The 107,755-nt window shown below is 44.8% G+C and overlaps 2 protein-coding genes across 2 annotated transcripts; both read right to left on the bottom strand.

The window, feature by feature from the left end:
* Positions 1 to 43,370: 43,370 nt before the first annotated feature.
* On the bottom strand, positions 43,371 to 68,729 carry LOC141047220 (gastrula zinc finger protein XlCGF66.1-like). Its single transcript, XM_073542170.1, has 4 exons — positions 68,700 to 68,729; positions 43,903 to 44,094; positions 43,594 to 43,773; positions 43,371 to 43,511 (listed from the first exon to the last, which is right to left on the bottom strand). The coding sequence occupies exons 1-4, from the start codon at positions 68,727 to 68,729 to the stop codon at positions 43,371 to 43,373; spliced, it is 543 nt and encodes a 180-aa protein (XP_073398271.1).
* Positions 68,730 to 90,979: 22,250 nt separating this feature from the next.
* LOC141047219 (uncharacterized) lies at positions 90,980 to 105,406 on the bottom strand. The gene is made up of 5 exons (XM_073542169.1): positions 105,185 to 105,406; positions 104,978 to 105,101; positions 104,797 to 104,894; positions 104,508 to 104,598; positions 90,980 to 93,146 (listed from the first exon to the last, which is right to left on the bottom strand). Exons 1-5 carry the CDS (start codon positions 105,404 to 105,406, stop codon positions 91,117 to 91,119), a joined length of 2,565 nt encoding a protein of 854 aa, XP_073398270.1. The 3' UTR covers positions 90,980 to 91,116.
* Positions 105,407 to 107,755: the final 2,349 nt, after the last annotated feature.

The following is a 107,755-nucleotide window of genomic DNA, read 5'->3' as shown; positions in this document are numbered from 1 at the left end:
ATGACTTTGGGCATTGAAAGCCCTTTTCTATAGAACTTACAACCTGGAGATTCCACCTACCCCCTGGAAGTCAAATGACAGCGTACGTAGAATGTGCTGAAAGGTTAGAAAATCAATTGAAGAAAAATATTATGATGGGCCTGAAAGAGAAAGCGGAGGGTAATGATGCTGTTGGCTTCCTAGATCCCTGAGATCTTATTGGATGAATTTTCTCTCCCTTCTGTGCTGCTGAATGTCTCATGACCAGGTCCAGTCTTTCTGGTCAAACTTTGCTTTTATGATGTGCAGTGAGGCCAAGTGTGAATTTCTGTACAATAACTAATTTCCCTTTATCCCCACTTTTCAATTTGTGTTAAAACTACTGTAGTTTTAGGACTATAAGACGCTTGAGGAAAATGGGGGGTGCGTCTTATAGTCTGGATGTACCAGCTCTGGATGTGGTGGGAAGGTGGGGGAACGGCAGATGGTCACAGGAGGCTGGAGCCGGTGGCTGCGGCTAACTCGTGTTCCTGCTGCTAAAGAGAAATTAATATTCACTGCATTCCTCGCCCATGGGCTTGGATGACAATTAATATTCATTTCTCTTTAATAATAGTGTCTTGATCTGATTACCCCCCCCAAACCCGGTCCTGGTATGCATGGCCCCATCCTTATAATTGGCCCACACCCCCATCCCCGTCCTGGTATGCATGGCTGTTGTGAACACTTGTGACCTGGCTTCTGAGTTTGGGGAAGAGTCTTGAGGAGATCATTTGCATATTCCCAGTGCCTTCTGGGATAAGTGAAGAGTCTCCGCGAGCTCCTTGATCACTGGGTTTTGGCCGTTGCAGCTGAAAAGAGGACATCGGAAAACCGCGCGCCGAATTTTGGCTCATCTTTCATCATTTTTAAGAAATCTCAATATGGAAGAGGCCAGGAGCCATTTGGTGAGCTGCATTTCTTGCTACATGTTCACAGACTTACCAGTGGAAAAGCCAAACTTCACATGCCACAAATGCAAGCTTGTGTCCCTGATGGAGGAAAAGTTGCAAAATCTCGAAGAGAGGTTAGCTACGTTGAAGACCATTAAGGAAGGTGAAGAGTTCTTAGACAGAGCAGAATTATCTCTTCATGTTACAGGAAGAGAAGAAATTCGAAGTACACCTGAAGAAACAGAGGAATGGAGACATGTGACCCAGAGAAGCAGGAGGATCAGGAGGCAGTCAGCACCCATACTTCTCAGTAACCAGTACCAGGCTCTTACACAGGAGAGCGATGAAGAAATACATCAGGATAAGACTTTGCCCACAAACAGCAACCTTGTATGCCTTCAGAGTTCTCCTGGATGGAGAAAGAAAAATGTTGTGAAGAAGAAACGGAGAGTGGTGGTCATGGGGGATTCCCTGTTGAGAGGAACAGAGGCTGCTATCTGCAGACCGGATATAACTTCAAGAGAAATGTGCTGTCTTCCAGGTGCAAAAATTAAAGATGTGACTGACAGGATATCAGGACTCCTCAGACCTACAGATGACTACCCATTCCTGCTACTACATGTGGGGACAAATGACACCGCAAGAAACGACCTGGAAATCATCTGCAGAGACTTTGAAGACTTAGGCAAGAAAGTGAAAGAACTGGGAGCGCAGGTGGTCTTTTCTTCTATCCTCCCAGTGAATGGCCATGGAACAAGGAGGCGGAATAAGATTCTGCAGGTGAACAACTGGCTACGTCGATGGTGCCGTCAGCAACGATTTGGATTTATGGATCACGGAGTGAATTACTTTTACGATGGACTACTTGCTAGAGATGGGGTGCACCTTACGAAGACTGGAAAACATGTATTTGGAAGTCGCCTTGCTACACTTGTAAGGAGAGCTTTAAACTAGAACAACATGGGAAGGGAAGCAAAAGACCAGAAAAAGCCATACACCTGACAAATGCTATTGAGAACTCTGCTATTAGAAGTGGAAAGGAAGAACAAAGACGAAAGAATCTAATTAATAAAAATATTGGAGAAAGAGAAACCAATCACAAACTAAAATGTTTCTATACTAATGCACAAAGCATGGGCAACAAACAAGGAGAATTGGAACTACTAACACAGGAAAAGAAATATGATGTCATTGGAATCACTGAAACTTGGTGGGACAATACACATGATTGGAATACAAGACTAGAAGGATACAACTTATTTTCAAGAAACAGACTTGATAAACGAGGAGGAGGTGTCGCATTGTATGTTAGAAACGCGTATATCTGCACAGAGATTGAAGCTTCAGAGACTGGGAGTACTGTGGAAACTGTTTGGGTAAGAATACAAGGACAGAACAATGGAAAGGACACCATTGTAGGCATTTACTACAGGCCGCCTGTGCAAGCTGAAGATATGGATGAACTCTTTATGCATCAAATGGCCAAGTTCTCCAAAAAATATGACATAGTTGTCATGGGAGATTTCAACTATCCAGACATTTGTTGGGAATCTCTCTCAGGCAAAACTAACAGGTCAAGGAAATTCTTATCCTCTCTTGCTGACAACTTTATCTTCCAAAAGGTAGGGGAGAAAACAAGGGGAACTGCTACCTTGGATCTAATCCTTACAAACAGGGAGGAAATGGTTGAGGAGGTAAAAGTGGCTGGGACCCTAGGAAGTAGCGACCATGCTATTTTAGAATTTTGGATAACTAGAGGAGGAAGACATGTGAAGACTCAGACGTCAAGGTTAGATTTCAGAAAGGCAGATTTTAAGGGATTCAGAAAGAGAATTGGAGGGATCCAATGGCTGGATATCCTTAAAGACAAAAATGTCCAGGAAGCATGGGAAATCTTGAAAAATGAAATTCTCAAAGCACAATTGTTAACAATTCCAAAAAGAGGGAAGAATAGGAAGCATTTAAGGAGGCCAGGATGGATGAACACAGAACTTAAGCACATGCTAAAAAGGAAGAAAAAAATGTTTATAAAATGGAAAGAGGGAGGCATATCTAAAGAAGAATATAATGCTGTCTGCAGAACCTGCAGGGAACAAATCAGATTAGCTAAAGCTGACAATGAATTGAGGCTTGCAAGAGATGTCAAAAGCAATAATAAAGGATTTTGGGGATATGTCAAAAGTAAAAGAAAAGTCAAAGATGCTATAGGATTTTTACAGGATGAAAATGATGAAATGGTAAGACAGGATGTTGAGAAGGCCGAACTTTTAAATTCCTATTTTGCATCTGTTTTCTCTCAGAAAGGAAGTGTAACATCAACTGTTCTTCACTGTCCTATTAAGGGAAGAGAAGAACCCAGGATATCTATAAACAGAAAGATAGTGAGGAAACACTTAGCTAACCTAAATGAATTCAAGTCACCAGGTCCAGATGAATTACACCCCAGAGTACTGAAGGAGATAGCAGAAGAAATTTCTGAACCCCTCTCCATAATCTTTGAAAATTCTTGGAGAACAGGAGAAGTCCCAGAAGACTGGAGAAGAGCAAATGTTGTTCCTATCTTCAAAAAGGGGAAGAAGGTGGACCCAGGCAACTATAGGCCGGTGAGTCTGACTTCTATACCAGGAAAGATCTTTGAACAAATTATTAAACAACATGTATGTCAGTACCTGGATAAGAATGAAGTGATTAAACAGAGTCAGCATGGGTTTGTAACTAATAAGTCATGTCAGACTAACTTAATTTCATGCTATGACGGAATCACTGATTGGGTGGATCAAGAAAATGCTGTAGATATAGTATATCTTGACTTCAGCAAAGCATTTGACAAAGTCTCTCATACAATCCTTATTGAAAAAATGACTAAGTATGGAATGGACAAGGCAACTGTTAAGTGGATTCATAACTGGCTTAGTGATCGGACCCAAAGAGTGGTCGTAAATGGCTGCACATCCAGTTGGAAGAATGTCTCAAGTGGGGTACCACAGGGCTCTGTCCTGGGCCCTGTATTGTTCAACATCTTTATCAACGATTTAGATGAAGGAATTGAGGGTAAACTGATTAAATTTGCTGATGACGCAAAGCTAGGAGGGATAGCTAATACTAGAGAAGAGAGAGAGAGGATTCAAAAAGATATAAATAAACTGGAGAAGTGGGCAGCAACAAACAGAATGGTTTTTAACAGGGAAAAATGCAAAGTACTACATCTGGGCAATAAAAATGAAAAAAGCATATTCAGAATGGGAGGAATAGGGCTAAGCAACAGCACATGTCAAAAAGACTTGGGCATACTAATAGATCACAGACTGAATATGAGTCAACAGTGTGATGCAGCAGCAAAAAAGGCAAATGCAATTCTAGGATGTATTAACAGAAGCATACAGTCTAGATCACGTGAAGTCATTATTTCCCTCTACTCCTCTTTGGTCAGACCTCATCTGGAATATTGTGTCCAGTTTTGGGCACCACATTTTAAAAAAGACATCAACAAACTGGAGCAAGTTCAGAAAAGAGCGACCAGAATGGTGACCGGTCTGCAAACCCTGTCTTATGAGGAAAGGTTGCAGGATTTGGGAATGTTTAGTTTGCAAAAGAGAAGACTGAGAGGAGACTTAATAGCTGTCTACAAATATCTAAAGGGCTGTCACATTGTAGAAGGATCAACTTTATTCTCATTCGCACAAGGAAAGACTAGAAGCAATGGGATGAAACTGAATGGGAGGAGACACAGATTAGATATTAGAAAAAACTTTTTGACAGTTAGAGTGATCAATGAGTGAAACAAGCTGCCACGAGAAGTGGTGAGTTCTCCTTCAATGGAAGTCTTCAAACAGAGGCTGGACAGACATCTGACTGGGATGATTTAGCGAATCCTGCTTTGAGCAGGGGGTTGGACCAGATGGCCCAGGAGGTCCCTTCCAACTCTACGATTCTATGATTCTATGATTCCCTCTGGTGGTTGCTGCAGGTAATGGAGCTGGTCGGGTTGACAAAAGTCAATCACCTGAAGATGATGATTGGAGGTCAGGTGTTACAGACTGGGAAGATTTAAGTGAGCAACCTTCCCTCAATTGTTGCTGGTGATTTGGTTTCTTCCTGTGCATTTGGAAGTCTGCCTGCCCCCTGCTTGGTCCTGCATCGTTCAGATAAGTCATTTGTTTACTGGAATCTTTTTGCATTTGATCCAGTTTTCGCCTTTCTCTGATTTCTGCTTTGCGGGTGTTAGTTCAGCCTTGTTCCCTGCGGGGACCTGTGCTGGACCCTGTTGTGAACTCATTTTCTGGTCTACCAGTTGTGAGTTCTCCTTCCGGGCTTCCTCTGGTGGTAACAGGAGGTAGTGAGGTTGACTTAATTAGTAGAGATCTGCCACCTGATGATGAGGATAACGATTGGATCTCTGGAATCTCAGACTGGATTTAAGACAGCCGACACCCTATTCTGGTGGTGGTGATTCCTTCTGGCTTTTCAGGTCTTGGTTTTCAGCTCTGTTCCAGTCATCTCAAGCTAAGTGTTTCTGCTAATGTTCACACTTGATTTATTTGGTCTATTCAGTTTTTTGTGTGGTCAGCCAGTCCCAGCTGGGGCTGTGCTGAATTTCCACTCTTATTTATCTGTATTTGCCAATTTGCTTTTTGTCCCTTATTAGATTGGCCTCTTTTTTGCTCTGTCTCAGAATATTTCAGAGTGCTGATATAGTGGGAGAAGTCTAGTGACTTCAGGGTTAATTTTGTTATCAGAAGTGTTGGACATTATTTTTGTAAGGTTTTTTGGGCAGATTGCAGACAGTGTCTTTCCTTTCCTGTCCTTTCTAGTTAGTTTGGGCCCCATCGTTTGCTCAGCCTATTTTCCTGCCTGTGTTTGTGTTTTCATCTTGTTTCACCGTCAATACATGTGTGGGGGCTGTCTATTCCTTTGGGGTCTGCTCTGGGTCAGTTAGTTTTCCCCTTTTCTTGATTTCGGCTTATTTAGTCCTCCGGCTGTGACGAGGCATCTAGATTCATCGTAGGAACGCTCCACGGCTGCTGCTAGTTGTGTGGTTAGAATCAGGGGTCTGAAATCTGCATTGTTACCAACCTCTCTGGCTTTCTGTGACTTAGCTTGTTTAGTTTTCCTCCTCGGTGACCCATTCATAACAGGAGCCTGTTCCATATGCCACAGCTCATATCAGTGTGTTCAGTATTGCTAATCCCCTGCTATGTCAGTATCTTTTGTTTTGCTTCCAGTTCACACCAGAATTCTGATCTAGTGGGGGACAAGTCGTGTGGCCTCAGTATTTTTGCATATCATACGTGTTGGATTTTTCTTAGGGTTTTTGTGTGATTGCAGACAGTATCTTTCCTGTCCTGTTCTATCTAGACAGTTTGGGCCCCATCATTTGCTTACTCTATTTTCTACCTGTGTTTTGTGCCTCATCTTGTCTCATCTGCAATATATGTTCGGGGGCTATCTATTCCTTTGAGGTTCTACTCCGGGGCAGTTTATCTTTCCCCTTTCTTGCTTTAGGCTTAGTTAATTCTTTGGCTGTGCCGAGGCATCTAGGGCATCGTAGGTACGTCCCATGACTAATTCTAGTTGTGTTGTCAGTTTAGGGGTCTGCAATCTGCTTAGTTACCAACCTTTCTGGTTATCTGGTTGCCTAGCCTATTCCCCAGCTATCCTGCTCAGTTACCAGGGGAAGAGTGTTGAGGAGATCATTTGCATATTCCCAGTGCCTTCTGGGATAAATGAAGAGTCTCCGCGAGCTCAACGATCACTGGGTTTTGGCCATTGCAGCTGAAAAGAGGAAATCGGAAAACCAGGGGAAGAGTCTTGAGGAGATCATTTGCATATTCCCAGTGCCATCTGGGATAAGTGAAGAGTCTCCGCGAGCTCAACGATCACTGGGCTTTGGCCGTTGCAGCTGAAAAGAGGAAATCGGAAAACCAGGGGAAGAGTCTTGAGGAGATCATTTGCATATTCCCAGTGCTTTCTGGGATAAGTGAAGAGTCTCCGCGAGCTCAACGAATTTTGGCTCATCTTTCATCGTTTTTAAGAAATCTCAATATGGAAGAGGCCAGGAGCCATTTGGTGAGCTGCATTTCTTGCTACATGTTCATAGACTTACCAGTGGAAAAGCCAAACTTCACATGCCACAAATGCAAGCTTGTGTCCCTGTTGGAGGAAAAGTTGCAAAATCTCGAAGAGAGGTTAGCTACGTTGAAGATCATTAAGGAAGGTGAAGAGTTCTTAGACAGAGCAGAATTATCTCTTCATGTTACAGAAAGAGAAGAAATTCGAAGTGCACCTGAAGAAACAGAGGAATGGAGACATGTGACCCAGAGAAGCAGGAGGATCAGGAGGCAGTCAGCACCCATACTGCTCAGGAACCAGTACCAGGCTCTCACGCAGGAAAACGATGAAGAAATACATCAGGATAAGACTTTGTCAACAAACAGCAACCTTGTACGCCTTCAGAGTCCTCCTGGATGGAGAAAGAAAAATGTTGTGAAGAAGAAACGGAGATTGGTGGTCATGGGGGATTCCCTGTTGAGAGGAACAGAAGCCGCTATCTGCAGACCGGATATAACTTCAAGAGAAATGTGCTGTCTTCCAGGTGCAAAAATTAAAGATGTGTCTGACAGGATATCAGGACTCTTCAGACCTACAGATGACTACCCATTCCTGCTACTACATGTGGGGACAAATGACACCGCAAGAAACGACCTGGAAACCATCTGCAGTGACTTTGAAGACTTAGGCAATAAAGTGAAAGAACTGGGAGCGCAGGTGGTCTTCTCTTCCATCCTCCCAGTGGATGGCCATGGAACAAGGAGGTGGAATAAGATTCTGCAGGTGAACAACTGGCTACGTCGATGGTGCCGTCAGCAAAGATTTGGATTTCTGGATCACGGAGTGAATTACTTATACGATGGACTACTTGCTAGAGATGGGGTGCACCTTACGAAGACTGGTAAGCATGTATTTGGAAGTCGCCTTGCTACACTTGTAAGGAGAGCTTTAAACTAGAACAACATGGGAAGGGAAGCAAAAGACCAGAAAAAGCCATACACCTGACAAATGCTATTGAGAACTCTGCTATTAGAGGTGGAAAAGAAGAGCAAAGACAAAAGAATCTAATTAATAAAAATATTGGAGAAAGAGAAACCAATCACAAACTAAAATGTTTCTATACTAATGCACAAAGCATGGGCAACAAACAAGGAGAATTGGAACTACTAACACAGGAAAAGAAATATGATGTCATTGGAATCACTGAAACTTGGTGGGACAATACACATGATTGGAATACAAGACTAGAAGGATACAACTTATTTTCAAGAAACAGACTTGATAAACGAGGAGGAGGTGTCGCATTCTATGTTAGAAACGCGTATATCTGCACAGATATTGAAGCTTTAGAGACTGGGAGTTCTGTGGAAACTGTTTGGGTAAGAATACAAGGATAGAACAATGGAAAGGACACCATTGTAGGCATTTACTACAGGCCGCCTGTGCAAGCTGAAGATATGGATGAACTCTTTATGCATCAAATGGCCAAGTTCTCCAAAAAATATGACATAGTTGTCATGGGAGATTTCAACTATCCAGACATTTGTTGGGAATCTCTCTCAGGCAAAACTAAATTCTTATCCTCTCTTGCTGACAACTTTATCTTCCAAAAGGTAGGGGAGAAAACAAGGGGAACTGCTACCTTGGATCTAATCCTTATAAAAAGGGAGGAAATGGTTGAGGAGGTAAAAGTGGCTGGGACCCTAGGAGGTAGTGACCATGCTATTTTAGAATTTTGGATAACTAGAGGCGGAAGACCTGTGAAGACTCAGACGTCAAGGTTAGATTTCAGAAAGGTAGATTTTAAGGGATTCAGAAAGAGAATTGGAGGGATCCAATGGCTGGATATCCTTAAAGACAAAAATGTCCAGGAAGGATGGGAAATCTTGAAAAATGAAATTCTCAAAGCACAATTGTTAACAATTCCGAAAAGAGGGAAGAATAGGAAGCATGTGGATGAACACAGAACTTAAGCACATGCTAAAAAGGAAGAAAAAAATGTTTATAAAATGGAAAGAGGGAGGCATATCTAAAGAAAAATATAATGCTGTCTGCAGAACCTGCAGGGCACAAATCAGATTAGCTAAAGCTGAAAATGAATTGAGGCTTGCAAGAGATGTCAAAAGCAATAATAAAGGATTTTGGGGATATGTCAAAAGTAAAAGAAAAGTCAAAGATGCTATAGGATTTTTACTGGATGACAATGATGAAATGGTAAGACAGGATGTTGAGAAGGCTGAACTTTTAAATTCCTATTTTGCATCTGTTTTCTCTCAGAAAGGAAATGTAACATCAACTGTTCTTCACTGTCCTATTAAGGGAATAGAAGAATCCAGGATATCTATAAACAGAAAGAGAGTGAGGAAACACTTAGCTAACCTAAATGAATTCAAGTCTCCAGGTCCAGATGAATTACACCCCAGAGTACTGAAGGAGATAGCAGAAGAAATTTTTGAACCCCTCTCCATAATCTTTGAAAATTCTTGGAGAACAGGAGAAGTGCCAGAAGACTGGAGAAGAGCAAATGTTGTTCCTATCTTCAAAAAGGGGAAGAAGGTGGACCCAGGCAACTATAGGCCGGTATTTCTGACTTCTATACCAGGAAAGATCTTTGAACAAATTATTAAACAACATGTATGTCAGTACCTGGATAAGAATGAAGTGATTAAACAGAGTCAGCATGGGTTTGTAACTAATAAGTCATGTCAGACTAACTTAATTTCATGCTATGACGGAATCACTGATTGGGTGGATCAAGAAAATGCTGTAGATATAGTATATCTTGACTTCAGCAAAGCATTTGACAAAGTCTCTCATACAATCCTTATTGAAAAAATGACTAAGTATGGAATGGACAAGGCAACTGTTAAGTGGATTCATAACTGGCTTAGTGATCGGACCCAAAGAGTGGTCGTAAATGGCTGCACATCCAGTTGGAAGAATGTCTCAAGTGGGGTACCACAGGGCTCTGTCCTGGGCCCTGTATTGTTCAACATCTTTATCAGCGATTTACATGAAGGAATTGAGGGTAAACTGATTAAATTTGCTGATGACACAAAGCTAGGAGAGATAGCTAATACTAGAGAAGAGAGAGAGAGGATTCAAAAATATATAAATAAACTGGAGAAGTGGGCAGCAACTAACAGAATGGTTTTTAACAGGGAGAAATGCAAAGTACTACATCTGGGCAATAAAAATGAAAAAAGCATATACAGAATGGGAGGAATAGGGCTAAGTGACAGCACATGTGAAAAAGACTTGGGTATACTAATAGATCACAGACTGAATATAAGTCAACAGTGTGATGCAGCAGCAAAAAAGGCAAATGCAATTCTAGGATGTATTAACAGAAGCATACAGTCTAGATCACGTGAAGTCATTTCCCTCTACTCCTCTTTGGTCAGACCTCATCTGGAATATTGTGTCCAGTTTTGGGCACCACATTTTAAAAAAGACTTCAACAAACTGGAGCAAGTTCAGAAAAGAGCGACCAGAATGGTGACCGGTCTGAAAACCCTGTCTTATGAGGAAAGGTTGCAGGATTTGGGAATGTTTAGTTTGCAAAAGAGAAGACTGAGAGGAGACTTAATAGCTGTCTACAAATATCTAAAGGGCTGTCACATTGTAGAAGGATCAACTTTATTCTCATTTGCACAAGGAAAGACTAGAAGCAATGGGATGAAACTGAATGGGAGGAGACACAGATTAGATATTAGAAAAAACTTTTTGACAGTTAGAGTGATAAATGAGTGGAACAAGCTGCCACGAGAAGTGGTGAGTTCTCCTTTAATGGAAGTCTTCAAACAGAGGCTGGACAGACATCTGACTGGGATGATTTAGCGAATCCTGCTTTGAGCAGGGGGTTGGACCAGATGGCCCAGGAGGTCCCTTCCAACTCTACGATTCTATGATTCTATGATTCATCTATGATTCATCACCTAATCATAACACATGGCCCCATTAGAAAACATTAAAAATGCAAACCGTTACACTTACCTACCCCGCACTTCCTCACAGTGTACTGCTTCGGTGATAGCAACTGCTGTATGCTTGTAAGCAGCGCTTGGCAGAGACATCATGCGCTGCTCACAAGCAGAGCACAGATGCCAGGACTGTGCACGCAAAGGGCAGTGAGTATTCATTGCTCTTCAGTAGCGTGCAGTGTCAGCAACTAGCTTCCTGCTGCTACCGGTGGTCATATGTGCCGCTACTTAAGAGAAATGAATATTCATGAATACGCACTGTTCACATCGCTGCTTACAAGCATAAAGCAGTTGCTGGCACCGGAGCAAGAGGCTGCAAGGGAGCACCGGGTAGGTAAGTGTAATGGTTTGTTTTTTTAATGTTTTCTGATAGGGCCATGCATACCAGGATAGGAATGGGGGTGGAGGCCACCTATAAGTGTGGGACCCTGCATACCAGGACGAGATGGGGCTGTAGGTTACCAGCAGGTGCGTTGGATCCTGTGACGAGCAGGGGGCAGAGCAAGTGTTAACGGGTGTCTTTTTATAACCAGAGAAAAAGATAACAACGCTTTCTCCACGCAGGGAGTTAATATATACAAGATGCACAGAAGCATTGCGCGGACAAATATGTGGAAGTTCAGTATTATGCAGTGACAGCTTGACTTCACCTGTCAACAATGGTAACAACGAAAAAAGAATTGGTAACGATGGGAGAGGAAAAAACGGTAGGGTTCAACTTATCAGACTCTGTCGTCCGAAGGGAGGTGGTTGAAAGATTCCATGATGGCGCCGCAGACGGCGCGTCACATTGAGGAAGCGGTCCTGGATGAACCGGAGGCACTCTCTCTTTGCGGTGAAGAAGAGTCCAGGACCTTTTGGTGGGCTGCTGTATGTCCAGGTACCGGTGGCTGTTGTTTCGGTGGATGAGGCGGAGGGTTCTGGTATCAAGGCCGCAGCCGCGGATGTAAAGTCAAAGTCTCCGACGGGAGCCGTGAACTCTACACTGTCTGCTGTCAAGTGTTGCACAGTACGGTCAGCGCTTCCTGCCTGCGGTTACGTAGGGTCGGCGTCCGGCAGCGGTAAGCGGTCACTGGTGCTGTTGCTGGATGTTGGGGGGTGCGCAGTCTGTCGTCAGTAGTGTTACCCACTGGGAAGGAGCAAACTTTCCTCTGCTGCACCTCCTGTCTTCCCGCCAGAAACCCCAGGTTCCGGCGCACCACCCTTTTTATATCAGACCCGCCCTTTGCAGCAGAGGTCACAGGTCTGTCCCGGTCAGGTTCTCTATCCCCCTGCCACCCTAGTGGCAGTCCCAATGGTTACGGCCCACAGACACTGTTGCCTTTATTGTTCTGGTCCTTCCTCCTACAGGGCCATGCATACCAGGATAAGGATGGGGCCATGCATACTAGGATAAGGATGGGGCCATGCTTACCAGTATAGGGCTGATGGGACCATGCATACCAGGACGAGATAGGGGACCCTGCATACCAGGATAGGAATGGGACCATGTATACTAGGACAAGATGGGGGCCCTGCATACCAGGATGAGATGGGGCCCTGCATAGCAGGATAGGGATGATGGGGCCATGCATACCAGGATAGAGATGAGGTGACATGCATACTAGGATTAGATGGGGGGCCCTGCATACCAGGATGGGGATGTGACCATGCATACCAGGATAGGGATGAGGGATAAATGCATACCAGGATGGGGATGGGGCCAATCATACCAGGATAGGGATGAGGGATCCATGCATGCCAGGATAGGGATGAGGTGGCCTTGCATACCAGGGTAGGGATGAGGGGGCCATGTGTATCAGAATGGGGAGGAGGGGACCATATATACCAGGATAGGGGATATTAAGTACAGAATTGACCACATTTTTTTCCTAATTTTCTCCTCTAAAACCTAGGTGCGTCTTATGGTGCAAAAAATACGGTAAGTGTGAATTTTCTGTACAATAACAGAGTTTCCCTTTAGCCTGAAATTTCAATTTCTTTTAAAACCAACTAACTTCCAGGAGGATTGTGATAATCTCCAGGACAAACATTCCACCTGTGCCCTGTTAGATCTCTAAGCTGTGCGTGGCTGAGGGCTGTAATATACATTTATTCCCGCCTGCAGGAGATGTGTTGGCTCCAGCCCTGGTTTCATAGATTTACTAAATGTCATGAATTCCATTATGTTTTCCATCCTAAGGAATTCAGATTACTGCACAATCTCTCCTGAAATGGGGGCGCTAATACTTTCTCTACTCTTCTGGTCAGGACTCATAGTGGCTCCAATGGTCCACCATAAATGAGGGCAGCTCCGGTTTAGTGCTCTCCTCTCGTACATACGTTGCTGTTGGGGATATAACATAATTTTTTATTCTACGTCTTTTTTTAACCTGTTCAATCTGTATGATAGTTTGATTGTGGTGGGATCGGCCTTCCTGCCTAATGTGAGTCTGTAACTCCCTGATAGTCTTGAAAAAAATCTCTCCATTGCCTCTTCCAAATGCCTAAGATCTAAATTTAAAGGGAACCTGTCAGCAGGATTGTGCTCAGTAACCTACAGACACTGTCAGGTCAGCGCCGTTATACTGATTACAATGATACATGGTGATGAAATCCGTCTTGTGGTTCTTGTTTAATCTGTATTAGTAGTTTTCAGTTAATGATATTCTCGGGGGCGGGGCTGTGGGTGGGGTTTTATGTGGTGCTCTGATTAAATATGCATCTGTATTGGCTTATGACAGGTTGCTGACCCCTCACTGACCTGCCCCCATTTTTACATAATGCATATAATAATGTTGATATTATTCTTGACAATGCCTATAATATTGTGGCTATTGTGAGGCTTAAAAAAATAAAAATTTACAAATGACACTGGCGGCACCTGTCCAGTAGCATCTATCTCTTACTTATAGATGTACTGGGCAGGTGCTGCCATTTTTCTGGATGTAATTTTTTATGTAAAATAGGGGGCAGGTCACTGAAGGAATTAGTGTCATAAGCCAATACAGATGAATATGTACACAGAGCACCACATAAAGCCCCGCCCACAGCCCCGCCCCAGAGCCACTCCCACAACCCCACCCTGAAGCACGAGAATCTCATTTACTGAAAACTACAAATATAGATTCAACAGTAGCCAGCCCGCAGCTGCCCAAAAAAGACACGTCTATTCGATGCGCCAATTCCGACGCTTTTCCTGGGTCTTCCCACTTGTCCTGTAGCGGTGGCAAGTGGGGTTCATATTTGTATATTTGTGGAGTTGATGTCACCCTTTTGTTGTCAGGTGACATCAAGCCCACGGCTTGGTTATGGAAAGGTGTCTATCCATTACGAACCCCATAGTTACATGTTAAATAAAGACACAGCCAGAATAAAGTCTTGTATTAGAAATAAAACAAAACTGTTTTCCTTTTTCAAAAATAACAAACACAGTTATACTCACCAACACCTAAGTGGGAAGAGTCGGGCAAAGCACCAGAATTGGCGCATCTAATAGATGTGCCTTTTCTGGGCAGCTGCGGGCTGCTATTTTTAGGCTGGGGGGTCAATATCCATGGCCCCTTACAAGCCTGAGAATACCAGCCCCCCAGTTGTCAGCTTTAGCAAGGCTGGTTGTCAAAAATAGAGGGGAACTCCACGCCGTTTTTTAAATTATTTATTTAAATAATTAAAAAAACAGTGTGGGGACCCATCTATTCTTGATAACCAGCCTTGCTGAACCTGACAGCTGAGGATTGCAGCCCCCAGTTGTGAGTGTTGCCAGACTGGTTATAGAAAATACAGGGGAACCCACACCGTTTTTTTCATTCATTTATTTAGTTATAGCGCAGGCGGCAGGTGAGGAATACTCCCATCATCCACTCCTGATGTCACTGTACTTAGCAGCAGCAGGTGCAGGTTGATGGGCGTAATAGTCCCAAAAGCCCGCACCTACTATCATCATTCTCACTTTAATATAACTCTCATCATTCTCCCCGCCGGCAGAGCAGGGGAGAATGTTGAGAGCGTCTTCAGCACCCGCCACCGGGGCCCAGCGCTTACTGTAGCGCTTCTTCCCTGCCGACCATCCATGTGGTACTGATGCTGTACACGGGTGGCACACGGTTGTCACACATGTGCCACAAGTATTACACACATGGACATCTCTGGTACCATTTTTTCCGGTACCGGAAATATCAGGACGTTTGAAATCGGCCTTATACACAGTTCTCTTTAAATGCCTAATATTTCTTCTTGTAACTCATCTGACAGAAAATATTATTGGAGCTTAGGATAGTATAGATTGTGAAGTCTCCGAGACCCATACTCTAATTACACCAGAGAGGTTTCACCACTAGCTGCTCATTTATTACTGATGGAGACTGTGGAGTTTGATCATTTCAGTAGTTCCTAATCAGGCCCCATTATTAATATCTGACATGTGTCACTTTATGTGGTGGTAAGTTTGGAATTCTTCACAAAGGATAATAGGAAACAAATGGATCTTACAAATTATTTTCCAGCTTCGCACTATACCCTACATACGGTTGTACACTACTCCCTGGGCACATGGCAGTGTTCAGAAGGGAAGGAGCGCCATTTAGCTATTTGAATGCAGATCTTGCTGGAATAGTTTGCAGACACAATGTATTGGGAGCACTGTTCATGGTCACCTGGCAGCTCAAAAGATGTCCACCATGAACATGCTTGGCTCTATCTTCTCTGCTTTCCATATCCCAAGGATTGCCTTGCTCTTCGCTCTATAACACCCTTACATGGAATCTGGACATACACTGGGACCCCTAGGCTTGGCCCATGGTGTTACCTGCTATTCTGTGGTGTTAGATGGCAAAAAGAATAGTCAGGTAGCTGGGTCAGAACCAGAAGGACAGAATACAGAATCAGAAGACACAAGAGTAGTCAGGAAACGGGCCACGGTCACAGCAGGAAACAAATACACAAGCCGCAAGCTGAGCCCAGAGGACTGAACCAGAGGAGAACAGCGCTGTATCTGGCAGATTCCAGCCATGTGCTTTGAGCTTTAGTAGGGTGTGGTACTTTCCAATTGGCTGAAGTAGGGAGCAGATTACTCCAGCTGGACCGCAGGAACAGATCCCAGATGAGATTGGACACACCATATGCAGAAGCCCTAATATAACTAAATGACAGAAAACCAGAATAGTAGAAATCCCCATAAAGTGATTCCATTTTATAAACAGGAAAGATGTATATCTTTGTACCGTGTTAGCCAGTAGAGACGAGACGAGTTTGGGAGTACAAATTTATGACGAACTTTGACACTCTCAGTGCTGGAATGAATGTGTCGCATGGATTTATGTCTTTTTACATCAATTAAGGAATTTCCTTTTAAAACCTTGTGGGGGCATTACAACACAGAACTAGACGCCAATCAGAGGACCATAAAACATCCGGACGCCTTATCTATGAACTGGTCCAATGTTTATATTTATGTTTCTTCCTCTCCCATATTGATAGTTCTGCTTCACGTCACTTGTCTTATCTATTGCATTTTTTCTAGGCTGTATTGTGCATAAATATGTGACTTCAGATTTTGTATTAGTCTAGCCTGATGAAGAGACATGAGTAGTCTCGAAAGCTTGCAATGTGTTACCATCTTTTCAGTTAGCCATTAAAAGGTATCAACTACTGAGGACTCTCAATCCTGAATATTTTTCCATTTTATAAATTAATTCACTGAGGGTTATAATCCTTAGGAGGAGTGAATATTTTGACTCCACAGCCACTTTCTGGAAATTAACACGCAGTGGATGTTGGAGAGTGAAAATTACACATTTGCCATTTTATTACCCAGCACATAGTGCCCAGATTGTGCTCCAGGAGACACACAACAAAAATTAAGTGGGTTCTTCTCACTATAATATTGCTAAATACAGGGATCCTAAATGTTGTTTGCGCAAACTGCAAGACTCCGAAGTGAGAGCGGATTTTGCTGGATTGGTTTATGGAAACCTTGTTGCTTTTCAACAGCCTTTGAGCCACTAATAGTGTGGGAACCTCTGTTTTTCCATTGACAGATGATGGACCTGAGTGGGGTCTTGTTTTTTTGAGATGAGAATTGGTATTATTTTCACCTACATAACATTGATTGTTTTTTTTTTATTTGATATTTGGGAGGCAGAATGAACAAACAGTTGAACACCACACACTACTGGTTCATCCAACAAGGTTTTCTATTAGACTGTGAACTGTCATTGTCTTGGTAAATAATTAAAGCTTTAACATAAACTGTCCATAAAAATGGCAAGCTAAGTAGAAATGTTCAAAATTATAAAACTGAAGGATATTTTATTAATAAATAATAATTGTTTTTTATCTTAGCAGATGACTGTACCAGGAGATTAGAGGGACAGCTGACATCTTCAACTTTTAAATCTGATGATCTTGAGATCCTACAAGATACAACTGAATTGATTGCTGTTACTCCAGATATAGCATCATCCATTCACAGCAAAGATCTGTTATCTGATCCTATGAAACAGGTCACATCTTCTGATTCAATACCGACTACTAAAGAAAATCAAAGTCACAAAAGAGACATTAAAAAACAAACTGCTCCTAAAGCAAAGAAGTCATTTTCATGTTCAGAATGTGGGAAATATTTTACATGGAAATCACGTTTTGTTACTCACCTGAGAATTCACACAGGGGAGAAGCCTTTTTCATGTTCAGAATGTGGCAAAAATTTTGCACAGAAATCATATTTTGTTAGACACCAGAGAACTCACACAGGGGAGAAGCCTTTTTCCTGTTCAGAATGTGGGAAATGTTTTGAACGTAAATCAAATTTTGTTAGACACCAGAGAGCACACACAGGGGAGAAGCCTTTTTCCTGTTCAGAATGTGGGAAATGTTTTAGGAATAAATCAGATTGTGTTATGCACCAGAGAACTCACACTGGGGAGAAACCTTTTTCATGTTCAGAATGTGGGAAATGTTTTGCACATAAATCATATTTTGTTACCCACCAAAGAACTCACACAGGGGAGAAACTCTTTTCCTGTTTAGAATGTGGGAAATATTTTGCACAGAAATCACAGTTTGTTACCCACCAGAGAACTCACACAGGGGAGAAGCCTTTTTCCTGTTCAGAATGTGGGAAATGTTTTGCACAGAAATTACAGCTTGTTACTCACCAGAGAACTCACACAGGGGAGAAGCCTTTTTCCTGTTCAGAATGTGGGAAATGTTTTAATAATAAATCATATTGTGTTCAGCACCAGAGAACTCACACAGGAGAGAAGGCTTTTTCATGTTTAGAATGTGGGAAATTTTTTGCGCAGAAATCAAGTTTTGTTATCCACCAGCGAACTCACACAGGGGAGAAGCCTTTTTCCTGTTCAGAATGTGGGAAATGTTTTAACAAGAAATCAGATTTTGTTAAGCACCAGAGGATCCACACAGGAGAGAAACCTTTTTCATGTTTAGAATGTGGGAAATGTTTTGCACAGAAATCAAATTTTGTTACCCACCAGAGAACTCACACAGGGGAGAAGCCTTTTTCCTGTTCAGAATGTGGGAAATGTTTTAACAATAAATCATATTGTGTTCAGCACCAGAGAATCCACACAGGAGAGAAGCCTTTTTCATGTTTAGAATGTGGGAAATGTTTTGCGCAGAAATCAAATTTTGTTTCCCACCAGAGAACTCACACAAGGGAGAAACCTTTTTCATGTTCAGAATGTGGAAAATGTTTAAGCAATAAATCAGATTGTGATAAGCACCAGAGAAGTCACACAGGGGAGAAGCCTTCTTCCTCTTCAGAATGTGGGAAATATTTTAACCAGAAAGTGCTTCTTGATCGCCATCAGAGCAGTTACGCAGAGGAGAGGCCATTTTCATTTTCTTAATGTGGGAAATATTTTACTTGGAAATCAACTGTTAAAAAACATCAGAGACGTCACATAGGTGAGAAGACTTTTTCATGTTCATAATGCTGGAATAGTTTTAACCAAAATTGAATCTTCTTAAATGGGTTGTCTCTTGTCATTCCTCATGTTTGCTGACAAAAGAATAAAACTCAACCTTATTAATTCCAAATGTAAAACTATACCCATAATTCACTCCCTGAAGATTCGTCGGAAAGTGACTGATATAAAAAACATATATCCCACATCTCAGTATATAGGGTGAGGTGACGTATACACACTCACTCTCCAAGCCTCTCATTTCTACGGGTTTCATCATCCTCACCAAAGATGACTCATCAAGAGAATATTTAATATTGGCCTATATTCAAGCGAGACTAAACGAAAAAAAAACAAATCATGTATCATGTTATCCGAAACAGTCAGAAAACCAGACACATATTGGCAGACCCCAGACTTCAAACTATATACTTCGGAAGTTTATAATCCACTCCAGTGTCAGGAATAGATAGTATGAATTTGAATTTACCAAATGGCTGCAATGAAACAATTTAAACATTTAAAGGGGTGTGAATACTTTCCATACCCGCTATATCAGTAAAAATAACTCCTCTTTATTAGGTAAAGTATAAAAGAATTGCACCATTTTCCGATACCCGTCGCGTCTCCATTTTTCATGATCTTGGGTTGGGTGAGAGCTTATTTTTTGTGTGCCGAGCTGACGTTATTAATGGATACCATTTTGGTGCAGATACGATCTTTTGGTCGTCATTTTTTGCATTTTAATGCAATGTTGCGGCAACCAAAAAAAGTAATCCTGGCATTTTGACATTTTTCTCGTTACACCATTTAGCGATCGGGTTAATTCTTTTTTATAGTGATAGATCGGGCGATTCTGAACGCGGCTACAACAAATGTGTGTATGTGTGATTTTTTTTTTATTGCTTTATTTTGAAAGTGGCAAAGGGGGGGTAGTTTGAAATTTCATATTTTTTCAAATATTTTTAAAAACATTTCTTTTTCTACTTTTGGCATTGTGAAGACATACAGCATTGTATCTTAATTAACCAGATGACTATCTTTTTAGCAAACAAAGAATAACAGAATGTTATCTGTATGTTGGCTTTAAATTTAAATGTTGATTTCTGGTTGGTCAAGAAAACACTTTTGCTTGTGTAAGTCTGGAATATTGACTTTTATTGTGCGCTTATCCTTGATCACTGGTGATGATTGCTGATATGCTAATTATGCATTGTGTTATGGAGCCAGTTTGTTGACTTCTAAAGCAGAGAGGGAAAAACTATGCAAATAGTTTAAATAATCAAGTAATGCAATAATCTCATCTCCATTCTTATCATTTATGTAAATACTGAATGAGGGAGGACACTTGTTAAGTCTAAAAATAGGTTACATGCATCTGTATAAAGAGACTGAGAGAGAGAAACAGCCAGAGAGATTCTGCCAAGACATCCATACATCTCAAAAGGACAAGAGACAGGACAGCAGCCACACCATCATCACAAGGGACACAGATCTATCATTCTATAGGAAACAACCTAGGGGTTTTCAGCCTTGGTTGGAAGAATACAGATCTGCTCCGTTGACCATTGCTGAACCATGGATACATTTGGAGAAGCCAGGTTGTGATCCTCGGATCAACCGGCCTTGTACCTTTTATGGACTCAATGGACTGTCATGTTCCTACACTTATTGTTACCTCGTCTCTGTGTGCGTGCCACAGGTAGAGTAGTTGACCCTGGAATATGAAGCCAGGTTGTGATCCTCGGATCAACTGGTCTTGTATGGACTGTCATCTTCCTATGCTTATCATTACCTCTGTGTGCGCGTGCCACAGCTGGGTAGTGACCCTGGAAGATCTGAAGTCACAGCAGCTATTTTCCCGGCGGGTCAGTGGAGGGTGAGACTCTGTAATGTGCCCCATCTTGGGTATTTTCCTGGGACTGTTCTATGTGTTATCTGCCTGTTTTGTGGTACAATAAAGCATTGCCCACACTGTCTTACCCTCACCCTGTGTTGTCTGAGTAGTGTTTTGCCCATGTTAAAAAGAGAGCGGGAATTTGGCGGGACGATCCCTGATCCATGTGGTTTTGGCTAGTGGGTGGCGCTCATAGCATTCTGGCAGAGGCAAGCATAGAGGTCTGCTGGAGACCTCTGGTTGTCATGCCAACCCATCGGTGACCCATGATCATGTGACGGGTCACCGATGGGCGGGATTTCCGGCGCTTGCTGGAAGTGCACATTAAATGCCGCTGTCAGAGGCTGTTAGGGGAAAATGACGTGTTCAGTACAGCTGACGTGTGCCGGAAAAGATGTGGGCTCACTGCCGGCACACACATCAAAGGGAGGAAGTACATTTATGCCCGATGTCGGAAAGGGGTTAAAGGGGATTGTTTTTACAGAGACAGAAGTAATCAATCATGTATACGCACAAATAATACAAGAATACACATCTTATAATGCTAAATTGTATATAGTTACCACAAGAAAATATAATTTGTGTAAACCATGTGTGGATATAAAAATTCAGGCAAATGTCAAATGTAGCGCCACCTAGTGGCTGTGTGCAGAAGTGCCATCATAGAGTAACGTATCCTAAGAGAGTGTCACTATCAAGGTGGAGATGAGATAAATGCACCGTATTTATTGAGTGTAAGATAAATCCATACATAGATATATGTAAACGGATTGTAGATCTATCACTTGATATCAGTGTATAAGGGGAATAGATACTGTGCACTTATAAATGAATAGCTTATATAATGAGAGGACACGGGGTTGTGTCTGGATGAGGAGCTGAGTGGGCGCAGGGAATGCTAGCTCCGTGCCCCAGCAGCAACTAACGGCGTGGGAAACCCGCAATTCCACTCATCACGACCTCAGACGAAGTCCAGGCACTGATGGGGCACATCCCGAGGAGCAGGGGAGCAGCGCCGGGCAGGATACCAGTCTTTGTGCCGGCACCTGGGAAAATCCAAGATGGCCGCCGCAGCACTCACCATGCAACCAGCGGTGGAGTGGATTGCTCTGGGGGGTCTGGTCTCCTGACATCGGGTCAGACCTCACACCAGAGGGGCATGAGTGCAGCGGAGCAGGCACAGGAGAGATCGGGCAGCTCTTCACCCAAGAGCCTGGAGAAGCAGAGCAACAAAACGCAAGTATATGCACCTGACAAAGGGCACCCCTCCACCCCATCACTGAGGACACACTGAAGTCCCTGCTAGGAGATCTAAAGCAGGCTATACACAGTGACATTACCTCAGCCCTCACTACACTACAGAAAGACATTGGGCACATAGGGGACAGAACAGCCATACTGAGGAGAAGCTGGAGGAATTCTCCACAGCCCACAACGACTTCTTGGACTCTCATTATGAGGCAGATGAGGAGACCACCACCCTAAAATTTTAAGGCTTTATTTTTATCATTTTAAAGAAGCCATTATAAAAGCTGCAGAGGGCGGACCGGAGCTCCCAGAGAGGTTCAAGAGCATCATGGTGTTCACTGATCTATCCACCGTCACCCTGAACAGAAGGCGGGAGATCTCCACAGCCACCAATATCCTACAGGACAACGGGATCATGTACAAGCGGGGCTACCCTGTTAAGCTGATCGTCTCCAAGAATGCAGCCACACAGGTCCTGACTTCCCCCGAGAGGCCATGTATCTTCTGCAGAAGTGGTTGGTGGGGACTATGTATTCTGTCCCCACATGAGGTGAATGGAGGTGTAGTTGATTGGGGCTGGGAGAGATTCCTACCTTCCGTTTCCTCAATGCAGAGCAGACAGGACCATTGTTGCTGTTTTGCTGTTCATGCGTCCGGAGAGATGATACAAACCAGATATTGTGAAGTCCAGACTTGTTTATTTGGGAATCTGGACATACAGCATATGATTGATAATGCAGTAGGTTCTCCAGAAGTGCAGATGTAGCGACCAAAGTAATATAGCGATGTGTGTGCAGCAAGTTGGTAGCAAGATGATTGAGCAAATTGTGGTAAAAAAACTGATGCCTTTCACAGCCTGGTAAGCATGTCTCTCCCAGGAGAAAATGAAACTAATAATGGCCACCTGCAGGAAGAGAAGGAGTGACCTGACCTGGAAGTGGAAGGCATGTACTAGAATTAATTACCTGCAGTCTGCTATACAGAAAAAGGACAGAAGGTGGCAGCAGACCAAATGCAAAACTGAACACAAAGAATGGTAACATAACACAATCTATATAAGCATATAATCATAACTTTAGATGGAACAGCACACTATGGATGAGGATACCAGCTCCCCGCAGAAGAAGATGCCACCCAACCTGATGAAGGAGTGGACATAGACAAGAGAAGAGAATACAAGACTATTTTTCACCATGGTCTGCGGAGGCACAAGAGGAGTTACAGTTAGTTTTTTTCACAAAATTAAAATTTGTTTTTGTTATTCCCCCATTTTTCCTAATTGTCTAGTGGTGACACATAGATTTTATCTAATCTGTGCATGGTTCTTCACATTTCCAGCATTATTGTAAAAGGTCCATTCAAAAGATCCTTCTATGGAAAGAGGCCCAATCCCTAAAAGCAGATGTATGGTGCGTTCAGGACACCCACCTATATAGCACTGATGCCCATAGACTTCAGAATGGGAACTTCCCAAATGTCTTTCATTGCCAAGCAATTGACAAAAAAGAGGAGTAGTAATCGCGATAAAGAACACCGTCGCCTTTCAGGTAATCACCAGCGTAGTGGACGACGAGGGCAGATACGTCATCCTAGTCTGCACTATAAATAACAAGACCTATACAATTGTCTCTATTTACACCCCTAACTCCAGGCAGATTTCATTTCTTAAAGACACCCTGGCGGTAGTAGCAAAGGTTAAAAAAGGCGCCTTGTTAGTCTGCGGGGACTTTACCATCACCCCCTGTCCTAACATTGATAAATTCGTGCCCCCTCAAAAGAAAGAAAATACCCGATCACTCTCTCAGACCCTCCTAGTGGAAGAACTCTATGATGTCTGGCGGGTTCTACATGCCTCCAGCGGGATTACACCTTCTACTCACACTCCCATAGAGGCGACTCCAGAATTGACCTAATGGTGACAGATAAATGGTTATTACAGGACATCCAAAAGGCCACGATAGGGAACATAACCTGGTTGGACCACGCCCCGGTCTCCGGTCAAATTACAGAGGGACACAACTATCCAACATATTCCCCATGGAGAGTAAATAACTACCTTATCGCATCCCATAAAATTAGGCCCCAATTGCAGGAAGCATTATCAGAATATTTCACAATTAATAACACACCTGATGTGTCCGTATCTACAGTATGGTGCGCCCACAAGGCCGACATCCGGGGTAAAATAGCGTCCCAGAATAAAAAAGCAACACTACACCAAATAGAGGAAATTAATCAAAACATAGCGCACTAGAAGAGGCACACAAACGTAGCCCCACAAACACAATCCTCCAAACATTACAGAAACTAAGGTATGAACTATACCAACTGCTCCAACACAAATACGAGCACAATCTACGGAAAAGTAAAGCCAAATATTACTGGCAGGGAAACAAAGCGGGCAAAATTTTAGCCAATAAAATCACAGCCAAAATAACCAAAGATTGTCCCACGTACAGGGCGACCAAAAAATATAATATATAACCCCAAGGAAATCGCTAACACCTTCTCACAATACTATTCCTCCCTCTATAATCTGCAGGAAAATACCGCAATACCACAACCCCCACCCCCAACTAATAAATCAGTTCTTAAAGAGCGTAAAACGTCCTAAAATACCGGAAGACTAATTACACATGTTGAATCAACCAATATCCCAAAAAGAAATACAGCAAACAATTAAAGGAATGAAAAATAATAAGTCCCCCGGCCCAACGGTCTAACGAGTGAATACTTCAAAATATTCCAAGATATGACATCAATTTTCCAAAATTTTATTCCTGTTTAACTCCCCGAAAAAGATCAATTGATGGCGCATCGTATCCATTGACTGACACCTGAGTATAAGGTTTGCATGGAGGTAGTGATCGTATTGTAAGAACTTCGGGCTGAGATTTCCCCTATCCAGGACTTCATATAGAAGAGGCCATGCCACTTTGTCAAAGGCCTTTTTGGCATCGAGACTCATCAGCATTGCAGGTGGCCTCAATCCATCTTGAGCCAGGACCGTGGCTGTGACCGCTATGCGAATATTTGCCACACTGCTCAGTCCCTGGCTAAATCCTGTTTGAGCCTCACATAGGAGGCCAGGTAGCAGCATCTGCAGTCAGTTCACCAGGATCCTCGCCAAGAGTTTATAGTCGTGGTTGAGGAGTGAGAGTTGGTGATAAGATTGTGGCAATAGTGCGTCTCCTGAAGAAAAATCATATCTGGTCGGAATCACTTTAGGCGTATTAGAACTGTTTTGCATTTAAGGGTGGTGTTAAGGCCCGCCACGTTCCATGGCAAGAACAATAAGTTTGGTGAGGTGTAAATGGTAAAAACACATTTGAAAGGTTAACTCACCAAAACCCTGACTAATGCACTAGCAGGATGCAGCAGACCTCCACTGATAAAGGCTGGGGCAGCACAGGTGCAAACCACTGATGAGAACAGCCAGTAACCCAAGATGGTCTGGCTGCCTAGTGGAAAAAAATGCACAGAAATAGGGATTGCATAGGACATCAGTCACACAGATAAGTGTGGTGCAAAGTGTCTGAACAGCCTATTAATGACGCCCATAGTATTAGCAGGCAGGCTGCTCAGCACTATATATATGCATCACACAGAAAAAACCAAGCCAACATGAAGAGGTCTAGCTGCATCCTGCAAAAATGATAAAAAGTGCAAAAAGATATGGGGTATTAGTTACTATTATGGCCAAAGTAGATTAGCTCACAACCCAACGTCAAGGGTCCCCAGATATTGTGAGTCCCTAACACTAAATCTGAACAAATTCCCCCAAATTTTTCCACTAGGCAGCCAGACCATATTGGGTTATTGGCTGTTCTCATCAGTGGTTTGCACCTGTGCTGCCCCAGCCTTTATCAATGGAGGTCTGCTGCATCCTGCTAGTGCATTAGTCAGGGTTTTTGTGAGCTAACCTTTCAAATGTGTTTTTTTGGAATTTTTGGGTGTCAGAATATGATGTGTGGGGTATACTTATCCTGGGTCCCAGGGCAAGGTCATTGCGGTGTGTAGTAGTACGGTGTGTCCATCCCATTCGGTCCCAGGAAGCCGCAGGCATGAACAGGTATTAAAGGTGGGTCCCGTATCCATTGGTGTCTGATCTAAGAAGGGGGAAACACAAGAGGATAGAGGTAACAGAGAACAATAAAAAAATAAACATAGTTAACTTTACAAATCGGTGGTGGGAGCTCGCTGGGAATATACCAGGAGAGCCGTGCCACCACCAATGAGAACACTCTATAGCAGAAACAACAGTCCTCCTAGAGTGAGAAATAACATATAGAGCAGGTTTCATACATCATCCCACTGTGACGTCTCCATGGTGTTGTAATCTTCTGTATGCCATTGTAGGGAGATGGACCGGGCCAATAACATTCCTAATAATACATCCGGTACTACCCCCCCATGGCCAGCTAGGGTTGGTAAATGTTACAATGACATTTCCCAGTGAATGCATTTGTATTGGTTGAAAGCAATGTAAAAGTTGAAAAACGCATCAAAAACGCTGCATCTGAACATAGCCCAAGTGGCGGAGGAAGATTTTGGTCTGGGGTTAATTATTTTACCTTATATACAAGTCATTAACCTGGAAAGGATGTACCGTAACATATTTCCCAGCAAAATCCATTTTGGTTTCGTTTTTGTACGTTTATTGGTGAACCTGTAAAAATGGCAAGAAACTCTGACAACATTGTTTACAACTGTGACTTAGGAGTCAGGAATGCTTCCAGGGGCGATCCCCATGATGTTCCCGTGTCATTTGAGCAGTGTTTCTATCATTTTCAGATGTTTTTAGACCTTAAAAGGACCCCCGGGGGGATCGTGGTAAAAATGCTCGGGTCTCCCATAGACTTACATTGGGCTCGTTGTTCTGTCCAAGTACCCGAGTATTCCAATTTGCTCGACCCGAGCAATGAGCACCCGAGCATTTTAGTGCTCGCCCATCACTAGCCATAACCAATGTGGACATGTCCAGTTCAATAATGTTGCAATGCCTACCCATAGTAAGGGAGGATAAGATGAACCTACCACGCTCCCCCGACGCACGTTTAGTGTATCAGCTTTCTCAAGAGGAATTGCCATTGGAGTCCTGTCCCATTAGCTATTTATATGATAATCTCATCTGCCAATTACAGTGGAGCATGGTTACTCTTGTCCACGTCATTATGATTTGCTTCTACCCACCACCATCAAAGCGGCATGAATGTCGGGTAAATCAAACCCAGTGACACCATAGACACGCATGAGTCAAATAACAGATGACCTGACAGTCTAGAAAGGCACAGGAGCGCAGGGTGCAGGCGCACATTGGCGGCCATTTTTAAGAATTCAGCTGGAAACAGCCATGTATAAGGACAATGTTCTGGCATAAAAGGCATGGAATCACATCGTAAGGAAAACACAGACTTGAAGGAATGGGGAGGGAACAGAAAGAAAGCTGTTACCAGGCGCCAATCAATAGGATTATATGCAAATAAAATTGTACAAAGTGCTGAGTGCCAGAGTCTGTGAATAAAAGTTATTAATGTGCACAAACATTATGGTAACGACTTGTGGAAATATTTGCAAATAATATGTAAATGAACAAATACAGACACTGTGTGAAAGGGTCAGGACAAAGGGAGAAATAATGAGAAGAAAAAATTAAAGTATGTGAAAAAGCGAAAATGAATGAAAAATAAGAATAAAATATAAAAAGTGAAAATACAAGTACAAGTGAGTGTAAGAAGATGAGATACAGTAGGTCTGTCAGTTACTGAGCTCAATTCCCTCGATATCCATGGGTGAATGCCATCTGGGCCGGGGGATTTGCCACTGTTCAGTTTGCTCAGACGCTGGCGACCTTCTCTTGTGTTACACTAGCTACAGTAGTGTCCAATATAACAGCAGTCCAGTATGACTAACCCGATTAATCCCTGTTTTTGGTATAAATTAAATTACGTGTCACACAATTTACCAGTTGGTGCAGTAGATTCTAAGAAAACCACCAGACTCCGCATTCGTGATCTGCGGGTTTTTGAGTCTGTGTATTAGAATAATTGAAAGGCGGTGATCACAATAATAGCGGTGTGGAGATCAATCAGTGAGGGCAATCATTCCGTGAAGAGACAGGTGGGAATCCGATGACCCTTATCTAAGGGTGAGGCCAGGACATGTTGTACATGCATTTCTCCTTGAAACCCTGAGAAATATGGGTCGCTCGAGACATTGTTCAGAAGAACAGAGTACTTTGATTAAAAAGTTGATTGCAGAAGATAAAACTTATAAAGAAGAGGAGACAATGATTGGCTGTTCAGCTAAAATGATCTCCAATGCTTTACCATGGAAAGCCAAACCAGAGAGACATGGAAGAAAGCAGAAGACGACCATTCAAATGGATGGAAGAATAGCCAGAATGGCAAAGGCTCCGCCAATGATCGGCTCCAGGATGATCACAGACAGTCTCACGCTACCTGTGAGGACTGTGACAGAAGACGCCTGTGTGTAATCTCTTACCAAGAAGTCCCCGCAAAATTCCACTGTTAATAAAACACATGTACGGAAGCGGATACAATTTGCCAAAGAAAATATCAACTGGCCTAAAGAGAAATGGAGAAACATTTCATGGGCTGATGAAAGTGGAATTGTTCTTTTTGGATCCAAGGGCCACACACGGTTCACCAGACATCTCCAAACTCTGTGTTCTAGCCTCGGCACACTCTGAAGACAGTGACGCATGGTGGTGCAGGCATCATGATATGGGCATGTGTCTCTTACTATGGTGTCGGACCTATTTACCGCACACCAGGGATCATGCACCAGTTTGTATATATTACAATACTTGAAGAGGTCACGCTGCCTTACGCTGAAGAGGATATGTCCTTAAAATGAGTGTTTCACCAAGACAACGACCCTAAACACCCCAGTAAATAAGCAAAATCTTGGATCCCATCCAACAAAATTGAGGTTATGGAGAGGCCAGCCCTAATCCCGGACCTCAATCCGATAGAACACTTGTGGGGCGACATCAAAAATGCCGTTTCTGAGGCAAAGCCAACAAATGCCAAAAAATTGTGTGGGATGTAGTCCGAGCATCCTGGGCTGGAATAACAGCTGACAAGGGCCAGAAGTTGGTTTACTCTATGCAACATAGATGTGAAGCCGGTCTAAAAATCTGTGGGTAACAGCTAGTGATGAGCAAATTTGTTTGAAAAATGATTGTCAAACAGAAATTCGACACAAATATGGTGCATTCGGATCTGTGATTAGAAACCCGAGCAAAATTTTAAAAAAATCAAGAAAAATCGGTAACATTCGGTGCAAAGTGCAGGAAAATATTTGTGTTGCCACAAAAATAGTGTGCAGAGCTCAGAGGCGCGGCGTGCTTGTAAGCACAACAGTCAGCCAATCAGGGTGCAGGAAACACAATGTCCTGACACTACGGCTTGTTTCATTGGCTGCTGAAATCACATGTCGCTCTCCATATAAATAGCGGACATCTTGTTTTAGCGCCATTTGTACATTGTAACAGCGCAGAGAGGCTGCTCCTGACGCTGCCACTGTTTACAGCAAGATTTCAGCTATTTAGTTAGGCCGTTGTATATCAGACAGATCGTGTAGCTAGATAGTGTCCAGTGCGGCTGTTACATTTACCTTCCCGCATTTCTTTTTTGGACATTACTGAGGTCCACAGACAAATCCAGCCGTTCACGGCTTCTATTGTCATCCATGCACGAGTATTGCATTCTAATTCACATGTAGCTAGTGATAAAATATTAAACAGCCTGCTGTGTCCCACCTTGTCATTCAGTGCTGTGGTGATAAAAAAAACCTAAGGCACATATAAAAAAAGATTTTTAATTGCAAAAAGTTTGACAGCCCCGCACACATACACACAGCCCCACAGACCACTGCACACAGATACAGCCCCACAGACCACTGCACACAGATACAGCCCCACAGACCACTGCACACAGATACAGCCCCACAGATCACTGCACACAGATACAGCCCCACAGACCACTGCACACAGATACAGCCCCACAGACCACTGCACACAGATACAGCCCCACAGATCACTGCACACAGATACAGTCCCACAGACCACTGCACACAGATACAGCCCAACAGACCACTGCACACAGATACAGCCCCACAGACCACTGCACACAGATACAGCCCCACAGACCACTGCACACAGATACAGCCCCACAGATCACTGCACACAGATACAGCCCCACAGACCACTGCACACAGATACAGCCCCACAGACCACTGCACACAGATACAGCCCCACAGACCACTGCACACAGATACAGCCCCACAGAACACTGCACACAGATACAGCCCCACAGACCACTGCACACAGATACAGCCCCACAGACCACTGCACACAGATACATCCCCACAGACCACTGCACACAGATACAGCCCCACAGACCACTGCACACATACACACAGCCCCACAGACCACTGTACACAGATACAGCCCCACAGACCACTGCACACAGATACAGCCCCACAGACCACTGCACACAGATACAGCCCCACAGACCACTGCACACAGATACAGTCCCACAGACCACTGCACACAGATACAGCCCCACAGACCACTGCACACAGATACAGCCCAACAGACCACTGCACACAGATACAGCCCCACAGACCACTGCACACAGATACAGCCCCACAGACCACTGCACACATACACACAGCCCCACAGACCACTGCACACAGATACAGCCCCACAGACCACTGCACACAGATACAGTCCCACAGACCACTGCACACAGATACAGCCCCACAGACCACTGCACACAGATACAGCCCCACAGACCACTGCACACAGATACAGCCCCACAGACCGCCGCACACAGATACAGCCCCACAGACCACTGCACAGATACAGCCCCACAGACCACTGCACACAGATACAGCCCCTCAGACCACTGCACACAGATACAGCCCCACAGACCACTGCACACAGATACAGCCCCACAGACCACCTCCGTCACACACATTCTCTGCCCATTAGACTTACATTGGACTCGCTACGAGTACCCGAGTATCAGGAGCTACTCACTAATCCCTATCCCTGACCTGTGTGAATACCTCTCTAAGGTTGATGTCTGCATTCCTGGGTGAATGTGGACACCTCTGTCAGCAATGCCTGCATTTATGGGTAAGTAGTGACCTGCTGTAATTAAAATCACCACCTGGTGGAGGGCGGAGTGCTCGGTCAGTAAGCTAATATACGAGACAAAAAAAACTGACTGGCACATCCAGACTAGTGTGAATAGGTGTATACCAAGAGGAGCTACCCCACTTATACAATATACAAAGAAAGGTTGCACTCTATCATGCTTAAGCATGTCAATGTGGAATATGTGAAATTTGACATATTCCACATTGACATGCTTTAGCATGATAGAGTGCAACCTTTCTTTGTATACTTTGCCTGCTCCAGTCACGCAAGTTGTGTGCTCATTTCTGCCATTCGCACCCCTCTCATCGACTTGCATTGATACACGGTGGAATTCCACCCTGCACATGTTGCGGCGACTGTGGCAGCAGCAACAAGCCCTGACGCAGTATGTCATGTCGTATAGCCTGGGCCAACACAGTATGCAGATGGCGCATGTCACATTTACAGAGTGCACACAGATTAAGGACCTCTGCACCCTTCTGCACAGTTTTGAAATGGCTACTAAGATGGTTATCACTGATGCCACCATCATCAGCATCACTATTCTGGTCATCTATATGCTGGAGTAGACTGAATAGCCAGCGGGAAGAGATGGTGGTCCCAGAAGAAGAGGAGGAAGCAGAGGAGGATGCAGAAGGGATAATATTGTCTTTAAGTTCAAGACTGTCACCACACAGGTGGGTGCCAAGGGAGGGTGGATTACTGTGATCGATGAAGGCTGGTGATAACAGACAAGCTGTTATTGAAGGGGCAAGATCCAAGGAACAAATGGAGGAGAAAGAGGTGATGGGCGAGTAACTGTCTGTTGTTCGTGGTTGGAGGGATGGGATGGAGGAAATGAGCCTCATTGTTACCCAGCCACCAACACAGCATGGGCTTGGACCTCATGGTAGAGACTGACATATGAGCGCCTTCTTGCTGCACTATATGCAACATGATCCCCGTATAGTTATGATTAGGAATAATGCTGACTGCTGGGTTGCCACTTTATTAGATACACGTTATAAAACCAAATTTTGCCAGATGGTTCGCACCCTAGAAAGGGAACAGCGAATGCTGGAGTATTGAAACACGCTTTTACACAACCTTAAGAGAGCTTTTCCCCAAGACAGCAGTGAATCACACCGTTCGCATCGCAGCTGTAGACTTCCAACCTCCGGACTGTCAATTCTTCAACGCCAAAACATTAGCAGCAGCGGTGGAAGTAGAAGAAGCAATTTCTGTGAGTCCTTTGACACTTTTTTAGGCCAACGCATGACGTGGGTTACTTGCTTACGTATTTTACCCAAAATATTAACTAAGACCTCTCATATTTTTTATGTGTTTCTTGCACTTTATTTTTCAGGGTGCAGTTGGGCCCATTCGGTCTTGTAAACTGTGGTGTCTGTTCACATTGAATGCATTTGGATAGCGCTAGGCAGCCCGCCTGATCTAATAGTATGGGTGTAACTAATAGGCTGTTAGCCTGGATGATGTGCATTCCCATTGTGTGAGCAGCACCGCATACAAGTCTTCATTGTGCATTAATATACCAAGCATCCGCCCCTCCATACATTGGTAGGTTGTGAGCGGTTGTCTCATCGGTATTCTTGCACCTGTGTTGCCCCCATCCTAACTATATGGGCCCACTCACCCTGACAGTGCATTTGTTTGGAGGTCTGGGCAGGTCGGCATCTCTGCTTTTTGCTGTGGTTTTGAACATTTGACTGAATTTTTATATCTACACATGATTTACACAAATTATATTTTCTTGTCTTAACTCTATACTATTTAACACTAGAAGCTGTGTATTTTTGTATTTATTTGTATGTATACATGATTGATTACCACTTCTGTCTCTGTAAAAACAATCCCCTTTAACCCCTTTTTGACATCGGGTGTAAATGTACGCTGATGTCAGACTCCCTCCTTTTGATGTGGGCTCCGGCGCTGAGCCCACATCTTTTCTCGCACATGATGGGCCAGAAACCCCGCACTTCAGTGACCCTGTCACGTGATCGCGGGTCACCGATGGGTTGGTATGACAACCAGAAGTCTCCAGCAGACCTCTATGGTTGTCACTGCCGGATCCTATGAGCGCTGCCCAGTGGTTGGCGCTCATAGCAAGTGAGCAACTCTGCTACATACAGGTGATCTGATCATTGCTTGTATGTAGCAGAGCTGATCGGGTTATAGCAGCTTCTAACCTCCCATTGAGACTATTGAAGCATGCCTGTGGAGACATGGGGTGGTCAGCGCGCACCCCGGTCTGCTGGCCGAAACGACATGGATCAGAGATCCTCCCACCGAACGCAGGCTCTCCCTTTAACATGGGCATAATGCTACTCAGACAACACACAGTGAGGGTAATGCAGTGTGGCAATGCTTTATTGAACCACAAAACAGGCAGAAAACACATAGAACAGTCCCAGCAAAATACCCAGCAGAGTGCACATTACTTAGTCTCACACTTCCGCTGATTCGCTCTCAGGGTCGCTACCCCACCTGTGGCACGCACAGAGATGAGGTAACGACAAGCGTAGGAAGATGACAATCCATTCAGTCATAGAATCATAGAGTTGGAAGGGACCTCCTGGGCCATCTGGTCCAACCCCCTGCTCAAAGCAGGATTCGCTATATCGTCCCAGTCAGATGTCTGTTCAGCCTCTGTTTGAAGACTTCCATTGAAGGAGAACTCACCACTTCTCGTGGCAGCCTGTTCCACTCATTGATCACTCTGTCATAAAGTTTTTTCTAATATCTAATCTGTGTCTCCTCCCATTCAGTTTCATCCCATTGCTTCTAGTCTTTCCTTGTGCAAATGAGAATAAAGTTGATCCTTCTACAATGTGACAGCCCTTTAGATATTTGTAGACAGCTATTAAGTCTCCTCTCAGTCTTCTCTTTTGCAAACTAAACATTCCCAAATCCTGCAACCTTTCCTCATAAGACAGGGTTTGCAGACCGGTCACCATTCTGGTTGCTCTTTTCTGAACTTGCTCCAGTTTGTTGATGTCTGTTTTAAAATGTAGTGCCCAAAACTGGACACAATATTCCAGATGAGGTCTGACCAAAGAGGAGTAGAGGGCAATAATGACTTCACGTGATCTAGACTGTATGCTTCAGTTAATACATCCTAGAATTGCATTTGCCTTTTTTGCTGCTGCATCACACTGTTGACTCATATTCAGTCTGTGATCTATTAGTATACCCAAGTCTTTTTCACATGTGCTGTTGCTTAGCCCTATTCCTCCCATTCTGTATATGCTTTTTTCATTTTTATTGCCCAGATGTAGTACTTTGCATTTCTCCCTGTTAAAAACCATTCTGTTAGTTGCTGCCCACTTCTCCAGTTTATTTATATCTTTTTGAATCCTCTCTCTCTCTTCTCTAGTATTAGCTATCCCTCCTAGCTTTGTGTCATCAGCAAATTTAATCAGTTTACCCTCAATTCCTTCATCTACATCGTTGATAAAGATGTTAAACAATACAGGGCCCAGGACAGAGCCCTGTGGTACCCCACTTGAGACATTCTTCCAACTGGATGTGCAGCCACTTACGACCACCAAGGTAAAAGGCCAGTTGATCCGAGGATCACAACCTGGCTTCTCCAAACGTATCCATGGTTCAACGATAGTCAATGGAGCAGATCTGTATTCTTCCAACCGAGGCTGAAAACCCCTAGGTTGTTTCCTACCGAATGATAGATCTGAGTCCCTCGTGATGTAAAAACTATACGAAGTATATAGTTTTAAGTCTGGGGTCTGCCGATATGTGGCTAGTTTTCTGTTTCAGATAACATGATTTTAATTTTTTTTTGTCCGGTCTCACTTGAATATACACTCACTGGCCACTTTATTAGGTACACCATGCTAGTAACGGGTTGGACCCCCTTTTGCCTTCAGAACTGCCTCAATTCTTCGTGGCAGAGATTCAACAAGGTGCTGGAAGCATTCCTCAGAGATTTTGGACCATATTGACATGATGGCATCACACAGTTGGCGCAGATTTGTCGGCTGCACATCCCTGATGCGAATCTCCCGTTCCACCACATCCCAAAGATGCTCTATTGGATTGAGATCTGGTGACTGAGGAGGCCATTTGAGTACAGTGAACTCATTGTCATGTTCAAGAAACCAATCTGAGATGATTCGAGCTTTATGACATGGCGCATTATCCTGCTGAAAGTAGCCATCAGATGTTGGGTACATTGTGGTCATAAAGGGATGGACATGGTCAGCAACAATACTCAGGTAGGCTGTGGCGTTGCAACGATGCTCAATTGGTACCAAGGGGCCCAAAGAGTGCCAAGAAAAAATTCCCCACACCATGACACCACCACCACCAGCCTGAACCGTTGATACAAGGCAGGATGGATCCATGCTTTCATGTTGTTTACGCCAAATTCTGACCCTACCATCCGAATGTCGCAGCAGAAATCGAGACTCATCAGACCAGGCAACGTTTTTCCAATCTTCTACTGTCCAATTTCGATGAGCTTGTGCAAATTGTAGCCTCAGTTTCCTGTTCTTAGCTGAGAGGAGTGGTACCCAGTGTGGTCTTCTGCTGCTGTAGCCCATCTGCCTCAAAGTTCGACGCACTGTGCGTTCAGAGATGCTCTTCTGCCTAACTTGGTTGTAACGGGTGGCAATTTGAGTCACTGTTGCCTTTCTATCAGCTCGAACCAGTCTGCCCATTCTCCTCTGACCTCTGGCATCAACAAGGCATTTCCGGCCACAGAACTGCCGCTCACTGGATTTTTTTTCTTTTTTGGACCATTCTCTGTAAACCCTAGAGATGGTTGTGCGTGAAAATCCCAGTAGATCAGCAGTTTCTGAAATACTCAGACCAGCCCTTCTGGCACCAACAATCATGCCACGTTCAAAGGCACTCAAATCACCTTTCTTCCCCATACTGATGCTCGGTTTGAACTGCAGGAGATTGTCTTGACCATGTCTACATGCCTAAATGCACTGAGTTGCCGCCATGTGATTGGCTGATTAGAAATTAAGTCTTAACACACAGTTGGACAGGTGTACCTAATAAAGTGGCCAGTGAGTGTATGTCAATATTAAATAGTCACCTGATGACGCCTTTGGTGAGGACAATGAAAGCAGTAGAAATAAGAGGCTTGGAGAGTGAGTGTGTTTACATCACCTCATCCTATATACTGAATTGTGGGGTATATGTTTTTTTTCTATTAGTCACCTTCTGACTAACATTCAGGGGGTGAATTAAGGGTATAGTTTTCCATTTGGAATTAATAAAGTTTAGTTTTATCCTTTTTTCAGCATACATGAGGAATGACAAGAGACAACCCATTTAAGAAAATTTAATTTTGGTTAAAACTATTCCAACATTATGAACATAAAAAAGGCTTCTCCCCTATGTGATGTTTCTGATGTTTATTAACAGCTGATTTCCAAGTAAAATATTGACTACATTAAGAAAATGAAAAAGGCTTCTCCCCTGTGTAACTGCTCTGATGTCTAACAAGAAGCGCTTTCCATTCAAAATATTTCCCACATTCTGAACAGGAAAAAGGCTTCTCCCCTGTGTAAGTTCTCTGTTGAGGTGGCTCAGTGTTAGTCCCTGGGTTCAACTCCCATCAAGGACAACATCTGCAAGGAGTTTGTATGTTCTCCCCATGTTTGCGTGGGTTTCGTCCCACATTCCAAAGACATACTGTTAGGGAATTTAATTTGTGAGCCCCATTGGAGACAGTGATGATAATGTGTGCAAACTGTAAAGGGCTGCGGAATAGGTTAGCGCTATATAAAAAGAAAGATTATTATTAGTAGTAAGATTCCATTTCTGTTAATACATTTCCCACATTATGAACAGGAAAAATGGCTTCTCTGATGTGATCAAGATTTATTTTCCATTAAACATAAAGGAAGTTTCTCCCCTCTGTGAGTTATTTGGTGTGGAACAAGACTCCCTTTCTGGTTAAAAATTGTTCAACATTCTGAACATGAAAAAGGCTTCTCCCCTGGTGAGTTCTCTGGTGCCTAACACAATCTGATTTAGTGCAAAAACATTTCCCACATTCTGAACATGAAAAAGGCTTCTCCCCTGTGTGAGTTTTATGGTGATTAACCAAATCTGATTTCTGGTTAAAACATTTCCCACATTCTGAACAGGAAAAAGGCTTCTCCCTTGTGTGAGTTTTATGGTGATTAACCAATTGTGATTTCCAGTTAAAACATTTCCCACATTCTGAACAGGAAAAAGGCTTCTCCCCTGTGTGAGTTCTCTGGTGTCTAACAAAATGTGATTTAAGTGCAAAACATTTCCCACATTCTGAACAGGAAAAAGGCTTCTCCCCTGTGTGAGTTCTATGGTGATTAACCAAATCTGATTTCTGGATAAAACATTTCCCACATTCTGAACAGGAAAAAGGCTTCTCCCCTGTGTGAGTTCTATAGTGAGTAATCAGATCTGATTTCTGGTTAAAACATTTCCCACATTCTGAACAGGAAAAAGGCTTCTCCCCTGTGTGAGTTCTCTGATGAGTAACAAAATGTGATTTCTGTATAAAACATTTCCCACATTCTGAACAGGAAAAAGGCTTCTCCCCTGTGTGAGTTCTATGGTGATTAACCAAATCTGATTTCAGTGTAAAACATTTCCCACATTCTGAACAGGAAAAAGGCTTCTCCCCTGTGTGAGTTCTATGGTGATTAACCAAATTTGATTTCAGTGTAAACCATTTCCTACATTCTGAACAGGAAAAAGGCTTCTCCCCTGTGTGAGTTCTATGGTGATTAACCAAATCTGATTTCCATGTAAAACATTTCCCACATTCTGAACATGAGAATGACTTTTTTGCTTTAGGAGCGGTTTGTTTTTTAATGCCTCTTTTGTGACATTGCTTTCCCTTATTACTCAGTAATGAATCAGAATATGGGACCTGTTTCATAGGATCAGATGACAGATCTTTGCTGTGAATGGATGATGATATATCTGGAGTAATGGCATTCACTTCAGTTGTATCTTGTAGGAGCTCAAGATCATCAGATTTAAAAATTGAAGATGTCAACTGTCCCTCTGATCTCCTGGTACAGTCATCTGCTAAGATAAAAAACAATTATTTATTAATAAAATATCCTTTAGTTTCATATTTTTGAACATTTCTACTTAAACTGTCCATAAAAATGGCAAGCTATGTAAAAAACTTTAATTATTTACCAAGACATTGACTGTTCACAGTCTAATAGAAAACCTTGTTGGATGAACCAGTAGTGTGTGGTGTTCAACTGTTTGTATTCGATAATTGGGAGGCAGAATGAACAAAGAAACGAATCAATGTTATGTAGACGAAAATAATACCAATTCTCATCTCACAAAAAACAAGTCCCCACTCAGGCCCATCATCTGTCAATGGAAAAACAGAGTTTCCCACACTATTAGTGGCTCAAAGGCTGTTGAAAAGCAACAAGGTTTCTATAAACCAATCCAGCAAAATCCGCTCTCACTTCGGAGTCTTGCAGTGTGCGCAAACAACATCTAGGATCCCTGTAATTAGCAATATTATAGTGAGAAGAATCCACTTAATTTTTGGTGTGTGTCTCCTGGAGCACAATCTGGGCACTATGTTCTGGGTAAGAAAATGGCAAATGTGTAATTTTCACTCCAACATCCACTGCATGTTAATTTCCGGAAAGTTGCTGTAGAGTCAAAATATTCACTCCTCCTACACACGTGGTCAAAATTGTTGGTACCCGTTGTTTAATGAAACCCACAATGGTCACAGAAATAACTTTAATCTGATAAAAGTAATAATTAAAAAATCTATGAAAATGAACAACTGAAAGTCAGACATTGCTTTTCAGCCATGCTTCCACAGAATTTAAAATAAATAAAACTCATGAAATAGGCCTGGACAGAAATGATGGTTCCCTTAACTAAAATATTTTATTGCACAACCCTTGGAGGCAATTGTTGAAATAAACTGATTCCTGTAGCTGTCAATGAGACTTCTGCACCTCTCGACAGGTATTTTGGCCCACTCTTCAAGAGCAACTACTTCAGTTGTCTCGTGTTTGAAGGTTGCCTTTTCCAGACGGCATGTTCCAGCTCTTTCCAAAGATGCTCATTAGGATTTAGGTTAGGGCTCATAGAAGGCCACTTCAGAATAGTCCAATATTTTCCTCTTAGCCACTCTTGCATGTTTTTAGCTGTGTATTGTGTGTCATTATCCTGTATGACATGCGACTGAGACCAAGCTATCTGACATTGGGCAGCACATTTCTCTCTAGAATCCCTTGCTACTCTTGAGATTTCATTGTACGATGGAGATTCTAGACACCCTGTGCCAGATGCAGCAAAACAGCCCCATAACATAACAGAGCCTCCTCTATGTTTCACAGTAGGGACAGTGTTCTTTTTGTGATATGCTTCATTTTTCCATCTGAGAACATAGAGCTGACGTGCCTTGCCAGAAAGTTCCATTTTTGTCTCATCTGTCCATAGGACATTCTCCCAGAGGCTTTGTAGCTTGTCAACATGTAGTTTAGCAAATTCCAGTCTGATTTTTTTTCAACAATGGTGTCCTCCTTGGTCGTCTCCCATGAAGTCCACTTTGGCTCATACAACGACGGATGGTGTGATCTGACACTGATGTTCCTTGAGCTTCAAGTTCACCTTTAATATGTTTACAAGTTTTTCTGGGCTCTTTTGTTGCCATTCATATTATCTGTCTCTTTGATTTGTCATCAATTTTCCTCCTGCAGCCACGTCCAGGGAGGTTGGGTACAGTCCTATGGATATTAAATTTCTGAATAATATGTGCAACTTTAGTCACAGAAACATGAAGCTGCTTGGAGATGGTCTTATAACTTTTACCTGTAACATGTTTGTCTATAATTTTCTTTCTAATCTCCTGAGACAACTCTTTCCTTCGCTTCCTCTGGTCCATGTTGAGTGTGATACACACCATGTCACCACACAGCACAGTGAGTATCTGTAGCCTCTATACAGGCCACTCACTGATTCCAGGATTGTAGACACCTGTGATGATAATTAGTGGACACACTGCGATTTACACATTCTGTGGAAGCTTGGTTGAAAAGCAATGTCTGACTTTCATTTGTTCATTTTCATAGATTTTTTTATTTATTATTACTTTTGTCAGATTCAAGTAATTTCTGTGACCATTGTGGGTTTTTCTGTCATTAAACGAGGGGTACCAACAATTTTGACCCCGTGTGTATAGATTATAACCATCAGTGAATTAATTTATAACATGGAATCACTTTATGGGGATTTTGACTATTCTGGTTTTCTGTCATTTAGTCATATTAGGGCTTCTGCATATGGTGTGTCCAATCTCATCTGGGATCTGTTCCTGCTGTCCAGCTGGAGTAATCTGCTCCCTACTTCAGCCAATTGGAAAGTACCTCACCCTACTAAAGCGCAAAGCACATGGTCGGAATCTGCCAGATACAGCGCTGTTCTCCTCTGGTTCAGTCCTCTGTGCTCAGCTTGCGGATTAAAAAAACTGGAGTCTGAACTGAGAAAGTAAGTTAATGTGTATGCACAATGTAAGTGCATATTAACACATGGCCATTAACCAGAGAAAAAAAAAAGCAAAAAACACAATTATCCTAAACTAAAAAGTAAAAAATAAACTGCAAATAATGCATGTTTTACTTTTTAGTTTAGGATATTTGTGTTTTTTGCTTTTTGTTTTCAGCTTGTGACTTGTGTGTTTGTTTCCTGCTGTGACCGTGGCCAGTTTACTGACTACTCTTGTGTCTTCTGATTCTGTCCTTCTAGTTCTGACCCAGCTACCTGACTATTCTTCTCGCCATCTAACACCACAGAATAGCAGGTAACACCATGGTCCAAGCCTAGGGGTCTCTGTGTAAGTCCAGATTAAATGTAATGGTGTTAAAGGACAATGAGCAAGGCAATCCTTGGGATATGGAAAGCAGAGAAGATAGAGCCAAGCATGTTCATGGTGGACATCTTTTGAGCTGCCAGGTGACCACGAACAGTGCTCCCAATACATTGTGTCTGCAAACTATTCCAGCTAGATCTGCATTCAAATAGCTAAATGGCGCTCCTTCCCTTCTGAACACTGCCATGTGCCCAGACAGTAGTGTACAACCGTATGTAGGGTATAGTGCGAAGCTGGAAAATAATCTGTAAGATCCATCTGTTTCCTATTATCCTTTGTGAATAATTCCAAACTTACCACCACATAAAGTGACACACGTCAGATATTAATAATGGGGCCTGATTAAGAACACAAAACTGGCTGCAGGAAGAGGTTAAATCAGAGGATTTTGGACACTACTGTAATCAAACACTGTGACTATAGACAATAACATCTACTGAAATGATCAAACTCCACAGTCTCCATTAGTAATAAATGAGCAGCTAGTGGTGAAACCTCTCTGGGTAATTAGAGTATGGGGCTCGGTGACGTCACAATCTAAACTATCGTAAGCTCCAATATTTTCTGTCAGATGAGTTTCATGGAGAAATATTACACATTTATAGAGAACTGTGTATAATAGTGCAGAGCTGAGATGTCTTAAAGGGAACCTGTCAGCAGGATTGTGCTCAGTAACCTACAGACACTGTCAGGTCACCGCCGTTATACTGATTACAATGATACCTGGTGATGAAATCCGTCTTGTGGTTGTTGTGTAATCTGTATTTGTTGTTTTCAGTTAATGAGATTCTCGTGCTCTGGGGCGGGGCTGTAAGCGGGGCTTTATGTTGTGCTCTGATTACATATTCCTCTGTATTGGCTTATGACATGTTGTTGATCCCTCACTGACCTGCCCCCATTATTACATAATGCATATAATAGCATTGATATTATTGTTGATAATGCCTATAATATTGTGGCTATTGTGAGGCTTAGAAAAAAAATTACATCCAGCAAAATGTCATCAGCGGCGCCTGCGTAGTAGCCTCTATCTCTTACTTATAGATACTACTGCGCAGGCGCCGCCATCGCCGGTGACATTTTGCTGGATGTAATACAGATTAATAAGTAATCAGAGCACCACATAAAGCACATAATACCTTTCTTCAAGTGATTTTCTATCTTGTCAGCACATTTTGCGTACGCTGTCATTTGGCTTTATAGTTACAGATCTGGGCAGGTAATGGTCAGTGTCTCCTAATGTGAAGGAGAGAATGGCTACTGAAATCAATTATTAAACCTTATATAAGTCAGTTCAGATATGGTGTACCAAGATGGCGTCTGTGTCTTCAGACAACACCCTGGAAGGAATCCTTGGAATGCAGAAGCTGAGATACTGGATACCATATATGGAAGTGAAGGTGAATGGACCTATCATAGACTGACACTGGCTACTGAGAAGATTGTGTGACACCTATTTACTGTCTCTGTCTTGAGAATATACTTCAGTTGTGTGCAAGCCTTTGCTGAGAAAGGAGTAGACATTTAACTCTGTGTCCGGTATGACTCTTTAAGTGCACACTCGGCCTATATTGGGTCAGGTACAAGCAATCATATAGATCTTGCTTTAAGGGATCACCCTCACACTAATCCCAGGGAGTAGGTGGATCCTCCAGGTTGTAAGTCCTATAGAAAAGGGCTTTCAATGCCCAAAGTCATTTGAACATTTTTGGTTGGAGGAGAATGTTGTGGTCTAGAGGCAAAATGGTGATCATGGTAATATGGCCGGACTACACCACCGATAAAGCAGCCACAGCCGGTGACTGAGAGGAATCTGTGACTTCTCTGCATTCAGTGGTCACTACTCACCTAGGTAGTCATATGTGGGAATCTCCTCTTTACACCGCTCATCATCTCTCACATATGTCTCTGTAGGATTAATATGGGTCAGATCTTCACCCTGAAACAAATATTGTGAAAGTCACCGACAGATGGAGAAGTCCCATCTATGATCAGCTCTAATCCTGCCATCTCCACCGTTCTCATTACACAAGTACAAAACATATAATACTGGTGGATAAAACAAGACTGAGCACAAGACCTTCACAGCCGTCTACACATCATAGGGGAGATCTCCTGACACCTTCTCTCATCTACCTGATGATCCTGAGGAGCACTGGGATCTTCTTGGTTACAGTCCTGTGGAAGAAGAGGACGGGGACATCTCTCTGGTGTTGTCCTCTTACTGGATAGATCTGGAGGAAACACATACAGGGACTGAATTCATTCTCTACATACAGATAATTATAGGCCGTGTGTATTTAGTCCTGTCTATTACCTGGTGATGTGAGGGGCTGGGGAACCTCCATTATGACGTTCTTGTACAGATCTCTGTGTCCTTCTAAATGCTCCCACTCCTCCATGGAGAAATAGACAGCGACATCCTGACACCTTATAGGAACCTGACACATACAATGATACCGTCATCCCCCGATCCCTTCATAGTGTTACTGTATAATGTCCCAGCATTCCCAGCAGTGTCACCTCTCCAGTCAGCAGCTCCATCATCTTGTAGATGAGTTCTAGGATCTTCTGGTCATTGATGTCCTCATGGATCAGGGGGTGAGGTGGAGGCCCCGTGATTGGGCTCAGGGGTCTGCCACATCCCTCAGATACAGGGCCCTGACAGCGATCACTAGAGGTCTTCTTCACCACTGTGTAATCCTGGTTATGGAGAGACACATTAATAAATGTCACTACAGACATTTCCAGAGTCCTCACCTCTCCAGTTCTGTCCATCTGTTATTCCCATAGATAAGAATGATGTAATGTGACGTCATCAGAATCTCTCACCTCTCCAGTGAGACGGAAGAGGATCTCTAGGGTGAGGTGTAACATCCTCTCCGCCATCTTGTCTCTGTCCATATCCATCCTTGATAGGTAAATCAGGAAAATTTTCTTTTGTAGAAGATCTTCACTGAGAGGATCCGATATTGTAGAGATCTGAATGAGAAGAAGATGATCTGATGTAACATCATAAGAATCCTGTGTAATAACACAATTACTGGAGATAATAAGGGAAACATATGAGATTTATTATCTTACAGGGTTTAGTTTTCTTCCCTGACATCTACTATTAAAACCTATATATTTAGGCCACAGACAACAAGCAGTTTCCTCCTCGGAGTCGGCAGCTGAACACGTTCCTCATAGACTCATCTTCCATAACGCTAATTCTTGTCTCATTACCGACACTGGAATCGGCATTAGCAATACTGCAGGAGATATTCATTACACGCGACATGAGAAATAACTCCTTCATGATGAGGACGAAATCTTCATCTTCTACTACGGCTCTAGAGACAGATTTGGCCAGAGTCGGTCACTGCCTCCATCCCCACCGGCCGTCTATATGAAGGTTTCCCGCAGGGCTGTGGAGTCAGAGTCGGAGTCGTGGAGTCGGAGTCGGAGTTAGTTTTGGTTGGAGTCGGAGTCGGTAGAAATGTACCGACTCCGACTCCAGCTTTAAAAAAAAAGTATATATATTTCATAATTGGACTTTCATATTCAGGCAAAGATAAAAATGCTCCTACCAGAGCTTCTAATCTAAAGAGACATTTACAGCACTTTCATCCAGAAGTACTGAAAGCAGTGGATGAGAAAGACTGCATCCAAACCAATGAACCAGTGCCCAGCTCTTCCAGCCAAACAAAGGAGCAGAGAACTTTGCAGCCATCAGTTGCAAGATATTTTGTCAGTGACAAAGTTACTGTGACAATGACAGTAGATACATTTAAAAAACAGATCATAGAGCTTGTTGCAAAGGATAGTGTGCCTATTTCATTATTTTCACGACCAGCTTTTATGTGTCTGAATGGGGAAATGGCCCGCAAGCTTGGTGTTTCTCTGGAGAGAGTATTAGAAAATTAGTAATCGAAGAAGCTTTTAAACAAAAGGAAGAACTTAAAAAACTCTCAAGGGACGCTTTCTGTTTCTTAAAATGGATGCCTGCCCACGTCACAGAGTGAACTATTTTGCCATCAATGTCCAATTTGTTTGTGACAAAAATGAAATAGTTACCAAGACATTGGCAGTAAAAGACACCAAAGCTCATCACACCAGTGAGTTTCTCCAGGTCTTGGTGGAAAAGGTTCTGCAAGACTATGAACTTAAAAAAGAGCAAGTTCTTTCTGTCGTAACTGACAATGCTTCAAATATGATAAGTACTATTAAGCTAATGAATGAGAGTAATGATGGTGACCAGCAGCTAGAAGAACATTCTGGGTCCACAGACACAGAAATGTTTGAAATAGAGGAACACAGTATTGTAACTGAGGAGCAAACTGAAGTTGCTTCAGATGAACAGCAACATGATAGTTTAGATGATCTTGTGTCAATATGTTCTTTCATTCATCACATGCGGTGTTGTGCATACGCTACAGCTGGCTATAAGAGACAGTCTGCAAGAAGGACATGCTGCTGCACTGATTGGCAAGGTGACAAAATTGGCTACTGTTGCCAGAACCCCTAAAGTTGACTCAATTTTGAAGAGACGTGCTGGAAAAGGGGCAATTATTGATCAAGCCACACGATGGGGCATTACTTACTTAATGATTCAGCGCTTGGTTGAACTGAAAACCTTTCTTGTAGACATGGCTAACCCTCAACTGACGCTAAATGAAAGTCAGTGGAATCAGGTGACTGAGCTGGAAAAATTGCTGGAGCACCCATTTACAGTGACTAAAAAATTACAAGCAGAGGACTTAACTCCAGGTATTTTCTTAAAGGAGTGGAAGAACCTGATGTTTCGCCTGTCCCAAAGAGGAGGGTTAATTGCAAGTGGCATTGCTACATCAATGAAACGGAGAGAGGAGCTACTATTACAAAATAACATTCTTTTGGCAGCTGTTTATGTAGACCCAATGCATCGGATTCTTCTAGATGATCAACAGCTAAGTAAAGGAAAAGAAGCTCTGTTTGAAATAGCAGTAAGGATGAAAGGGTTGCAGAACAGTCAGGAGGAACAAGAAGAATTTGGTCGTCCTGCCACATCTTCACCCTCATCATCAACTGATGAAGAATTTAATTTCGAAAAATATTTGGATCACAAGGACCGTGCAAAGCGTTCCCGCATAGAAGAGTCATCCCCATCAAGGAACACAGCCAGTACATTTCAGCAGAATTTTTCATGTGCACTAAAAGAAATTGAGAAATTTGACCGTTCATCAAAAATAACAGCGCAACAAGCGATTCCTCTGTATCCTGACATTGTCTGAGATGTTGCCCGAGTGGTTACTGCTTTGCCACCAACACAAGTTAGTGTAGAGAGGTTGTTCTCTGCTCTCAAAATAATTAGATCAGATTTGAGGGCATCCATGAAGGAGGATCTGACAGAGGCAATACTTTTTCTGAGGACAAATTTATAGATTTCTTCTTATTAACTGCATAAAAGTGTTTATTGCATATTTACTTACAGTTTAGAAAAGTTTATAAAAGTTATTTGCTATATTCTAATTGTATTCTAATAAATGTAGTTTTTGCTCTAAGTGGTCTGATTACTTATATGATGGTGAGAAACTGAATAAGCACGATGTTTAATATTTTACAACAGTAAATTTGTTGTTATGAATTGGCCATTTATGAAGGAGTCGGAGTCGGAGTCTGATAAAATCCAGGAGGCGGAGTCGGAGTCGGAGCTTGATAAAATCCAGGAGTCGGAGTCGGAGTCGGAGCCTGATAAAATCCAGGAGTCGGAGTCGCAACTGTGGCTTACCGACTCCACAGCCCTGGTTTCCCGTCTTCCCCGCACTGGAATCTTCTATCGACGTTAGATCTCAGCTCTGAGTCACACACAGAAGTTTGAGGCTTTTAGAAAAGATTTTTAGTTTCCACAATCACAACGGACAAAAATGATCTGATGCCAAAGTCTCCATCTACAGTGATTTATGGGGATTATTTCTGGCCTTAGGCTTTCCCATATTACAGGAAAACTCCAGAAAAAGCCGATATTAAAATGATTCTAAAGAAAAATTGGCTCCAACAATTCTTGTAAGAAGAAAAAAAATATGCAAAAAGCAGAAGACACATTTTATAAATTTTAACATGTTAAACATTTATTAAAAATAAATTAATCTTTTTGGGCCCCAGAACATAGATGTACACCGCAGGGACGGCAAAGATGAGGCTGCAACAAAAACCCTGACAGTTTTACCACTTGCTGCTGTGAAAAGCAAACATGGCATCTAAGAAGGTGTGGCACAGTTTGGCTGAATGCCCCCCGCCCCCAAGTACTCGATAGTATGGGGCGGCCTAGTTACTCCGATACTTACATGCCTAATAATGGGGTCTGGGCTGCAATGTATGAAGGTCTATTAGGCCGGGCCAGAGGCAGCGTCCAATAAGTTACCTTATAACGCCCCATACACATTAGACTAAAGTTCCATGAAAGCACTGATTTCGGGGGGTTTGGCCGACCATATAATGTATTTGGGGGCCTCCCGACAGATGATGTCAGGGCAGAGAAGGATCTGACATCCTGTATTTCAGAGGATAATCCGTTTGTTCTTCCTGTAGATAATCCTCCTCTAGAGGAGTCTGGAGGCGACTCTCTCATACAGTCCACAGGAAAGCTGGAATATTTGTGTGTATGGGGGAGTCGGGAGAGATCGCCGTCTGCCAAATGACCGTTCAGCCAACTCTGATCTCATGTGTATGGGGCCGTTAGTATTACACTGACAGGCAGTGATGATACACAGCACTACAGTAGTACAGGGCATCACCGGAGCCATCAGAGGCTTGTATGTTGTATGATCGCACTGATCAGAGGGGTTTAAAAAAGGTTTAAAGTGGAAAAAATATCACAGTTTCGCCAACAAGAAATATCTGTCACTATATGGAAAGCAGAGTCACTGCACAATGTTAGTTACATCACGTCCATAACTACTTTATTATACTCTATTATCCTGTACACAGTGGAGTAGATAGAAATCACAGATCACACAGCAATAGCTGGAATTGGACCCTCCAACATAATGGAAAAAAAATCTATTTATCTATCTCTCTATCTATATACATGGTTCAAAAAAATAAAGGAAACACTTAAACAACAGAATATAACTCAAAGTAAATCAAACTTCTGTGAAATCAAACTGTCCACTTAGGAAGCAACACTGACTGACAATCAATTTCACATGCTGTTGTGCAAATGGAATAGACAACAGATGGAAATTATTGGCAATTGTCAAGACACCCTCAATAAAGGAGTGGTTCCGCAGGTGGGGACCACAGACCACATCTCAGTACCAATGCGTCTGGCTGATGTTTTGGTCACTTTTGAATGTTGGCTGTGCTTTCACACTCATGGTAACATGAGACGGACTCTACAACCCACACAAGTGGCTCAGGTAGTGCAGCTCATACAGGATGGCACATCAATGCGAGCTGTGGCAAGAAAGTTTGCTGTGTCTGTCAGCGTAGTGTCCAGAGGCTGGAGGCACTACCAGGAGACAGGCCAGTACACCAGGAGATGTGGAGGGGGTCGTATGAAGGCATCAACCCAGCAGCAGGACCGCTACCTCCACCTTTAAGCAAGGAGGAACAGGAGAAACACTGCCAGAGCCCTGTAAAATGACCTCCAGCAGGCCACAAATGTGCATGTGTCTGCACAAACAGTTAGAAACTGACTCCATGAGGATGGTCTGAGGGCCCGACGTCCACAGATGGGGGTTGTGCTCACAGCCCAACACCGTACAGGACACTTGGCATTTGCCACAGAACACCAGGATTGGCAAATTCACCACTGGCGCCCTGTGCTCTTCACAGATGGAAGCAGGTTCACACTGAGCACATGTGACAGACGTGACAGAGTCTGGAGACGCCGTGGAGAGCGATCTGCTGCCTGCAACATCCTTCAGCATGACCGGTTTGGCAGTGGTCAGTAATGGTGCGGGGTGGCATTTCTTTGTAGGGCCGCACGATGTTGGGCTGTGAGCACAACCCCCATGGAGACACAATTGTGCCTTTACCTGGAGATAAATTCCCAGTGGGGGCAATTTCCAAAATGCAATAACTTAAGTGGGGAATTCAGCTCTTTTCACACTTAAGGGATCTGTATATGGAGTCTACAAACTACAGTGGGGGAATAAGGATTTGTTACGCTGACAATTCTGGGGCTAAAGTCACATTTTTGTGAGGAAAAAAAGTAAAATTGTCATTTTTTCCTTCCACATTGCTTATATTCCCGTCACAGTATCCGAATTCAGATATTGTCCTGTCAGAAAGGAGAAGACAGGGAGCGAAAGGGTTAATAGGACTAACAGGAGGAACCGGCCCAGAAAGCAGAAGATCCAGGAGTGTCCGCCACATATATGACTGCTCTGTGTGCACAGGACCTGTGATGAGGTCACAGGAGGGGAGGAGTCAGGGGTCACATGATCAGGGGCCTCCGTGTGTGCAGGACTCAGTGTGCTGGAGCGCTCCCGATAATCAGCTGCGTGTGTCGCGCTGTGTGATAGTCACAGCACCTGCATGGAGGGCGACACATGCAGCTGATTATCGGGAGCGCTCCAGGGATCCGGGGTCCCGATGCAGCTATTCGGTAAGTGATATTAGCCAATAACAACTTCTCCGACGATATTCGCTCATCTCTAGTAATAACAGCTCAAAGAAATTCACCGAACTTTTCATTACGTTTAATAGTAAGACCCTATTAAATATTGAGCACCAGCGGGATGAAGCATTGACAGCGGCATGTAAAAGTGTGGGCGCCCCTGGTCAAAATGACCGTTATTGTGATCAGTAGTAAGATGAAGATGAAATGATCTCTAAAAGGCCGAACCTCTAAGATGACACATGGCCTTTGTATTTTAGACAAAAATAATAATAATAAAAAAAATATATATATATATATATACACTCACTGGCCAGTTTATTAGGTACACCTGTCCAACTGTGTGTTAAGACTTAATTTCTAATCAGCCAATCACATGGCGGCAACTCAGTGCATTTAGGCATGTAGACATGGTCAAGACAATCTCCTGCAGTTCAAACCGAGCATCAGTATGGGGAAGAAAGGTGATTTGAGTGCCTTTGAACGTGGCATGATTGTTGGTGCCAGAAGGGCTGGTCTGAGAATTTCAGAAACTGCTGATCTACTGGGATTTTCACGCACAACCATCTCTAGGGTTTACAGAGAATGGTCCGAAAAAGAAAAAAAATCCAGTGAGCGGCAGTTCTGTGGCCGGAAATGCCTTGTTGATGCCAGAGGTCAGAGGAGAATGGGCAGACTGGTTCGAGCTGATAGAAAGGCAACAGTGACTCAAATTGCCACCCGTTACAACCAAGTTAGGCAGAAGAGCATCTCTGAACGCACAGTGCGTCGAACTTTGAGGCAGATGGGCTACAGCAGCAGAAGACCACACTGGGTACCACTCCTCTCAGCTAAGAACAGGAAACTGAGGCTACAATTTGCACAAGCTCATCGAAATTGGACAGTAGAAGATTGGAAAAACGTTGCCTGGTCTGATGAGTCTCGATTTCTGCTGCGACATTCGGATGGTAGGGTCAGAATTTGGCGTAAACAACATGAAAGCATGGATCCATCCTGCCTTGTATCAACGGTTCAGGCTGGTGGTGGTGGTGTCATGGTGTGGGGAATTTTTTCTGGGCACTCTTTGGGCCCCTTGGTACCAATTGAGCATCGTTGCAACGCCACAGCCTACCTGAGTATTGTTGCTGACCATGTCCATCCCTTTATGACCACAATGTACCCAACATCTGATGGCTACTTTCAGCAGGATAATGCGCCATGTCATAAAGCTCGAATCATCTCAGATTGGTTTCTTGAACATGACAATGAGTTCACTGTACTCAAATGGCCTCCTCAGTCACCAGATCTCAATCCAATAGAGCATCTTTGGGATGTGGTGGAACGGGAGATTCGCACCAGGGATGTGCAGCCGACAAATCTGCGCCAACTGTGTGATTCCATCATGTCAATATGGTCCAAAATCTCTGAGGAATGCTTCCAGCACCTTGTTGAATCTCTGCCACGAAGAATTGAGGCAGTTCTGAAGGCAAAAGGGGGTCCAACCCCTTACTAGCATGGTGTACCTAATAAAGTGGCCAGTGAGTGTATATATATATATAGACATTTTTACAATTTCATAATTGCATAAAGGAAAAAGGGGCGATGCAAAACTTTGGGCACCCTTGGAGATTTGTGTACTGAGATAATTTTGACCAAGATTTCACACCTTAATTAGCTTGTTAGGGTTATGGTGAGATCACATGGTGACCAGGAGCTACAGTCTGAGGAAAGGGCTAAAAAGCCTTCACTAGACCACTGTACAGCTGTATAATGAGGCCCAGACTTTATAGTGAAGGGACAGGAGTGAGGGCCTGTGCCCAGGAGCTACAGTCTGAGGAAAGGGCTAAAAAGCCTTCACTAGACCCCTGTACAGCTGTATAATGAGGCCCAGGCTTTATAGTGAAGGGACAGGAGTGAGGGCATGTGCCCAGGAGCTACAGTCTGAGGAAAGGGCTAAAAAGCCTTCACTAGACCCCTGTACAGCTGTATAATGAGGCCCAGGCTTTATAGTGAAGGGACAGGAGTGAGGGCCTGTGCCCAGGAGCTACAGTCTGAGGAAAGGGCTAAAAAGCCTTCACTAGACCCCTGTACAGCTGTATAATGAGGTCCAGGCTTTATAGAGAAGGGACAGGAGTGAGGGCCTGTGCCCAGGAGCTACAGTCTGAGGAAAGGGCTAAAAAGCCTTCACTAGACCCCTGTACAGCTGTATAATGAGGCCCAGGCTTTATAGTGAAGGGACAGGAGTGAGGGCCTGTGCCCAGGAGCTACAGTCTGAGGAAAGGGCTAAAAAGCCTTCACTAGACCCCTGTACAGCTGTATAATGAGGCCCAGGCTTTATAGAGAAGGGACAGGAGTGAGGGCCTGTGCCCAGGAGCTACAGTCTGAGGAAAGGGCTAAAAAGCCTTCACTAGACCCCTGTACAGCTGTGTAATGAGGCCCAGGCTTTATAGTGAAGGGACAGGAGTGAGGGCCTGATCCCAGGAGCTACAGTCTGAGGAAAGGGCTAAAAAGCCTTCACTAGACCCCTGTACAGCTGTATAATGAGGCCCAGGCTTTATAGTGAAGGGACAGGAGTGAAGGCCTGATCCCAGCAGCTACAGTCTGAGGAAAGGGCTAAAAAACGTTCACTAGACCCCTGTACAGCTGTATAATGAGGTCCAGGCTTTATAGTGAAGGGACAGGAGTGAGGGCCTGTGCCCAGGAGCTACAGTCTGAGGAAAGGGCTAAAAAGCCTTCACTAGACCCCTGTACAGCTGTATAATGAGGCCCAGGCTTTATAGTGAAGGGACAGGAGTGAGGGCCTGTTCCCAGGAGCTACAGTCTGAGGAAAGGGCTAAAAAGCCTTCACTAGACCCCTGTACAGCTGTATAATGAGGCCCAGGCTTTAAAGTGAAGGGACAGGAGTCAGGGCCTGTTCCCATGAGCTACAGTCTGAGTAAAGGGCTAAAAAGCCTTCACTAGACCCCTGTACAGCTGTATAATGAGGCCCAGGCTTTATAGTGAAGGGACAGGAGTGAAGGCCTGTTACCAGGAGCTACAGTCTGAGGAAAGGGCTAAAAATCCTTCACTAGACCCCTGTACAGCTGTATAATGAGGCCCAGGCTTTATAGTGAAGGGACAAGAGTGAGGGCCTGTGCCCAGGAGCTACAGTCTGAGGAAAGGGCTAAAAAGCCTTCACTAGACCCCTGTACAGCTGTATAATGAGGCCCAGGCTTTATAGTGAAGGGACAGGAGTGAGGGCCTGTTCCCAGGAGCTACAGTCTGAGGAAAGGACTAAAAAGCCTTCACTAGACCCCTGTACAGCTGTATAATGAGGCCCAGGCTTTATAGTGAAGGGACAGGAGTGAGGGCCTGTGCCCAGGAGCTACAGTCTGAGGAAAGGGCTAAAAAGCCTTCACTAAACCCCTGTACAGCTGTATAATGAGGCCCAGGCTTTATAGTGAAGGGACAGGAGTGAAGGCCTGATCCCAGCAGCTACAGTCTGAGGAAAGGGCTAAAAAGCCTTCACTAGACCCCTGTACAGCTGTATAATGAGGCCCACGCTTTATAGTGAAGTGACTGGAGTGAGGGCCTGTGCCCAGGAGCTACAGTCTGAGGAAAGGGCTAAAAAGCCTTCACTAGACCCCTGTACAGCTGTATAATGAGGCCCAGGCTTTAAAGTGAAGGGACAGGAGTGAGGGCCTGTTCCCATGAGCTACAGTCTGAGGAAAGGGCTAAAAAGCCTTCACTAGACCCCTGTACAGCTGTATAATGAGGCCCAGGCTTTATAGTGAAGGGACAGGAGTGAGGGCCTGTTACCAGGAGCTACAGTCTGAGGAAAGGGCTAAAAAGCCTTCACTAGACCCCTGTACAGCTGTATAATGAGGCCCAGGCTTTATAGTGAAGGGACTGGAGTGAGGGCCTGTGCCCAGGAGCTACAGTATGAGGAAAGGGCTAAAAAGCCTTCACTAGACCCCTGTACAGCTGTATAATGAGGCCCAGGCTTTATAGTGAAGGGACAAGAGTGAGGGCCTGTGCCCAGGAGCTACAGTATGAGGAAAGGGCTAAAAAGCCTTCACTAGACCCCTGTACAGCTGTATAATGAGGCCCAGGCTTTATAGTGAAGGGACTGGAGTGAGGGCCTGTGCCCAGGAGCTACAGTCTGAGGAAAGGGCTAAAAAGCCTTCACTAGACCCCTGTACAGCTGTATAATGAAGTCCAGGCTTTATAGTGAAGGGACAGGAGTTCGGGCCTGTGCCCAGGAGCTACAGTCTGAGGAAAGGGCTAAAAAGCCTTCACTAGACCCCTGTACAGCTGTATAATGAGGCCCAGGCTTTATAGTGAATGGACAGGAGTGAGGGCCTGTTCCCAGGAGCTACAGTCTGAGGAAAGGGCTAAAAAGCCTTCACTAGACCCCTGTACAGCTGTATAATGAGGCCCAGGCTTTATAGTGAAGGGACAGGAGTCAGGGCCTGTTCCCATGAGCTACAGTCTGAGGAAAGGGCTAAAAAGCCTTCACTAGACCCCTGTACAGCTGTATAATGAGGCGCAGGCTTTATAGTGAAGGGACAGGAGTGAGGGCCTGTGCCCAGGAGCTACAGTCTGAGGAAAGGGCTAAAAAGCCTTCACTAGCCCCCTGAACAGCTGTATAATGAGGTCCAGGCTTTAAAGTGATGGGACAGGAGTGAGGGCCTGTTACCAGGAGCTACAGTCTGAGGAAAGGGCTAAAAAGCCTTCACTAGACCCCTGTACAGCTGTATAATGAGGGCCAGGCTTTATAGTGAAGGGACAAGAGTGAGGGCCTGTGCCCAGGAGCTACAGTCTGAGGAAAGGGCTAAAAAGCCTTCACTAGAACCCTGTACAGCTGTATAATGAGGCCCAGGCTTTATAGTGAAGGGACAGGAGTGAGGGCCTGTGCCCAGGAGCTACAGTCTGAGGAAAGGGCTAAAAAGCCTTCACTAGACCCCTGTACAGCTGTATAATGAGGCCCAGGCTTTATAGTGAAGGGACAGGAGTGAAGGCCTGATCCCAGCAGCTACAGTCTGAGGAAAGGGCTAAAAAGCCTTCACTAGACCCCTGTACAGCTGTATAATGAGGCCCACGCTTTATAGTGAAGGGACTGGAGTGAGGGCCTGTGCCCAGGAGCTACAGTCTGAGGAAAAAGCTAAAAAGCCTTCACTAGACCCCTGTACAGCTGTATAATGAGGCCCAGGCTTTATAGTGAAGGGACAGGAGTGAGGGCCTGTGCCCAGGAGCTAGTCTGAGGAAAGGGCTAAAAAGCCTTCACTAGACCCCTGTACAGCTGTATAATGAGGCCCAGGCTTTATAGTGAAGGGACAGGAGTGAGGGCCTGTGCCCAGGAGCTACAGTCTGAGGAAAGGGCTAAAAAGCCTTCACTAGACCCCTGTACAGCTGTATAATGAGGCCCAGGCTTTATAGAGAAGGGACAGGAGTGAGGGCCTGTGCCCAGGAGCTACAGTCTGAGGAAAGGGCTAAAAAGCCTTCACTAGACCCCTGTACAGCTGTGTAATGAGGCCCAGGCTTTATAGTGAAGGGACAGGAGTGAGGGCCTGATCCCAGGAGCTACAGTCTGAGGAAAGGGCTAAAAAGCCTTCACTAGACCCCTGTACAGCTGTATAATGAGGCCCAGGCTTTATAGTGAAGGGACAGGAGTGAAGGCCTGATCCCAGCAGCTACAGTCTGAGGAAAGGGCTAAAAAACCTTCACTAGACCCCTGTACAGCTGTATAATGAGGTCCAGGCTTTATAGTGAAGGGACAGGAGTGAGGGCCTGTGCCCAGGAGCTACAGTCTGAGGAAAGGGCTAAAAAGCCTTCACTAGACCCCTGTACAGCTGTATAATGAGGCCCAGGCTTTATAGTGAAGGGACAGGAGTGAGGGCCTGTTCCCAGGAGCTACAGTCTGAGGAAAGGGCTAAAAAGCCTTCACTAGACCCCTGTACAGCTGTATAATGAGGCCCAGGCTTTAAAGTGAAGGGACAGGAGTCAGGGCCTGTTCCCATGAGCTACAGTCTGAGTAAAGGGCTAAAAAGCCTTCACTAGACCCCTGTACAGCTGTATAATGAGGCCCAGGCTTTATAGTGAAGGGACAGGAGTGAAGGCCTGTTACCAGGAGCTACAGTCTGAGGAAAGGGCTAAAAATCCTTCACTAGACCCCTGTACAGCTGTATAATGAGGCCCAGGCTTTATAGTGAAGGGACAAGAGTGAGGGCCTGTGCCCAGGAGCTACAGTCTGAGGAAAGGGCTAAAAAGCCTTCACTAGACCCCTGTACAGATGTATAATGAGGCCCAGGCTTTATAGTGAAGGGACAGGAGTGAGGGCCTGTGCCCAGGAGCTACAGTCTGAGGAAAGGGCTAAAAAGCCTTCACTAAACCCCTGTACAGCTGTATAATGAGGCCCAGGCTTTATAGTGAAGGGACAGGAGTGAAGGCCTGATCCCAGCAGCTACAGTCTGAGGAAAGGGCTAAAAAGCCTTCACTAGACCCCTGTACAGCTGTATAATGAGGCCCACGCTTTATAGTGAAGTGACTGGAGTGAGGGCCTGTGCCCAGGAGCTACAGTCTGAGGAAAGGGCTAAAAAGCCTTCACTAGACCCCTGTACAGCTGTATAATGAGGCCCAGGCTTTATAGTGAAGGGACAGGAGTGAGGGCCTGTTCCCATGAGCTACAGTCTGAGGAAAGGGCTAAAAAGCCTTCACTAGACCCCTGTACAGCTGTATAATGAGGCCCAGGCTTTATAGTGAAGGGACAGGAGTGAGGGCCTGTTACCAGGAGCTACAGTCTGAGGAAAGGGCTAAAAAGCCTTCACTAGACCCCTGTACAGCTGTATAATGAGGCCCAGGCTTTATAGTGAAGGGACTGGAGTGAGGGCCTGTGCCCAGGAGCTACAGTATGAGGAAAGGGCTAAAAAGCCTTCACTAGACCCCTGTACAGCTGTATAATGAGGCCCAGGCTTTATAGTGAAGGGACAAGAGTGAGGGCCTGTGCCCAGGAGCTACAGTATGAGGAAAGGGCTAAAAAGCCTTCACTAGACCCCTGTACAGCTGTATAATGAGGCCCAGGCTTTATAGTGAAGGGACTGGAGTGAGGGCCTGTGCCCAGGAGCTACAGTCTGAGGAAAGGGCTAAAAAGCCTTCACTAGACCCCTGTACAGCTGTATAATGAAGTCCAGGCTTTATAGTGAAGGGACAGGAGTTCGGGCCTGTGCCCAGGAGCTACAGTCTGAGGAAAGGGCTAAAAAGCCTTCACTAGACCCCTGTACAGCTGTATAATGAGGCCCAGGCTTTATAGTGAATGGACAGGAGTGAGGGCCTGTTCCCAGGAGCTACAGTCTGAGGAAAGGGCTAAAAAGCCTTCACTAGACCCCTGTACAGCTGTATAATGAGGCCCAGGCTTTATAGTGAAGGGACAGGAGTCAGGGCCTGTTCCCATGAGCTACAGTCTGAGGAAAGGGCTAAAAAGCCTTCACTAGACCCCTGTACAGCTGTATAATGAGGCGCAGGCTTTATAGTGAAGGGACAGGAGTGAGGGCCTGTGCCCAGGAGCTACAGTCTGAGGAAAGGGCTAAAAAGCCTTCACTAGCCCCCTGAACAGCTGTATAATGAGGTCCAGGCTTTAAAGTGATGGGACAGGAGTGAGGGCCTGTTACCAGGAGCTACAGTCTGAGGAAAGGGCTAAAAAGCCTTCACTAGACCCCTGTACAGCTGTATAATGAGGGCCAGGCTTTATAGTGAAGGGACAAGAGTGAGGGCCTGTGCCCAGGAGCTACAGTCTGAGGAAAGGGCTAAAAAGCCTTCACTAGAACCCTGTACAGCTGTATAATGAGGCCCAGGCTTTATAGTGAAGGGACAGGAGTGAGGGCCTGTGCCCAGGAGCTACAGTCTGAGGAAAGGGCTAAAAAGCCTTCACTAGACCCCTGTACAGCTGTATAATGAGGCCCAGGCTTTATAGTGAAGGGACAGGAGTGAAGGCCTGATCCCAGCAGCTACAGTCTGAGGAAAGGGCTAAAAAGCCTTCACTAGACCCCTGTACAGCTGTATAATGAGGCCCACGCTTTATAGTGAAGGGACTGGAGTGAGGGCCTGTGCCAAGGAGCTACAGTCTGAGGAAAAAGCTAAAAAGCCTTCACTAGACCCCTGTACAGCTGTATAATGAGGCCCAGGCTTTATAGTGAAGGGACAGGAGTGAGGGCCTGTGCCCAGGAGCTAGTCTGAGGAAAGGGCTAAAAAGCCTTCACTAGACCCCTGTACAGCTGTATAATGAGGCCCAGGCTTTATAGTGAAGGGACAGGAGTGAGGGCCTGTGCCCAGGAGCTACAGTCTGAGGAAAGGGCTAAAAAGCCTTCACTAGACCCCTGTACAGCTGTATAATGAGGCCCAGGCTTTATAGAGAAGGGACAGGAGTGAGGGCCTGTGCCCAGGAGCTACAGTCTGAGGAAAGGGCTAAAAAGCCTTCACTAGACCCCTGTACAGCTGTGTAATGAGGCCCAGGCTTTATAGTGAAGGGACAGGAGTGAGGGCCTGATCCCAGGAGCTACAGTCTGAGGAAAGGGCTAAAAAGCCTTCACTAGACCCCTGTACAGCTGTATAATGAGGCCCAGGCTTTATAGTGAAGGGACAGGAGTGAAGGCCTGATCCCAGCAGCTACAGTCTGAGGAAAGGGCTAAAAAACCTTCACTAGACCCCTGTACAGCTGTATAATGAGGTCCAGGCTTTATAGTGAAGGGACAGGAGTGAGGGCCTGTGCCCAGGAGCTACAGTCTGAGGAAAGGGCTAAAAAGCCTTCACTAGACCCCTGTACAGCTGTATAATGAGGCCCAGGCTTTATAGTGAAGGGACAGGAGTGAGGGCCTGTTCCCAGGAGCTACAGTCTGAGGAAAGGGCTAAAAAGCCTTCACTAGACCCCTGTACAGCTGTATAATGAGGCCCAGGCTTTAAAGTGAAGGGACAGGAGTCAGGGCCTGTTCCCATGAGCTACAGTCTGAGTAAAGGGCTAAAAAGCCTTCACTAGACCCCTGTACAGCTGTATAATGAGGCCCAGGCTTTATAGTGAAGGGACAGGAGTGAAGGCCTGTTACCAGGAGCTACAGTCTGAGGAAAGGGCTAAAAATCCTTCACTAGACCCCTGTACAGCTGTATAATGAGGCCCAGGCTTTATAGTGAAGGGACAAAAGTGAGGGCCTGTGCCCAGGAGCTACAGTCTGAGGAAAGGGCTAAAAAGCCTTCACTAGACCCCTGTACAGATGTATAATGAGGCCCAGGCTTTATAGTGAAGGGACAGGAGTGAGGGCCTGTGCCCAGGAGCTACAGTCTGAGGAAAGGCTAAAAAGCCTTCACTAAACCCCTGTACAGCTGTATAATGAGGCCCAGGCTTTATAGTGAAGGGACAGGAGTGAAGGCCTGATCCCAGCAGCTACAGTCTGAGGAAAGGGCTAAAAAGCCTTCACTAGACCCCTGTACAGCTGTATAATGAGGCCCACGCTTTATAGTGAAGTGACTGGAGTGAGGGCCTGTGCCCAGGAGCTACAGTCTGAGGAAAGGGCTAAAAAGCCTTCACTAGACCCCTGTACAGCTGTATAATGAGGCCCAGGCTTTATAGTGAAGGGACAGGAGTGAGGGCCTGTTCCCATGAGCTACAGTCTGAGGAAAGGGCTAAAAAGCCTTCACTAGACCCCTGTACAGCTGTATAATGAGGCCCAGGCTTTATAGTGAAGGGACAGGAGTGAGGGCCTGTTACCAGGAGCTACAGTCTGAGGAAAGGGCTAAAAAGCCTTCACTAGACCCCTGTACAGCTGTATAATGAGGCCCAGGCTTTATAGTGAAGGGACTGGAGTGAGGGCCTGTGCCCAGGAGCTACAGTATGAGGAAAGGGCTAAAAAGCCTTCACTAGACCCCTGTACAGCTGTATAATGAGGCCCAGGCTTTATAGTGAAGGGACAAGAGTGAGGGCCTGTGCCCAGGAGCTACAGTATGAGGAAAGGGCTAAAAAGCCTTCACTAGACCCCTGTACAGCTGTATAATGAGGCCCAGGCTTTATAGTGAAGGGACTGGAGTGAGGGCCTGTGCCCAGGAGCTACAGTCTGAGGAAAGGGCTAAAAAGCCTTCACTAGACCCCTGTACAGCTGTATAATGAAGTCCAGGCTTTATAGTGAAGGGACAGGAGTTCGGGCCTGTGCCCAGGAGCTACAGTCTGAGGAAAGGGCTAAAAAGCCTTCACTAGACCCCTGTACAGCTGTATAATGAGGCCCAGGCTTTATAGTGAATGGACAGGAGTGAGGGCCTGTTCCCAGGAGCTACAGTCTGAGGAAAGGGCTAAAAAGCCTTCACTAGACCCCTGTACAGCTGTATAATGAGGCCCAGGCTTTATAGTGAAGGGACAGGAGTCAGGGCCTGTTCCCATGAGCTACAGTCTGAGGAAAGGGCTAAAAAGCCTTCACTAGACCCCTGTACAGCTGTATAATGAGGCGCAGGCTTTATAGTGAAGGGACAGGAGTGAGGGCCTGTGCCCAGGAGCTACAGTCTGAGGAAAGGGCTAAAAAGCCTTCACTAGCCCCCTGAACAGCTGTATAATGAGGTCCAGGCTTTAAAGTGATGGGACAGGAGTGAGGGCCTGTTACCAGGAGCTACAGTCTGAGGAAAGGGCTAAAAAGCCTTCACTAGACCCCTGTACAGCTGTATAATGAGGGCCAGGCTTTATAGTGAAGGGACAAGAGTGAGGGCCTGTGCCCAGGAGCTACAGTCTGAGGAAAGGGCTAAAAAGCCTTCACTAGAACCCTGTACAGCTGTATAATGAGGCCCAGGCTTTATAGTGAAGGGACAGGAGTGAGGGCCTGTGCCCAGGAGCTACAGTCTGAGGAAAGGGCTAAAAAGCCTTCACTAGACCCCTGTACAGCTGTATAATGAGGCCCAGGCTTTATAGTGAAGGGACAGGAGTGAAGGCCTGATCCCAGCAGCTACAGTCTGAGGAAAGGGCTAAAAAGCCTTCACTAGACCCCTGTACAGCTGTATAATGAGGCCCACGCTTTATAGTGAAGGGACTGGAGTGAGGGCCTGTGCCCAGGAGCTACAGTCTGAGGAAAAAGCTAAAAAGCCTTCACTAGACCCCTGTACAGCTGTATAATGAGGCCCAGGCTTTATAGTGAAGGGACAGGAGTGAGGGCCTGTGCCCAGGAGCTAGTCTGAGGAAAGGGCTAAAAAGCCTTCACTAGACCCCTGTACAGCTGTATAATGAGGCCCAGGCTTTATAGTGAAGGGACAGGAGTGAGGGCCTATTCCAATGAGCTACAGTCTGAGGAAAGGGCTAAAAAGCCTTCACTAGACCCCTGTACAGCTGTATAATGAGGCCCAGGCTTTATAGTGATGGGACTGGAGTGAGGGCCTGTGCCCAGGAGCTACAGTCTGAGGAAAGGGCTAAAAAGCCTTCACTAGACCCCTGTACAGCTGTATAATGAGGCCCAGGCTTTATAGTGATGGGACAGGAGTGAGGGCCTGTTACCAGGAGCTACAGTCTGAGGAAAGGGCTAAAAAGCCTTCACTAGACCACTGTACAGCTGTATAATGAGGCCCAGGCTTTATAGTGAAGGGACAAGAGTGAGGGCCTGTGCCCAGGAGCTACAGTCTGAGGAAAGGGCTAAAAAGCCTTCACTAGACCCCTGTACAGCTGTATAATGAGGCCCAGGCTTTATAGTGAAGGGACTGGAGTGAGGGCCTGTGCCCAGGAGCTACAGTCTGAGGAAAGGGTTAAAAAGCCTTCACTAGACCCCTGTACAGCTGTATAATGAGGCCCAGGCTTTATAGTGATGGGACAGGAGTGAGGGCCTGTTACCAGGAGCTACAGTCTGAGGAAAGGGCTAAAAAGCCTTCACTAGACCACTGTACAGCTGTATAATGAGGCCCAGGCTTTATAGTGAAGGGACAAGAGTGAGGGCCTGTTCCCAGGAGCTACAGTCTGAGGAAAGGGCTAAAAAGCCTTCACTAGACCCCTGTACAGCTGTATAATGAGGCCCAGGCTTTATAGTGAAGGGACAGGAGTGAGGGCCTGTTCCCATGAGCTACAGTCTGAGGAAAGGGCTAAAAAGCCTTCACTAGACCCCTGTACAGCTGTATAATGAGGCCCAGGCTTTAAAGTGAAGGGACAGGAGGGAGGGCCTGTTACCAGGAGCTACAGTCTGAGGAAAGGGCTAAAAAGCCTTCACTAGACCCCTGTACAGCTGTATAATGAGGCCCAGGCTTTATAGTGAAGGGACAGGAGTGACGGCCTGTTCCCATGAGCTACAGTCTGAGGAAAGGGCTAAAAAGCCTTCACTAGACCCCTGTACAGCTGTATAATGAGGCCCAGGCTTTAAAGTGAAGGGACAGGAGGGAGGGCCTGTTACCAGGAGCTACAGTCTGAGGAAAGGGCTAAAAAGCCTTCACTAGACCCCTGTACAGCTGTATAATGAGGCCCAGGCTTTATAGTGAAGGGACAGGAGTGAGGGCCTGTTCCCATGAGCTACAGTCTGAGGAAAGGGCTAAAAAGCCTTCACTAGACCCCTGTACAGCTGTATAATGAGGCCCAGGCTTTAAAGTGAAGGGACAGGAGGGAGGGCCTGTTACCAGGAGCTACAGTCTGAGGAAAGGGCTAAAAAGCCTTCACAAGACCCCTGTACAGCTGTATAATGAGGCCCAGGCTTTATAGTGAAGGGACTGGAGTGAGGGCCTGTGCCCAGGAGCTACAGTCTGAGGAAAGGGTTAAAAAGCCTTCACTAGACCCCTGTACAGCTGTATAATGAGGCCCAGGCTTTATAGTGATGGGACAGGAGTGAGGGCCTGTTACCAGGAGCTACAGTCTGAGGAAAGGGCTAAAAAGCCTTCACTAGACCACTGTACAGCTGTATAATGAGGCCCAGGCTTTATAGTGAAGGGACAAGAGTGAGGGCCTGTTCCCAGGAGCTACAGTCTGAGGAAAGGGCTAAAAAGCCTTCACTAGACCCCTGTACAGCTGTATAATGAGGCCCAGGCTTTATAGTGAAGGGACAGGAGTGAGGGCCTGTTCCCATGAGCTACAGTCTGAGGAAAGGGCTAAAAAGCCTTCACTAGACCCCTGTACAGCTGTATAATGAGGCCCAGGCTTTAAAGTGAAGGGACAGGAGGGAGGGCCTGTTACCAGGAGCTACAGTCTGAGGAAAGGGCTAAAAAGCCTTCACTAGACCCCTGTACAGCTGTATAATGAGGCCCAGGCTTTATAGTGAAGGGACAGGAGTGACGGCCTGTTCCCATGAGCTACAGTCTGAGGAAAGGGCTAAAAAGCCTTCACTAGACCCCTGTACAGCTGTATAATGAGGCCCAGGCTTTAAAGTGAAGGGACAGGAGGGAGGGCCTGTTCCCAGGAGCTACAGTCTGAGGAAAGGGCTAAAAAGCCTTCACTAGACCACTGTACAGCTGTATAATGAGGCCCAGGCTTTATAGTGAAGGGACAGGAGTGAAGGCCTGATCCCAGCAGCGACAGTCTGAGGAAAGGGCTAAAAAGCCTTCACTAGACCCCTGTACAGCTGTATAATGAGGCCCAGGCTTTATAGTGAAGGGACTGGAGTGAGGGCCTGTGCCGAGGAGCTTCAGTCTGAGGAAAGGGCTAAAAAGCCTTCACTAGACCCCTGTACAGCTGTATAATCAGGCCCAGGCTTTATAGTGAAGGTACAGGAGTGAGGGCCTGTGCCCAGGAGCTACAGTCTGAGGAAAGGGCTAAAAAGCCTTCACTAGACCCCTGTACAGCTGTATAATGAGGCCCACGCTTTATAGTGAAGGGACTGGAGTGAGGGCCTGTGCCCAGGAGCTACAGTCTGAGGAAAAAGCTAAAAAGCCTTCACTAGACCCCTGTACAGCTGTATAATGAGGCCCAGGCTTTATAGTGAAGGGACAGGAGTGAGGGCCTGTGCCCAGGAGCTACAGTCTGAGGAAAGGGCTAAAAAGCCTTCACTAGACCCCTGTACAGCTGTATAATGAGGCCCAGGCTTTATAGTGAAGGGACAGGAGTGAGGGCCTATTCCAATGAGCTACAGTCTGAGGAAAGGGCTAAAAAGCCTTCACTAGACCCCTGTACAGCTGTATAATGAGGCCCACGCTTTATAGTGAAGGGACTGGAGTGAGGGCCTGTGCCCAGGAGCTACAGTCTGAGGAAAAAGCTAAAAAGCCTTCACTAGACCCCTGTACAGCTGTATAATGAGGCCCAGGCTTTATAGTGAAGGGACAGGAGTGAGGGCCTGTGCCCAGGAGCTACAGTCTGAGGAAAGGGCTAAAAAGCCTTCACTAGACCCCTGTACAGCTGTATAATGAGGCCCAGGCTTTATAGTGAAGGGACAGGAGTGAGGGCCTATTCCAATGAGCTACAGTCTGAGGAAAGGGCTAAAAAGCCTTCACTAGACCCCTGTACAGCTGTATAATGAGGCCCACGCTTTATAGTGAAGGGACTGGAGTGAGGGCCTGTGCCCAGGAGCTACAGTCTGAGGAAAAAGCTAAAAAGCCTTCACTAGACCCCTGTACAGCTGTATAATGAGGCCCAGGCTTTATAGTGAAGGGACAGGAGTGAGGGCCTGTGCCCAGGAGCTACAGTCTGAGGAAAGGGCTAAAAAGCCTTCACTAGACCCCTGTACAGCTGTATAATGAGGCCCAGGCTTTATAGTGAAGGGACAGGAGTGAGGGCCTATTCCAATGAGCTACAGTCTGAGGAAAGGGCTAAAAAGCCTTCACTAGACCCCTGTACAGCTGTATAATGAGGCCCAGGCTTTATAGTGATGGGACTGGAGTGAGGGCCTGTGCCCAGGAGCTACAGTCTGAGGAAAGGGCTAAAAAACCTTCACTAGACCCCTGTACAGCTGTATAATGAGGCCCAGGCTTTATAGTGATGGGACAGGAGTGAGGGCCTGTTACCAGGAGCTACAGTCTGAGGAAAGGGCTAAAAAGCCTTCACTAGACCACTGTACAGCTGTATAATGAGGCCCAGGCTTTATAGTGAAGGGACAAGAGTGAGGGCCTGTGCCAAGGAGCTACAGTCTGAGGAAAGGGCTAAAAAGCCTTCACTAGACCCCTGTACAGCTGTATAATGAGGCCCAGGCTTTATAGTGAAGGGACTGGAGTGAGGGCCTGTGCCCAGGAGCTACAGTCTGAGGAAAGGGCTAAAAAGCCTTCACTAGACCCCTGTACAGCTGTATAATCAGGCCCAGGCTTTATAGTGAAGGGACAGGAGTGAGGGCCTGTGCCCAGGAGCTACAGTCTGAGGAAAGGGCTAAAAAGCCTTCACAGACCCCTGTACAGCTGTATAATGAGGCCCAGGCTTTATAGTGAAGGGACAGGAGTGAGGGCCTGTTCCCATGAGCTACAGTCTGAGGAAAGGGCTAAAAAGCCTTCACTAGACCCCTGTACAGCTGTATAATGAGGCCCAGGCTTTATAGTGAAGGGACAGGAGTCAGGGCCTGTTCCCATGAGCTACAGTCTGAGGAAAGGGCTAAAAAGCCTTCACTAGACCCCTGTACAGCTGTATAATGAGGTCCAGGCTTTGTAGTGATGGGACAGGAGTGAGGGCCTGTTACCAGGAGCTACAGTCTGAGGAAAGGGCTAAAAAGCCTTCACTAGACCCCTGTACAGCTGTATAATGAGGCCCAGGCTTTATAGTGAAGGGACAGGAGTCAGGGCCTGTTCCCATGAGCTACAGTCTGAGGAAAGGGCTAAAAGCCTTCACTAGACCCCGTACAGCTGTATAATGAGGCCAGGCTTTATAGTGATGGGACAGGAGTGAGGGCCTGTTCCCATGAGCTACAGACTGAGGAAAGGGCTAAAAAGCCTTCACTAGACCCCTGTACAGCTGTATAATGAGGCCCAGGCTTTATAGTGAAGGGACAGGAGTGAGAAAAATTGTGTCTGGTGTATTTGGAAGTCGCCTTGCTACACTTGTAAGGAGAGCTTTAAACTAGAACAACATGGGAAGGGAAGCAAAAGACCAGAAAAAGCCATACATCTGAAAAATGCTATTGAGAACTCTGCTATTAGAAGTGGAAAGGAAGAACAAAGACAAAATAATCTAATTAATAAAAATATTGGAGAAAGAGAAACCAATCACAAACTAAAATGTTTCTATACTAATGCACAAAGCATGGGCAACAAACAAGGAGAATTGGAACTACTAACACAGGAAAAGAAATATGATGTCATTGGAATCACTGAAACTTGGTGGGACAATACACATGATTGGAATACAAGACTAGAAGGATACAACTTATTTGCAAGAAACAGACTTGATAAACGAGGAGGGGGTGTCGCATTGTATGTTAGAAACGCGTATATCTGCACAGAGATTGAAGCTTCAGAGACTGGGAGTACTGTGGAAACTGTTTGGGTAAGAATACAAGGACAGAACAATGGAAAGGACACCATTGTAGGCATTTACTACAGGCCGCCTGTGCAAGCTGAAGATATGGATGAACTCTTTATGCATCAAATGGCCAAGTTCTCCAAAAAATATGACATAGTTGTCATGGGAGATTTCAACTATCCAGACATTTGTTGGGAATCTCTCTCAGGCAAAACTAACAGGTCAAGGAAATTCTTATCCTCTCTTGCTGACAACTTTATCTTCCAAAAGGTAGGGGAGAAAACAAGGGGAACTGCTACCTTGGATCTAATCCTTACAAACAGGGAGGAAATGGTTGAGGAGGTAAAAGTGGCTGGGACCCTAGGAGGTAGCGACCATGCTATTTTAGAATTTTGGATAACTAGAGGCGGAAGACCTGTGAAGACTCAGACATCAAGGTTAGATTTCAGAAAGGCAGATTTTAAGGGATTCAGAAAGAGAATTGGAGGGATCCAATGGCTGGATATCCTTAAAGACAAAAATGTCCAGGAAGGATGGGAAATCTTGAAAAATGAAATTCTCAAAGCACAGTTGTTAACAATTCCGAAAAGAGGGAAGAATAGGAAGCATTTAAGGAAACCAGGATGGATGAACACAGAACTTAAGCACATGCTAAAAAGGAAGAAAAAAATGTTTATAAAATGGAAAGAGGGAGGCATATCTAAAGAAAAATATAATGCTGTCTGCAGAACCTGCAGGGCACAAATCAGATTAGCTAAAGCTGAAAATGAATTGAGGCTTGCAAGAAATGTCAAAAGCAATAATAAAGGATTTTGGGGATATCTCAAAAGTAAAAGAAAAGTCAAAGATGCTATAGGATTTTTACTGGATGACAATGATGAAATGGTAAGACAGGATGTTGAGAAGGCTGAACTTTTAAATTCCTATTTTGCATCTGTATTCTCTCAGAAAGGAAATGTAACATCAACTGTTATTCACTGTCCTATTAAGGGAATAGAAGAATCCAGGATATCTATAAACAGAAAGATAGTGAGGAAACACTTAGCTAACCTAAATGAATTCAAGTCTCCAGGTCCAGATGAATTACACCCCAGAGTACTGAAGGAGATAGCAGAAGAAATTTTTGAACCCCTCTCCATAATCTTTGAAAATTCTTGGAGAACAGGAGAAGTCCCAGAAGACTGGAGAAGAGCAAATGTTGTTCCTATCTTCAAAAAGGGGAAGAAGGTGGACCCAGTCTGACTTCTATACCAGGAAAGATCTTTCAACAAATTATTAAACAACATGTATGTCAATACCTGGATAAGAATGAAGTGATTAAACAGAGTCAGCATGGGTTTGTAACTAATAAGTCATGTCAGACTAACTTAATTTCCTTCTATGACGGTATCACTGATTGGGTGGATCAAGGAAATGCTGTAGATATAGTATATCTTGACTTCAGCAAAGCATTTGACAAAGTCTCTCATACAATCCTTATTGAAAAAATGACTAAGTATGGAATGGACAAGGCAACTGTTAAGTGGATTTATAACTGGCTTAGTGATCGGACCCAAAGAGTGGTCGTAAATGGCTGCACATCCAGTTGGAAGAATGTCTCAAGTGGGGTACCACAGGGCTCTGTCCTGGGCCCTGTATTGTTTAACATCTTTATCAACGATGTAGATGAAGGAATTGAGGGTAAAGTGATTAAATTTGCTGATGACACAAAGCTAGGAGGGATAGCTAATACTAGAGAAGAGAGAGAGAGGATTCAAAAAGATATAAATAAACTGGAGAAGTGGGCAGCAACTAACAGAATGGTTTTTAACAGGGAGAAATGCAAAGTACTACATCTGGGCAATAAAAATGAAAAAAGCATATACAGAATGGGAGGAATAGGGCTAAGCAACAGCACATGTGAAAAAGACTTGGGTATACTAATAGATCACAGACTGAATATGAGTCAACAGTGTGATGCAGCAGCAAAAAAGGCAAATGCAATTCTAGGATGTATTAACAGAAGCATACAGTCTAGATCACGTAAAGTCATTATTGCCCTCTACTCCTCTTTGGTCAGACCTCATCTGGAATATTGTGTCCAGTTTTGGGCACCACATTTTAAAACAGACATCAACAAACTGGAGCAAGTTCAGAAAAGAGCGACCAGAATGGTGACCGGTCTGCAAACCCTGTCTTATGAGGAAAGGTTGCAGGATTTGGGAATGTTTAGTTTGCAAACGAGAAGACTGAGAGGAGACTTAATAGCTGTCTACAAATATCTAAAGGGCTGTCACATTGTAGAAGGATCAACTTTATTCTCATTTGCACAAGGAAAGACTAGAAGCAATGGGATGAAACTGAATGGGAGGAGACACAGATTAGATATTAGAAAAAAACTTTTTGACAGTTAGAGTGATCAATGAGTGGAACAGGCTGCCACGAGAAGTGGTGAGTTCTCCTTCAATGGAAGTCTTCAAACAGAGACTGGACAGACATCTGACTGGGATGATTTAGCGAATCCTGCTTTGAGCAGGGGGTTGGACCAGATGGCCCAGGAGGTCCCTTCCAACTCTACGATTCTATGATTCTATGAAAAACCAACCTGCTATTCTACACAGATCAACTCTCAGCCTGGCACACCACCCTGTGCAAATATTATAAATATATGTCTAAGTGCAACACTAATAATGGCCGGCAGATTAAAATCAGAAGCCAAGCAGATGATGACACCAACTCACTTACCTTAAGCCTATACAACGATGGCACCGTCATGGTGCAAGGGACGAGGACAATCTGCAGCAGTTTGAAAACCATTTTACTCATATCAGAGAACAGGCACAAATCTTTAAAAAACAACCCCTAGAGGCCACTTCTAATGCTCATATCTCTACAGAGACCTCTAGGTTCAGCTCCTCAACCCCCAACTCTTCACACCTCTCCCCTGAGGCCATCAGAGACTGCCTATCCCAATTAGAAAGAGAACGGGTCCAAATTAGGGAAGAGCTTCAAAGAAACTCGCATAGAAATGCAAATGACCAAGTAACAAGTGAGATCAATAAACTGAAATGTGAGTACAAGTCAGCTCTACAGAAGATAGGAGAAGAAATGCGTGAATTACAAAATGACAATGAGAGACTCATAAAGGAGATCGCAGAACTAAAAACACAGACCCCTCACCATCTGACCCAGCAGGGGGCAAAGGAAGCAAGCCAGAGAGCAGACAACATGGCCTCCACTGACCAGAATGTGAAGATGCCAAAAAACAGCACAACAATAACCAATACGACCAATCCTGAAACCAATAAAAGTGAACCAGAAACTAGAGAGATAGAAAAGAGAAGAGAACCAACCACCAGCAAAGCCAGCATCACAGACCCCCATCAGCGGCCACTTAACCCACCCCAGACATCACAAAGTCCTGACATTGTCCTAATAATGGACTCAAATGGGAAGTACCTAAATACACGATGGCTATTCCCAGGAAAATGGGTCAGAAAAGTTCACTGTGCAACTATTGAACAGGTGACAGAGGTCATCAGTAATCCACGGTTTACCAACCCAAACCATATTATCATACAAACAATCTGCCAGACCAGCACCAGCAGATCGCAGGACAACTTATCCAATTAGCAAAGACGGCAAAACTAAAATTCCCAGACAGCAAAATCATTCTGTCATCTCTGCTCCCAACAAAGGATATATCCAGGCAAACCACCCAAAGTATCAATATGGAACTGACAGAAAGGGTCAAGACTGTCCCAAACGTGACCCTGGCACAACACCTTTCCATAAACCACCATCACCTGTATGATAATAAACACCTCAACAAACAAGGGGTCAGCCTCCTGGCCAAAGAGCTGAAAGACATTGTACTAAACAGAGGACCGAGGCCTGGACTCAACAGTGACCATAATCACACTGAAAGACCCCCAACAATAAAAAGGCAGAAAACCCCAGTCCTATTTCCAGAAGCTGGAAACAAAGCTCTTCACCCAAAATCAGACCATCAGAGGAGGAGACCTCCACGGAGGGGTCCACCGACCCCACACAGATACATGCAGAGCAGAGATATGGATGAGATAAAGACCCTGCTCAGCGCACTATGCAGGAAACTAATGTGACTGGATGCAACCAAGCACATCTACAGAACAGTCAGAAATCCAGTTTGATCTACACAGCCATACTCATTACAAGGTATATACACCCAAGATATATAGAAACATGACTTCACTTACAATCAGCAGCTGGAATATTCAGGGTCACAACACCTCGACCTTTGGATGTAAAACAAATGACCCTGACTTTATACAAAGACTGTGAAATTAAGACATTCAGATCCTCCTGGAAACATGGACCAGAGCCGAAAACGAATCTCTGGTGCCCATCGGATACAGGGAAATCTCCTGTCCTGAAAATTAAAAACATCAAACAGGGCCAGAGCTCAGCAGGAATACTGATCTGGTATAAAGAGGAGCTCCACCAGTACATCAAACTGGTGAAGAGAGGAGGCAGCCACATATGGATCAGGATCAGCAGCTCCATCCTCACCTCCTAGTCTGATGTCCACCTCTGCGCCACCTATATACCACCACCAGAGTCACCCTACTTCAATCCAGACTGCTTCGAGATCCAACAAAGAGAAGCCGCCCACTACCAGGGCCTGGGCAAAGTTCTCATCTTTGGAGACCTCAATGCAAGAACAGGGAGAGAAAACGACTTCCTGACCACGGATGGGAACATCTACATATTTGGAGCAGAGAATGATGACCAAGACTCAGTAGTCACAGAGAGAAACATCTATGACAGTACAGTCAACAAAAGTGGTAAAAAGCTCCTGAACGTATGTAGAAGTTTAGGACTTCATATTCTTAATGGACGAACCAAAGGGGACTCCTTAGGGAGGTGTACACTAAACTCCCATGTAGGGAGAAGTGTAGTAGAGAACCTGGCAAATATCAGTGCCTTCATAGTCTCCCCACAAACGCACCTGTCAGACCACAGCCAGCTTCTTCTGTACCTGAAATCTACAGAGAAACCATCCACTCAAAAGCCACAGCAGAGTGGCCTCTTCACCCGGCCTCCATCCTAAAAAATGGCACAAAATGTCAGCATTAAAGTATAAAGAGGCTCCCAGCAGACCTGAAATACAGCGGATGCTCCACCACTTCTACAACTACGAGTACCAGCCTAACCCAAAGGGAGTGAGTCAAGCTGCCAAAGACCTCAACAATATATTCTATGCAATGGCCAGACTGTCCGACATTAAAAAAGTCAACTACAAGAGACCAAAATAAAAACAGATCAATGGATGGTTTACAGAGAATGTAAAGCTGTACGGAAGACCCTGAGAACAGCCTCAAACAAGAAACACAGAGACCCCAACCACCCGGGTCTGACGGAAGCCTATGAAACCATACAAAGGTAGTACAAAACCATCCTCAGGAGGAAGAAGCAGAGTTACATCTCTACCAAGCTCAACCAACTCCAAGATGCCCTCCAAGACAACTCCTTCTGGGAACTATGGAACCACATGGGCACAAAAGACAAGAAAAAGCAACATCCATATCCAAAATGGCAACATCTGGCTCCAGTACTTCAGAGACCTCTATAAAGACATCCCAAAGGAAGAACTAAGCCAAGAACAGGAAAGCATAATGGCAAAACTAAAAGCAATGGTGGAAAAAGAAAAAAATTTCCAAAACCCCGTGGATACACCTATTACATTACAGGGAGTAGCAGAGAGAATCTCTTCCATAAGATGTAGAAAAGCCGGTGGCCTGGATGGAATCCTACCAGAAATGCTGAAGTACAGCCCACCAGAAATACAGGTCGCAATGGTTAAACTCTTCAATATTGTGCTAAGTGCCGGCTACTTCCCTCGTACCTGGAATCAAGGCCTCATCACACCCATCCACAAGAATGGGGACAGGTATGACCCTGCCAACTACAGAGGAATATGAGTCAGCAGCAACCTGGGAAAACTGTTCAACAGCATCCTGAACAAGAGGATCCTCAGTTTCCTCACCGAGCACAACGTCCTCATCAAGAGCCAAGCAGGATTCATGCCAAACCACCGCACTAACGACCACATCTATACCCTGCACAGCCTCATTCAGAGACACTTCCACAATACAAAGAACGGGAAGATATACGCCTGTTTTGTAGACTTTAAAAAGGCCTTTGATTCGGTGTGGCACCCAGGCTTATTCCTGAAACTGCTGGAGAGTGGAATAGGAGGAAAGACCTACGATGTTATCAAAAGCTCCTACACCAAGAACCTCTGCAGTGTGAGTGTGAACGGTAGAAGAACGGCCTATTTCCAGCAGAGCCGTGGAGTCAGACAAGGCTGTAGCCTAAGCCCAACGCTCTCCAACATTTACATCAACGAGCTGGCTACCGCTCTGGAATCTTCCACAGCACCAGATCTAACCCTCCACGACGTGCAGGTGAAATTCCTGCTGTATGCAGATGACCTGCTGCTTCTGTCACCAACCGAGAAAGGTCTCCAAGAAAACCTGAAAATCTTAGAGAAATTCAGCTCCACCTGAGCACTACTGGTCAACGCAAAGAAAACCAACATCATGGTGTTCCAGAAGAGAAAATCAGACCAGCACCCTTTATTTTTCCTCAACAACTGCGCCCTTACAGGAATGGACAAATATACCTACCTGGGCCTAGAGATTCACCGGTCAAGGAGCTTCAAACAAGCCATAGAGACCCTGAAAGATAAGGCCTGCAAAACCTTCTATGCCATCCGAAGGAAACTCTACCGTCTGAAGCCACCAGTGAGGCTCTGGTTAAAAATCTTCGACTCTATCATCGCCTCAATCCTCCTGTATGGCAGCGAAGTCTGGGGCCCTCACACCTACCCAGACTGGTCAAGGTGGGATTCCAGCCCAACAGAAATATTCCACCTGGTATTCTGCAATTACCTTCTCCAAGTCCATCGGAGCACCTCCAACAGTACTTGCCGGGCCGAGCTGGGCAGATTCCCTCTACACCTAACGGTTCTAAAGAAGGCACTGTCATTCCGGGCTCACCTACAAAGGAGCAATCCAAGCTCCCATCACCATAAAGCCCTGACACATGTAGGTGAAACAGAAAAACCAGGACCCTCGGAACAGCTCACCCAAACCCAACCTGACCAGAACACCAATCACAGCAACCTAACAAAAGCCGGAATCAGGAAGATGGTAGACGAAGGCCAGGAGAGGTACGTAAGTGACTGGAAGAACGACATCATCAGCTCACAGAAACTGACCATGCACCAGAGTCTACAGAGAGACTACAGACTGGCCCCATATCTGGAGAAACTCCCGGACCCCAGAGACTGCAAGATCCTGAGCCGGTATAGACTCAGTGCCAACAGGCCAACAGTCTGGCCATCGAATCCAGCCGACACAGGCAGAGCTACAAGCCCAGGGAGGAAAGACTGTGCCAACACTGTGACCTGGAGGCCCTGGAGGATGAGACCCACTTCCTGCTACACTGCTCCAAGTACTCAGCAGTGAGGGACACTCACTTCAGGAGACTCTCACATCTCTTCCCGGATTTCATCACCATGAAGGAGGAAGAGAAAACATATATCCTGTTGGGGGAGAAGAGAGAGAAGTGGAGATAGCAGCGCAATATGTGAGCGAATGTCATAGACTGCGAGAAAGAGAACTATGATATGCCATGGACTTCTATAGCCCCTACCCTGGATCTGCCCCATGCCCCCCATTCACCTTCCCTATGCCATGGACTTCTATATCCCCATCCTGGATCTGCCCCCATCCACCTTTCCTACAACCCCTACCCAACATCCCTACAGTCCCTACCCCTATTCCCTTTTGTACACTTGCTTTGGCAAAACTAATGTGTATTTAGTCCTGCCAATAAAGCTTCCTTGAATCTTGAATCGTGTACACAGGGGTCTGCGACCAAAGCTGGGGGTATACGGGTGTATACAGCATACACAGAGGCGCCTGTGACCGAAGTTGGGGGTATACAGGTGTATACAGCGTACACTGAGGGGTCTGCGGCTGAAGCTGGGGGTATACGGGTGTATACAGAGCACACCTTGTACACACACGGCTCCGCTCCGCACACCTCGTACACACACGGCTCCGCTCCGTACACCTCGTACACACACGGCTCCGCTCCGTACACCTCGTACACACACGGCTCTGCTCCGCACACCTCGTACACACACGGCTCTGCTCCGCACACCTCGTACACACACGGCTCCGCTCCGTACACCTCGTACACACGCGGCTCCGCTCCGTACACCTCGTACATACGCGACTCCGCTCCGTACACCTCGTACAAACGCGGCTCCGCCCCGTACACCTCGTACACACGCGGCTCTGCTCCGTACACCTCGTACACACGCGGCTCCGCTCCGCACACCTCGTACACACACAGCTCCGCACACCTCGTACACACACGGCTCCGCTCCGTACACCTCGTACACACACGGCTCCGCTCCGTACACCTCGTACACACACGACTCCGCTCTGTACACCTCGTACACACACGGCTCCGCTCCGTACACCTCGTACACACACGGCTCCGCTCCTTACACCCCGTACACACGCGGCTCCGCTCCGTACACCTCGTACACACGCGGCTCCGCTCCGTACACCTCGTACACACGCGGCTCCGCTCCGTACACCTCGTACACACACGGCTCCGCTCCGTACATCTCGTACACACGCGGCTCTGCTACATCCACCCTGTAAACCCCTCCTGACCCCACACAGAAACTTCCCCTCATCTAGCACCATGACAACCAGCACAGCAGAGTCCTGCACACACTGAGGCCCCTGATCATGTGACCCCTGATTCCTCCCCTCTTGTGACCTCATCACAGGTCCTGTGCACAGAGCAGTCATATATGTGGAGTGTGGCTCAGCAGGTTAGTGATGGGCAGTCCGGCTCTTCTTACTCCTGTCCGCTCTGTACATCTCGTACACACACGGCTCTTCTCCGTACACCTCGTACACACAGGGCTCCGCTCCGTACACCTCGTACACACACGGCTCCGCTCCGTACACCTCGTACACACAGGGCTCCGCTCCGTACACCTCGTACACACACGGCTCCGCTCCGTACACCTCGTACACACACGGCTCCGCTCCGTACACCTCGTACACACGCGGCTCCGCTCCGTACACCTCGTACACACAGGGCTCCGCTCCGTACACCTCGTACACACACGGCTCCGCTCCGTACACCTCGTACACACGGCTCCGCTCCGTACACCTCGTACACACACGGCTCCGCTCCGTACACCTCGTACACACAGGGCTCCGCTCCGTACACCTCGTACACACGGCTCCGCTCCGTACACCTCGTACACACACGGCTCCGCTCCGTACACCTCGTACACACACAGTTCCGCTCCGTACATCTCGTACACACACGGCTCCGCTCCGTACACCTCGTACACACACGGCTCCGCTCCGTACACCTCGTACACACACGGCTCCGCTCCGTACACCTCGTACACACACGGCTCTGCTACATCCACCCTGTAAACCCCTCCTGACCCCACACATACTTCCCTCATCCAGCACCATGACAACCAGCACAGCAGAGTCCTGCCCACAGTGAGGCCCCTGATCGTGTGACCCCTGACTCCTCCCCTCCTGTGACCTCATCACAGGTCCTGTGCGCACAGAGCAGCTGTAGAAATCTCCGGCCTCGGGGGTCTCACCAGACTTCGCTCTTTTCTTGCAGGGGCCGCAGTGGATTTCATCCTGGATCCATAGAGCTGAATAGAGGAGCGATGTTCCTTCACTCTGATGGGAATTGATGGTGACGTTTGTCCAACGTCCACGTTACCGAGTAAATCCCCCCCAGGACTGCAGCCGGTAAAGACCCCGATATCCACAGGTGTCCCCTCTAATTGGGGAAAGGGATAGAAAAGCCTCTTATCCCGAGGGGAAACCCTGTACATGGAGACATCGGCCTCAGATCTCTCCTGTCCTGTTCTTCCAGAGAAGCCTCAAACTTCTGTGTGTGACTCAGAGCTGAGATCTAACGTGATAGAAGATTCCAGTGCGGGGAAGACGGGAAACCTTCATATAGACGGCCGGTGGGGATGGAGGCAGTGACCGACTCTGGCCACATCTGTCTCTAGAGCCGCAGTAGAAGATGAAGATGTCGTCCTCATCATGAAGGAGTTATTTCTCATGTCGCGTGTAATGAATATCTCCTGCAGTATCGCTAATGCCGATTCCAGTGTCGGTAATGAGAGGAGAATTAGCGTTATGGAAGATGAGTCTATGAGGAACGTGTTCAGCTGCCGACTCCGAGGAGGAAACTGCTTGTTGTCTGTGGCCTAAATATATAGGTTTTATTAGTAGATGTCAGGGGAGAAAACTAAACCCTGTAAGATAATAAATCTCCTCATATGTTTCCCTTATTATCTCCAGTAATTGTATTATTACACAGGATTCTTATGATGTTACATCCGATCATCTTCTTCTCATTCAGGTCTCTACAATATCGGATCCTCTCAGTGAAGATCTTCTACAGAAGAGAATTTTCCCATCAAGGATGGATATGGACAGAGACAAGATGGCGGAGAGGATGTTACACCTCACCCTAGAGATCCTCTTCCGTCTCACTGGAGAGGTGAGAGATTCTGATGACGTCACATTACATCATTCTTATCTATGGGAATAACAGATGGACAGAACTGGAGAGGTGAGGACTCTGGGAATGTCTGGAGTGAGATTTATTACTGTGTCTCTCCATAACCAGGATTACACAGTGGTGAAGAAGACCTCTAGTGATCGCTGTCAGGACCCTGTGTCTGAGGGATGGGGAAGACCCCTGAGCCCAATCACGGGGCCTCCACCTCACCCCCTGACCCATGAGGACATCAATGACCAGAAGATCCTAGAACTCACCTACAAGATGATTGAGCTGCTGACTGGAGAGGTGACACTGCTGGGAATGCTGGGACATTATACAGTAACACTATGAAGGGATCGGGGGGATGACGGTATCATTGTATGTGTCAGGTTCCTATAAGGTGTCAGGATGTCGCTGTCTATTTCTCCATGGAGGAGTGGGAGTATTTAGAAGGACACAGAGACCTGTACAAGAACGTCATAATGGAGGTTCCCCAGCCCCTCACATCTCCAGGTAATAGACAGGACTAAATACACACGGCCTATAATTATCTGTATGTAGAGAATGAATTCAGTCCCTGTATGTATTTCCTCCAGATCTATCCAGTAAGAGGACAACACCAGAGAGATGTCCCCGTCCTCTTCTTCCACAGGACTGTAACCTAGAAGATCCCAGTGCTCCTCAGGATCATCAGGTAGATGAGAGAAGGTGTCAGGAGATCTCCCCTATGATGTGTAGACGGCTGTGAAGGTCTTGTGCTCAGTCTTGTTTTATCCCCCAGTATTATATGTTTTATACTTGTGTAATGAGAACGGTGGAGATGGCAGGATTAGAGCTGATCATAGATGGGACTTCTCCATCTGTCTGTGACTTTTACAATATTTGTTTCAGGGTGAAGATCTGACCCATATTAATACTACAGAGACATATGTGAGGGGTGATGAGTGGTGTAAAGAGGAGATTCCCACATATGACTACCCAGGTGAGTAGTAACCACTGAAGGCAGAGAAGTCACAGATTCCTCTCAGTCACCGGCTGTGGCTGCTTTATCGGTGGTGTAGATGAAAGCCCTTTTCTATAGAACTTACAACCAATTACATTGTTTTTGAGCCTAAGGAATTCAGATTACTGCACAATCTCTCCTGAAATGGGGAGCAATATTATTTTCTCATCTTCTGCTCAGGATCCATAGTAGCTCCAATGATCCACCATAAATGAGGGCAACTCTGGTTTACTGTTGTGTGATCTGTATTTGTAGTTTTCCGTTAATGAGATTCTCGTGCTCTGGGGCGGGGCTGTGGGCGGGGCTTTATGTGGTCTGATTACATATTCATCTGTATTGGCTTATGACAGGTCGCTGACCCCTCACTGACCTGCCCCCATTATTACATAATGCATATAATAGCATTGATATTATTGGTGATAATGCCTATAATATTGGGGCTATTGTGAGGCTTAGAAAAAAAACTACATCCAGCAGCGCCTGCGCAGTAGCCTCTATATCAACTATACCAAATTTTTTTTCTTAGGAAGTTATAAGGGTTAAAAGTTGACCAGCGATTTCTCATTATTACAACAAAATGTACAAAACCATTTTTTTAGGGACCACCTCACATTTGAAGTGACTTTGGGGGGTCAATATGACAGAAAATACACAAAAGTGACAGCATTCTAAAGACTGCACCCCTCAAGGTGCTCAAAACCACATTCAAGAAGTTTATTAACCCTTCAGGTGTTTCACAGGAATGAATGGAATGTGGAAGGAAAAAATAAACATTTACTTTTCTTTCACAAAAATTTTCCTTTAGACCTAATTTTTTTTACTTTCGCAAGAGTAACAGGAGAAAATGGACTATACATTTTGTTTTGCAATTTCTCCTGAGCATGCCGATACCCCATATGTGGGGGAAATCTACTGTTTGGGTGCACGGCAGGACTCGGAAGGGAAGGCGCGGCATTTGACTTTTTGAATGTAAAATATGCTGGAATAATTAGCAGTTGCCATGTCGCATTTGGAGAGCCCCTGATGTGCCTAAACAGTGGAAACCCCCAACAAGTGACCCCATTTTGAAACTAGACCCTTTAGGGAACTTATCCAGATGTGTATGGAGCACCTTGAACCCACAGGTGCTTCACAGAAGTTTATAGCATAGAGCCGTGGAAATAAAAAAAATAAAATTTTTCCTAAATCTTTTTAGCTCAATATATATTTTAGTTTGTCCTGAGTATGGTGACACCCCATATGTGGGGGTAAACCACTGTTTGGGTGCATGGCAGAGCTTAGAAGGGAAGGCACGCCATATTGGAGAGCAGATTTTGCTGGAATTGTTTGTGGGTGACATGTCACATTGTCAGAGCCCCTGAGGTGCCAGAACAGCATAAGCCCCCAAAAGTGACTGCATTTTACCAAATACTTCCCTGAATGAATACTTCTAGTGGTGCAGTGAGCATACTGACACCACAGCTGTTCCATAGACAATTATACCATTGGCCAGTGAAGAAAAAATATTTATATTTTTACCACTAAAATGTTGTTCTAACCCCAGATTTTACATTGGAAAATAGGTAGATGGTCATCATAGGTAAATCTATGGGTGTACATAGATGAATTTGCAAGAGGTGTCATTTCCAATTCCCAGAGGGGTGTCATTTTCAAAATGGGGTCACTTCAGGGAGGATTCTGCTGTTGAGGCACTTTGGAGAGCCGCTAAGTGCCAGAACAACAGAATCCCCCCTGAAGTGACCCCATTTTGGAAGTGACACCCCTCTGGGAATTCATCTATGGATATAATGACCAGTTTCACTACATGGATGATTTCCAGAAACTTGTAGTTTCAGAGCAAAAATTGCAAAAATGTCATTGTAGTGCCCAATATATTGTGCCCAGCTTGTGTCTCTGGAGACCTCCCCCACCTACCCCCGGAAATTGTTAAGTCAGCTCTACTCAAATGTGTCTGTCACTAAATAAACCAAATGCTTGAATGTCAAAACAGTTCAAAAACGTGGTTCTGTGTGGAAGATTGTAAAGCCGTCATGGAGGCATAAGGCTGGCAATGATGGGCATTGTGGGTAATAATAGCGGGTATCATGCCTCATTCCTCTCTAGGAACATACACGACATCTTCTCTGGGGGTTCTTTCTTGTTTCAGTTACTGGGATGAGTGCAATAAAATGTCGTTCAGTGAGTCTTCTGACATCTTCACATTATAAAGGATTGGTGGGGACAAAATTATCAAAAACAAGATTTTCAGTGACCTTTTCCTGACAGGATGTTGAGAAGGCTGAACTTTTAAATTCCTATTTTGCATCTGTTTTCTCTCAGAAAGGAAATGTAACACCAACTGTTATTCACTGTCCTATTAAGGGAATAGAAGAATCCAGGATATCTATAAACAGAAAGATAGTGAGGAAACACTTAGCTAACCTAAATGAATTCAAGTCTCCAGGTCCAGATGAATTACACCCCAGAGTACTGAAGGAGATAGCAGAAGAAATTTCTGAACCACTCTCCATAATCTTTGAAAATTCTTGGAGAACAGGAGAAGTGCCAGAAGACTGGAGAAGAGCAAATGTTGTTCCTATCTTCAAAAAGGGGAAGAAGGTGGACCCAGGCAACTATAGGCCGGTGAGTCTGACTTCTATACCAGGAAAGATCTTTGAACAAATTATTAAACAACATGTAAGTCAATACCTGGATAAGAATGAAGTGATCAAACAGAGTCAGCATGGGTTTGTAACTAATAAGTCATGTCAGACTAACTTAATTTCCTTCTATGACGGTATCACTGATTGGGTGGATCAAGGAAATGCTGTAGATATAGTATATCTTGACTTCAGCAAAGCATTTGACAAAGTCTCTCATACTATCCTTATTGAAAAAATGACTAAGTATGGAATGGACAAGGCAACTGTTAGGTGGATTCATAGCTGGCTTAGTGATCGGACCCAAAGAGTGGTCGTAAATGGCTGCACATCCAGTTGGAAGAATGTCTCAAGTGGGGTACCACAGGGCTCTGTCCTGGGCCCTGTATTGTTCAACATCTTTATCAACGATTTAGATGAAGGAATTGAGGGTAAACTGATTAAATTTGCTGATGACACAAAGCTAGGAGGGATAGCTAATACTAGAGAAGAGAGAGAGAGGATTCAAAAAGATTTAAATAAACTGGAGAAGTGGGCAGTAACTAACAGAATGGTTTTTAACAGGGAGAAATGCAAAGTACTACATCTGGGCAATAAAAATGAAAAAAGCATATATAGAATGGGAGGAATAGGGCTAAGTGACAGCACATGTGAAAAAGACTTGGGTATACTAATAGATCACAGACTGAATATGAGTCAACAGTGTGATGCAGCAGCAAAAAAGGCAAATGCAGTTCTAGGATGTATTAACAGAAGCATACAGTCTAGATCACGTGAAGTCATTATTTCCCTCTACTCCTCTTTGGTCAGACCTCATCTGGAATATTGTGTCCAGTTTTGGGCACCACATTTTAAAAAAGACATCAACAAACTGGAGCAAGTTCAGAAAAGAGCGACCAGAATGGTGACCGGTCTGCAAACCCTGTCTTATGAGGAAAGGTTGCAGGATTTGGGAATGTTTAGTTTGCAAAAGAGAAGACTGAGAGGAGACTTAATAGCTGTCTACAAATATCTAAAGGGCTGTCACATTGTAGAAGGATCAACTTTATTCTCATTTGCACAAGGAAAGACTAGAAGCAATGGGATGAAACTGAATGGGAGGAGACACAGATTAGATATTAGAAAAAACTTTTTGACAGTTAGAGTGATCAATGAGTGGAACAGGCTGCCACGAGAAGTGGTGAGTTCTCCTTCAATGGAAGTCTTCAAACAGAGGCTGGACAGACATCTGACTGGGATGATTTAGCGAATCCTGCTTTGAGCAGGGGGTTGGACCAGATGGCCCAGGAGGTCCCTTCCAACTCTACGATTCTATGATTCTAACCTATCTATCCTATTTACAATTCTTTAAACCATCTCCCACATAAGGTGAACTCGCGAAAACCATCCTCTAAAGGGGTGCACCCTTATACGTGAACAAGGAGGGAACTAAGGGTGCTGTCATGGGCTTCCGAAAAATACCGTTACGTAACTTAATACTTTATTCGGACTCCCATGACAGCACCACGAGAGAATTACAGAGATGTAAACTAATTTAGGGAGGGACTACAGCCTGCAGCACCCTTAGCCCGAAGGTGAGATCTAAGGAGGCACCCATGTCTAACCGATAGTGGTTAAAAAAGGTGGAAGGAGATGACCAGGTGGCCGCCTTACATATCTGGTCAATTGATACTCCCGATCTCTCTGCCCAGGATGATGCCATGGCACGAGTGGAATGCGCCCTCAGGTTCTGTGGAACCGGACCGCCACCTGCTGTGTAGGCAAGAGAGAGAGCCTCCCTAATCCACCTTGCTAACGTGCACTTTGACACTCTATACCCTTTCCTGGGACCTTGGAAGGATAAAAATAATGCGTTCTCCTTCCTCCAAGGATCTGTGGCTGCTAAATATTTAAGTAGGCATCTCTTAACATCTAGAGCCTGAAGTTTTTGTTCTTTAGGATTGGTTGGATTAGGGAGGAAGGAAGGCAGAACTATCTCTTGTGTCCTATGAAAATGAGATGCTAACTTGGGAAGGTATGTCGGGTCTGGCCTTAGGATTACTCTATCCTGTAAGAATTCTGTGTAAGGGGGCAATCTGGAAAGTGCCTGTATGTCGATTATTCTACGTGCAGATGTTATTGCTACCAAAAAGGCTGTCTTAAGTGATATCATTTTTAGTGAAGCAGAATCCAGAGGTTCAAACGGTTTCTCTGTCAAGACTAAATTTAAGTCCCAAGGCATACACCTATCTTTGAGTATGGGTCTCGATCTGGTAACTGCCTTAATGAATCTCGCTACCCAATGGTTACCGGCAATGTCGCATGCAAATAGGGCCCCTAAAGCTGAAACTTGTACTTTCAATGTACTAGTGAAAAGGCCCAACTCGAGACCCCTCTGGAGGAATTCTAGAATCTGTTTTACGGGTATTCCATCCCTGATATTAAACTCACAGGTGAACAGGAATCGCCTCCAGGTTCTAGCATATATACCTGTGGTGGGTTGTTTCCTACTTTTTAGGAGTGTATCGATTACATTTTTTGAGAACCCTCTATCCCTCAATAGTGTCCTCTCAAACACCATGCCGTCAAACGGAGTCCCGCTACTTGTGGGTGGTTGACTGGCCCCTGGTAGAGGAGATCTGGAAGGTTCGGCAGTACTCAAGGATCGCTTACTGACATGGTCCTCAACCATGCAAACCAGGTCCTTCTGGGCCAGAAGGGGGCAATCAATATGACTCTTGCCCTGTCTTCCCTGATCTTCCTCACTACCAGAGGTAGAAGATTCAAAGGCGGAAACGCATAAGCAAGCGAGAAGTCCCATTTTATTAGGAGGGCGTCCACGGCCAGTGGATTTTCCCTGGGATTTAGGGAACAAAGTTTTTCCTTCCTGTTTTCCTTGGTGGCAAAGAGGTCCACCTCCGGTTGACCCCATTTGCGGACAATCTGGTTGTAGATGTCTGAGTTTAAGGCCCATTCTCCCTGCCTTAGGGCCCTGCAGCTTAGAAAGTCTGCCTTCATGCTTTCTTTTCCGCTGATGTGGAGCGCGGTTAAAGATAGAAAATTTTTCTCTGCTATCTGAAGGAGACGTTCCGTTATCCGCATCAGGGCGTTGGAGCGGGTTCCACCTTGGTGGTTGACATAGGCTACCGCTACCTGGTTGTCCGAGAGTACCCTCACATGATGGCCCTGTAGATACATAATGAGTTTTTTAATGGCCAATTCAATCGCCAGCAGCTCCCTCTGGTTAGATTAGATCTCAGCATCAGAGTCCCACTGTCCCTGTACCACTATGTCCCCCATATGGGCCCCCCAACCCCAAGGACTAGCGTCTGTGGTTATTACGCGGGTTATCTGTATCACCCAGGGCACCCCCGAGGCTAAATTTCCGACATCGAGCCACCACCTAAGAGATGTAATAGTTAGAATCATAGAATCGTAGAGTTGGAAGGGACCTCCTGGGCCATCTGGTCCAACCCCCTGCTCAAAGCAGGATTCGCTAAATCATCCCAGTCAGATGTCTGTCCAGCCTCTGTTTGAAGACTTCCATTGAAGGAGAACTCACCACTTCTCGTGGCAGCCTGTTCCACTCATTGATCACTCTAACTGTCAAAAAGTTTTTTCTAATATCTAATCTGTGTCTCCTCCCATTCAGTTTCATCCCATTGCTTCTAGTCTTTCCTTGTGCAAATGAGAATAAAGTTGATCCTTCTACAATGTGACAGCCCTTTAGATATTTGTAGACAGCTATTAAGTCTCCTCTCAGTCTTCTCTTTTGCAAACTAAACATTCCCAAATCCTGCAACCTTTCCTCATAAGACAGGGTTTGCAGACCGGTCACCATTCTGGTCGCTCTTTTCTGAACTTGCTCCAGTTTGTTGATGTCTTTTTTAAAATGTGGTGCCCAAAACTGGACACAATATTCCAGATGAGGTCTGACCAAAGAGGAGTAGAGGGAAATAATGACTTCACGTGATCTAGACTGTATGCTTCTGTTAATACATCCTAGAATTGCATTTGCCTTTTTTGCTGCTGCATCACACTGTTGACTCATATTCAGTCTGTGATCTATTAGTATACCCAAGTCTTTTTCACATGTGCTGTCACTTAGCCCTATTCCTCCCATTCTATATATGCTTTTTTCATTTTTATTGCCCAGATGTAGTACTTTGCATTTCTCCCTGTTAAAAACCATTCTGTTAGTTGCTGCCCACTTCTCCAGTTTATTTAAATCTTTTTGAATCCTCTCTCTCTCTTCTCTAGTATTAGCTATCCCTCCTAGCTTTGTGTCATCAGCAAATTTAATCAGTTTACCCTCAATTCCTTCATCTAAATCGTTGATAAAGATGTTGAACAATACAGGGCCCAGGACAGAGCCCTGTGGTACCCCACTTGACACATTCTTCCAACTGGATGTGCAGCCATTTACGACCACTCTTTGGGTCCGATCACTAAGCCAGTTATGAATCCACCTAACAGTTGCCTTGTCCATTCCATACTTAGTCATTTTTTCAATAAGGATTGTATGAGAGACTTTGTCAAATGCTTTGTTGAAGTCAAGATATACTATATCTACAGCATTTCCTATAGTTGAGGGGCTTAGCAATACCTGACCCTGCAAGAAGCCCTCTAAGGTTCTGCTATTAACCAGGACGTCATTCTGAAGGGCCCTAGTGTGGAATTGTGCCCACTTGACCGCTGGGATACATGAGGTTAGGGGGTCATGGAGGGTCTATCGATTGCCCGAAGAACCTGCTGCTCTAATTTATCTACGGGTAACAGACACTGCTGAGTTTCTGAATTTAACAGCAAGCCTAGAAACTTCTGGACCTTTAAGGGCTGAAATCGGGACTTCTCGTAATTTATTATCCATCCGAGGTTCTCTAATCTGGACTTAGCTTTTTTTATCTGAGATAGACAATGGTCCACTGAATTTCCCACAATCAAAAAATCATCCAAGTATGGGATAATTAAGAGGTCAACTTCCCGTAAATGAGCCATAACTTCGGCCACTATTTTTGTAAATACCCGGGGAGCTGCTGAGAGACCAAAGGGAAGGGCTCTATATTGATAATGACGGATTATACCGTCTATTGATACCGCCACTCTCAGGAACTGCTGGAAATCTGCGTGGATGGGCACATGATAGTATGCGTCTTTTAAGTCCACTACCACCATAAACCACCCTTCAAACAGCATCTTTATTGTAGAACTAATGGATTACATTTTAAAGGTGCGTTTAACCAAAAATTCTTTAAGGAAACGCAAATAATCGTTGTGAATGTTTTATCCGGCTCTTGGATTAGGAAGTAAGGGAGAGTAGAATCCTCTTCCTCTCTCAGACTCTGGAACCTCTATCAGAACGTTAAGGGTGTTGGTTTAAAGGTATCCCGTGGGACTTGAGTGAACTCCAACCTGAGTCCGGTGGATATCACATTCCGCACCCAGTCACTATTAGTGACCTGTAGCCATGCTGGGAGGAAGGATGACAGTCTACCCCCCACGGGAATTGCTAGTCATTGGTTCTGTCTTTTTCGCTCTCTCGACGAGCGTCTGAACATGAAGCCCGTACCTCTTCTCCTTCTATCCTCCCATCTGGGACGGTCTCTATTAGGTGAAGGGTTACGCCTTCTCCCTTGACCGAATCTCCTTCTATTAAACGGACGTCGGTAAGATGGGGACAAAAGATTTGGGAATTTCTTTTTATCATCCCCGGCCTTCTCCAGTAGTTCGTCCAGGACTGCTCTGAATAAATATTCCCCCTCACACGGGATAGTAGAGTTTCGCCCTGGACTGAATATCTCCCGGCCAGTACTTCAGCCACAGGGCTCTCCGAGCCGCATTAGAGAGTCCTGCTGCCCTGGCGGCCATTCTGACTGCATCAGCCGAGGCATCTGCTAGGAAGGCTGCGCCATCCTGGATTATTGGTAGGGCCCCAAGGATTTCCTGTCTAGATGTTCCTTGTTTTAACTGCGACTCTAACTGGTCCAACCAGACCATCATGGACCTGGCCGTGCAAGTCGATGCTACTGCTGGTCTTAAGGAACCGGCTGCCATTTCCCAGGTATTTTTAAGGAAGGTATCTGCCTTCCTGTCTAGAGGATCTTTAAGGGACCCCATGTCATCAAAGGGTAGCGAGGATCTTTTTGATGCTTTCACAATAGCTGCATCTAATTTGGGGGCCTTGTCCCAAGTATTCATTGCTGAATCGTCAAAGGGATATCTAAGCTTGAGGGCTGGTGGTAGCGACCCTCTTTTATCTGGCTTTTTCCACTCTCTGCGGATGAGATCCTGGATCTTTTCGTTTAGTGGGAAGACCCTACGCTTCCTCTGCTCCAGCCCCCCCAAACATCACATCCTGCATGGATAATTGAGGCTTCGGCTCCTCCACCTCCATTGTTCCTCTGACCGCTTTTACCAATTTGTCTACTCGGTCGAGCGGCAGGCAAAACCGACCAGAGTCCTCTTCTTCTGAGGACGAGGGAAATGAAATATGGGAGCCCTTACTTCTCCTCCACTCTGTCGAGGAATCCGACTCCACCAGGTCCTCACCCCTTACACTCTCTGGTTGGGACAGGGATTTTAGGGTTTCCTTCATCTCTGCCCTTACTATATCCCTTAAACACGCCGCTACTGCGGGCGACTCCTACGCCACTGTCTGCTGGATACAGGGGGGACATAACTTTTTGGGGCATGAATCTGGTAACGGGCATGCACAGAGTGCGCATTCCCTGTGTCTGGTTTTACTCGTAGCTTTCTTCCCCTAGAATAAAACACAGGAGGCCCCGTCACTGAGTGAACATTCACGAAGATCACTTACCAGTGCCACAATCAAGTACCGGAGAATGAGGGGGATTTTTCTCAGTCGCTGCTCCTGACCGCCTAGAGGAGCTTTTATGACTGGACTGGTCACTTCGTCCTGGATGCTCCTTACTGTCACGAGCCTCTTTCTTCTTCTGTTTGACCTGCCTAAGATCATCCAGGGGCGGCAGTGAAGATTGTCGCTGTTGCCGCCGTTGCTGCTGCTCCTGATTGCTCTCCATTACTAGCTTGCAATAATGTGGCCAAGGCAAGGCACCCATCTAGGGTCCTGCCTATATACCCCTCCCCAGCTGGCGCCGCTTTGGGCAGGGGAACCGGCGCTTACCGGCGTCCTCCCGATGGGCGCCGCCATCTTGGGTCCCCGCGCCTGCGCAGTGGCGCCGCTGACCCGGAAGCGCCCCGAGGCTCCGCCCCGACGTCACCGCGACTCCGACGTGACCTGAAGTCACGCGGGGCGCTCCACCATGGAGCACTCCCCGGCCCCAGCGCCCTGCAGCTGCGCCGGCCCCCCTCAATCCACCGCGATCGCGCCGCCGGAGCTGGGAGCCCCCGGGGGGCATACTTACCGGCGGCGGCGCACATATGGAGACGGACCTCCTCCGGATGCCGCTCCCTGCTGTATCCACTACCGCCGTGCCACCCATCCTGGGCCACAGTGGCGTCCTCCAGGAGCTCCGCACCAGGCCGAGGTAGGAGACCCCCCTCGCTACCTGTACCGGCCGGCCGGCCTGGGATCTGGTCTGTAGGATCCCGTCCCCTCAGGAACAGGAAACCAACTGATGCGTGGGAGAGGTGCCGCCCTTTTGTATCTGTAGGTTTCCTGTTCCCGAAGGGCGGATCCCCTCTCTCGTGGTGCTGTCATGGGAGTCCGAATAAACTCCCATATAATATTCATCCTTGAATTTATCCTATAAAACTTCCATACAATATTCCATCCTTGAACGCACGCCGCGTGCATCATGTTCTTGTACAATTTGTGAATAATATATATAGGTTCTCCTCGTCGGAGTTATTTTTGAAGGTCAACAAAAAATGATTTTCCTGTAATTCATTTCTCACGCTCTAGGTATAATAATGACTTTTCCCTGTGTGGGATTTTTGATAAAGAGGTTGACAACTAGTTGGACAACCCCTTCTCATTCCTCATGTTTGGTCCTGTTACAATAAAAACACTTACACAAACCTCCCATGCTGGCACCGTCTCAGTGGTGTCGGCACTTGTGTTCTTGGGGCTCTTTTGAGGTTTTTACATCATGTGAGCCCTGTGCCCAATCAGCGCTGACGTCACTGTCCCCACCTTCAGACAAATCAAGCATCATGAGGCCGTCAGAGAGCAGCCGCAGCCCTGGCCTCCTGTTGATGTTCAATACGTGTGAAGGAACAGTGAAAGCTGCTGCTGATTGGGTGCAGGGCTCGTGTGATGTGACAACCTCACATAAGCCCCGGGACAGTGAGTCTCGACACCGCTGAAGTGGAGCCGGCACGCCAGCGGAGTATGAGTGTTTTTATTTTAATGAGGCCAAACATGAGGAATGAGTCCTTTGAAAAAAAAAAATATATATACCGTATTTTTTGGACTAAAAGATGCACCTAGGTTTTAGAGCAGGAAATTAGGAAAAAAATTAACGCAAAAAGTGTGGTCAATTCTGTACTTAATATCCCCTATCCTGGTATGTATGGTCCCCTCACCCCCATCCTGATACACATGGCCATCTCATCCTTACTTAGTATGCATGGATCACTCATCCCTATCCTGGCAGAAATGATCACCCTCATCCCTATGCTAGTATGCGTGGTCACATCCCTATCCTGGTATACAGTGCCCCATCCTTATCCTGGTATGCAGGGCCCCCATCTCGTCCTATTATGCATGGCCCCATCAGAAAATATTAAAAAAAAAAATATTACACTTACCTACCCAGGGCTCCCTCACAGCATCCTGCTCCGATGCCAGCAATTGTTTTAGGCTATGTGCCCACGCTGCAGAAATGCTGCAAAATTGTCTGCAGCATTTCCACAACTCCCTGCCGTGGGTAAAATGCATGCGGAATTTGCAAGCGTTTTCCGGCAAAACACAAGCATTTTTAGCTTCCATAATGCTAGCGCTTTCCAACCGATTTGAAGCATCGCTTGAAATAGTGATACAGGTTGGTCCCACTTGTCAAGCATAGTGCTTGACAAGTGCGACCAACTTTTTACTATTGATGCTGCCTATGCAGCATCAGTAGTAAAAGATAGAATGTTAAAAATAAAAAAATGTGTATACTTACCCTGTCAGCCCCCAAAGTCCTCCAGGTCCTTAGCGACGCTGCCAGCAACTTCCGTTTACAGAGATGCATTGCGCAAATGACCTCTGATGACGTAGCTGTCACGCAACCGTGACGTCACAAAGCTCATTCGCGCAATGCATCCCTGGGAACGGAAGTTGCTGGCAGCATCGCTGGGGGCCGACAGAGGGTAGATATCCATTTTTTTAATTTTAATTCTATTTTGTACAGAAATATGGTACACAGGGCATGGAGGAAAGTCTCCTCCAGACCCTGGGTACCATCCGCACATGAAGCACTCACTTTACGTATAGTGGGCATAGCCACATGTGTAAAGTGAGCGTTTCAATGCAATCCTATAGCAGCGGAATCGCCGAGATTCCGCAAAATTAATGGACATGGTGCGGATTTTACTGCGATGCGATTCTACAGCGGAAAAATCCACGGCATGGGCACAGCAATTGCGGATTCCCATAGGATTGCATGGGAATGCGTTGTTATAGCGTTATTTGCACAGCTGCCGGAGTGCTCACCGGGACTGTTCATCAGAGATAGCGGTGAGTATTCATTACTCTTCAGTAGCGCGCAGTGTCAGCCACCGGCTTCCTGCTGCTGCTGGCGGTCACGTGTGCCGCTACTTAAGAGAAATGAATATTCATTGGACTCATTCATTCATCAGGAGACTATTTGATATTGAACTATATTCAAGCGGGACTAGATGAAGAAAACCCTAAAATCATGTATCATGTTATCCGAAACAGTCAGAAAACTAGCCCCATATTGGAAGATCCCAGAACTCAAACTATATACTTTGTAAGTTTATAAGTCACTCCAGTGTCAGGAATAGATAGTATGTGACAATACAGTATATACCGCTCAGGGAACACTTACCTTTCAGAGATAATTTCCATATTCATACTAAATAATGGCACAGATCTCCCAGACATTATGATTGCACATATCCCTAGTCTTTATAACGATATTGCACTCATTCCCTGACAGACCGCAGCATGGCCATTAGTTAGAAGCTGCTAATGATCTTTGGAGCAGGTAAGTTTTCCCTGAGTGGTACGTATTGGGCCGTCTGAAGACTGAGTTTAGTCTAGGATAATTTGTCTGCACTACTAATTAACAGCAGTTACATTACCAAACTAGGGAAGTCCCTATAGGAGAAAAACACAAGAATTATACTGTATTTTCACATACTATCTATTCCTGACACTGGAGGGGCTTATATACTTACACAGTATATAGTGTGAGGTCTGGGATCTGCCAATATGGGGCTAGTTTTCTGACTGTTTTGGATAACATGATAAATGATTTTAGTTTTTTTTTTGTCTAGTCTCGTTTGAATATAGGTCAATATTAAATAGTCTCCTGATGAGTCGTCTTTGGTGAGGACGATGAAACCCATAGAAATGAGAGGCTTGGAGAGTGAGTGTGTATACATCACCTCACCCTATGTACTGTACTGAACTGTGGGGTACATGTTTTTTCTATTAGTCACCTATTGACTAACCTTCAGGGGATGAATTATGGGTATAGTTTTATATTTGGAATTAATAAAACTTAGTTTTATCCTTTTGTCAGCAAACATGAGGAATGACAAGAGACAACCCATTTAAGAAGATTCAATTTTGGCTAAAACTATTCCAACAATATGAACATAAAAAAGTCTTCTCCCCTATGTGACATCTCTGATGTTTATTAACAGTTGATTTCCAAGTAAAACATTTCCCACATTAAGAAAATAAAAAAGGTTTCTCCTCTGTGTGACTGCTCTGACGTCTAACAAGAAGCACTTTCTGGTTAAAATATTTCCCACATTAGCAGGAAAAAGGCTTCTCTCCTGTGTGAGTTCCATGGTGATTAACCAATTGTGATTTCTGGTTAAAACATTTCCCACATTCTGAACAGGAAAAAGGCTTCTGTCCTGTGTGGACTCTCTGGTGCTTAACACAATCTGATTTATTGTTAAAACATTTCCCACATTCTGAACAGGAAAAAGGCTTCTCCCCTGTATGAGTTCTATGGTGATCAACCAATTGTGATTTCCGGTTAAAACATTTCCCACATTCTGAACATGAATATGGCTTCTCTGCTGTGTGAATTCTCTGATGTGTAACAAGACTTGAATTCTGAGTAAAACATTTCCCACATTCTAAACATGAAAAAGGCTTCTCTCCTTTGTGAGTTCTTTGGTGTTCATCAAGATTCCTTTTCTGGTTAAAACATTTCCCACATTCTGAACAGGAAAAAGGCTTCTCCCCTGTGTGAGTTCTATGGTGATCAACCAAATGTGATTTCCGGTTAAAACATTTCCCACATTCTGAACATGAATATGGCTTCTCTGCTGTGTGAATTCTCTGATGTGTAACAAGACTTGAATTCTGAGTAAAACATTTCCCACATTCTAAACATGAAAAAGGCTTCTCTCCTTTGTGAGTTCTTTGGTGTTCATCAAGATTCCTTTTCTGGTTAAAACATTTCCCACATTCTGAACAGGAAAAAGGCTTCTCCCCTGTATGAGTTCTATGGTGATCAACCAAATGTGATTTCCGGTTAAAACATTTCCCACATTCTGAACATGAATATGGCTTCTCTGCTGTGTGAATTCTCTGATGTGTAACAAGATTTGAATTCTGAGTAAAACATTTCCCACATTCTAAACATGAAAAAGGCTTCTCTCCTTTGTGAGTTCCTTGGTGTTCATCAAGATTCCTTTTCTGGTTAAAACATTTCCCACATTCTGAACAGGAAAAAGGCTTCTCCCCTGTGTGAGTTCTGTGGTGACTAATAAGAGTCCCTTTGTGGTTAAAACATTTCCCACATTCTGAACAGGAAAAAGGCTTCTCCCCTGTATGAGTTCTATGGTGATCAACCAAATGTGATTTCCGGTTAAAACATTTCCCACATTCTGAACATGAATATGGCTTCTCTGCTGTGTGAATTCTCTGACGTGTAACAAGACTTGAATTCTGAGTAAAACATTTCCCACATTCTAAACATGAAAAAGGCTTCTCTCCTTTGTGAGTTCTTTGGTGTTCATCAAGATTCCTTTTCTGGTTAAAACATTTCCCACATTCTGAACAGGAAAAAGGCTTCTCCCCTGTGTGAGTTCTGTGGTGACTAATAAGAGTCCCTTTGTGGTTAAAACATTTCCCACATTCTGAACAGGAAAAAGGCTTCTCCCCTGTGTGAGTTCTATGGTGACTAATAAGAGTCCCTTTGTGGTTAAAACATTTCCCACATTCTGAACAGGAAAAAGGCTTCTTCCCTGTGTGAGTTCTATGGTGATTAACCAATTGTGATTTCCATTTAAAACATTTCCCACATTCTGAACATGAATATGGCTTCTCTTCTCTGTGAATTCTCTGATGTGCAATAAGAGTTGAATTCTGAGTAAAACATTTCCCACATTCTGAACATGAATGTGGCTTCTCACCTGTGTGAGTTCTATGGTGATCAACCAATTGTGATTTCCGGTTAAAACATTTCCCACATTCTAAACATGAAAAAGGCTTCTCTCCTGTGTGGGTTTTTTGGTGTGCATCAAGATTCCCTTTGTGGTTAAAATATTTCCCACATTCTGAACAGGAAAAAGGCTTCTCCCCTGTGTGAGTTCTATGGTGACTAATAAGATTCCTTTTGTGGTTAAAACATTTCCCACATTCTGAACATGAAAATGGCTTCTTTGCTTTAGGAGCAGTTTGTGTTTTAATGCCTCTTTTGTGACTTTGATTTTCCTTAGTAGTCAGTAATGAATCAGAAGATGGGACCTGTTTCATAGGATCAGATGACAGATCTTTGCTGTGAATGGATGATGATATATCTGGAGTAATGGCATTCACTTCATCTGTCAATAGAAAAACAGATTAGGCAGGTTACAGTTAATACAATAGTTAGGGTTACTGTTAGGCTAAAGTAAGGGTTATTGTTAGGGTTACTGTTAGGCTAAAGTCAGACTAAAGTTAGGGTTACTGTTAGGGTTAAATGGTTAAAATGGTCCGTCAGTATTATAGTGCAGAGGAGGCTTATGCACTTTTATGTTCTGACAGTGAAGAAAGTGCAGTGTCAGATGGCGATGTGGATTTCGAGGGCTTTAGTAGCAGCGACAGTGATAGCTCAGAAATGAGCAGTGATTCTGGTCCATCCTCACACACAAGGACCAGTACAACAAGAAGGACAAATAGCGCCTCTGGAGAAATGTCTCCAACTCAGGGAACAATGCCCAGTACTAGCGCTGTCCCTAGTGCTCTTGAATTGGCGCACACCAATGACAAATTGCACTACAACTTTTGGGGTCCAATTTCTCCTGTTACCCTTTGGAAAAAAAAATGGAGGGCGAAAAGATCATTTTTTGTGGAAAAAACATGACTTTTTATTTTCACGGCTCTACGTAATTAACTTCTAAGAAGCACTTGGAAGCTCAAAATGCCCATCACACATTTCCTTGGGGGGGGGGGTCTAGTTTCCAAAATGGGGTCACCTGTGGGTTTCCACTGTTTAGGCACATCAGGGGCTCTCCAAACACGACATGGCAACCACTAATTATCCCAGCATATTTTACATTCAAAAAGTTAAATGGCGCGCCTTCCCTTCTCAGCCCTGCAGTGTGCCCAAACAGTAGATTTCCCCCACATATGGGGTATCATCGGCATGCTCAGGAGATATTGCAAAACAAAATGTATAATCCATTTTCTCCTGTTACCCTTGCGAAAATAAAAAAAACTAGGTCTAAAGGAAAATTTCTTGTTATAGAAATGTTTATTTTTTCCTTCCACATTCCATTCATTCCTGTGAAGCACCTGAAGGGTTAATAACCTTCTTGAATGTGGTTTTGAGCACCTTGAGGGGTGCAGTTTTTTTTTGAATGGTGACACTTTTGGGTATTTTCTGTCATATTGATCAGGGCTGTGGAGTCGGAGTCGGAGTTAGTTTTGGTTGGAGTCGGAGTCGGTAGAAATGTACCGACTCCAGCTTTAAAAAAAATGTATTAATATTTCATAATTGAACTTTCATATGAATTTTATAAATGTTACTCAAATATATATGTTCTATCAAACTATGAACAACAGTGATAAGCAGTTCTGCTGGAAATAGAGACATTTCTTACTTCTTGTGTGTCACTGTTCTCCACTGCCCTTATCTAATCTTATACTTGGTTAACCTCATGCTGCCCCAACCCCCCTACTTACAATGTATGAAACTGAAAGTGAAAATGTGTTGCAAATTCTTAGTAGTAAAGCTCCTCCTCTAGACTAGATCATACTAGGTGTGCGTCTTCCAAGCATCTCACAGCTGCCTGCTACTCAGAAGAGGAAGACTGTAAGAAGTATTATCCTTTCAACAAACTTTGCATCAGTTAACTGTGAGTACATGAGGAATAATAACAGTATTACTGACCACTATATCAGTTGTACGACCTGGCAATAATTTTGTACAATTGTTTTTAGGAAAAACAATTGTCATTTGGATTGTGAATGCAACATTAAAAACCTGAGAATGTCAAAGAAGCATCACATTAAATCAGCTGTATTTGAACATTTCACCATCACTCAAGATAGAAAACATTATGTCTGTCTGTGTATGACAAATGATCCAGACGAAAACAAATGCTGTGAAGCCAAGATGAGTGCATATTCAGGCAAAGATAAAAATGCTCCTACCAGAGCTTCTAATCTAAAGAGACATTTACAGCGCTTTCATCCAGAAGTACTGAAAGCAGTGGATGAGAAAGACTGCAGCCAAACCAATGAACCAGTGCCCAGCTCTTCCAGCCAAACAAAGGAGCAGAGAACTTTGCAGCCATCAGTTGCAAGATATTTTGTCAGTGACAAAGTTACTGTGACAATGACAGTAGATACATTTAAAAAACAGATCATAGAGCTTGTTGCAAAGGATAGTGTGCCTATTTCATTATTTTCACGACCAGCTTTTATGTGTCTGAATGGGGAAATGGCCCGCAAGCTTGGTGTTTCTCTGGAGAGAGAATTAGAAAATTAGTAATCGAAGAAGCTTTTAAACAAAAGGAAGAACTTAAAAAAACTCTCAAGGGACGCTTTCTGTTTCTTAAAATGGATGCCTGCACACGTCACAGAGTGAACTATTTTGCCATCAATGTCCGATTTGTTTGTGACAAAAATGAAATAGTTACCAAGACATTGGCCTTAAAAGACACCAAAGCTCATCACACCAGTGAGTTTCTCCAGGTCTTGGTGGAAAAGGTTCTGCAAGACTATGAACTTAAAAAAGAGCAAGTTCTTTCTGTCGTAACTGACAATGCTTCAAATATGATAAGTACTATTAAGCTAATGAATGAGAGTAATGATGGTGACCAGCAGCTAGAAGAACATTCTGGGTCCACAGACACAGAAATGTTTGAAATAGAGGAACACAGTATTGTAACTGAGGAGCAAACTGAAGTTGCTTCAGATGAACAGCAACATGATAGTTTAGATGATCTTGTTGAAACTGTGTCAATATGTTCTTTCATTCATCACATGCGGTGTTGTGCATACGCTACAGCTGGCTATAAGAGACAGTCTGCAAGAAGGACATGCTGCTGCACTGATTGGCAAGGTGAGAAAATTGGCTACTGTTGCCAGAACCCCTAAAGTTGACTCAATTTTGAAGAGACGTGCTGGAAAAGGGGCAATTATTGATCAAGCCACACGATGAGGCAGTACTTACTTAATGATTCAGCGCTTGGTTGAACTGAAAACCTTTCTTGTAGACATGGCTAACCCTTAACTGATGCTAAATGAAAGTCAGTGGAATCATGTGACTGAGCTGGAAAAATTGCTAGAGCACCCATTTACAGTGACTAAAAAATTACAAGCAGAGGACTTAACTCCAGGTATTTTCTTAAAGGAGTGGAAGAACCTGATGTTTCGCCTGTCCCAAAGAGGAGGGTTAATTGCAAGTGGCATTGCTACATCAATGAAACGGAGAGAGGAGCTACTATTACAAAATAACATTCTTTTGGCAGCTGTTTATGTAGACCCAATGCATCGGATTCTTCTAGATGATCAACAGCTAAGTAAAGGAAAAGAAGCTCTGTTTGAAATAGCAGTAAGGATGAAAGGGTTGCAGAACAGTCAGGAGGAACAAGAAGAATTTGGTCGTCCTGCCACATCTTCACCCTCATCATCAACTGATGAAGAATTTAATTTTGAAAAATATTTGGATCACAAGGACCGTGCAAAGCGTTCCCGCATAGAAGAAGAGTCATCCCCATCAAGGAACACAGCCAGTACATTTCAGCAGAATTTTTCATGTGCACTAAAAGAAATTGAGAAATTTGACCGTTCATCAAAAATAACAGTGCAACAAGCGATTCCTCTGTATCCTGACATTGTCAGAGATGTTGCCCGAGTGGTTACTGCTTTGCCACCAACACAAGTTAGTGTACAGAGGTTGTTCTCTGCTCTCAAAATAATTAGATCAGATTTGAGGGCATCCATGAAGGAGGATCTGACAGAGGCAATACTTTTTCTGAGGACAAATTTATAGATTTCTTCGTATTAACTGCATAAAAGTGTTTATTGCATATTTACTTACAGTTTAGAAAAGTTTATAAAAGTTATTTGCTATATTCTAATTGTATTCTAATAAATGTAGTTTTTGCTCTAAGTGGTCTGATTACTTATATGATGGTGAGAAACTGAATAAGCACGATGTTTAATATTTTACAACAGTAAATTTGTTGTTATGAATTGGCCATTTATGAAGGAGTCGGAGCCGGAGTCTGATAAAATCCAGGAGTCGGAGTCGCAACTGTGGCTTACCGACTCCACAGCCCTGATATTGACCCCCAAACTCACTTCAAATGTGAGGTGGTTCCTAAAAAAATGGTTTTATAAATTTTGTTGTAAAAATGAGAAATCGCTGGTCAACTTTTAACCCTTACAAAAGAAAATTGTTTCCAAAATTGTGCTGATGGTAGACATGTGGGAAATGTTAATTTATTAACTATTTTGTGCGATATGACTCTCTGATTTAAGAGCATTAAAAAATGTGAACATTGCAAAATTTTCAAAATTTTTGTCAAGTTTCCTTTTTTAACAAGTAAACGCAAGTCATATCAAATAAATGTTACCACTATCATAAAGTACAATATGTCACAAGAAAACAATCTCACAATCACCAGGATTCCTTGAAGCATTTTAGAGTTATGACCTCATAGAGTGACACAGGTCAGAGCTGAAAAAATTGGTCACAAAGGCAAAAACAGGTTCTGGCGTGAAAGGATTAATATTTTGTTGCACAACCTTTTGAGGCAATCACTGCGATCAAACGATTCCTGTAACTGTCAATGAGACTTATGTGGTGCTCTGATTACATGTTCATCTGTATTGGCTTATGACAGGTCGCTGATCCCTCACTGACCTGCCCCCATTATTACATAATGCATATAATAGCATTGATATTATTGGTGATAATGCCTATTATATTGTGGCTATTGTGAGGCATAGAAAAAAATTACATCCAGCAAATTGTCACCGGCGATGGCGGCGCCTGCGTAGTAGCATCTATTAGAGACTACACTCATCACTGTCCCCAATCTCCTCTTTTTCCTGTACGGATTTGGCTGTTCATCACTACAATGACACTCTTAGAAGCACCCTTGACCAAGTAGCTCCCCTCACCCTCAGAACCTCCAAGCACAGAGTGAAACAGCCCTGGCTCACATCGCAAACTCAACTTCTCCAGCGATGCTCTAGGAGTGCTGAACGCCTATGGAGAAAAACCTGCACACCAGAAGACTTCATCCACTTCAAATTTATGTTAAGAACCTATAACGCTGCCCTTCACCTCGCCAAACAGAGCTACTTCACCACCCTGATCTCCTCACTAGCCAACAACCCCAAGAAACTTTTTGACACCTTTCACTCCCTCCTCAGGCCGAAAGCACAAGCCTCTATCACAGACATTTGTGCTGATGACCTGGCCTCCCACTTTACAGAAAAAATAGATAATATCCGTCAGGAAATCTGCACCCAACCACCAAGTGCTGTGATTCCCATGGCTCACTTTCCACATTTGATCCCATCACAGAAGAAGTCTCCAGACTCCTGTCTTCTTCTCGTCCGACTACATGCACGACCGACCCCATTCCCTCTCTCTCCAGTCATCACAACTCACCTAACTACAATCTTTAACCTCTCCTCGGGCATCTTCCCATTCTCCTTCAAACAAGCCATCGTTACTCCATTACTAAAGAAACCCGCTCTCGACTGGGGCGTGGCCTGGCGCGGATGTGAGAGGACGTGAGGCTGAGGAGCTCCACTGTCATTCTGAAGAATAATCCTTAATAGGCCGACATAACAGAGACCCGTGCACACTTACTGCTGTGGTGGGTGCCCGAGGGCCGAGTGGAGACACCGGGAGTGAAGAGTGCGGAGATGGGGAGGAGGAGGCAGAAAGACGTCGGGGAGGACGGCAGTGTGGCTGCACAAGATGGCGCCGGGAGAGTGGAGGAGGCACAGAGACTGACTGAGAACTATGGCAGAAGGTCACAAATTATCCAGAAGCTGCAGCGCTTTGCAAGGGAAGATGAGGGGGGCACCGGAGAAGGTACTGTGCTGGAGGGAGAGAGAATGAGCAACGAAGCTGCAGGAGAGGCTGAAAGCAGGGAGGAGGGGGGAGGGGGAGTCACTGTCTCTGAGTGTGCATCTGAAGAGGAGGATAGTGAAGCTGACGAGGAGGGCCCTGAAGGGGAACCAACTTTAAAAGATGTCTTTCTGGTGGTATTGTTCTGTAAAAAAACACTGACTAAGTTGAGCAGCCGGGTTGATAATATTAAGGAAGAAATTATTGGAATTAAAGAGGCACTAAACAAGGCGGATGCTAGGATGGGTGCTGTGGAAGAGAGAGTGAGCACCACTGAGGACACTGTAAATAAAATGCAGAAAACTCAGAACCAGCACACGCAAAAGATTTCAGAAGTGCACTTAAAACAAGATGATCTAGAAAATAGATCTAGGAGAAACAATCTTAGATTTGTGGGATTCCCGGAAAAAGTAGAGGGTAACGACCCCACTGACTTTACTGAGTAATGGATCCTATCTAAAATTGGCAGAGACACACTCTCCAGTGTGTTTGCGGTAGAGAGAGCACACCGCGTTCCCCTGCGACCCCTCCCTCCGGGTAGTTCCCCCCGTACAATGTTGGCCAGGATACTTAACTGCAGAGATAGAGAGACTATCCTCCGGGAGGCTAGGAAGAAGGAGGACCTCATATTTAATGGACGCCGTATTGAAATACATCCGGACTATTCAGCAGAGGTTCAGAAAATGCGGATGAAATTTGGCGAGGTCAAGAAAGGACTGAGAGTGCTGGGAGTGAAGTACTCTATGTTATATCCCGCCAAACTGAGAGTAGCAGCTTTGGGGTCTGTTCAGTTTTTTCCAACCCCAGAGGAGGCCGTCAAGTGGATGGAAATCAACCACTCCAAACTAAGGGCTGAGAAAGAAGGAAAAGGCTGAAGAAGAAGAATTTTTCGGACATTTTTTCTCTATTTTTGAATCTGTGCCCCGCGACGCCTGGGTACTCAGATCTATTTTTGGGTCGTAGATCCTGGGTTTTTTTTTTTCTTTTATGTTTATTGAATTATCCATGTTAGAAAAAGTTATGTGGCCTATTGGGCATGTTTGTATGTGACGGTGGGAGCGATGTACGCCCAAGTGAAGGAGGTTCAGTGGCTATTCGAGGGCTCACAGTAGCTAGGTGCCAGTTGCACCCTCTCTCGTTGGAGAGAGAGAATCTGTTATACGGGGAAGGAGGGGAGAGGGGGGGCGGGGGGGATCAGGGGGGGATATGTTGTGGGAGAGTTTTCATACTGCAATGTGATAAAGGGACTACAAGAGACCGACTAGAACTGATGTTCATTGGACATAATGAGTGGTGATACAAGAATTCTAAGTTGGAATGTGAGGGGGGTTTCAGATCCAAGTAAAAGAGCGGCAGTCATGGCAGAAATTAGAAAGTACAATCCAGCTATTACGTGTTTACTAGAAACTCACTTGATTAAAGGAAAAGAAAAATGGCTGGAGAAAAAATGGATTACCCGGGCCTATCACTATGTATTCGGCCTACGCGAGGGGAGTCTCTGTACTGATACATTCTCATGCTCACTATGAGGAAATTGAATCTTACGTAGATAGGGATGGGCAGTTTGTTTCCCTGAGATGCCGAATTTCTGGTGTATGTGTGATTATAGTGGCATTTTATATTCCACCCCCATATTCGAAAAAGAAACAAGAGATTTTTGAGTGGACGGGGAGGGGAGGGGAATGTCCGGTGTTAATATTAGGGGACGTTAACAATGTCATGAACGAGTATTGGGATCGTGTGGGAATTAACCCCAGGAAGGATAGGATGACTCCATTCGGGACATATGTTAGTGAGATGGGTATGATAGACTTATGGAGAGTGCGGAATGAGGGGAACAAATGCTTTTCGTGTTATTCGTCCTCGTATCATGCCTTATCGCGCATAGCCTTAGCATTAGGTAACAGGGGCATGGACGGAATAGTTGGGACGGTGGAATATTTACAGAGAGTTATCTCCGACCATAAGGCAATTGAAGTTAGTTTGAGACTGGGAGTGGGAAAAAGGAGGAGAGTAGGGGGGACAATACATCCGGAATGGCTCAAATGTCTTAATATGGAAATTATTAAAAAAGATCTTATTGAATTCTTCCAATTAAATGAAGGTTCTGCTGACTCACTTATAGTGTGGGATACCATGAAAGCATATTTAAGGGGACTATTCATACGAGATATTTCGAGACGTAAGACACAAACGAGACAGGTAAACCAAGAGACTACAGACAGATTGAGCAGGGCAGAGGAGGAAATGATATGTAGGCCCAGTATCGCCACTAAAAAGGCATTAAAAGAAGCACAAGAAGAAGTAAATAAGTTATATTTACAAGGGATAGACAAGAAAAGGGCATTCCAGAGAGCACTGTTCTATGACGAAGGGGAAAAGGTGGGACACTTACTGTCAGTGATATCTGCGGCGCAGAAAGGGTCCACACAGATATATAAAATTGTCAAGGAGGATGGGGTAACTCATAACGCCACCTCTGGGATATTGGAATGTTTCCGGGAATACTATGTAAAATTATATACCTCAGAATTGGGGGTTAGAGAACAAGAAATGGATAGATACTTACAAGAGATAGAGATACCTAAGTTAGATGATACTGATAAACAGAATCTGGAAGAATTATTTACTGTAGAGGAAGTGGAGAAGGCTATTCTGTCATTGGCAAATAATAGGTCACCTGGCTCTGACGGTATCCCGGGAGAAGCATATAAGGAACTAATAGAGGTCGTAGCACCTAAACTTAAGGAGGTATTTGAAGATGCAGCGGAGAGAGGGGCTTTGCCGAGGTCTATGAGGGAGGCCGTAATTGTGGTTATTCCTAAGGAGGGGAAAGATGCCTCATCCGTTGAATCCTATAGACCCATCTCGTTATTGACGTCAGACGTTAAAATATTAGCTAAAATGTTGGCGATAAGAATGTCTGGGGTTGTTCAAAAATTGATACATCCAGACCAATCGGGTTTTTTACAAAATAGATCTACCGCCATTAACCTACGTAGACTCTTTCTTAATGTACAACTCCCGGCAGATAATGTAGGGGAAAGGGTGGTGGCCTCGCTGGATGCACGAAAGGCATTTGATAGGGTAGAGTGGAATTATCTATGGGCAGTATTGAAGTTAATGGGATTCGGACATAGATTTATTTCCTGGATTAAATTATTATACGCGGATCCAAAGGGGTACATTAGGATTAACGGGGAGACCTCGGAGTCGTTTGGGTTGTTCAGAGGAACTCGTCAGGGATGCCCCTTATCGCCGTTGCTATTTGCTACTCTGCAAGGAGTTTGTATGTTCTCCCCGTGTTTGCGTGGGTTTCCTCCCACATTCCAAAGATAGAGAATTTACATTGTGAGCCCCATTGGAGACAGTGATGATAATGTGTGCAAACTGTAAAGCGCTGCGGAATATGTTAGCGCGATATAAAAATAAAGATTATTATTACTGCAATGCTCTATTAATTGGCCTCTCAGTTACTCGACTATCCCCTCTCCAGTCCATCCTCAATGCAGCAGCCAGGGTCATCCATCTGGCTAATCGGTACTCGCCCGCTCTTCGCCAATCCTTACATTGGCTGCCCATTCATTATAGGATCCAATTCAAAGTACTTGTTCTCACCCACAAAGCTCTCCACAGTGCGGCACTCCCCTACATATCCTCCCTAATTTCTGTCTATCGGCCTGACTGTTGCGCTCTGCAAACGACTTTCGACTAGCATCTGCACTAATCAGTACCTCCCACTCCTGACTCCAACACTTCTCCCGCGCTGCGCCAATCTTTTGGAATGCTCTACCCCAAGAAATGACTATCCACAATTTGCATAGTCTCAGGCGTTCCTTTAAAACACATTTGTTCAGAGCGGCCTATCACGTTCACTACTCAAAGTCATTGTATGTGTAAGTGTGCGTGTGTATCCCATTCACTATCTCCATCCATTCCTCACTCCCACAAGATGGTTGGACCATCATTGTAAATACACCATTGTAAATACACACCAGTACTTTGTATCTCCCCCACCTCATTGTAGATTGTAAGCTCTCACCAGCAGGGGTGCCTTATTTTGCTTTAATTATTGTATTGTTAACATTGTTACTTATGACTTGTGTTTTGAAACTGTTAAACTGTAAAGCGCTGAGGAATATGTTGGCGCTATATAAAGATTATTATATAAAAATGGGGGGCAGGTCAGTGAGGGATCAGTGACCTGTCATAAGCCAATACAGATGAATATGTAATCAGAGCACCACATGAAGCCCCGCCCACAGCCCCACCACAGAGCACGAGAATTTCATTAACTGAAAGCTACAAATACAGATTAAACAGTAAACCAGAGTTGCCCTCATTTATGGTGGACCATTGGAGCTACTATGGATCCTGAGCAGAAGATTAGAGAAAATAATATTGCTCCCCATTTCAGGAGAGATTGTGCAGTAATCTGAATTCCTTAGGATCAAAAACAATGTAATGTATGACGTGGAGTGAATCCATGACACCAGGGCTGGAGCCAACACATCTCCTGCAGGCGGGAATAAATGTATATTACAGCCATCGGCCACGCACAGCTTAGAGATCTATCATGGCACAGGTGGAATGTTTGTCCTGTAGATTATCACAATCCTCCCTGAAGTTAGTTGGTTTTAATACAAACTGAAATGTCAGGATAAAGGGAAACTCTGCTGTTATTGGACAGAAATCCACACTTGGCCTCACTGCACATTTACTGGTGTCGCTCATAAAAGGGAAGTTTGGCCAGAAAGACTGGACCTGGTCTTGTAGGGACCATGAGACATTCAGCAGCACAGAAGGGAGAGAAGATTCATCCGATAAGATCTCAGTGATCTAGGAAGCCAGCAGCATCATTACCCTCCGCTTTCTCTTACAGGCCCAGCATAAGATTTTTCTTCAAGTGATTTTCTATCTTGTCAGCACATTCTACGTACGCTGTCATTTGGCTTTATAGTTACAGATCTGGGCAGGTAACGGTCACCGTCTCCTAATGTGAAGGAGAGAATGGCTAATGAAATCAATTATTAACCCTTATACAAGTCAGTTCACATATGGTGTACCAAGATGGCGTCTGTGTCTTCAGACAACACCCTGGAAGGAATCCTTAGAATGCAGAAGCTGAGATACTGGATACCATATATGGAAGTGAAGCTGAAATGGACCTATCATAGACTGACACTGGCTCCTCAGAAGATTGTGCGACACCCATTTCCTGTCTCTCTGTCATAAGAATAAACTTCAGTTGTGTAGAAGCCTTTGCTGAGAAAGGAGTAGACATCTAAATCTGTGTTCGGTGTGACTCTTGAAGCGCACACTCAGCCTATATTGGGTCAGGTACAAGCAATCATATAGATCTCGCTTTAAGGGATCACCTTCACACTAATCCCAGGGGGTAGGATGATCCTCCAGGTTGTAAGTTCTATTGAAAAGGGCTTTCAATGCCCAAAGTCATTTGAACAGTTTTGGGTGAATGTTGTGGTCTAGAGGCAAAATGGTGATCATGGTAATACGACCGGACTACACCACCGATAAAGCAGCCACAGCCGGTGACTGAGAGGAATCTGTGACGTCTCTGCATTCAGTGGTTACTACTCACCTGGGTAGTCATATGTGGGAATCTCCTCTTTACACCACTCATCTTCTCTCACATATGTCTCTGTAGTATTAATATGGGTCAGATCTTCACACTGAAACAAATATTGTAAAAGTCACAGACAGATGGAGAAGTCCCATCTATGATCAGCTCTAATCCTGCCATCTCCACCGTTCTCATTACACAAGTATAAAACATATAATACTGGAGGATAAAACAAGACTGAGCACAAGACCTTCACAGCCGTCTACACATCATAGGGGAGATCTCCTGACACCTTCTCTCCATCTACCTGATGATCCTGAGGAGCACTGGGATCTTCTTGGTTACAGTCCTGTGGAAGAAGAGGACGGGGACATCTCTCTGGTGTTGTTCTCTTACTGGATAGATCTGGAGGAAACACATACAGGGACTGAATTCATTCTCTACATACAGATAATTATAGGCCGTGTGTATTTAGTCCTGTCTATTACCTGGAGATGTGAGGGGCTGGGGAACCTCCATTATGACGTTCTTGTACAGATAGCTGTGTCCTTCTAAATACTCCCACTCCTCCATGGAGAAATAGACAGCGACATCCTGACACCTTACAGGAACCTGACACATACAATGATACCGTCATCCCCCCGATCCCTTCATAGTGTTACTGTATAATGTCCCAGCATTCCCAGCAGTGTCACCTCTCCAGTCAGCAGCTCAATCATCTTGTAGAGGAGTTCTAGGATCTTCTGGTCATTGATGGCCTCATGGATCAGGGGGTGAGGTGGAGGCCCCGTGATTGGGCTCAGGGGTCTTCCCCATCCCTCAGACACAGGGTCCTGACAGCGATCACTAGAGGTCTTCTTCACCACTGTGTAATCCTGGTAATGGAGGGACACATTAATAAATCTCACTACAGACATTTCCAGAGTCCTCACCTCTCCAGTTCTGTCCATCTGTTATTCCCATAGATGAGAATAATGTAATGTGACGTCATCAGAATCTCTCACCTCTCCAGTGAGACGGAAGAGGATCTCTAGGGTGAGGTGTAACATCCTCTCCACCATCTTGTCTCTGTCCATATCCATCCTTGATGGGTAAATCAGGAAAATTCTCTTCTGTAGAAGATCTTCCCTGAGAGGATCCGATATTGTAGAGACCTGAATGAGAAGAAGATGATCCAATGTAACATCATAATAATCCTGTGTAATAATACAATTACTGGAGATAATAAGGGAAACATATGAGGAGATTTATTATCTTACAGGGTTTAGTTTTCTTCCCTGACATCTACTAATAAAACCTATATATTTAGGCCACAGACAACAAGCAGTTTCCTCCTCAGAGTCGGCAGCTGAACACGTTCCTCATAGACTCATCTTCCATAACGCTAATTCTCGTCTCATTACCGACACTGGAATCGGCATTAGCAATACTGCAGGAGATATTCATTACACGCGACATGAGAAATAACTCCTTCATGATGAGGACGACATCTTCATCTTCTACTGCGGCTCTAGAAACAGATTTGGCCAGTCGGTCACTGACTCCATCCCCACCGGCCGTCTATATGAAGGTTTCCCGTCTTCCCCGCACTGGAATCTTCTATCACGTTAGATCTCAGCTCTGAGTCACACACAGAAGTTTGAAGCTTTTAGAAAAGATTTTTTTGTTTCCACAAACACAACGGACAGAAATGATCTGATCCCAAAGTCTCCATGTACAGTGATTTATGGGGTTTATTTCTGGCCTTAGACTTTCCTATATAACAAGAAAAACTCAAGAAAAAGCCGACATTAAAACGTTTCTAATGAAAAATTGGCTCCAATAATTCTTGTAAAAAGAAAAACAAAGCAGAAGACACGTTTTACTATTTTTTAACAAGTGAAACATTTTTTTTTTTTACAAATTAACTCTTTTTGGAACCATAAGGCTGAGTTCACACGTGGCGTTTTTCCGCGTTTCCGCGGCGGTTTTAACCGCGGGATTTTGCCGCAAAAACGCGAAAAATAAGCATCCCATGCATTCCTATGGGATTCCGCAATGCTGTGCTAATGCTGCGGTTTTTACCGCGGCGGAATCGCTTTGCGGTAAAAACCGCAGCATGCTCATTAATTTGCGGAATCGCGGCGATCCCGCACCCATAGGAATGCATTGTTCCGCTTATTTCCCGCATGTGGCTGTGCACACCATGCGGAAAGTAAGCAGAACAATTACGGATGGTACCCATGGTCCGGAGGAGAGGAGACTGTCCTCCGGGCTTTGGGTACCATATCCCTGTAAAAAATAGAATTTAAAATAAAAAATATTGTTATTCTCACCCTCCGACATCCCGCGCAGCCTTCCCGCTTCTCTTCACGCTCTCGTTCCCAGTAGTCCTTTGCGAAAATGCTCGCGATGACGTCCGTTCTCGCGGGATCGCGAAGTCTCGCGGTCATTCGCGCGACGTCATCGCGAATTACCGCGAGACGTCGCGATCCCGCGAGAACTGACGTCATCGCGGGCATTTTCGCAAAGGATTACTGGGAACGGATGCGCGGGACGTCGGAGGGTGAGAATAACACCGTTTTTTATTTTTTTTTTACATTCTATATTTTACTACTGATGCCGCATAGGCAGCCTCAGTAGTAAAAAGTTGGTCACACTCATCAAACACTATGTTTGATGAGTGTGACCAACCTGTCAATCAGTTCTCCAAGCGATGCTACAGATCGCTTGGAAAACGCTAGCTTTTTTCAAGCTAATTACGCTTGCAAACTGCTAGTTTTTCCGCGGGAAAATCGCGGGAATTTAAAATGTGATTTTCCCGCGGACTGGAATTCCGGAATTCTCGCGGTAATTTCCGCGAGAGTTCCGGTACGTGTGCACTTAGCCTAACAGATGTACACCGCAGGGACGGCACAGGAGCGGCTGCAAAAAAAAACCAAGGCAGTTTAAAGGGAAGATGCCATCAAAGCCGGATGTGGCGTTGGCGTGCGTTCCACATGCCGCATTGGCGTGCGTTCCACATGCCGCATGTGGCATTAGCGTGCGTTCCACATGCCGGAAATAAAAGGCTGTGGACCGCGCGTCATCAAGCCAAATCGGTTGCATATTCTACTTCTATGTGGTTCAAGAAACCACAAGTTATTTTGGCTTGCGTTCCACTTACTGGAAACACTAGGTTGTGGAGTGCACGCCTCTGCCTCATGGGACACAATTAGTAGTCTGCCTTCATTTGAGTGTCGCAGATTTTTTCCTTGCGGCTCACGCACCTTTATGGCATCCTGGCG

This window comes from Dendrobates tinctorius, unplaced genomic scaffold (genome assembly GCF_039654945.1).
Source record: "Dendrobates tinctorius isolate UK_male_01 unplaced genomic scaffold, ASM3965494v1 ptg000126l, whole genome shotgun sequence".
Taxonomy (NCBI): Eukaryota; Metazoa; Chordata; class Amphibia; order Anura; family Dendrobatidae; genus Dendrobates; species Dendrobates tinctorius.
Note: the sequence above shows the minus strand (reverse complement) of the source record. Positions and strands in the feature narration are given on the sequence as shown.

Bases quoted from the DNA above. Each gene is read 5' to 3' on its own strand.
- LOC141047220 (XM_073542170.1), bottom strand. From the start codon at position 68,729: ATGACGGTGCCATCGTTGTATAGGCTTAAG. The intron at 43,774-43,902 runs GTGAGAGATTCT...CTCCATAACCAG, and splicing joins TCTTCCGTCTCACTGGAGAG to GATTACACAGTGGTGAAGAA. The intron at 43,512-43,593 runs GTGACACTGCTG...TGTATGTGTCAG, and splicing joins TGGAGCTGCTGACTGGAGAG to GTTCCTATAAGGTGTCAGGA.
- LOC141047219 (XM_073542169.1), bottom strand. From the start codon at position 105,406: ATGTCTGTAGTGAGATTTATTAATGTGTCCCTCCATTACCAGGATTAC. The intron at 105,102-105,184 runs GTGACACTGCTG...TGTATGTGTCAG, and splicing joins TTGAGCTGCTGACTGGAGAG to GTTCCTGTAAGGTGTCAGGA. The intron at 93,147-104,507 runs GTGAGTAGTAAC...TTCTATTGACAG, and splicing joins TCCCACATATGACTACCCAG to ATGAAGTGAATGCCATTACT.